The 144,179-nt window shown below is 39.2% G+C and overlaps 6 protein-coding genes, 1 long non-coding RNA gene and 1 other non-coding gene across 20 annotated transcripts in view; 2 read left to right on the top strand and 6 right to left on the bottom strand.

Annotated features, from left to right (window-relative positions):
- Positions 1–706, bottom strand: part of LOC110828613 (uncharacterized) — a 37,178-nt gene extending 36,472 nt beyond the window's left edge. For both annotated transcript variants that reach the window (XM_022061476.2, XM_022061477.2), the window contains exon 1: positions 228–706. In XM_022061476.2, coding sequence (XP_021917168.2) covers positions 228–337 — 110 coding nt within the window. In that variant the 5' untranslated portion in view covers positions 338–706. The remainder of the gene's footprint in view (positions 1–227) is intronic.
- Positions 707–5,646: 4,940 nt separating this feature from the next.
- Positions 5,647–19,422, bottom strand: LOC110828609 (apoptosis regulatory protein Siva). 5 transcript variants are annotated; one of them, XM_022061467.1, is made up of 5 exons: positions 19,135–19,422; positions 16,861–17,071; positions 12,992–13,155; positions 10,717–10,868; positions 5,647–6,791 (listed from the first exon to the last, which is right to left on the bottom strand). In XM_022061467.1, exons 2-5 carry the CDS (start codon positions 16,910–16,912, stop codon positions 6,743–6,745), a joined length of 417 nt encoding a protein of 138 aa, XP_021917159.1. In that variant the 5' UTR covers positions 16,913–17,071; positions 19,135–19,422; the 3' UTR covers positions 5,647–6,742. The 5 variants fall into 5 exon arrangements, with proteins under 5 accessions (XP_021917159.1, XP_021917160.1, XP_021917158.1 ...); XM_022061468.2 differs by lacking the exon at positions 16,861–17,071 and adding an exon at positions 17,905–18,023 and having other exon boundaries at positions 19,135–19,421; XM_022061466.2 differs by lacking the exon at positions 16,861–17,071 and having other exon boundaries at positions 19,135–19,418.
- Positions 19,423–20,900: 1,478 nt separating this feature from the next.
- On the top strand, positions 20,901–29,954 carry LOC110828610 (uncharacterized). Its single transcript, XR_015534175.1, has 2 exons — positions 20,901–21,137; positions 24,327–29,954. It is a non-coding gene; the product is annotated as an uncharacterized LOC110828610 (long non-coding RNA).
- LOC110828608 (uncharacterized) lies at positions 26,527–45,405 on the bottom strand. Of its 2 annotated transcripts, none has more exons than XM_087345177.1 (5): positions 45,258–45,405; positions 35,543–35,665; positions 32,816–32,935; positions 30,981–31,106; positions 26,527–26,908 (listed from the first exon to the last, which is right to left on the bottom strand). In XM_087345177.1, the coding sequence occupies exons 1-5, from the start codon at positions 45,313–45,315 to the stop codon at positions 26,778–26,780; spliced, it is 558 nt and encodes a 185-aa protein (XP_087201303.1). In that variant the 5' UTR covers positions 45,316–45,405; the 3' UTR covers positions 26,527–26,777. The 2 variants fall into 2 exon arrangements, with proteins under 2 accessions (XP_087201303.1, XP_087201304.1); XM_087345178.1 differs by having other exon boundaries at positions 30,981–31,103.
- Positions 45,406–57,687: 12,282 nt separating this feature from the next.
- Positions 57,688–74,210, bottom strand: LOC110828616 (uncharacterized). 2 transcript variants are annotated; one of them, XM_087345175.1, is made up of 3 exons: positions 73,703–74,210; positions 61,520–61,677; positions 57,688–59,099 (listed from the first exon to the last, which is right to left on the bottom strand). In XM_087345175.1, the coding sequence occupies exons 2-3, from the start codon at positions 61,675–61,677 to the stop codon at positions 58,874–58,876; spliced, it is 384 nt and encodes a 127-aa protein (XP_087201301.1). In that variant the 5' UTR covers positions 73,703–74,210; the 3' UTR covers positions 57,688–58,873. The 2 variants fall into 2 exon arrangements, with proteins under 2 accessions (XP_087201301.1, XP_087201302.1); XM_087345176.1 differs by lacking the exon at positions 73,703–74,210 and adding an exon at positions 65,782–65,908.
- A 1,287-nt stretch (positions 74,211–75,497) lies between these two features.
- Positions 75,498–75,569, bottom strand: TRNAP-UGG (transfer RNA proline (anticodon UGG)). Its single transcript has one exon. It is a non-coding gene; the product is annotated as a tRNA-Pro (tRNA).
- Positions 75,570–80,923: 5,354 nt separating this feature from the next.
- Positions 80,924–117,319, top strand: hoe1 (OCA2 melanosomal transmembrane protein hoepel1). 2 transcript variants are annotated; one of them, XM_087345174.1, is made up of 20 exons: positions 80,924–81,099; positions 82,528–82,618; positions 84,132–84,280; positions 87,190–87,309; positions 88,508–88,664; positions 93,495–93,567; positions 95,647–95,840; positions 99,882–99,988; positions 101,087–101,246; positions 102,008–102,079; positions 104,211–104,342; positions 106,117–106,232; positions 108,376–108,514; positions 109,631–109,766; positions 111,898–112,042; positions 113,271–113,319; positions 114,221–114,454; positions 114,969–115,221; positions 115,711–115,804; positions 116,738–117,319. In XM_087345174.1, exons 3-20 carry the CDS (start codon positions 84,141–84,143, stop codon positions 116,820–116,822), a joined length of 2,406 nt encoding a protein of 801 aa, XP_087201300.1. In that variant the 5' UTR covers positions 80,924–81,099; positions 82,528–82,618; positions 84,132–84,140; the 3' UTR covers positions 116,823–117,319. The 2 variants fall into 2 exon arrangements, with proteins under 2 accessions (XP_087201300.1, XP_021917175.1); XM_022061483.2 differs by lacking the exon at positions 82,528–82,618 and having other exon boundaries at positions 80,925–81,099.
- A 2,747-nt stretch (positions 117,320–120,066) lies between these two features.
- On the bottom strand, positions 120,067–136,902 carry NijC (Ninjurin C). 5 transcript variants are annotated; one of them, XM_022061472.2, is made up of 3 exons: positions 136,661–136,902; positions 131,582–131,755; positions 120,067–122,771 (listed from the first exon to the last, which is right to left on the bottom strand). In XM_022061472.2, exons 1-3 carry the CDS (start codon positions 136,700–136,702, stop codon positions 122,559–122,561), a joined length of 429 nt encoding a protein of 142 aa, XP_021917164.2. In that variant the 5' UTR covers positions 136,703–136,902; the 3' UTR covers positions 120,067–122,558. The 5 variants fall into 5 exon arrangements, with proteins under 5 accessions (XP_021917164.2, XP_021917162.2, XP_021917167.2 ...); XM_022061470.2 differs by lacking the exon at positions 136,661–136,902 and adding an exon at positions 134,117–134,264; XM_022061475.2 differs by lacking the exons at positions 120,067–122,771; positions 136,661–136,902 and adding exons at positions 123,717–125,434; positions 134,117–134,343.
- Between the last annotated feature and the right edge of the window lie 7,277 nt (positions 136,903–144,179).

The raw sequence follows: 144,179 nt of genomic DNA, 5'->3' as shown, positions 1-144,179 counted from the left end.
ACAGTATTTAATATAATAACCTACATGAGATGTAGGCAACAGGCTGAAAAGAATTATTTTTTATATATAAAGACCCACGTTACAATATTATGTTCACTGCTATGTTAGCGCCTACTAAACAGCCTTGAATCTCAAAGTTCATCTGCCACTTTCTCATTTGAATATTTTTTTAATTACAATTAATAATCTAAAACAGAATTAATTAATCATGTCGTCATTCATCTTACTTTGGTACAGTTTTCCTGCAGCAGATACAAGCAATCAGCACAGCAACAAGGGGTACGGCCGCTCCCACTGCCACGGCCCATAATGGCAACACTTCTTCACTGTACAGCATCCTCGTTCATTATAATCAATGCATTACAATCATATATTCCTCCTAGTTCTGTTTTTCATTTACCTCAGATATAACAAATCTTCATTTAACTGTTTTATGTAAATGTGTTCTGACAGCGCAGTAACCTCTTGGCCTACTTGCCCAACAAGCGTAACTACTCGTATACAGCATTAGCATAATTAACTCATGAACTTCCATCTTGTCAAACCGTATCAATGTATACTGTTGTACGAAAATTCTGCCAACACATTATACGACAGAATAGTCAAACCCTATTAAAGAAAACAAATTAATCTAATGCACAAAGCCATCTTTCACGCTCCCTCCTCTCGCGATCAGCCATTTTAATTCACATGGTGTTACTGCCATCTGTTGAAGAATATTGGAAACGTCAAAACTCATGTCTTATTGCATTTGGCGCAAACGGCTACCGCGGCTTATCCGTATAGTGTTAGGGAGCTTTCCCAGCCTTTCGGAAAACACTGCAGTTGCTATCTTCACGGTACGTTCGACTTATCAGTGGCAAAAGCTTACCTCCGATCCGTGTTACATTCTGCTGGTCTGTAAAAATAAATAATTACAACCGTCAAACGCAAATATATATAATATCATAACGATTACACTAGAAAACCTATCTCTCCTACACCCTGCATGTTTCAGCTCCATTAAACAATTTTATCTGACGGCAGTCATTGTGGCATTTTCATACAGTAAATTCCGGTTAATTGGGACACATCGGGACTAGAACACTTTGGCCCAATTAAGCGGCTACCCCAATTATGCGAAGTTCCACGTAAAGAGTTAAAAAGGATTAAAACAAAAGATTTACTGAGATGATTTTTTGAGAAACAAATGTAAATGACTTCTGGAACAAATGGTACAGATCAGAGAAAAGTATTTACGCTAAAAACAATTTGAACTTAAGGTTTACATGCGTCATGTTTGTGTTTTGGATTAAAATATATAATAAAATACAGGTCAATACACAAAACTATATTTGGATGTTAAAATTTAAAATTTAAATGTTAAAATTTTAAATTAGCGCCATTCATCACTATAAGGATGTTACATTTGAGCGCTTTCATTCATTTCACAATATGTTTCGATGTAATACATCATCTTCAGGTGTTGTTTTTTATTTAAAACTATTTTATATTATAATGCATGCCTTTCAGTAATTTATTATTGTAATATGTGTTTCGCTGGTCTTCTCGTTTTTCCCATCTTATGTTTGTTTTGAATTATGCATAAGACGTGTTGTGTGGTGTATCACCTCTGCTCGGGTTGACTGTCTGTTCATGGACTCCATGAACAGACATGCATTATAATATAAAATAGTTTTAAATAAAAAAATAACACCTGAAGATGATGTATTACATCGAAACATGTTGTGAAATGAATGAAAGCGCTCAAATGTAACATCCTTATAGTGATGAATGGCGCTAATTTAAAATTTTAACATTTAAATTTTAACATCCAAATATAGTTTTGTGTATTGACCTGTATTTTATTATATATTTTAATTTGAACTTAATGTACGTATCAGAAACGCATATATGTTCTTAACAGTTAATGATGTTAGAGGAATTTATCAAGTATACCCTGCCGTGTTCTCTTGATTGACTGCAACTGAACAAAATCAGAGTAGGTATCTAGTGCAGATATAGGACTGCTTTCATTGCCTTCGTGCATGAAGTAGAGTCATAATCCAGCAACAAATTTCAGAAGCCATCCAAGCCTTTTTAAAGCATGGTACAGAACTAGTAAATTGTCCATTCGAAGCCACTTAAAGCATCGCTCGTTACTGAGTGAGTCAGCCCACATGCCACATACCTATAGTGATCACAATCGCGCCATCTAGCATTCATTGTCCCGATTAAATGGCATGGTGTCCCAAACAACCGAAGCAAATTCCGGTTATTTTCTCGATTTGTTTTTGTTATTTTTAATAAACGGCTGCCCCGATTAACCGGAATCTACTGTAGGTATATTTAAACGGCTAAAATACATTTTGACGCTGAAGTAAAGTTTAAGGCATTTATGATTTTAAATGTCGACGTCTAGTTTGCTTTTAAGCTATTCAATAATTTAAAATTTAAAGCTTAAAAGAAAATAAATTAATATTTAATGACGACTGTAGGTATGTGTGTTGAGAAGCCAATGCAGTTTAGTAGCCTCGGCTGTTATTACAAGAATTGTGGTGCTGTGGGGAAATAAAACTCACTCCCCCCCCCCCCCTTCTAACGAATTTCGTAATGGGGATGACAGCATTAAAGTTCAAGAGGGTCGTGGGAGAGATTCGCTCATTGACGACGACGAATTGAAGGCATTAGTTGAAGCCGACCCACGCACAACGGTTCGAGAGCTTACTGCTGAACTAGACGTAAGCTTTAAAACTGTTTCTAACCACCTACGAGAAAGTGGAAAGTCAGAAAACCTCGATAAATGGGTTCATCACGAATTAAACGAAAACCAAAAGAACCGACGTTATGAGATCCCGGCGAAACCATTACTGCGGAGAAATATTGTCGCGAAATCGACGAAATCCACCGGAAATTACGTCAAAAACAGCCAGCATTAATCAATCAAAAAGGTCAAATTCTCTTGCACGACAACGTCCGACCACACGTTTCACAAATGACGCTCCAGTAGTTGAACGAATTGGACTACGGAACTCTGCCACACCCAGCCTACTCACCGGACCTCTCGCCAACCGTCTACCACTTCTTGCAGGGGAAAGTCTTCAACAACCAAGCTGCTGCTGAAAATGCCTTCGAAGAATCTGTCGCCTCCAGAACTCCTGAATTTTATGCTACTCGAATAAATACACTTGTGTCTCGTTGGCAAAAATGTGTAGATTGTAATGGTTTTTATTTCGATTAATAAGGTTTAATATGAGCTGAGATATTTGCGATTGAAGACAACGGTTAAAAACCGCCATTATTTTTTACACAACCGAATATTTTCCTCGTAAGCTGAGTTATATTCACCCTCGTCTTCTTCATTGGTCTTCGTCTGACGGGGAAAGGACAGCGATTACTTGCTGCATGGCATCGGTACGAGACGAGTGTATCGGACCAGTTTTGTGTTGTCACGTTTTATCGTTTAGCCATTGCTAGACAGGCCTAAATCAAGCGCAAGACGTCGTTCCTTGCAAGGTTACACCATTCCTACGAACGAAGTGCCCTGCTCGAAGTGGCAGACCCTTGAAAGTAAAACGGTTACTCGTCGGAGATTATCTAATCAGGAAACTTGTACTTTGTGGAAAGGATTTTGGTTGGATGGCTCTCTGGGAGTCAAACCCAGAAGTGCAGGGATCGCTTCGGCTGATCGTCGCCGAGTGTAGGAGAGAAATCACTTCGACTGAAGGCTTCCATGATTGGGAACGGCAGGCCGTGCCCCATTTGAATTATATCTTAGCATTTTCCTTACAACTGAAAGAAAGTACAGAAACCTCAGTCAGGGTAGCTGAGTGCACCAAACTTTTCAGCAGAGACTGCCTCGAAGGGGCTGCTGAGCATCTCTCTCCGTTGCCTGTGGGTGGCTTGTCAGTGCCTTCCGAGCTGCCGAACAAAGGAGTTCACCGCGGCAGTTAACTATAAATCGAAACTCCCAGTCAGTGCTATCATGTGGTAGGTGAAAAATGGAATTCTCAAATCCTAATGAATTTACCTGTTAATAATGTACCAACGTGCGCTAGTGTCGCAATGCGAAGATACTTGTTTTCAGATCGGACATGCAAAATCCATTATATGAGGAATGAGCCGTTTGTCATCTGGCCAACATGCATCGACAGAGAAACGTCTTAAAGGCCAAAATGGAGACACCAGGTATCAGGGAGCCTTTAGTTGTGGTGGGACACAATGTGCAATGGCATCTGCCACATCGTTGCCGCTGATACCTACATGGCCTGACATGCAAGCATGCTGTTTCCTTGAAATCCCGTTAGAGTTGTATAGAACTCCAAAACACATGGACAAAATCAGGAAACGGTACGTGTTGCACATTGCACGGGAAGTACGTACATAACAAAAACTTCCCTGGCACATGGCGCACAGTGCAAAGAGTTTTGCAGTCAAAATTGAACTGAAGGAGCTCAGTCAACATTTAAAAGCATTCCTTAAAAAAAGTAAAATAAAACATAAGAAAAGAAGAGAGAGAAAGAAAGGACAAACTGTTGATCCATTCATCACAAATCCATCTCTGAGATCAACTGTGTTATGTGCGTGGTGTGTCAACATCTTGTGCAGAGTTTCCAGATGTTTGGAGGTGTACATGCCTTGGGAAAGTAGGAAATGTGGGTGTCGCACCAAGGACATTCTATGACAAACGGTCGTGAAGTGGGAGCTTTTAGAAAAGATGATGGGAAGTGTACAAATATGAAGTGCATTCAAAAGCTCCTTGCATCTGGAATCAGCGTGGACGACTTGCCTTCCATCAGAGAGAGATCTGGTGGATTGCCCTGTTGGAGGGTTTTTTCTTAAAATCGCCCAGGTTTACAGCTTATCTGCAAAGTAGAATTAGCCAGTGAGTGAAAAGTACAGGTACCGCTAATTCTGCATTAAGACTCTCCATTCTACTTGTTATAATAGTTCCTTCACTGAGATGTATTGCAGATTTATGGATAGAGTCAAGAACAGATAAAATTCTCTCAGATTCAGAGGCAAGAAAAGCATATGCAGTGGAATCGCAAAGGAATAAGATAGTGACACAGCTTAAAATGCCATTCACTCTGCTCCCAAGAAGGCATCAGCTAAAACAGTCAAATATTCACTGACACTTCATCCGGAGTTGCTGAATGTGTGGTTACCATGTCAGGCAGCTGTTTTAGATTCAACTTTAGAAATGCAAGTCTTTGCAAATGAGATAGGGCATTTCATGAAAATATTACATTTGGGAAACACAACACAGAGTATGCAGAAGTGGATACATGTTGTGTTCACGACTGAAAGTTTGAAGCCACTGCCTTGACTCGACACTGACAGGCGATTAATGATTACCGATTACCCGGAGTTATCGTTCAGCGATCGAGATTCAAACTGCATTGCAGTATAAACATTCTGGCACATAGCCTTATGATGACATTCACTTTGAAAAGCAGATCCCTTACACTACAGCTAGTTCCATGTGACATGAGCTACGGCCATGAGCTTTGCAGTAGTAACTTTAATGAAGAACTCAAGGTCAATGCATATGCTCCACCGAAGTAGCTCCCTTATGCCTTCGTCACATGCTGATTTGGCAACATTTTTTTTGCAGTGTTGTCACACAGCAGAAAAGTGAGAATGGTTACATACAATTTAGACATATTTATATAAACATTAAATTTATTATCTTCCTCTCTCCCATCACCTTATAAAATGTATTATAAAAAAAAACACAGAAACATGGGCATGCATAAAACTGTGATTATTATATTTGTGCCTGTGACAGATGACATTGGAATAAAGGAGTTTATATACTCGAGATGATAAATTCAGTCTTGTTATGTAGAGGCAAAATTAACAGTAACATGCAAATGTTAATATCTTTGGGTATAAAATTCACAACTTAAGAAAGTGGTAATGATGCTTAGTTATACATAGCAGAAACAGAACACTTTAACAGTTGAAGCCCTTAATACTATACAGACAATAATAACAATTTTACTACTCTGAGAAAATTCTCAGCTAGGATAAAAGGACTTTCAGAAAGAGACAGTTTACAGACGCTCTCTTGGATTAAACATCCAGTAAGATAGTGTAAAAAAAAATACTGTATGACTGAAATTGCAGCAACAGACAGGCACATTTTATACCTTTAATCCATTTTCTTTTGGTTTCCATTTGGTTAAGTTCAAAGCTGACTTGTATATTCATATCACTTGGATGTTTGAAATTTCATTTCTGAACATATCACTGTAGTTTGTAAAGCAAAATTCATATTCCTGCAACGAAAATACACTTAACTGCACACCATCACAGACATAGCTGGCCCAAGTTCTGTTTAATGATGGAAGAAAAGGAAAGCTTTGAGGTTATGCTGATTTCCTACCTACCCATTACAGATGTATAAAATATTAGATGTTACTGTGGTTAAAAATACATAAAATATGCCTAGCATACACATTATTCAGCCTCTTCAAAAATGGTGACATACCAGTGATGAGCACATATTGCCTGAGTATAAATAATATTGTACATATACAGTCATGTAAACATTATTCCATCAGCTGATGATCCTTCTTCCTGTGTTGCTTTCCGCTGGTAGACTTCTGTAGTAGACGTAAACAGACAGCATCAATCTCAACCCCCAGTCAGCAATCATTCATTAGCTGGCCAATTCTTTTTACTCAGCCTACATCTCTCTTATTTCCAGCATGCTGATGCTATCACCAACAAAACTGTTTTAAATGTTCATATGTTGTTAACTGCAGCAGCCCAAACACAGGTGTTCATCTTCAACATTAGTATATCTAAAAAAGTATCATACGTTAGTCCATCAATAAGTAATTAGACAGTAAGAGGGAAATTTATTGTAAAATCTTTTAAGAGGAACTATTGCAGATTAGTATGATTTTGCCATATTATGTACATGAACAAAAGTGTTACAATGGTAAGATGTAACATGGAAAATTACCTGGTGGGAGACGAGGAACAGGTGACAAACAATGAAGTGGGATACAGACAGAACAGAAATAGGATGGACCAAATATAAGTTGTGGGAAAATAAAGCAACAGAAATACCACTGGATAGTTATGATAACACAGCTTCAGAAGTTACAATGCCTATGTACCTTCCTGCAGAAAACAAACATGTGATTCAATGTAGTGCAAGTTAGACAAGCACAAGCAAGTAAATAGTGAGGTGACTGTCTTTGAGTGGCGAGTAGCAGTGTATCAAGTGTATATTCAGATGTCAAAAAAGAGAAGGCTTATAACCAGTAGAAGTCCAGGCATCCATAATCAATATAAAATAAGTAAACAAACAACTATTAACACTAAAAAAAAAGATACTATTGCCATACGCATTTCAACCTCAAGAGGTCCTCATCAGTGGCATCACGTAAATTAATTCATTTAATCAAACAGTTTAAACTGGATTTAGAAAATAAATAATGAATTGGGTATTTAACAAAAGTATTTCAAGCAATACTGCACTAGATGTTGTTATTCACAGGAGTTGAACTCTGCACTTAGCTATTGATCCGGTGGTTGTAGCTGGTCTGCGGTGAGCTGTGGTTGCGTCGTCTGAACCTATGAACTCCAGAATCATGTGTGTTCTGGTCTTGAGGTTGAAACGCATATAGCAATAGTGTGTTTTTTATAGAGTTAATAGTTGTTTGTTTACTTATTTATATTCTAATACAATACACGGTATGCAAAGTTTTAAGATTTTTAAAATCCATAATCAAGAGTGTGATTTGTAAACCAAAATAGCATTAATAAAGGAAATAATTAATTGTAACAATATGTGGAATAAGTCCATTTTACAATTTAAAGAACTCAAAAAAGTTTAATCACTGGTCTCTGTTACAACTGGTGTCAGAAGTGGCAAATAAAAATGGATCCAACATTACAGTCGATTATCGACAATTAACAAGCATGAGTGCAGGCCAAGAGAAAATCAGAGATGACAAAAACAAGCTAGGATGAAATGGAAAGCAGCATAAGTGCCATCTAAGATAAAATAAGCAGAAACATCAGTGCCACCAGGTCTGGCCAGGTGCAATTTACACAGAGGGAGAGAAACAGAGATGCTAGTCAAACAGCTGAATGGCATTGTGACACAGTTTCAGTTGAACATGACATGAATGCCACACTGGGAGTTTTAGACACAGCTGGCAACAATGGAAGACCAAATGTGGTGTGAAGGCAGGCATCTGCGCACCATATTGCAGGGACAAGCTCGTGACACCCTATATAGTGTCCCCGCCAGAGCAGCATATGAAAACATTGTCAGGACTCTGAAGGTCCATTACAGAGACTAGCAGCTGGCAGTGGCCTACTAGTCTCAATGCATAGCCAGGATCCAGCTGAGCAATGAGTCACTGCAAGAGTTTACACCAGCCACTGAGCAATTAGATCACTGGAACCCTGTCAAATTGCCTATGGACTTCATCCAGAGGGCAGTGGCAAAATTATGTACCACTGAGACACCCAGTATTTTGCCAGGAAGTCACAGCAGGGTCTGTTCCCACACTGCAAAACTGGATTGGACAGTTTCAGTTGATCAAGTCCCCATCTAAGTGGTACATAACTTACTCCTGTACTCTAATTCTCATGCTGAGACAAATAAGATCACCAACTAAAGCTCTGGGATTCTGGAAACTCATTAAAGATGCCACATTTTGAAAAGAGCTCTGTCGAAAACTAATGTACAAATTCATGTTTTGTATGAATAAATAGTTTACTTTAGACAGTGGCTGTCTTCTGGGATGTTGTGAATGTAGTCTGGTAGAAGTTACTGACGTTTCAGAGGTCCTTGCTGCCTCCATCATCAGGGTGATGACTCATCACCTTGATGATGGTAAACTTCTACCAGACTACACGGCGCAGCAACCCAGAAGACAGCCATCTTCAGACTCACCATTGTGAAAACCTTAAATCCTACCTAGTTTATGTTACAAAACAAAAATGTTTCTGACATGTTTTTGTTGCAAAGTTCTTTGTCTACAATCACATTCAAACACAGAACTTTTGTATCAGAATGCCTATGAACAACAAATCATGAAAAAATAAAAGAAATACCTGCTTATGCCCCTTGCACTTCTGGCCTCATCAATGCAGCACAAATAATATAGTGATAATGTTAATGATAATACTGATGAATACTTTTTCTTCATTAACAAAATGTAACTATACCGCATATGGTTTACAGACAAACAGCAACTCCATTCTGATTTGAATATTAAAACCTACATGTTTCTGTATCAATTTCCATTTGCTCTTGGTATGAATTACACATGGAAATTATGAAACATATAGTTGAACATTACACAAACTGCACAGTTTTAATGAGTGCTTATGCAAAAACAACACATACATAAAAAGAAATAAGATGATACATTTTCAGACTTGTTCATGATCTATGCATCAATGCTAGTTTGCTACACTAGCAACTTATCTACAACCCAATGCTGACCAACAATTGAGGCTGAAGTTGGAATTTTATTGTTTTGGATCTAAATTCTTTACCAACTTCCACATGTCAAAAGAACTATTTGAGAGGACCACATGCAGCCATTTTTAGATTTTGAATGCTGGAAATCAGGACTTGTGTTTGTCACTGCCACTTAGCTGGTCATTAGAGAACACACACAATCAAGAACTTCAAAACTTACTGGTTACTTATGTTATAGTTGTTGAATGGATGGTTTGTTTCTCTAGCCAGACTGGAACTTTTACTGTTGTGTCATTACAATTGTTGTGCTTCAGATTTCGCTCAGTTGTACAAAGGAACAAGGAAAGAGTTGTTGAGCAATGAATCTCATTAGCAGGATATGGATATATTGGTGACAGACATCTAACTGGAAGGACTGATGGCAAAAGGATATAATGAGAGATGAGTCTGATGTCATGAATCGTGTAATAGTTAGCTGGGTTACCTGTTCTTGGATTTGCTGACATTAATGTTTACTTTAATTATTATGAAACACACACTATAAACATCTCTACATTCAATGGGATCACTGTTCTATAGTCACATGAGTTCGCAAAGTTTATAAATCAGATTTCTCATATAATATTGTGATATAATTTCTGAATCACTTCCTGATACTTCCGGATAAAATTCTGTTTACTGGCACTGAATTCAAGTTTTCCGATTTCACATATTTTGATAAATGTTTAATATCCTATGCCTGAAGCAAACCAGGTGCAGTATCAGTGGTCTATGAAGACATACAGAGTTAATTGGAATTTAAAACACCTCAAAGTGTTGCATGTTACAAAACAGTGTATTTATTGCATTTTAAGCTAAAAACTCTATCTTTGCTAATTACATGTACCAATGTGGGTTTAAAGGCAGTAAGGACTATTTGTTAAAGTTAAAAGACAGTTTTATAATATGTAAGATTTGAGGTTTTCACAATGGTGAGTCTGAAGATTGCTGTCTTCTGGATTGTTGTGCCATGTAGTCAAGCAGATGTTTACCAATGGAGCAAGGACCTCTGAAACTTGCTGGAAGAAGACTATAATGGCACACAGAGTTCTCTCACAGGAAAAGTGAGAACTCTCAAAAGTCACTTTTGCAGACAACAGTAGAATTTCCAAGTTTGCAATGCATTGAATAAATCAGATTATATGTGGATCTAACAGAGAAACTTGAGGAAGATACAAGAAACTATGTTTGACAAAATACAACTTACAGAAATACCAGAATACAATGCACATACTTACATGACAAGTGAGCAAGCATTACAGAATTCTTCATTGCACTTGGCACATGTCACAATGCAATGTGTACAAAGGAATTTCTCGCAGAATGTACACTGGGACTGAATCTCCTTGATTGGGTGGTTGCAGCCCTGGCAGTGAAACTTTTGGGCTGGCTGAAAATAATTTTAAAATGTCAGAAAGAAATAAAAAAAGATATTGTGTCCAAACCAAATCATTAGCTTCGCATAAAACTTGACACTATGATTAAATGCATTGTTATGAAAAGGGCACGTCAGTATTTTTTTAAAATTGTGATTTTATGGAATACCATTCTTCAAGCATCGATCCATAAACTTGTAACTTGCTCAGAGTTTGTCATTATTTTACACACTGTCTGAGGTCACATGTCACCGACTTGTGCCACTTTCAAAAGTGTAACTGTATTTTGGTAGTAGAATTCTGAACTACTAATGTCAACTAAAAACTGCAAAACCTACAACTCCCACATATACTTGTGCAAGACATTTTTTTTGTCAGTTCTAGATATATGTGTTTGGAATGAGTAACCTAAAAATAAGAATTCATATTTTTATGTATACCATGAAGGACAAGCTAACGGAGGACCCAACAAAATATCTTCCTTATTAATGGATTACATCACTATCCATACTCATCTGTGAAACTGTCAACGAAGTGCATATTATTTCTGATAGCTGTATTAGCCAAAACATAAAGCATGCTGTTGTAAAATTCCTTGTAACATTAGCTGTTAATGAGAGATACCACAAAACCTTTCAATTGTATCCTGTCAGAAAACCCTATGGCAGCAATTCTGGGCTTATTAAAGAAGTTATGTATGAAAAGGTAGGGTGTGTGCAAGAGTTTTGCAAATTGACTGAGCAATCAAGCAAAAAAGGAAGTTAACCACATGCAACAAGAGCTTCAAAAGAGAATAAATGGCTGTGGCAAAAACTTTACAAAAGAATATTGTGTCAACACAGTCCTACAGTAAAGGTGTTCCTAGGTCCTATAGAGTTATTATTCCACTCCACAGTACATGTGTAAATACAGTTCTCAAAGATCAGAAGTCTGTCACCACAGATTTCACTGTTGGCTTCTTCACAAACAATTTTAAGCTTAGTTCTGCTCCAAATAAAATATCACCTACCAAATTAAAAAGCCTTCCCTAACAGCATGTACTCAGTATGTGAGCCATGTGTGCATTCTGCAGCTGTGAGCTTGGAAAAAAAAATTCTATTTTATTCTGAGTTGCATTCATACATTAATGTAAGGGGTAATGTTTTATGGAATTTAATTTAACTAATGTGAGACAAATATTGATAATTTTATGCACTGACGCTTGAAATGAGCCATTCTCTTACTAACGTATATTCTGTCAACTTGGAACTGGGCACCATTCATATGCACTTACATCTACAAGGTTTTAGAATATGTCATACTCTGCTATGTATGGTTTATAGTTGGCATTAATTTGAGATTAGTAATCAGCCATTCAAATCAGCATCCTTGCTACAAACAAAAGCAGCAGCTCACAATAATCTCATAATCTCACTATTGAAAGCAAATGAAAGTTTGCCAGTTTGGAACTGGGTGATGATGACTGTGGTCATCTTTAATTAATTAAATTATGTATTAATGGAACATGTCTGATCATATTCTTCTAAGGTGTAAAAATGTAAAATACCTCTCTCCCTTCACATAAGATTTTACAACATGAACAGGAAGGATATTTCATTCACTCCCTTAAAGAATAGAAAAGTTTTCTGTAAAAATTACACAAACACTTCCTCTTGATCCAATCTTCCTTCCTGAAAGCCCTGAAAATGGTACATTTCTATTACTTGCATTACTGACTTGGCTCCATCTCCCAATCCCAAAACTCTGAATGGTCTACCTTCATAATCTGATCCTCACCCTGAAACTGCACAGCCCAAAATGTTCCTAACCCCTTTCACTCCAATATTAAAGATGGAGGTACGTTTCCCCAACATGCTGGTATACAACCAAAAGATTACAATGTGCTACAGCCCAGAAAACCAATAACTAAAATAACTTCCTTGAGTTAAACTGATGGCAAGAAACCTTCATCTTTACTGACTATGTGTCGCAGCTTATATGCAGTCCAGCTGGCTATGTGGTACATCAGCTGAGCACTAAACCATGAACCTAATTCCCGTACAATGAAAGGTAAGAACCAAAGGGTTAGGAGGTTACTACAGAAGAAACTGTATAAAACAAATGCAATGTAATTTCCAACTCCTGTAGGAACTGATACCTTAACAGTGCCCCAAGATTGCAATTGGCACCGACTATCCAGGAACATTTGTTTATAATTATGTTTTAGACCTGGAGAATCCAAATGTTGTCTTGCAGTAACTCTTGACTCTGCCACATTCACAACTCTTTTGGCTCCTACAAACAACATTTTGATTGTCTTATCTGTAAGAAGAAGAAGAAAAAATCTTGACCATAACTCCTCCCATGTTTGTCAACAAGAGACAGAATTTGTTGAATCTGAAAAATGTAGCACAAAAAAGTTACTATAATTAGTATATACAATTATATTTTCTACTAATCCTGGCATCATAGTTTGTTTCTACTACCAGTGTAGCTGCATGTAGAAATTAAAAATATTAACTATTCAATAAGTCTTCATGGGCAATCAGCCACATCAGGTGCTTGAAAAAACCAGACATTTTGAGCTCTGTCTTGGTCCTCATCATCAAGAATCTGATGTCTGCGGAGCAAAGTAAATCCCACATACATACCTGCCTGGATTGGTTGCTGCCAGACTGGCTGGCCAGTGGGGCTAGTAGGTAGAGTCACACATCTAGCTCTGCTTGGCATCGCTTTCTTATTGGTGCATCTCTGGACCATTTGAGTAGATCATTTACTGGGTGTCATGTGTGACTGACAGTAGGGTTTATACAAAAACCGACTTTTCGAATTTCAGTATTTCCAAAAAACCGGTTTTCGAATTTTTGCAAAACACAAAATATAATTAAAACAGTATAAAAATATTTATACTTCTTTTAAAAATTTTCAGTTTATTTAATATTTATGGAACTACAAAAATATAACAAAATAAAATACACTCCATACAAAACCATATAAAAATAAAAGAACTAAAATCCGTACAAAATATAAATATTTATTTCATTTAGTATTTTTCTTCGGTAAATATGATTTCAAAAAACATAAAATGTCCACTGAACGATTACTTAATCTAGTTCTTATTCTAGATACAAAATTGCCTGAAATAGAAAATACTCTCTCACTGGCTACTGAACTTGGTTTTATCATTTTCAGGGCATCAAATAATAAATCTAAATTCTTTGTTCTTTTATTGGTTGCCTCAAATACTGAAAATTCGGCCTTCAGTGTCTTCGAATTTGATATTATTTCTTCAAGTTCCTCAAGAAACCTATGAATTGATTTTTCCATGGCTTCTTTTAGAGCACTGCCCTGATTAATAGCTTCTCCTTCTCCGATATATTCATCATCGGAATGTGTTTCCATACAAGAATTTGGATATATTCTAGACAATATTTTTCCAGATAACTTAATAATATTGAGTTTCGAAGCTAGTGGAAATACACTAGATTTCTTTGTTGAAATGTTTTGTGGATTTAGCAAATATAGGAAAAGGGTTACCAATCCAACTTGTCTTCTTTCTTGAATTCGTACTTCTGAAGCATTTAATAGCTTGGAACTTATTTTCAGTCTTTAAATTTTTTAGTTCATTTAACAGAAATTTTTACATATTAATTCTAGTATCTAAAACTGTTTTTTTAAATTTTACAAATTTATCCAAAAAACCGATTTTTAAAAACCGACAAACCCTAACTGACAGTGAACCCTTCATCTCTGTTAAAGCTGTGGGTTGTAGACAGATCATGGTGGCTTCCTTCATGAGACGATCTACATACCTCGTAGCCATCCCTAGTATGGAGATATATGAAACCCAGTATCACCACACTCAAATGTCGAGAGAGGTACCAATAGGAAAGCAAGGCCAAGGAGAGCTATACATGTGACTCTACCCACTAGCCCCATTGACTTCCTGGACTCTGCAGACATCAGATCCCTGACAAAGAGAACCAAAATGATTCTCAAAATGTCACTTCTTTGTGACCACCTGATTGCCCATGAAGACTTCATTGAATTTAGTTGCTATGAAAGCTATAGATCATATAAATCAATATTACCTATGTTAAACAGACAAAATTAATCCTTAAAACATGGGAAAATTATTTTACTGTTTATCTGATTCAGTGACAGAAAACTGCAGCCTGCTTTCATTTTCTGTGCAAGAGTACTTGTCTAATTAGTGGCTGCTTTCACATACACATTAAGATGAATCTTAAATATGAAGGCTGTTCAATAAAGACTGACAATGATTTTTTTTAAAACATGCCTCCTTTATTCTGGGTAATTACAAGAGCGTTCTTTTTCAAAATAGGCTCCCCTGTGGTTTTTACTGCATCTATGGTCTGAAGTGTTGTCCTCAAAGATGCCATTTCAGTGTAAGGAACAAAAAAAGGTCACAAGACACTAGATGTGGGCTATAGGGAGTGTGAGGGATACACTGAATGCCTTTCCTTATCAAAAATTTGAATGACAATGTTTGCAACATATATCATGTCATGATAAAGCACCCAGTGTCTAACAAGGTCTGATCATTTTCTTCTAATGTAGTCCACAAGGGTTTTGAAAACTGAACAGTGACAGTTCTTTTAGGTGGTACTTTGTGCGTACAAATCATCCCTCCACAACAGTAAAAAAACTCTATTGCCCTGATTGACAAACATAAGCTTTATGGTCTTGGTAAGCTTGAAGAGACCCACTGAGTGTTTTGCTACTTGCTCTCAGGATCATAAAGTGTAATCTATGTTTCATCACATGTTACAATTTGTAAACACTTTTTTAAGTGCAGCACATTGTTTTTCTATAACATCCATAACAACTAATGTGTGGCTTTGGAGGTGAGACAGTTGCAGCCTGTAATCAAGGTCACAGCACAAGCACAAATATGCAGCAGCCTCTTACTGCATACAATAATAACTCACACCTGTCAGTGCCACCAACCACTATAAATTAATGTTCCCTAAAGACTTCCAAACATTCTGAAAAAAAACATTCTCGGTCTTACCGCACAGCCTCATATAATGTACAATACAACAATACAGTATTAGTTCCATGTGTAAATAAAAAGAAGTACATATATGGAAACTTTAACAAGTGTAGTTAACTGCACATTTTAAATTTACCTTAATACAGATCTGGGACTGCATCATATATAAGGCTAAATGTCACTACAACTCTGTTATGCTCAGCTTTGTGATCATTTGTGACGCAGTTTATGGTGCCTTATTATGTTTTTCCTTCAGCTGTTGTGCATTTTTTCAAAGCAATCTATGGAGATTTCTTTTTTGGAAAATGAAAGATTTGACCAAGATTTACTTTATTTTTGTGGTGCTGCCTAGCAGCACAAAAACAGGAAATATTTCATCAACCTGTAAAATATACTTTCTTTTATTTGACACAGAGCTAATCAGAACAAATTGAAGCTGGTGTTATGTTGAGAGCAGAAGTAGTATCAGACAGGCACTAGGATTTACAGGACCCAGAGTTGGATTGGCTCGTAATGCACAACCTGATATCACGGATGATTCCTCTCCTATAGAATAATCCATACTTCATCTTACAAAGTTCTTGGACACATTATTAGTAGGGGAATCAAATCTGTTCTGCCATCAGTATTATATCCTATGAGCAACTAGTAGCCTGACACCACAGGGTATCACAGGTGAAGGGATGAAAGATTTCAATGCACTGATTCTCTGTGTGGTGAACAAAAAGAGAATCTCAATGAAGACCCAGTGGTGCATGACAAAAACTACTAGACATCTTTATTGTCTAAATTAACTATTCAAAACACACATTTTCATATTTTAACATTATGCTGATAATGCAACCACCCTCTGCCACATACAGTGAAAAGCAGAATTAGGATCATCTGTGGAAGCACTTCCCATGCCTGTATCTGAAGTGCCTGAATTCACAATACGTCAAAGAAGTATAAGGTATTTAACTTAAAAATCTACAATCTCTGCTCCTCTTTGTGGTATAATGAGGGCTTACATAGCAAAGCAATATAAAGATGCCACAGGTGATCTGACACACATGGTGACATTATGCAGCATGGAGGAAGAGTGGAGGATGTTGGTCACAAGCTGTACAAGAATAATTAGGGCACTTCACACCTGAACCAATTCCTACAACAGGAAAATTGCTGACAGGGACAACGTTTGGCACAACAGAAGGAATGCCAAAAATTTTTTGTCCTAAAGCCCTGAAAAGGAAGAAATGGGATACTGTGAGTAGAGATCATTGCAATATCACAGCACTGTGCTGGAAACACTAGAGTGAAACATCACGCCCATCTGTACACGAGACAAATGTTTTGTATGGATTGCAAAATCCTCTGAAACCCAAGTAGTGCAAAACAGGACAAGGGACAGGATGGCTAAAGGCCTGATATAAGTCACAGAACTTCAAGTGAACAAAAATCTTCTCTGCACGTCATAAATTATTTTCTGCCGCAAAAGTTTTATGGAGTAAAATGGCCCACTTTGCATTCCGAAAATAACTTGTGACCTTGTCCTTGCAGCATAAAACATGACAGTAAATGGACAGGAAAAAACAAAAAGGAAAACTAATCCCAACATTGTCCCAGCTGTCCTGTCTGGAGATAAAGCACATGAAACTCCAAGCGATGAGTGTGTACTGTTGTGAGACTGTGGTGTTGGACTATGCATTTGCATGTGTTGAAAACTGTACAAAGCAAAACCCTCAACAAACAGACTGTCTTATGGGGATAAAAGTTGGTTGAACCTGCATCTATGGATGTAGAGCATGTATAACAGGAACAAATATTTGTACACTTGTTTGTCTGAGGGAGGAATGATGAGTTATTGCCAAGAAAACACATAAATAAAACCACAATACTTTTTCAGAACATGAATATAAAAATAACAAAATGCAAATATATGTAATATTCATTTTAATTAGAATTAATCTTGTAGAGTAACAGCTTAAGGGGCAGTTTAAAGTAAATGTTCCTTATAAATGTGTACTTTATTTCATTGTTGTATGTTGGTTTTTAAGAAAGATACATTATTTTACCTGAACACATGCAAAGTGCAGCATAATGTGAAATTTAAATTTTGCCAGCAGGGGGTATGAGGATTTAAACTCCTGGCAATTTAAATGTTAATTCAAGTGACCAACAATGTATGTATTACCTGCAATTAAAAAAAATATGTATATTATCAGGACTAAACACAAAATTTTCCAAAAAATATACTTAAAGAATCATAATATGTTTTGGGAAGAACTTCATTAAATATGACTGTTTTTTAATAAATACAGACAAAGTGCAAGATTAAATAGCACACCAAATGAAGAGCTCACTTATGAGTTTGCAATTGGCAGAAGAATAAGTTCTCTATCTTAATCAGAACCAGAGTTATAGGCCTATTTTAGTGAATTGGAATGCAGGAAAATTTAAGGAAAACTTGCAATGATAAATACCCTCAAATTAAGAATGGCATAAATCCACAATGCACCTTAATAATCACCATGAAGCTTCTATGATAACTAAATATGAAACCAACAATACTCTATAACTACATGGTATTTAAATTATCACCACCAGTCAGTCAATATCACTGTACCAAATAGAATAGAATTTACTTAAATTACTTAGATCCTTCATAGGCCTAAGCAAAGGATGTAGAACATGTAGCACAAATCCAATACATGTTTCTAATACCAATTTAAATTATACAGTTATGACAGTAATTTACAGCTGACTTTAGAATCAATGCAAAAATAATTACACAACAAAGCATAATCACTACTGCTTACTTGTATTTATAATAGCTGAGAATTGTTGGTTAAGGAAAATTCTTCTATGGACTAGGAGTGAGACAGAAGATACTCTTTTAGTGTTGGCTTACTTTTGTGGCCTTGCATTATCTTAATGATTTTCTTTTGAATGTAAAATACTTTTTGCTGCCTGTTTAATTTTGCCAGATAATAATTCCACATGACATGATTGAATGGAAGTGAACAAATCTGACTAATTTTAAAGTTTATGTTTTCATAAGTGATGTGACAGTCCTAACAACAAAGCATGCTTAGTTTAGGAATAAAGTACTGAATATGTGTTTTCCAATGTACGTTACTGTTAATTTGTAGGCCAAGTAATTTAGTTGTTCCTACTTCTTCAGCTCTTTTATCCGCATACACTATACCTAGATTAATAAAATTCTTATTGGTAGTACAAAATTTAATGATTGTTTTGTCCAAAATTAATGTGAATTAATAAACACATTGATCGTTACACCTTACCAATCACTGACTTCCCATATTCCTCATCACAGACTTCTTTGTCGCTAATATGTACTTTCTTTTGAGGTATCATATCGTATTCGAAAGGACAGAGTCTCTTCGGCATTATAACAGTTTAAATTTATCCTTGTAAAAAATATGCAAATGGAAATCTAATTATAAAAAAAAAACACTTCACCCACATTACTCATTGTCACATACATACAACCTCTATATTGAGGGCCCTAAAAATATTTCTTGCACCGAGGATCACATCCAGGCCCGAAACTTTAATAATAAAAACCTAGCAGTCTGTTGGTTCTGCCATCTGTGATCCAATTCACCGTCACCGAATCGGATATCCACATGGTTCTTCCAGGAATTGACAGATGGCAGGAAATGCATCAAAGGTTTAGTTACACTTATAAAATGATGGGCGACCGTCTGCTATAAGCTGCATTCAAAATATTCGTGTACCAGAAGATTTAAGTCAATTGAAATCAGTTGATGATAGAGAAGCTTGCGATTTAATTTAACAAAAACTGCAAACTTCACTGAAATGACTAATCTCTTCAGTTTTTGTCAAATTCCATTAAAAAAAAGCAGGGAAGTCCTGTATTATCTGCAGAATATTTGGATGTGATTTGCATTACTGTAATGATTAAAATGATTAATCACTTTTTTGATGATATAAAGAAGATGGGCCAGGGGAGGAGGAGGAAAGGTTTGGTTTTATTCACTTTTGTAAATATTAATATATGCATCTTTATCATGTTGTTAAATTGTCGTGTTATGCCCATTCGCGGTATGTGCAGTGATAAACCCAGTGTGGTGAACAGCTGTCACTGCTGGAACATGCTTAATCATTGCAAATGGAAAGAAAAGGTTTCTGCATTAACAGGAATCGAACTAGTTGAATGATGTTTCTGCTACCATCATACCCTTTTCTATCAAGTAAGCATTTGTTTTTTATTAAGATGTGAATTAAAAGTGATAAAAGTGCACAAAGAAACAAATATTCAAAATGTACTAATTTGCAAACTCTGTAAGAATTTGTGCTCTGAGTGTGAAACTGAGTTTGCTGTTTTGTAGTAAATTATAAAGGAGAAAATTAATATATTTTTATTGATGTGAACAATTTCAATAATAGGTAAATAAATTTCATAACACTCATACAGGGGGATTGTAATTTTTGGAACAATGTGTATCCAACAGTGATGCAAACCTCCTTTTACCAGCCTTACAGCAGTGTCAATAAATATTATTATACAGGTTAATAACGAACGCCTCACAACAGAATAAAAAAAACTTTGCCAGTGAAAGAACTGCAGGAAACTTGTTAATTTGTTACACCAAGGTTAGTAATTATGCAAAATTTTACAGAAATTTCTCTTTCAGATATGTTGTACAAATTTGGCAAATGTAATTTAGTTAAACTTGTGTGTAAATAAATCATCGAAAGATTTAAGAACCAGTGTAATAACAGTAGTTTATACTGCTTGCAGAAACTATTTCAATAAATATGTTGCAGCTCATGTGTAAGATGATACTTTTCTTCACGTAGGTCTTTCATAATTGGACTTTACAGTATTTTCTGGGGGGAAATTACATTCTGCCAATTAGCATATAAGTATTTTGTAAACTGAACTTCCGTTGTTACTAAACATATTGACATCTTGTTTTATGTAACACCAGTATTTTTCGTGTCTTTTCAGCCCATGCAGAATACAACGGGAATGGACAGTTCATGAGGTTTAGGCAGGGTGAAGTGGCAGAGAGTGGTAAATTTTCTGTTGTCAGTCTGGTTGGTAGTCAAGGCATCATTGCCACTAGTGAGAGTAATGAGACATAAAAAGCTCCTCTTGCAATGGAACCTGCTTCTGCCTCATCTCCAGGTCTTGATACCACCTTGGGGAAGCAGTTAGCTGTTGTTAGACAGCCGCTGTTCCCAGATGCATCAAAGGAAGCATTTGAACAAGCTGAGACATCTGTTAGACCGATGGATGTGAATGCTGGAAATAGATGTGCATATTTACAGTATTGTTTAGAAAAGTATATAAAATAGGCTGTTAAAAATGATCAGAAATTTGAACAATTTCCACCATTCATTTGTCTTAGGATGAACTCCAGAATTCTCCTTTCATCTAATCTGAATGTTCATTCATTGTTTGCTTGTTGGGAATATTTAGTAATTTTCCTTTTCTGTTTATTTTTTAAATTGATTCCATATTATTTGCTATATTCTTGTGTATGTGTCCAGTTTTTCATGTGTGTCGAGAAGACCTTGTGTCTGATTGGTTATTACATGAATGTGTTCCCTCTGTCTCATCTTAAAAGTTCTGCCTGTTTGGCTGACAGATGTGTTAAAGCAACGCTTGCAATAATTTCTCTAATTAAACTTAATATTAATAAATATATTTTTATGTAGTTCATGGATGTAAAAATTTACATTTATCATGTAACAGTGTTTGGTTGAACTGATTACCAGCATTGTACTATAACTGTGAGTATTAAGTTTGCATACCGTATATTAGAATCACAACTCTTGTTGCATGGCAGAGCACACACATGGAGCCCATTCTACCCAGGGATTACCAGTTCACATATGAGAAGATATATTCATTCATCTATAATGAGTTGTCACACACTTGTGATTTTAATGATTAATGCAAAATTAAATCTTCAGGAACTGCATAAAATTTTATTTCTGCATGGCATTCTGATGGATTGTTTTTGGAATACCAATTAACATTTAGGTCTTACGGTATCCTTTGTGCTTGTTTGTATGTGTGTGTATGTGTGTATGCGCAATTGTGCATGCATGCATTGTAATGGAATATTATAGGAAACTGTGATGCTTGTATGCAGGCAAATGCAAGGATGTTAGCTATTCATGAATTTAGTCGTACTTTTTTGTATGCAAATCTTTTGCACATTTTATGAAACATGTTCATGATAACTGCAGGAAAATTACAAAGCTTGATATAAATTGATTTAATATAACTGATTATCACATAATGGGCATCTTGGTATCAGGAGGACATCCCATCACAAGACACACAGACTGTTCTTTCTGTTTTTATCCAGAATAATGTTAAACCAGACTTTGAAGGCTCAGACTTTAATTACTTGCATATTCCTACCTTGTTCAGGTGTTGTGTTTTGGTGGGTTGTGTAGCACATACTTTTTTATTTATTGTGAATGATTTTTTTCTTTTTGTTCTTTTACTGAAATTGTCTCTGTTGGTACAGATGTTTTATAATTTGTTTGTTTTTAGTACTGTGAAAAATGTTGGGTGTCATTACAAATCATTGCTCTATAAATTAACTCTAATATCACTCTTTAATGTTCATCTTTACAGAAAACATTAACTTTGGCCACTTTCACAATATTTCTTCTCCTGCCTTAAGCACTTTAATAAATACTGATAACAGTAAGATAAATATGCCTTGCCAGTAATTATATATAAATTAGAAAACGGTGATATTTTTATTTGATCATCAGCAGCATCATCCATGGAATTTAATCTTATCTGTTTTACCATGACCTCTCATCATGTATTTGCCTCCAGACTAGATCTGTTCTGTCTACGTCCATCCCTACATCACATTTATCCACTTATTCTCTTCAATTTCCCATATTTGAATAGACTGTCTTGATGTAATTTCTATATTTAAAACTATTTTCAGCTCTTTCACTATGTTTAAAACTGCTGTTAGTGTTTTGAACTTATAAAATTGTAAGATCTGCATGAGTCTACTCTCACATAGTATGAACTTACTGCAACATTCCCTTTATTCTGCATCTTATGGTTAGGTGATTTCAAGTCTGTAGTGTAGCATATGATTCAGTCCAATGTGGCCATCATCAGGTTCCAATACATGGTTGACAGTGACTTCGTGTCAGCCTTTTCTTTTCTTATTCACAATATCTGAAAAGTAAACTCTCCACCACTAAAAGGACTCAAAATGTTCATCTCATCCTTTTCTCTAAATCTTTCTAGTTAAGTTTATTACTTCTCTGCTTCATGCAAAGTGGTATCCCAGAACGGCCAAAATAGTTAAGAGAATGTAATGCTTAGTTTTTATTTTACTACTTTGACCCAGTGTTAAAATACAGCTATCCCCCTACATGGAATATAATTAGGAAATAAAATAGAAAGATAAAATCAGAAGGAAAGAATAAATGTTCATTCATTGTTTGCTTGTTGGGAATATTTAGAAATTTTCCTTTTCTGTTTATTTTTAAATTGATTCCATATTATTTTCTATATTCCTATGTATGTGTCCACTTTTTAATGTGTGTCGAGAAGCCCTTGTGTCTGATTGGTTATTTATTACATGAATGTGTTCCCTCTGTCTTGTCTTAAATGTTCTGCCTGTTTGGCTGACAGAGTTCATAGGGCATGCTAAAGAAGTTAAGTGGTGTACAAGGCGCTGTTAAAGATTCATGTAATTTTTAAAAGTGACCCTTGCTAAATACGAGGCGCGTCCCAAAAGTAAGTTTCCCTGGGGCCGTTTACAGAAACAAAACACAATTTCATGGAAATATTTATTGCAACAGATACAGCAAGTGTCCAGCTATTTTTCAACATATTCGCCACCGGAATTGAGACATTTGTCATACCGTGGGACCAACTTTTGAATACCTGTGTCGCAGAAGTCTTCCGCCTGGGATTGGAACCACTGTGTGACAACCATCTCCGCCTCTCTTGTCATTCTCAAAACGCTGACGCTGACCGGACAGGAATTTCTTGAGGTGTAGGAAAAGATGGAAATCACTGGGAGCGAGTTCCGGGCTGTAGGGTGAATGATTAAACACCTCCCAGCTGAACTCCTGCAGGAGACTTGCTGTCCGTCGAGCCGTGTGCGGCCTAGCGTTATCACTGACCGCACTTCACAGTCGGCGGGAGCTGGAATAAGAATCTCCATCTTCAACAGCTGCAACGATGCTACTGTGAGAACGCGGGAAGTACCGTTAGTGCATGCGCCATGCTACGTCATTGCTCTATCACGTACGCACAGTCGCTTCGCTCAATATAAGGTTTGCTAGCTGTGGGACGAGTGGGAAACTTACTTTTGGGACGCGCCTCGTACTTATAGTTGAAGCATCACTTGCAATAATTTCTCTAATTAAAATTAATATTAAGAAATATATTTTTATGTAGGTCATGGATGTAGAACTATACAACCTATGCCATTTCTTGTTGCAGGTAGATGAAACACAGGAGAAAAAGAAGTGCAAGAAAGAAAAGAAGGAGGACAGCAACAGAAAGAGGAATCGTGACGAATGATATATTCTAGTGTTAAGATGTCACTGTGATCATCTCAGCTCCATATTTGTTATTCATGGTTCCTTGTTATGTTCCATAATTTTATGTAATATTCACACACACACACAATCCCTATTTCTTCCATTTCTGTCAGTCTTCATTTTCAACGTTTCTTATTTCTGTTGCTTGTTATATACCTGATGCCATGTTTTCTGTGTCTTCTACATTTGTGCCTGTCTAGAGCAGTCCAGTTCCTTATTTTATTTTGCTGTTTTAAACTGATGTTGAAGAAGTCTGTTCTACAGTAGGCCTGTTACCATTTATAATTCAATTGTATTGACTACATATCTCCATATAATCCCATCTTTCAATCTGTAAAGTACTAAATGGAAAGATGCCATAACATTCTTCTCTAATAATATAAATTAAAACTGATGGTTTTATATGGAATCAGTAACAAGCCTTAATAGAGAGTGACTATATATCCAATTTTTTTAAGGGTGATAAAAATCCATAGCACAACTTCCTTCGGAGGGGAAATAATGCCAGTGGTCCCATGTCGTAGATTTACCTTACAAGCATGAACGAGATGTTTCATGAGCACTGTGGCATTATCGACATCCCAAAATCTGACTACCCAGAAAGATGAAAAAATTAATTTCTAAGATACAAGCACACTTAGGACAGTTCCCACTTTCCTACATCAGGTTTATGGCCCTGACAAAAGTAGGAGTAACCTACAACAAAACATGGTGGACTCTGAATCAATTTATAGAGGGCTTGATATAATATTTCCCATACAAATATTTTTCTTTGTTGAGGGTGGAACTAGAAAATTCACAATGCATGTCTTTGGTCTCAAACTTCAATCCTTTAGCATGAGAAGCCAGTATATATATATATGTCACCAGGTCCACCCTTATGTCAAAGCATACTATTTCACTGTATTTACTTATATCCTCGCATATTTTTTTGTACATCCATGCTCTCTGACAGAGTCAAAACTTTGTGACTGTGGAATTCCAGGATCTGACCATGTTTAGGGGTCTGCATAAAGCTGCAGATCCCTCTGCCAGTCATCATCTAAATTTTCACTCTATTATTAAATTTAACAAAACACTGCCAAATGGTCACTTCTAACATAGACCTCACAAGTGAATTCCGACATTCTTGTCAGCTGAGGGCAAAGGACAGAAAAGTTAAAAGACAGTTAACCATCGCCATCCATGTATCAGGATTAAGCACTATTCATCTGACTGTGCGTCACACAGTGCTACCACACCACTGAATCATTAATACCAGAATTAAAGTCTGAGAGGCAGCCCTAGTATGATGAAGGTTAACTGGTGACATTTGAAACAAGATTAGAAAAGTGTATACTATAGAGTACAAAAACATTCCATACGATTTCTGATGGGTGTGTTATAAAATAGTTGAAAAGCTACTGATAGATTTTAGCAACATGGATAGTTCATATAGCCAGTGATAAATACCAGCAAGATAAACTGATTGACATGATACAGGTGTCTAGGGATAGTTCACATGACCACTGATAGATGGCAGCATTAGCAGTTCAAAATAATGATGACAGATGACAGCACCTTTACTTCACACAGCAATAGAAAATCTGTCAGCTGTTTTCAAGTTGTTTTTCAGAAAGGATAGTCAAATGATCTCTGATGGATGTGCAACATGATCTTGGCTGAGAGATGTAACAGGCAGGCAGACACAATGTGCCCATAAGGTTATCTTTGCTTATGCTACTGCATAAAGAACACCTAAAAACAACTTGCAGTTCAATTCTCAAACAGCAATGGCATATATTGATATAAACATACTTTATATTCAGTATGATTAGGTATTTAAAAAGTGTCTAGTCTGTATGGACCCATGGTTTATGGAACACAAGAAAGATCTTAGGTAAAACACAGCTTAAATCATGCTACGAGCATGAATAGTTGTGTATATTTTTGCCACCAGGTCTCTTAACATTCATTACAAAAACCCTCATTCCAGATTGTGCGACAGGCTGGTTCCGCACACAGGCAAGAAACTTGTTTCTTAAGAATGTGTAGAGGAGATTTCCAAGACAGAAAATCATGGAAATATGTGAAAAACTTTGAGGAAAGAAAACTTACAATAGATTAAAGACTATTTTACTGTTTTGTTAGATTTTTATATCATTACATTGAACTGGTATAGACTATGGAAATTTTCACTTTCAATATGCACTGTTGTTAATAACAATGTGGTTATTTCTGTAGTCCAGAATGAAAACAGGTGTACCTGGGTTGCTGGGTTTTTGGACCGTGTCCATCCCCTGACAATGTTTAAAAAACCAAGAATCCAGATTGTATTGCCATTGTATTATTTTATAATTGTCAGAAATCTTCAGAATATATATTTTCTTTGATTTAATCCACATAGAATGAGAGTGCAGGCTTCAGATTGTCCATCAGGAGAACATTGGCAGGTGTTGCAGTCCCTCTTGTAAGTTGTGCCAGGTACACATTTCTGAACATCTGTAATAAAAAGTTAATTAATTAAAATTCACTGACTTTCTAATAACAGAACCCACAGATTCAAGTCTACTAATATAAGTTCTAGATACAATACAATATAGTATACATCTCCACAATCCACACATTAAATTTGACTAACTGGTAATAAAACTCAGAGAATCAGCACTGCTAATGTGAAGATGACCACTTGACAATTATTTTGAGCTAGTTATATACATCAGACTTCTCCACAAACCATCTGATTAATTTAACTGTCTGCTAATAAAACCTAAAGGTTCAGTACCTCTACAACTAAAAAAAATTCATACAATGATGATGATGACCTCTTGAGGTCAAAACACATTTGCCATTAGTGTCCTTCATAGTGTAAGCAGTTTTGTTTGTATACGTATCTTATAAAAAGCAAGGTGACACTTGATCACGATCACAACCTAATGGATTTCTTGTGCCATCCATAATATCATTGGAGATAAAAGAGGAACTCCTTATGAACAGAGATTCTTCACTGATTACAACCTTTTACCTCTTTGTCATGGATGTGATCCAACTATTAGTGTCAGAGACTAATTAATCTTGGTAATGATGACGGATGTATGTTTGGTTCCTTTCCTACAAATGGGACATCATGATTGGGACACATTGAGAATTAATGGCCCACTCTTCAACATTTATATATACCATATTAGAATAAAATGATGAAATTCAATCACTTTCTTTACATACTGAAATTTCTGCATTTTTACAGCATAGGAATCAAGCCAGCCAAGACCGACAAGAACTATGACAGATTCTGAAAAGTGAAATCTTTCTTTGATATGGTCAGTGACACCTATGATAAAATTTACATTCCATCTGAACATTTAGCTGTAGGTGAAGTAATTGTGCTGTTCAAAGGGAGTTGTTTTCAAGCAAGTCAGTCCTAAGGAACAAAATGTTTTTATATAAAGGTCTACAAATGTTGTGATACGACATGGAGATCAACTGGAAAATTCAATACAGATAACAAGAATGACATATTTGGAAGTGAAAATTGTCACTAGGAGAGTGGAAGTGGTTGGCCATAAATTTTACACAGACAATTCTTTCTCCTCCCTGGATGTATCTGATGACCTCAGCACAACAGTTTTTAACAAAAATGGAAATGTTAGATAAAACTGTAAAGAATTCCAGGGGACTGACTATGACAGTAAGACACTAAGATTGAAAATGTCTAACATACATAATAAGTTGAGAGATGTCTTGAGAATAATGATTTGCAATGACAAGTGAAATGTGTGTATACTGACAAATGTCCATAAACCACCAGCAGAAAGCAACTTCTATGAATGCATGACAGCTCCTTTTACTCTGTCAATGAATATATGTTGTTTACAAATAAGTGATAAGTTTTCTTCCGTGTGTAATGGATAGATCTATCATCATTTCTCTAGGTGAACCCTTTGTTTGTATTATGTGAAATTTATATAATACGAGGGTCGCTCATTAAGTAATGCCCCACATTTTTTTTCTCAGCCAATAATGAAGATAGAAAAGTGTACTTTTACGTGCTTGAGATTTGATGTTTCCCGCGTTCGTGTACGGAGTTTCAAATGATTCCAACCGATAGCGGAGCTGTAGTGAACTGTTAAAATGGCGTCTGTGAACGACTCTCGTTACAAGCAACGAGCTGTAATTGAATTCCTTGTTGCTGAAAAAGAAACGGTGGTGAACATTCATAAACGTTTGTGTGCTGTGTATGGAAGCTGTGCAGTCGATAGGAGCACCGTTGGTCGCTGGGCTAAGAGAGTTAAAGCTTCAGGAAGTGAAGAAACCGAGCTCCGTGATCTGCCGCGCTCTGGGCGTCCTGCCACAGCCACCACTCCAGACATGTTGAACCGCGCGGATGCCATTATTCGTGAGGATCGGCGCATCACAACTCGACAATTGGCCCAACAGCTTTCAGTCAGCAATGGAAGTGTGATTGCAATTATCCAGGCTCTCGCATATTCGAAGGTGTGCGCAAGATGGGTTCCACGAAGTCTCACAGCAGACCACAGGATTCAAAGGAAAACGATTTCTTCTGAATTGTTGGAGCGTTTTGATGCTGAGGGATCATTACAGGTGACGAAACCTGGATACACCACTTTGAGCCAGAGACAAAAAGGCAGTCAATGGAGTGGCATCATCCTCAATCACCGAGAAAGAAGAAATTCAAGACAACTCCCTCCGCCGGAAAAGTCATGATGACTGTCTTTTGGGACAGTGATGGGGTCATTCTTGTGGATGTGATGCCAAGAGGTGCGACCATCAATTCAGACGCGTACATCAGGACCCTGAAAACCCTCAAGAAGCGTTTTCGACGAGTTCGGCCTCACAAGCATCCAGCAGAAATTTTGCTCCTGCACGACAATGCACGCCCTCACACAAGTCTGAGAACCCGGGAAGAAATCACCAAATTGGGTTGGACGGTGCTACCCCATCCACCCTACAGTCCAGATCTGGCACCCTCCGACTTCCATCTCTTTGGGCCACTTAAAGATGCTATCCGCGGAACAAGATTTGAAGATGACGAGAGCGTGATTCAAGCAGTGAGGACATGGCTACGTGCACAGGACAAGAGCTGGTACCGGCAAGGCATGCATGCACTTGTTCCACGCTCGCGTAAAACCGTACAAGTTGATGGGGACTATGTGGAAAAATAGTATGTGTAAAGGAAACATTGATTTATATTGTCACTAAATTTGAGCCATCTTGAATAAATATGTTCTGAGGAAAAAAATGTGGGGCATTACTTAATGAGCGACCCTCGTAGTATGAATTGTACTTTATAATATGTATTGAATTATTATTATTATGGCTTTTTCCACATTCTATTGTCATCTGACCGTCTTATGGATCCATGGAATGTAATAAAATATGTATGTATGCATTCAGCAACTCATAAACTTGCTACTGTTGAAGACTACAGTCAGCAAATGGGCTACATCTATGAAGAGATTAGAATGGCTAATAGTTATCTAGTTAGTCAGAGAACATTATAGTGGACAAATAAATTATTTTATCACTTCTTGTAACAATATTTAATAGATAGCATCCTGTGGTAGCCAAATTGATGAATGAAATTTGTTGGTAATGAATGCGAGGGAGCCTCAACCCAAGTCCAACCCAAGCCATCTTAAAACTTGAAACACCTGACACTGGCCAGCGGCAGGATTGCACTTGCACGTGCTGTGTGTAAAGAAGAAAACAGTAACTTCAAAATTCACATTCTCAAATGGCAAAATCAGCTTATGTATAGACAAATACTTGTGTTATTCTTTATATACACACACACACACATGTGAATTCTTTTACAGCTGATATCATTGCTTCATAATCCCTATTTCTTCCATTTCTGTCAGTCTTCATTTTTGACATTTCTTATTTCTGTTGCTTGTTATATACCTGATGCCATGTTTTCTGTGTCTTCTACATTTTTGCCTGTCTAGAGCAGTCCAGTTCCTTATTTTATTTTGCTGTTTTAAACTGATGTTGAAGAAGTCTGTTCTACAGCAGGCCTGTTACCATTTATAATTCAATTGTATTGACTACATATCTCCATATAATCCCATCTTTCAATCTGTAAAGTACTAAATGGAAAGATGCCATAACATTCTTCTCTAATAATATAAATTAAAACTGATGGTTTTATATGGAATCAGTAGCAAGCCTTAATAGAGAGTGACTATATATCCAACTTTTTTAAGGGTGATAAAAATCCATAGCACAACTTCCTATGGAGGGGAAATAATGCCAGTGGTCCCATGTCATAGATTTACAGCATGTAAAAGAACCTTACAAGCATGAACAAGATGTTTCATGAGCAGAATTTGGCAGCCATTTCTCACCCAAGCCTCTCTTGATTATCTACTAAATGGCAGACAAATCAGGATCAGGAGTAGAAATTGTGGATAGTCAATGCGTTGGTCACTCACTACTCACAAACACACACATCAAAAGACCAGGAAACTTCTGAAAGGAGGTAGCTAAGACCCTCATCGTGTTGTAGAGCTGAGAAAGAAAAAGAATACATTCAAAAATTAATGTAACATACCTCGTTTTCTGATGTTCTGAGGCGGACATCCAATCTCTGTGCAGGCAGCACTTCTTCCATCTGCAGAGCATATGCAAGTGTTGCAATCTTTCTTGAATACTGACCCAGGTTCACAGGTCTGAGCTGCTGGGAAAACCACATTAATTCACATATTTTAATATGCCTCATTAACTGGTTAATTAACCTGTATCATATGGGAATATGGCATTTACATGGCTGCTGGCCAGAATTTACCTCTGAGTTTAAGTGTTTAGCATGGCTAACTGGTCATGCGTAAGCTGCATGGTGCTAAATGTAAAATCATTAAGTTGCTGAATGTCGCCCTCGGTGGATTAGTGGTTAGCATGCTCGCCACTGGACCCAAAGTTCATGGGCTCAAACCCGGCCAAGGTTGGTGGATTTTTAAGGGTGATAAACTTCCTTAGCACAACTTCCTTCGGAGGGGACATAAAACCGGTGGTCCAATGTTGTAGATTTACGGCATGTAAAAGAACCTTACAAGCATGAATGAGGTGTTTCATAATCTAAATTCAATGGCCATTTCTCACCCAAGTCTCTCCTGATTCACTACTAGATGGCTCTAGGAGTCAAATCAGGACTGAGTATAAATTGTGCAGAGGCAGTGGGCTGGTCCCTCACTACTTATAAATGCACAGTTTGAAGACAAAGAAACCTCCCACATGGGAGGAGGCCAAGGCTTGACTTCGGGCTGTTGCACCATAGAAAGAAGAATTTGCTGAATAAGAAAAAGTCCAAGTTGCTTTATTAAATTGTCATCCACTGGGGGTATACAAGTGAATCTGAAACAGTGAAAATTTGATGCCCTTCTAACAGACTCATGTAACAATAATATATAGAATTTGCATATTTTCTGAACCACATTACAAATTATATGGCAGTGCTACACAGAAACTTGCTGTGAAGCACTTTAAAATATTTAGTGTCACACAGTTTGGCTGTCTGGTAATGAATGTCCATTACAGGAATTAATTCCTCTTAGTCCCATATGTTTTTTTCTGAGCATTTGAAAAGTAACTGTCTGATGTGACCATATTCAGACACTATTTTACAATAATTTTTAATGTGTAGCACACATTTCTCTAGGAACATAAAGCTGCCTGTGTAGTGTTCGATGTAAGAATGACAAGGCAGTGAATTGGAAGGAAGGCAGAGGAGACAGGTAAACTTATTATGCATTCTTTACACAAAGTAAATGAAAACAATGCAGAGAGGGCTGGAAATGTCTGTTTGTCCACAAGAATCAATATGGTAACCATGGTAAACAAGACAGCCATGATAATCAAGGTAACCAAGATTATATGGGAATCATGGTAATGAAGACAAACATGGGAGACAAGGTAACCATGCAGAAGTTAGGTTAGGCTAGGTTATGAAAGGCTCGGGTACATGGTAGAGTAATGCTGCTTTTCTTCTGGACTTAATCTGTGATTTAATATTCCAAGATATGATTGCTGTAAGGTAAACACAGCAACGAAGACAAGCATTGGACCCAAAGTAACCATCAGTTAGGGTACAGAGTTGGTGAGACAGGGTTGATCTCGGCTGGAGTACATTAGGCTACACATTTAGAATCCAACGTTTGCAGAGAATGCATGTGCCAATTGTGTTTCTGTGACATGTGAGGAAAATGTGTGTGTTCAGATGATAAATCAGTCACTTTGTCATTCACACTGAGATTGAGTGAGTCTGCTAATGCATAAGAAAATTCAATGATTAGTCAGTCACATAAGAAGTAAGACTCTGGTCAATCAATCAGCCATGTAAGTGTTCAGTCTGTTCAAGTTTTCATTGTGGTTTCATCATGTGTAACTTACAGAGTGCTTCTTGTGCTGGTCTGTTAAAGCAAGCTCTCCGTGTGCATGCAGGTGCACCAGTGGGTGTACAGAAACATATGTTGCAGTCTTGCTTCCAGTTGGTTCCAGGGGTGCAAGTATCTGTCCAGAAACAGTTTAACTGTCATTAACATTCTGATACCAAAATGCCATTTCCTGAGTTTCACATCTCTCATAATTTTGTCTACTTCCTTGTTATAAGTTATTTCATTATAACCTGTGGTCATACCAAAGTTTTCAGTTAATAACAGCACCTATGTTTATATATGGAAATAGCTGGGGGGGGGGGGGTTATAATGGTGTCATCTCTATGCAGAACAGTTTATGAAAATTAATGCAGAAGATTCACAGATCCAAAACTTGGTGTGCGTGAGAACTGAATGATACATGATGAAAATGGTGAAGTGAAGACAATGACGATTCTGGTAAAGCATTGGGTGGAGATAACCAGATTAAAATTTGCAGAGAAGTTAGGTCATATGATTGAAGATCTCTCTACCTTCATGGGTTCATGATGAGAGAGACCAAATCTGAATGTTTAGTATAGGACGATTAAAATATGCTTCATAACTGGTCTCTTATAAGAACACAAGTATTACTTATGTAATTCATGAAACACTGAACATTTCAACATGACAACTGTAGAGTATTTGAAATCCTGTGATAAAACATGCATGTTTTCAACTAGGTAAAAAGGAATGTGCATGGTTGGAGATTGTGAATGGTTCAGTATATGGATGTTACATATTCATAATGAGAACTGAATCAGTAATATATATTGAGCATATGGCTCTTCCCATCCATAAAGTACTGTAATTATTATGTAATTAGTCAGTACATATTTAGATTCATCATCATTGTCATTAAATAGCAGATTTGGCTGCTTTAGTCCTTCTAGTGTCAATTGTTCAGAAGTCTCTTAAGAGTCCGTCCATTTTGCTTTTCCCAGCAGATCTGTACTGTGGCCCAGTTAGGACTATAAATTTGTTCAGTGGACCTGATTGAGAAGGTATTTATTCTCTCTCCTTGTTTATAATCTGAATATGGAGACAGAAAAAGTTTCTAAAAAGTTGTAGATATAGACTCTATCCCAGACAATGGATAAAATACAAGAGAACATCCTTATATCCGCTCCATATACTGTTATTAATTCAGCAAATCTATTTCTTAACATTCCAGGTACACATATTTGGACTTTGAAATTCTTCATAACTATCTTTCATTTTGGCTAATAACAGATCCATGTTATATAATGCCCATGGCCATGGAAAAAGTAATTGCTTGGTTCAGAGATTTAAATGTTGCAAAGGGAATTTATGTCAGAGTTTTCTTTCCCCCTGGGCATGACGTTAAACTGTGTCCACAGACCGAGTGACCACCGGTATAAGTGGTCCCCCTCTACCAAGTGCCAACAGCCTCTTCGGAGGGTGGATGAGCGGGTGGAGGTTCAGGGCACCCTCATGCCCTTGGGGTGAGAAATCACCCCTAAAGGCGGATGAACCCGGATGGGTCAACGGCATAGGATGCAGAAGGCAAGGGGAATCCACCGCATTAAAGATCCTCAGGATATCCCAAGTATCAGCAGCTCAATAGCTGCTGCCAACCAATCCTAGGATTGATTACAAAAGAAGAAGAATCACACTGTCATTGCCACAATCACTCAATTTTATGGTTTGTGTGGACTAGCCCAATTTAAATAACACATTCCTGGAAGACATTTTAAGGACTGAGAAAATCCAAGAATCAAGAAAAAGAACCTGAAAACTACTCATTCTGTCACTGTTAGTAATCTATATAGCGAACATTTCATGAAGAATCACAATTTTGTCATTTTGGTGGCGTAGAAATGTTTTCTACATGAAGTCAGGAACAGCAAAACAGAGCATGCTTGCTGAGTTCTCTACATAACTCAACATGCATATAAAAATGCAATCCATGCATCTGTCTGTACACATCTCTTCCTACCTCTCTTGATCCTCCTACATATGTTAATGGTGCATGATGCATGAGCTTTTATGCCATCCTGTGAGCAGATGCACATATTGCACTCATCCATGAATCTTGTTCCAGGCTCACACCGCTCTCCATCTCTGGGAGCTGAGCGGCAAACAAGTTTGTGTATTTTTAACTCTGGTTGGTTGGTTAGTTGTCCTTTATTTAATGACATTTTGCCAACAACACAGATTATGTGAGGTACCGAATGATAAAATAATGTAAGATGAGTTGGTAAGGTTATAAATTTAGCAAGACTGTTTAGAGTTTTTGTAACATGTTCAGGTCTCTGAATACATTGAGTTATAAGATTCTTTCAATGTCAATGTTAGCATGAGACAGTCCCTGTATAAACTACAAATTTTAAAAATCACTATTACTCATCACTACCTCAGAAAATGCAAAACAGGAGTAAGCTGTATTAATCACACAAATGTCTTAGTATATAATTGTCTCTATTCTATTCTGAATTCATCTTTATTCAAATACTTGCAAGTTATGTCTTTTCACAGGCTTAAAAAACTATATTTCAGAACCATACAAAGCAGGCAACAAAATGATAATCTTGTGTCTATAGTATTAATTAACAATAATTTTAAATACAGATCAGATGATAAATGAATAACAGATGCAAGCAGATTTGTTCTAAAGAGGTATGCACCAGCAAGTATCAGATAGTAACTAGGTTACTTAGCCACGTATTTCCAATGATCTTACCACGCTTCTGCCTGACAGATGGTAAACATATTTTGCGGGTGCAAGCTGCTCCACGTCCATCTGCAGAACAGCGACATTTATTGCAATCCTGTTTGAAGATGGAACCAGGCTCACAGCTTATCTCTACGGAAAGAAAATGTTACTTTTACTATTAACTCCATGGCATAAAGCATTTTAATGTTAGCCTCCCATGTATGCACAGTCTCCCTAATGGTTTTTTCCATTGAGTCATTTAAAGAACAAATGTATGCATTTCTTGCTCCTACTATGTTCTGCATATGCCCACCTTGACTGTCTCCATATGCAGTATGTAGAATGCTAGGTGAGGAATACCAATTATAAATTTTATATTGAAGTATTCCAGTTGCATTTTCACTCCTTGTGCTGATGATGGAGACAGCAAGGACCTCTGAAACGTTGGTATACTTCTACCAAACCACATGGCACTACAACCCAGAAAATAGCCATATAGAGTTGTATTTTGTACTTTCTATTCATTATTAATTCCATATACGCAACTTTATTACAACGTATGACTTTATGGCAACATGTTTTGACATATATTATGTCACCTTCAGGATATTTTTAGTATGAATACTGAATTACCATAGTGCACCATTTTCTATCGAAGAAGCATATCAAAATTTCTTCAAATGGAATTGTTTTTATCATCAGCATGTTTTGGTGTTATTGTTCTAAACTTTATTATGTTATGAACTGCGACTTATTATCTATTTACATATTTGTATGTTGTTCTCTTCCCCCCTCCTCTCCGTGCCTCTACAACCCATGCGGGCCTTGGCCACCTCTTTTTGGAGGTTTCTTGATCTATTTAGATATTTGGTAGGACTCCTTGAATGAGTGATCAGCCCATCATACTTATACACAGGACAGAACAACAGAGAAAGACGCAGACAAACATCAATGCCTTGAGTGGGATTCAAACCCACGGTCCCAGTGTCCAAGCACACAAGGCACAAACCTCAGACCACACATCCACTGTGACTGGCAGTTCTGTTTTGTAGAGCCGAGTATTATGTGGCTTGTGTTAAGATAAGTAGGTACATATGTTATAAACTGAAATGTGTGTCAAGTGATTGCAAGAAACTGACTTTTGAAAAATGTCTCAGTCCTCATCATAACGGGTCTGATGTCTACAGACAACCAAAAAGCTAACTAAGGGTGGAGTCCTGCGCAAGTGCAAGACATCATCCCTTCTAGATAGCACCATTCCTGTGTACGAAACGCATTGCTGGAAATGGTAAACAGGGCGATGACGGAGGCAGTATGACCTCTGAAACGTTGGTAACCATCGACCAGACTACACAGCGCAACAACCCAGAAGACAGAAATCTTCATACTCTGATGACGGAGGCAGTAGGACCTCTGAAACGTTCGTTAACATCGACCAGACTACACAGCGCAACAACCCAGAAGGCAGAAATCTTCATCGCCCTGATGATGGAGGCAGTATGACCTCTGAAACGTTGGTAAACATCGACCAAACTACACAGCGCAACAACCCAGAAGACATAAATCTTCAAAATTAATGATCCTTCAGTAGCATTGAATGAGGCGGCATAGCTCAGTCAGTAATGTGGCTGGCTACTGACTGGACGACCGAGGTTCGATCCCCGACGGGGCAGAGGATTTTTCCTCTAGACTCTGTGTCCAGACTGACTCTGGGGCCCATCTAGCCACCTCTCCAATAGGTATCCGGGTCCTTTCCCAGACGTAAAGCGTGGCCGGGCGTGATGCTGACCACTCACTTCCATCTAGTGCCAAGGTCAAGAATGAGTAGGAGCTATACCTCCTCTCTCCCCCCCCCCCCCCCAAAGCGCCTACATGGCTCATAGTGGGACAGCTGTATATTTACTTTACTTCAGTAACATTGAAACACGTTATATTTCAACATCAAATGAAGTACTGATGTGGAGTGCTAATGCATGATTATTCTTAAAATCTTCCATTTCTACATTCCATGCGAATCCCTGCATCTATTGCAACAGAAACTCAAACTACATTTTAGTTAACCACACTAAATTACGACATGCAGTATTCAGAAAGATTTTATGGCAAGTGCTTGGCAGTGGGGAACACCCCCCCCCCCCCCGCCAAGAGTAAAATGCTTCCATCGCTAGAACAGTTCAATGGACATAAACTCAAAATTCTTTAAAGGCTCAAATTATTGGAATTTCTCCCTTAACTTAGTCTTAATAACAAAGACCTACGGACAAATTCACATCTTCTGAAAAGTAAAGATCTGATAACTTTACTGTTTTACACTACCGAAATGTATCGCTACCAAGGGTCTGCACGCAACTGTGGTAGACTGTCACATAACCTGTGTCTTGGAATTATTGGTACACATGATTCCGTTTTGTTTCCACTCTTTGTTAATCACTGGTGCTTTAAGACAGTATCAGCACGGATAATACTTAAACGCTAAGCAATAACTTGATTGGAACTTGGTATACGAAAGGTCCGAAGCTGTTCCTAGGCTCCTTTCGATGGGTGTAATATCAAATAGGACTATACCTGATGTTGACAAATCCTTACAATTTCAAGGAGGGTAATGCCAAGGATTGTAACGGCTTCGCAGAACGGAGGGGGGGGGGGTGAAATCACAGGGGGAGGCAAGTCCCAAGGCTGAGAGATAGATCCCTTGTGTGGAAGTCCCGAGAGAGGAAGAACTCTCGAAGTGCAAGCTCCCGAGCTGGCTTAGGCCTTTAGGAAAGTCACGTGACACTCTAATCGGTAACGTGGGAAGGCCATGGGTGTCCAAGACAAAGGCAAAGCGTGGATTTCTGCACGCCAGGGGGAGCAATCACGGCAGACATTAAGTACGGGTTCGAATAACAGGTACAATATATTTCGCGTAGTCGCCGTGTTGCCATTTTACATTATACAAATTATTGCCGTGTCAGTGATGCGTATCTTCCGGAGATCTATTACCATAAGCCGTCGTATGACCCTGCAGGCCTTTGAAATGGCAATAGTTTCCATACCGCCATATAAGTGTTGCCGATTTCAGGAAATTAACAAGATTACGATTTTAGGGCAGACCCGAATGTCATAACTTCCATGCCAAATTTAATCCAAATCCATTCAGCGGCCCTGGTCTTGAATCATACGAAATGGTGAACAGACAGGCAGACACAATTAAACATTCAGATATTGTGTTGTTTCTCTAAGGAAACATAAAACAGCGGCCTGGAGACGTTAGGCATATGTTCGTTGTTACGCTTTCTTTGCATTATGTGTACGAAACAACCACACATAGGGCTTACCACGCGCGGGCGCGTGCGCGTGTGTCTGTGTGTCTGTCCGCCCGTCCGTCTGTCTCTATGATTAAGCTCCAGAACCTCTGTAGGGGTTTAGATGAAGTATGGTATGCAATTCGTTACTGGTGGCTACCCTGAACTCGTTAATACCAATGGTGTAAGCACAAACTTTGGCTATGGACCCACTGGCGCGGCAGCCGCGCCGCGTCAATGGATTTCTCACCTATAAAAAGCAATACAAATAACAGCCGCGCGCGACAACACTCGACACGCCGCACGCGGCTAGTCGCGCCAGTGTTAGGTGCGACCGATACTAGCGCCGCATTGTATAGAGTCGTACAGTGATGAGTGGCAATAGATCTTCGAAAGATTCACAACCTTGGTTTACGCATAAAAAATCCTAAAACAATGAACAACCGCCACTTGACAAATATTCTATCCCACGATCACCTAATGTCAGTGTCGCGGCACACCGCCACGAAATTTTCAACTCATTTTATAATTGATAAATAATTGTTTAAAATAATTATTATATTTGTTTACCGTCAAATCACAATAAAATAGTAAGTTAAGATAATTAAAATGATTAAAATATCATCTTATGTTCCATATCGAGCATTCGATTTACATCGGAACATTCACAACATGTTTCGGTTTATCAAACCGTCATCAGGTGTAAATTATAAACTTTTTAAACTCAAATTACAATTATTTATAGTTTTTACAATTTTATAATTTTATCATCTTTCTCATTATATTTTATGGAAGTTGTGTCTAGATATTATTAATATAACATTATTGATGTTTATATCAGTCAATTATGAAATAGCAATCGGTTCAGATGTGTTCAGAGGAGAGATCCAGAAATGTTACCATCTCGGAACAAGGTTCGTTACTGACTCATTCAGTAACGAACCTTGTCTGACAATAATGTTATATTAATAATATCTAGACACAACTTCCATAAAATATAATGAGAAAGATGATAAAATTATAAAATTGTAAAAACTATAAATAATTGTAATTTGAGTTTAAAAAGTTTATAATTTACACCTGATGACGGTTTGATAAACCGAAACATGTTGTGAATGTTCCGATGTAAATCGAATGCTCGATATGGAACATAAGATGATATTTTAATCATTTTAATTATCTTAACTTACTATTTTATTGTGATTTGACGGTAAACAAATATAATAATTATTTTAATTAATATCACAATATGACGCAGCTATACTATATCAAATAATTTTTTGTCTTGTTTTCTGCTCTGCCTCAGTTTTCATTTTATTTATTATGATCGGGCAGACAAGATCTACTAAATGGAAACGGAACGTGACACAATCATTTTTGCGGCAAAACATATCTACCTCCACTTCACTTTTATTGCTACCCCCGGTCAACTAGCAGTTGATAATAAAAAAAATAGAGAGAATATTGAAATATACAAACTTGGGCAGCACAGTGGGATCACTCCTTGGAAATAAAGTGCCGTATCGAAAAAGCCAGAGCCACGTTCATCAAAATGGGATCAATGTTCAAGAGTAGAGACTTAAACACCAAGTTAAGATTACTCAGATGTTCAAACCAATCATCGTCCCTTCCTAGGTGAAACCATTCCCGCGCACAAGGCGCATTGCTGGAAATGGTAGACGGTCTTAATATAAGAACGGAAATTATGCTATCGCTAACAGGGTTTCGTCGTGGCGAGAGCCTCGACCATTACAACTGGGATCCGTTGCTGCTGATGGGAAGTTATCCCGTCAGGCAAGTTGTCCAAAGGAATTTGGTTGGTTGGATCTCTGGGGTTTGAACCCAGAGATGGAGGGGCCGTTTCGGCTGAAGGCCTCCGCGGCATGGGGGGAAGATCACTTCAGCTGATGGCCTCCATGATCGGGGGGCGGGGGGGTGGCGGGCCGTGCCCCTATCAAATTATACCCTGGCATTCGCCTTACAACTGAGGAAAAGCACGGAAAACCTCAGTCAGGGTAGCCGAATAGTCAAGACCACTCGTTGCGCCGACTTGGCCGTCTTTTGGGGACGGCCTCGGCTGGCCTGCTGAACATCGGTCCCCCATCGGTTGCCCTTGGGTGACCTCTGACAGCCCTCGTTCGGCACGAGTGCCTCCCGAGTTGCCGGACTAAGGGGTTCCCCTCACCAGCTAACCTCGAGTCAAATTTCTCAGTCAGATGTTATATTCTCTCCGGCGCTGAATCGTGGACGCTGACCGAAGCTTCTTCAAAAAAGTTGGAGGCTTTCTAAATGTGGTTGTACTGACGTATTCTCAGAATTTCCTGGACTGACCGTGTAACCAACAAAAAGGTTCTCGAAAACTTCGCAAAGACGTTGAGGTTAAGACCATAAAAAGAGAAAGTTGGAATATTTCGGTCATATCATGAGAAATAGTGATAGATGCGGGCTGCTTCAGCTGATAATCCAGGGAAAAGTATTCGGAAAGAGGGGACCTGGCAGGCCAAGAATCTCCTGGCTTCAGAACCTAAAAACTTGGTTCTCGATGTCCACTGGGGGGCTGTTTCAAGTAGCAGCCAGTTAAGCTCAAATTGCTATGTTGATCGCCAACATCCATAACGGATAGGCACTTTAAGAAGAAGAAGAATATAGAAAGGTTGCCCAACACTGACCTATATGAACTCCAGTACGTTAAAACAGAGCCAACTCACGATGATTCTATTTTTCCGTCTTCATGACACAGAGAAGACGTCAATAACATTAAAAATTAAAGTTGTCTATTATTATTATTATATTATTATTTAGTGTTCTGTCTGCCGACAGGTCCATATGAACAGGATCCTTCCATCCTTTTCTCGGACTGGGACCTGTTCATATACGTTCTTGGCAGATGATCCAGAAGTGGTTTGTCATTGCCTTCTTCTGTGTGTGAATGGAGTAATTGTTGGGATGCCACGGAGGAAAACTCCGTGTTGCCTAGACCACGGCCTTGCCCAACACAAGTTATAAATTCGGGCACCGCCGGGAATCGAACCCGAGACCCCAGGATTACAAGGCCAGAGTTCTAACCACTAGACTACCGTGGCGGTAAAGTTGTCTAAGTAAAGTAATTTCCTCCATCTTTTGTTGTTTTTGTAATTATCATGTCAGGAGACATTTCAGAATGTATCGTAGGTTGGACATCACATTTATTAATAAATTTGTAATAACTCCGATTCTATGGTGTTCTCCTATCAATGTTTCCGATAAATAAATGAATCAGTAGAGAATATACAAAACGTTTAACATGCATATTCGTGCATTTTAGCCACAATAGTGGAAAGTACGTACGCTCGTACATTAGACAGCAGTTCATTCGTGTCTTGTGGGGATTAGAAGACAAGTATTTTTTTAATTTGAATAAATCTTACGTTGAAAAGATACGCTTAAATTCTAACATCGCATCCGACGAGTTGTTATGGTTATGAGGACTATGTTTACTTTAAAGCTACGTTATATGCAGTACACGTACTTTTTATAATAGCTAGGAACATCCAGAGTTTTAAAAAATAGCAAAGAAAAGACTTGAAAACTGTGTATTCAGAAAGGTTGCCCCTTACAGTCTTGTTTACTTTGAAAACCATTTTAAATCTATAAATACGCTATGTAGGTGAAACATGGAGTTACAAACTTAATATAAGATGCTGTATACAATTTCGCCGTGTTACATTTCAGGTACTTAACTAAATGGAAAGAATGATTTCACCACGTTTCCTCGGCAATGCATCGTACAATAAAATTTTAGGAAAATCTCCAATTCTAAACGAAAATCGGTCGTTTCATACATAAAACTGACATGATGGATTTGTGTATGTACTTATGTTCGCTTGTAGGTCGATAAAACGATTGCACCAAAATTGGCTTGCTTATTCCTTAAGACCACAAAGCGAACATAGGACAGCCAAAACTCCGTAAAGATAACTTTAGTTCGATTCCAGGAGAGTGGTTCCCGTAGCTACGAGACTTAGCACGATGGAAAAATGGCGCCGACACCTAACTCGTTCGCTCCGATGAGTAGATTACGGTAACATAGGCCACAATTCCGACAAACTGTACTGGATTCCAGTTATGGTGAAGATATCTGTGCCTTGTAAGAAAAAATATGATCTACTTCAGCGAGGACACTGATTAGACCCGCTAAAAACAGGAAACTAACGTTTGCTGCATTGTAAATATTTGGAGAAATGGCGTCATGTAAGTTCAAACGAATACTTGTGTTGAAATAATAAGCGATAAAGCAGCCATATCGGAGTCAAAGAATGTGGGAACTGAGCACACGTTGCGCAGCGCAGCTCAGGACGTAGAATTGTGATTAATAACAACATGGAGCGAATACATGTAGTTCTTACATTAGCAGCCAAGTATTAATATTTATTCAACAGATTACTACGAATTTTAATACACATTTTGATACGTTTACAGCAAAATTATCGGTGGATATGAACTAGGATGGTGAGATAAAGAATGTGCAAGTATACGAGGTGCGATCAGAAAGTTTAAAGACTGTGTCAACAGCGGGCGAACCGGATGTAGTACGAGCTTCTGCCTTTAGGGGGTGCGGCCTACATTCATAGTGAATCAGTGTGCCAGCCGGCATCATCGAATTAGCATTTGTTTCTTAGTTACGGGCGTTTTGGTAGTGCATTACACCGACCCTCCTGCGATTTCGGAATGGCGTGTGCATCAAATTTTGCCAAAGACTCGCCAAAACGGCTACGGAAACCTATGAAATGCTAAAGCAAGCATTTGGGGAGTCCGCAATGGGTCGTGCACAAACGTTTGTGTGGCATTCACGTTTTAAAAATGGCCGAACCTCTGTCGATGATGACGAGCGTTCTGGACGACCATCTTCGAGCACAACGCCCGAAAATGTTACGAAGATTCGGCAGGCCATTCACGAAGATCGACGTCGTACCATCAACGACTTGTGCGACATTGTTGGGATAGGCTATGGGACCTGTCAGCTGATTCTAAAGGAAGAACTCCACATGCGACGCATTGCAGCCAAGTTTGTGCCAAGGCTCCTGTCTGAGGACCAGAAGCAGAATCGACTTCTCGTTTGTCAGGAGCTCAAAGATCTTGCAAGAACCGACCCCAACTTCCTTTCTAAGGTTTCCTCTTCCCAAAGATGAAAATTCAGCTAAAGGGAAGGAGATTTGAGACGATAGAAGAGATTCAGGCAGAATCGCAAATGGTGCTTGACAGGCTGACAAAGAAAAATTTCCAGGGATGCTTCCAGGCTTGGCAGCGGCGCTGGGATCGTTGTGTTCACTCCCAGGGGAACTATTTCGAGGGTGATGGATGAATTTAATACCTGAGATAAGTGTACGGGTTTTTATAGGCGCAGTGTAGAAACTTTCCGATCGCACCTCGTATAAGATTTTGGTGAAGAGACTTCTTGGAGAAGGTCCACTTATAAGACCTACGTATCTTAGGGAGCTCCGTTTTAAGGATGGGAATTGTTCAATTGGCTGTGGGCCAGTAGCAAGCTCTCGTGTCCTGTAAAAGCAGTGTTGAAACTCTGGGTCCTGTTATCGCAGTGACAATGACATGTGCACAGATAACAGCTGTCAGGTACTGAGGTGGAGTTTCCGTGTGCTACGTGTACTGTTTGGCAGGAAACCTCACGAAAATGTGTCCAAGACAGAGGGAAGATTGTGGTTTAATTGCAATGTAATCTAGTTACAAACATACACTAACTACTTTATGCTTACCCGAATTAAGAACTAATGACAATGACAATAATATTAATAATGTTTTGAAACCCATTCCCATGCATTTCACATTACACCCGAGCCTCAATGAAATTTTCTAAAGTTAATTCCATCAATTTTCTCTTCCCCATCGCAAAAAGAAAAATTCCATTTCTGTTAACAAAGATTGAACTCAAATGCAAGCACAGCACTGATGGAGTTAAAACTGTGTCTTCTGCAAAACTGTAGTCCAGTTAAGGGTTCAGCAAAAGAATAGTTAAACAATTGCAATGCAATGGGCTCAATGTCCATAAGATAATCCTCCAGAGACGAGGCATTCATCAGTCAGAAACTCAAAACAACAAAATACTAACTGTAAACCTTTCCCATAAAAGCTTTGAAGCCAAGCGCGTCCAACTTACAACGAAAGGGGTGTCCAAGATATAGGGTATTGTGGACATGTAAAATTATAGGATATTCGCCGGTTCCAACTAAAATTTTCCATGATAGAATTGTGTCCAACTTGAGGGGTTTACTGTATTCGTCTTGGTTGTGCAGACTTAACAACTGTGCGTATACGAAATGCGGTGTCTCTATACAGCGCCGTGGGCGTACGTCTCTTACGAAAACCCAACAAACACACGTGTGCAGAACTGACGAATACATGCGCACGAAGTCTCCATGTGCAATGGTGCAGGCTTACATGTCTTAGGACTAAGCCGTACTTACCTGCATAAGCGGACGCTGCGGCTGCAACCAGCAATACAAGGATGAAGAATCGACTCATGGCTCAGCGGCGACCTCAACAATACAGACTGAGCGATCCGCGCTGCGACTCTGGTTTAAAAAGCATTCCCCCTCCCCTCCTACCCATTAGTGAACATCCTCCGGCGATGATGAAGTATTAGCACACCCAATCGCTCACTCTGTGTTACATTGTTGTTTGTTTCTGCAAGCCTGGCCATCTCTAACCTGTAGCATACGGGAGGAAATCGATATGGCGATATACTCGATCGATTACTCGCTACGTACAAATCGTTTCGAGACGAAGTATTCATCTCCAAGAGAGGAAGAAATAAAACATATTTTAATGGAAGTTGGCACCAAATATTCCAGCAACGAGCTTCTGGCTGAGAAGCAGATGATGATGCAGGCATTTGTGTTTCAGGTGGACAATAAATGCAGTTGTCTTTGTTACGGAGAAATGTGCACATTTGGTTCTGAATTTGGATATAAAGATAAGAAATGACGTTCGTACGTCGATAAGGAAACCGGATATTTCAACGTCGTGTATTGTCCTGTAGGAAAATTCCGAGCAGTGTTTGAAACTAAGCATAAATCGATTCTTTTCACATTCTTCTCATTTCATTCAAAATCATTTTGTAGACACAAAATAAACTCTGTAGTTGTGAAATCACAATTAAATTAACAAACAACACTTTTTTGGGACTCCGAAATAAGTTATCGAATTAATACGAATCCCAGGAAGGGGGATCAGCCGATCCCAAAGCTTCTAACGTCACAGGACGTAGGAAAACCCAAAATGGCAAACATCCGTGAAACAGCGTTGCCAGGGTTTCGGTGGACCAAGATAGTACTCGTCTTTAAGACTCGGATCTTAGGACCAGATGGTGAAGAACTTTGGAATTTACGTTCATATTATTTCCAGGGTAGTTAATTGAAGAAGATTACGATGTACTGGATGACACGTAAAAAACTATAAAGACAGGCAATTTTGTGGAGAATATGTTTGAGCAATTATCGCTTTCTGAAGAGCGAGGAGTTTTTCCCGAGGTCGGGTTGTTCTTATTCTTTTAACCTATACAACTGTCAAAGCTTATCGTCAATAACTGTCTGCCTGTTTGGGTAGGAACATGAACCTACAATTACTCATTCTAATTCTTGATTTTTCTTTGCATGTCACAAACCTGGTTCTTACACGACAGGCCGTTTAATAACTTCGGAAATTATGAATTGAATTTACATATTTATTATGTACAGCTAATTATATAAACCTATTAGTTATTAACAAATAAGATTAAAATTCTAATCGATTGGCAGCGATCTTTAATAACAAACCTGGAAAACACAATGGATGCAGTGCTATGTTCCAGATAAACTACAGAATGAAGATTTCTGTCTTCTGGGTTATTGCGCTGTGTAGTCTGGTCGATGTTAACCAACGTTTCAGAGGTCATACTGCCTCCGTCATCAGGGCGATGAATATCATATTCATCGCCCTGATGACGGAGGCAGTATGACCTCTGAAACGTTGGTTAACATCGACCAGACTACACAGCGCAATAACCCAGAAGACAGAAATCTTCATATTCACCGCTGTGAGAACCTCAAGTCTTACAAACTACAGAATCTTTTCCAAGCTCTGTGCTGCGTGGTTTGTGGTTGACGTATTGAGATAAGGGAGCGGTAAACCACAGGTACGGAAGTGGACTTGCTCAGAGCAAACGCCTACTACCGCTGTTAGCAGATAAACAAACACAGGAACGAACGGAGCGTTTATGTTTAAAAAAACAGCCCATCTACCACTTTGAAAAACGGAAAAAGTAAAGAGTCTTTCTTAACCAGCTCCAGCCAGAACGTCACAGGCGTTGTTAACCAGCTCGTTCAAGTTCACGCTGGCCGCTTCTGTGCGCAGGCGCAATTAGAAGAGACACGATATTGTGCTGCTAGGGCGGAGGGAGAGGGACATTGCAGCCTATTACGTCAGCCACCTGTCATGCATCATTCAATAAAGTGGATATGAATAATGAATAGGTCCTACCGCCACTGGAAGTTGAGAAAAAATTGTGAAATATAGATGGAAAATCCAGCATGGGTGATTATTTCAGAAACTGTAACCACACAAAGGCGCTGACTGACATGACACGACCCTGTGCTGTATGCTAATGAAATTTCACCCGGTCCCGATAGATGGCAACGCATTGCAGACGAAATAAAGCCGATACCCTGTTCTGCCCCGGTCTCCCCTAAATGAGACAGTTGATTAAGATGTGCGAACAACGAAGTAACAGAACAAAATTTCACATCCAATTATATAAAGCTACATGTTCGACTGCAGTTATTAATAAATATTATATCATGATAATAAGAATTGCGTGAATTTTTGATCACTCTGTACATTACATATTAATACTAATCTGAACTTCGTGTATTCAAATTTACACAATCCATCGATTTTACTTTCGTGCTGGAGGACATTCTGCTACGTATCTCCAAAGCACCTAGTCTTTGGTGGTACAAGGATTGGGAAACACCACTCTAAAAATTTAGTTTAAATTCGTTTAATCTGTGAGAATTTGTTTGGCTTATTTAAATTATATCAAATCTAAAACTTCTTGACGATGGTGATGAGTCAATTGAATAAAAATTTTCTTGGATATTATCCATCGTCTAGTAAATATAAAACGTAAAACGACGTTTCGTAGATGGGACTCTATTTCCGTCTTCAGGTTCCTACACAGTCGGGCCCACTAGATAGAGCTAATCCCTCCGGAACCTGAAGACGGAGATAGAGTCCCATCTCCGAAACGTCGTTTTACGTTTTATATTTAATAGACGATGGATAATATCCAAGTAAATTTTTATTCAATTTATTTAAATTATTTCACAGTAACGAATAACGATAAGATATGAGTCGTTTTCAATAATTCATGTGAAAGATATTTTACGCCTTCTCTCACGAGTCCGCTTCCATTTTGTTTCGACGTTCTCCATCTTATCAACTGCACTTCTGGCTCTGAGGACGTTTGTATTCATCCGCTCTATGAGGCTCAGAATACTAACTCTATTACCTGCACATTACTTTGGAGGTGACTTTATTTCTACGTCGATCAGATCAAAGGAAACTGATCCAATTAAGCTTTCATTTTGTACCTAAGATTTAATTGTTCTGTATTACATTATTATACATAGAAAAGGGATATTTTACGCAGCGAGAATGTCAGTTATTCTATAAGAATGTATTTTCTATTTAACAGAACAGGAAAGACGACACAACTCAATTCGCCCAAGGGTTTGGGATTCACGCAGTAAGCAAGCCTACAGATGGTAATGTAAGCTTACCCTCGTCTCGCGAAGGCTAACACCTTGACGGTGAAATATGTTGTAATAATCCAATGTTGTTTTGTTTGCGCTGAAAATTATGTAACTCTGGAGGACGCCGCAAAGTCAAAAATTCCGAGAACAAGGTGGATCCACGTTACCGGGGAAGTACTTGGCTGTTTCAGGGACTGAAGCAGATTTGCAATGATTTATGTTGCCAATCACAGATGTTTCTAGGATAAGGTGATGGTCCCGGAATTTAAGGTAACCACGAAATATGCAAAAACTTGTATCGTAGCTATAAGAGTAGTGAGATCTTATATTCCTTGTTTTGATTCAAAATCCTGAACCAAGTAATGTTGGAAGATTTCCGTCTTCTAGGTTGTTTGTGCTGTGTAGTCTGGTAGTTTTCCACCAACGTTTCAGAGGTCATACTGTCTCCGTCATCAACGCGATGGAACGTTGGAGGAAATCTACCAGACTACAAGGCGTAATAACCCAGAAGACAGCAATATTCAGACTCACCGCTATGAAAACCTCAAATCCTATATAGTAATGTTGATTTGCAATATCTGCTTTCTAGCTCTCTTTGTTTTCATGATTGTAAATTATTGACACGTTTTAATTTTCTCAAGAATGCAAAATACATCGTAATTGAAAGCATAATAATGTTGAAAATAAAGTAAGTGAATGAAGTTTGTAGTGTACCACCGCGGTGTGATTTGATGATTTTTTTTGATTTGCTGACCGTCACGTTTCACACAATCTATTAACTGTCTGCATTGTATGTTCACTTGAACAATATGTTTCGAACGACTGTGGTCATCGTCAGGTTGAATTCCTGCTTCTTTTACATTGCACTAAGAATTTCCTCCCCGATGTCCAGAAATGATAAAAGTACATTAGAAGTTTAGAATGTTGTTAATTTGGTTGAAATTTAAAATGCTGAAAGATTACTAAAATGTTTTATTTTCCTTTATTTTCAGCACAGTCTGAATTTTTACAGTAACCGATATGGCATGGGTGTTTGTAAGTTGATATAATTGCGTCATATTGTGAATTAAAATTTAATTATTCGTGTTTTTTTTCCGTCTAATCACAATTGTATATAAATAAAATTATACATAAGATATTAAAATATCATTTACATATTTGGTACAACTTTTTACCAAATATGTAAATGATATTTTAATATGTTATGTATAATTTTATTTATATACAATTGTGATTAGACGGAAAAATCACGAATAATTAAATGGGTGTTTGTGTTTCCGCAGTCTCCTCTCAAACACCGAACAAACTAGAACACGGGAGTGCACTATTGATGAGTTAACAATGTGTTCGTTCGACTTACAATTAAAAAGAAATGTAAACTTTTGTTTTGCATTCCAAATTATATTATTTCTTCGATCACGCTGCTACTTTCAATGTCGAATTTCCTTTTTTTCACTCAATATCAACAGCACCATTACTAAAACCGAGAATAAATATTTCATACAGGTGTCTTACAGCTTGTGTCATGCACTGGGGTAATTCGGGACATAATTTCGAGTGAGAAACGTAGATAGAACTTTGATCCTATTTCCAACCGTTGTTGAGCTGTGGTGACTTCAAGGTTCACTCAAGGAAAGATATACGACAGTATTAATGAGACTAATTTATTGCTACATTTTATAACACGGTTTTTTTCTCTTCAAGATTTATGCCTCAGATTTGCTTCTTCAAATATGTTTACTGCTCGTTGATTAACAGTCGAGTATAAAAATCTTACAAAAACCAACCTCCTTTCCACACTTTTTACGACACAAGCGTCTCAGTCCTGATTCGACCATAATATATATTTGGTTCAGCCATTCCACTATTTAAAATCTTGACCACTACTGAAATATTTCATGACATCCTACCTATGTGGATGCATACTGAAGACGTAACTTCTCTTAAAATTACTCTCTATCTGAACCTTTTCCATTGTCCATGTTTAAGAGAAGGACAATGGTAAACGTCAGAACAATTTGGAATTGAATTACGTAACTCGCTGTAAGTTAGAGACTACACGAATCACTTATGCATTGCCCAAAAGCATGATTTCTCGTAAGACTGTACGTTAAAGCGTCAAAGCTTATCACACTCAGAATATAACAATGGAAATCGAAGACGATAATTACCTCATACACACACACACACTAATTCTGAACAACCAAGTTGACGTTTCTCTTTGTAACTGAAATCCAACTCGGAGCAGTTGAGCATTGACACTTCATCGCTTCGAGCTACCAGACTACTCGTTGCTTCAACCCAGAGGACAGTGTAACCGTTCACTGCTGCTGGTTGGAACCCCGTGGAGCTGTAGTCGTCTCAGGGTGGGTCCTCAGTTGCCTCTGCTCCCAGGGGCGATGTGGGTAGCTCAGGGTGTATCCCTGGGTCCTAGCTAGTCGGAGGGTGGACTCTGATCCCGGGTCGTGTTAAAGGCATGGTTCTCATCAGCGAATAATAACTCGGATTGCTGTTTTTGAAGAAGTCACCACAATTTATTGACACTGAGGTTACAGATAACGATCGGTGGTAAATGATAAATTTACAAAATATCACAGTCAAGCTATTAAACACTTGCGTGCTCTTGGTAGCTTCGGTACTTGAAATCTAATTGTGGTTGGTGAAGTTTTCTAATTAAGGTTCCAAAATGTACCAAGTGCGAAAGTGTTAAGTGCCAAATCAGAGTGAAATCTGTCACCCTCAACACCGGGATTAAGACACAATCACAAGAAGACAACTCATTCCTGATTGGATAACAAACTTATAGACTCCAACCAAGATTGATATAACATTAATTTCCATTCGCGTAAGGGTCCGGGTTCGGCGTGAAGAACCGCTCATTTCTCATGAAAGAGAGAGACTCTTACAACATTCGCACAACCTGGTTTCCCACGCTTTCCCCTAAATACAACTTTCTGTGGGGTAATAAACAGAATTTAGTTAAATGCAGTGTAATTTAGATGTGAGATCGAAAATTAAATAAATCCCTAAATATGTTTTCCGCTCATGTAGCAAGGGCTACTTTTAGCACTTAGAGGCGGATGTCCACTTCCGTTCTAAGCACGTGGTGCTAAAATCCGAAGTAGTTGTCAATACAACAAACATCTTGAGATGTGTGATGCAGAAACATGTGCTAAATTGAAAAATATCGTGTGGTAATTAATGTGAAATACGAAACTGTTAATAAATTGATATAAAATACACGTAATCCTATAACGAGATAAGATTAAACATAAAGAATTAATTAACTAAAACTAAACTAAGGTCGGATGAGCGGTTACAACAGCCATCTTCTTACACACCACAGTGAGAACCTCGAATCCTGATAAACAAGTGAGAATCGTTAACCGAAACCGTCACAGTTGAAAATCGCTTCTGTAGGATTTGAGGTTTTCACGGCTGTGAGTCCAAAGATGGCCGTCTTATGGGTTGATGCGCCGTGTAGTCTGGTAGAAGTTCAACGATGTTTCAGAGGTCCTTGCTGCCACCATCACCAGGGCGATGAGACTAGACTACACGGCGCAATAACCCAGAAGACGGCCATCTTCAAAATCGCTTCTGTTTTTAGGAGTAAGGGAAGAAATAATGCGTTTGTTATTTCTGTTAATTCATCACGAATTTAATTCCTTTCTAAGGCTTTTCTACGCCTTGTTATTGTCGCTATCGTCATCTCTGTTGCTTAGGCAAATATGAACACTGTAGACAACATGAGCCCCACTTAATGGTATCTGCACTTTGTGGTGGTGGGGCTTGAGTACCTCAGTGACCCCAAGAGCTACTGGTAGGGCCTCCCTAGCCAGATTGGTCGAGGGGGACAAGTCAGACTAAGACAGGTACCCAGGTCCTCCAGGTTGGGGGTTGGTCGCAAGGCTAACAACCTTGTACCTTAAAAAGGAAGATGTTTCGAAATCTCAATCAAAGCCTCGGACAGACGGACCTAACAGAGGACCGAATGGAAGAGGCCATGGACCGAATACGGACTGGAGAGCCATAGAAGAAGAAGAAGAAGACAACATGAGCACCTTTGCTTCTTCGTACATTTGTGTTCTAGAGGAATTTTATAAATTAGCGCTCATGCTGTTGGCGGCTCAGGTGAAGTGTTTTAAGGCTGCAGTACAAGTACGGATTGAAATCGGGACTTTGTTTTCTCTTCACCCATATATGTAACTTAGAGGAAAAAGAAGTTGTTCTGTTAGTAAAGTAAGATTAATACCGGACACTAAGCAACCAACCAACCAAATAAACAAAAGGGAGGCCGAAGGCGGAATCCTGCGCATGTGCAAGATATCGCCATTTTTCTGGACGATTCCTGTGTACGAAACGAATTGGAATTGTTTTAGCTGGGGGAGGTCATTTGGGGTAAAGACCTCAGTTACTGGGGTAGGTATGCAATACCCATTTTAAATTATACTGTGGCATTTGACCTATAACAGGAAAAACGCCGAAATCCTGAGGTAGGGTAGCCAGTCATGCGTGCAGTGCGGACTTCACCGTCTCTTTAGGGATGGTCTGATGACCATCAGGCCCCGTCGGCTACCCGTGGATGACTTCAGTCAGCCCTTGGTCGGCACAGTTGCGTTCCAAGATGCCGAACTAAGGGGGTTCCCCGCAACAGCTATCTTTAATTTAAAATTAGTGTTCTAATGTGGTCGGCGAAGAATGTAATCCCTAGATCTTCGTAAATTTGGATGTTGCCACACCCCGAGGTTCGTTAGTCGCAACTGGAAGAGCACAGCGATGTTTTTTTAGACGTTTGTGGCAACCTTCATATCCCGTTGCTCGAGTCTGTGAGATAGGCCTCCAGAAAACTGACCAGAAGCGATAGACTACGGGACGTGGTAACAAGAGTCGTGTCATCCGCGTACTGCACTAGCTGGACGTGGCTGGTCGCCGTAGATGTCAGTCACAGGTAGAATAGCACAGAAGAGACGAATCCACCCTGGGCCACCCGAGGCCGCATGTTGCTGACTTGATGGTCATTTCGAAAGTTCGGCAGTCAGAGGGTATGGTTTTCACCAGGTAAGAAGGGAAATTTAAGATGACCACCTTGTAAAGGAGGCTTTCGGTCGAAGGCTTTGGCCACATCCAGGAGAACTGCGTCGGTTAGCCGCTTCTCTTCAAAGTTCCTGTTGACCCTTTCAACAAGGCGGGCCCGCTCTAGTGTCGTGCTATATTTGGGTCAGAACCCAAACTGCTCGATTACCTCGTGTAGGACCGCAGTTTGTAGGATCGAAGAGCACGCCATTGGTGTAGCAAGAACTGAGTGAGGGGCCAATTTCTGGTTTAAATTTGGATAGCACGCTAGCAGGCGGGAAGTACTGTCTGCGGAGGATTGCGTTCAACATTTTCGTGAGTAAGGATATCGCGCGCTTAGGCAGATGTCTGAAGACCCTGTTCGGGACACCGTCTGGCCAGAAGCCTTGCCAATCTTCAGTCCTCTAATGCAGGGGTCGGCAAATTACGGCCCGCCGCCTCTTTTTGTACGGCCCGCGAGGTAAGAACGGATTTTACATATTTAAATTCTTTGAAATTTCAAAGCACGCGCTATAATGAAACGGCCGAGTTGAGTAGTTGAGAGAAAGAATTCTATAAATGTCTTCCAAGCGATGAATACGGACAATTAAGATCATATGCTCGGGGATATATATATCTGTATTTGGCAGCACCTACCTGTGTGAAAAGACATTTTCAAAGATGAAATATGTAAAATCTCAATACAGGTCAGCATTTACGGATGAACATTTACAATCAATTTTGATGATAGGGAGTACTGAATTTAAACCTCAGTTTTGTGAAATGTTATCTCATAAGAGACAATTCCATTCTTCTCATTAGTAGAGCTGTATTTCAAACAATTATTATTATTACGTTACATTTTGTTCAATAAATTTGTTAAAACTTGGTTTTTTCTTGTTACATAAGTAGGCTTACCTACGAATATCCTCGAGTTTGCCTCTTGGCCTACAGAGCCTAAAATATTTACTATTTGGCCCTTTAGAAAAAATGTTTGTCGACCCCTGCTCTAATGGCCTAAAGAACCTCTGAGGTACTGGATATTTTTGGTTCACCTGTTGGAACATACTTGTATGCGGACATTCATCACCTATATTTTAGAATAACTTTTCGCAATAAATGTCATTATTTAAAGTAGGTAAACTCTTATTACTATATATTTTACTTCCGTATTATAATTCTAGCATGTCACCACCCCCACAAAAAAAAATATCCTAAGGTTGACGCGAGCACCAAAGTATTCAGAACCACTGCTGTAGTCAAAAATCAGCTTCCATGTTAGGGAACGATTTATCTCAGTCCTTTCACAGCTATTTACAACAGCGTCTTTCGAATGATGTATGAAGATCATAAAATGTCAGTTTTATGCAGTTCCCTGATGTTATGTTCCCCCAGAACGTTGGCCAAATATTTTCTGAGTGACTTGGAGACAGTTCCAGTCGCTCCTATAATTATTGGGATTGCTTTTGTTTGAACTTTCCACATTCTCTGTATTTCAATGAGATGGTTATTATTATTATTAATATTCCATCTATTCACCACTTTATGGGGCAAGTACTTCTGTGCACCCGAGACAGACCTTGTCCCTAACGTACATAGGGCAGCAGCTATTTCCGGGATCCATATTGTTTTTAGCAAGTGCCACATGTATTATTTAATTTTATTTTATGAAAGCGTCTTTCGAATTATGTTTGAAGTTCCCAAAATGGCAGTTTTCTGAAGTTCCCTGACATCGTGTTCGCCCGGAATGTTGGCCAAATATTTCCTGAGAGACCTGGAGACAGTTCCTGTTGCCCCTATAACTACTGGAATTATTTTTGCTTGAACCTTCCACATTCTCTGTATTACTATGAGAAGTTCCTTCTATTTCAAGATCTTTTCAGCTTCCTTCTTAATCACATTCCTGTCAGTCGGTACTGCTATGTCAATTAAGAGGCAAGTTCCATTTTTGTTTCTGATTATTATGTCAGGTTTATTATTTGGGATGGTTCTATCAGTTCCGAATTGTTGGTTCCACAAAATAGTTATTTGGCCATCTTCACTTGTCTCCACTGTCTTCGGGATGTGTTCATACCAGTGCTTCTCTTCTAGCTTTACCCCAGCGTTCCTGCATATGTTAAAATGTAACTGAGAACAGACACGATCATGTCGTTGTATATACTGCTCTTTTGCCAGCACGGGGCATCCGGACATAACGTGATCTGTCGTCTCATCAAATTGCTTACATAGTCTGCATTTGCTGTCTGTATCTTTTTTTAATATCTTTGTTGCGTAATATTTTGTATTTAGTGCCTGGTCTTGTGCTGCTATAATCTGACTTTCAGTTTCCCCTTTCAGATCTCCTCTTGTTAGCCACAGAAACGTGTCTTCTTTGCTTATAAGTTGTCTGTCCAAACTTCGGAGATACTGTCCATGCATTATTTTGTTCTCCCATTTTATTATTATTATTATGAATTGTTTAATTGGTCCACAAGCAGCCAAAAACTTCAGGCGTGTTGCCGTCATAACTCCGATGCTTGCAGCCCAGATGAAACTGTAGTCACGGCTCGAACCACGAGATAGGCGGCTACAGTGAGTTGGGGTCGTGCGCACGTAGTAATCGGAGCGACCCAAGAAGCACGGCCTTTTGCATCCGGCTGAGTAATGCTTCAGCGTTACGCTGGCATGCCGGAATGAGCTTGATGTTAGCCAGCAGTGACGACTTGACTCCTCCAAGAACTCCGATTATGAGGACGATTAATTTGACAGTGAATCCTGGGTACAGCTGTCTTAGCTCAAACACAAGGTCTTGATACTTGGTCCGTTTTTCAGCCTCCTTCACAACTCTGTTGTTTTCAGCCGGGGCCGAAAACTCGATGACATACATGGTGCATCCAGAGGTATCGATGAGAACGATGTCAGGTTTAGTGGCTGTTAACTGCCTGGTAGTGGGGAACGAATAGTTCCAATAAATTTTACATTTGTCGTTCTCAACGACGGACTCAATGTCCCCAGGAGCGTACGGCAAAACGGGTGTCTTATCTATGCCGTAAAAGTGTCTCAGGTGGTAGTAGAGTATACGTAAAGCAGCATTATGTCGATGAATGTAGGCGCAGCTGGCATAATGTTTACATGCCGACAAAAGATGCATCAACGTCTCTGGTTGCATTCGGCATGCCCTGCAGACAGTATCCACTACCCCCACACCCATCACCATTCGGCGGTACACAAGTGTGTTTACCACACCATCTTGGCACGCTAAGATGAAACCCTCGGTTTCAGACTTTAGTCCAGCCGACCGTACAAAGGCGAACGTCAGGTCTTTTGACAAGCCCATTTTTTCTACATTTTTGAAGAAGGCCCCATGCATGGGTTTATCTGCATGTTGTTTGAGCAACAATGTTTGCTCAGCCTTCTTAACAGTGCCCTTGAATTGATCTGACGTCAGTGTCAAGAGGGGCAACTGTCTTCGCTGTACAACTGAGCTGGTGTCGAAGTCAAGTCCGAGGTCATTTGCTGCTCTCTTATTATTATTATTATTATTATTATTATTATCATCATCATCATCATCACTACCACCATCACCGAAACTTGGACACAGAGTTTTTGAGATTCCTGGCCCTATTTTCTTGCTTTTGGCTTCGTCATTATGTGCTTAAAGGAAGGGGTTCGTGTGAAGTAATTACTGGTGTGTTCTGAGTGGAACACGCTTTATAACTATCAGGCCTCATCAGCGGCGGAAGAAACATCACTACCTACCGAATTCCAGAAATAGTCACTGCGGTACAACCACGGGAGGCAATGCTGTCAAATTTGATTTCGAACAGAATCATATTATTTCATGTACTTACAGCGGCTAATATAAAGATAGCTCTCTTGTGAGCAGCGTAATCTGGTAAAAGTTTACCAACGTCACATAAGTGCTACTGCCTTCAACACCCTGGTCATGGATGCAGGATTACCTCTGAAGAGACCATATTTACGTCGTACTGAAAATTAGGGGAATTAACATCACATTTTCCAGGAGATAATTCGATAAAAATAAAGAATGCCCACGATTAAACATATGGGATAAATTATTCATTAAAACTTTATTTATATAAGAAGTAAATTACTACAAAATCCATGTAACTAACAAAGAATATAAACTAAATGAATAAACAACATATTCCAATTGTAATTGCCCGATAAACTAAACATGATGAAGACGAATTTCTTCTGGGATGTTGTCCTGGGTTGTTGCACTGGTGATAGAAGTCTAGTGCGTCTCTGAAACGTCTGTAAATATCTATGAGACTTCACGGTGAAACGTGCTGTAAGTCTTGTCAGCTTCATACTTGTCGCCGTTATAACCTGAATTCTCGCCCAAACACTATAATGTTAACCGCTGTAAAATATTAATTTTAAAATGACTTAATCCGATCATTGGAAGTCATTTCCTCCACTACAGGTAATTCCCCGATTTTGACTTTCAACCGGTGCTGGATAATGGCTGGTGGGTTGCCGAAGATAATGGAATCTGAAAAACCCTTCCTCTGCTTTAGTTTGACCAAGTACGTTTGTTAGATGCTACTTTTATGATCGCATTATCTGGTAATAATTGAGGTTATGTAATATGAATTAATAATTCCTGTGGTAGGGAAAATAATTTACCGCGTAAATTCTTGATTGAGACACTTTTAAATGAAAGATATTACGAATTATCTGCATGTGAAGGTAGGATAAGGGAAACAAGAAATTATTACAGAATTTTTATAGGGTGAAATCTCATGAGACGTAGTCGATCGTAAGATTGGGAACGAAGAGGGAAATGCTAACACTGATGTATGAGAAACGCCGTATCATTTTATGTCAATATTATGAACGTTTATCGAGTAAAGTCATTTAAAACGAATAAATGATTTGGTCGTAGAACTGTCAAATGTTTTATTAGGAATATCAGTCGATACAAATACGAACAACATCGGTGACGTAACACTTGTACGTCCGACTATCTCCCCCCACGTTTCAAAAAAGCAGAAGAACTTAACGGATTTGAGTTGCCTTTTGTGTCCAACAAAAAATGGCTACGAGCACCCATTAGAATTCCCATAAATGTTGTAATTGCCGGTGTACGTGTTTTTATATGTAGTTTCTGATGCAGAATTTGGCATGTTACATACGATCGGGTAAAGAATTTTAATTTCTACCGAGCAAAGGACACAAGAGAGAAACGGTGCATCGACTTCAATCGACACTCGGTCGTCCTGCAGTGCAGGTTATTCGTCGACCGTCACGATCTTGAAGATCTGATTGGGTCCACCGTGCTTTGTGAAAGCGATCACGAGGGCCCCAGGTTCGGCGCCTCCTTCAGACACGTCCAGTACCTGGTCGATCTCGCTTCTGATCGTACCATCGTCCTCGAAGTGCCACAACTGGTTGGCTCCGCCGTGTGGCTCGAATGTGGACACGTTGCCAGTCTCCTGGTTCACATCCAGAACCAGTCTGAAACAAACATTCTAGAGATTTAGATCCTTTGGTGTTTTCGTGTTTTTTTAAATAAAATAAAATAATAATTTGTGTTGATTCCTTCTTGCACTGAAAATGACTGACTGTCCGTTTGCATGACTGACTAAGCAACTAACCGCCCGTGTACCAGACGGTGTGTCTGACTGACTAATCAACAACCTAAGAGACTGACTGATTCAATGGTTGACTGACAGAGTTATTGCCTTCCTTGAACGAGTCTCACCTACCAAAAAACCTACGCCCTGACACAAAATCTCCTTCAGCAATGAACAGCCAACAAGCCTTGATATTTCCGTTCCTTCATTTTTCAATTACCCACCGAGTTTGGTAAACTGAAGATTAATTCTATACTAATTTAAAGACAAAATAAAAATACCAATGTATAACTTGCACGTTGAACTTGCCTAAACGATAGCTACAAATGCCTTGCGCTTGGTTCGACCGTAGCCAGATAACGTGCTGATATTTCTCGACAAAAGGGTTTCCCGTGTTCATCACTAACAATGTCCACATACGTTGGAAACAAGTCGAGATACGAGGCTACAAAATAAATTTTGATGACGTTTTGTAGGCCATCACTCAGTTAGAACTGCGGAATAAATCGTAAAGTAAAGCTTGGGGGGAGAGTGGCGAAGTTCTTCGACAAATGAATCGTAATTTTCTACCCTGAAATTTCCAACGAGACTGATGGTTACTCCTTCAAATGGTCTCCAAGCTCACGTTTACATTTAACTTGAAATTACATCAGATAGGCTGACTCTTGTGACTTCTTTAATTTGCGAGTCTACAAATATTCCGTCTTAGGTTCTAGCATTATTCATGTTTGTAAATATCTGTTGTTTAAAATACAGAAATTCATTGCCATGTTGATCCATAACATTAACTAAATGTTTCATTAAGCCTCTTGCAATATGTGGCCACGGGAAACAAACGTCTTCTGCACGAACCAATTAACCAGATACTAAGTGTTTTATTATTGCCCTGGAATTTGTTCTTATCGAAGTTGCTGTTGTTTATATTAGAAATGACTTCCCCGTGCTAGGCTCTTCCATTCGCAGAGCAAACAAAAGCGTTTCGTATAACCCTGTCATAAGTGAAAATGTCTCCGAAGTTATCCTGAGTCAGTCGAGGCCATTGGAGATAGGGACATCTGATAACATACAGCTGAAATAATCGTACTTTGCTATTCTCCTACTAACTTAATTTTGTTATTTATTAATGTACAAGGATTACATTAGGAATCTTACAAATCAAATTTACAACAGGTGTTCAAAGTCGCGTCCTCCACATGTGCATGTCCCTGAGCTCTGCAAAATTGTATCGTTCCATTTGACGTATCAGTGAATGTAAAAAGATTACGAAAGCAGCAATACCAACTCACAAACACAATGTAAACAGCCCTGGGGCCTCTGTAGAATCTGACGGGATACGCGTGATTCAAAATTAAGCTAGTAGGAGAATATCAAAGTACGATTATTTCAGTGGTATGTTATCAGACTTCCCTACCTTCAATGGCCTCGACTGACTCAGGATAACTTTCGGAGGACATGGATTTCTATTCGAAAGTTGTTCTCTCTGAGTCCATCTACACGTTCCTTCAGTTTGGTCCTAACCTTTTCAATCATCCTGTATATGCGGATTATAAATACGTGACAGGATATGTTTCGCAAGAAGGTGAAAACTGTCGTGTGAATTCTCTGTATGAACGATGTCCACTATTAACAGAAGCACACTGAAGTTATTTAAAATATTGAGTAACATATCTTTGAGACTCGGCGTACGTGACGTGCAGAACCTTATAAAGGAGAAGAGGAACTAGCCTCAGGAACCATCATCCCTATAAATTCACGGACAACTCAAGATCTGGAGACAAAAGAAAAATTATATTTTCGCTTTGGCAATTAGCGTAAAAGTACATGTCGATCGCCTGAAACACGTGTGGAAAAAAAAAACGTTGTCTAACAGCCATATCCAACAGTCACCGTCAGCATGTCTGTGTGTCACCATGTAACAACACAACAACAGCGGAACGGATTTCATATTGGTGAGTTTTAACTAACATTTACAGACAAACTCAAATTTCGGTTAAAATCGGAAAACAATAACGAGTACTTCATATGAAGAACCTTGCACGCAGAATTGACAGTGACACACGTCCACGTGGAGGCGTTCTCGGGGGAACCCCCGTTATGACATCATCACCCAACTGGACAGGCGACAGATATCCCACCCACAGAGGTGAAAGACCGCATGACGTCACTGGCGCCTTTCAAAAAGGTCAAATAGGACACTGACACGGCAGCCATAACAAACTGAAGGTCTGCAGGAGACAATCGATTTAAAGCGCCAAAATTGTTATATCATTTGTGTGGACACTTCTGTTGCTAAGTACCCACCCATTCGATTTGCTGTATATCATGCCATCCTTGTACTCCCATAGCTGGTTGGCGCCCCCGTGGTAAGAAAACATGATCACTTGCGGCTCCTCGCCCTCAGCCCCTTCCTTGAGGTCCACCACCAGCTCTGTCTCCGTATTCTGGATGTAGAACGGCATCTGGAGACAATCATATGTCGACTACTCAGCAAATTTAATAGGCATAAACTCTGCTACGCCGACAAAGTTTGCGGTTGGGCACGGTTATAATTAAAAGAACAATGAACGAGGGCATGGAAGCGAATGGCATATGTTATCTGTGTTTGAATAATTTCAAACTCCAGTCAAATTATCTTATCAAATGTGTCTCAGGTTTTGTATAATTTTTTCAGTTAATGTTTTAGCCAAGTAAGTAGCCCTGCTTTGGACTCCACACGTGGCATACAAACATGTTGGAGCACAGCGATGAGTAAATGTGTCAGCAGTGGCGGCTCGTCCATAAGAGCTGCAGCACCCCCTATAATTTTTCAAAAATTGAAAAAAAATATTTTTTGTATTTATATAATTTGTAACACTTTATTTTCCTCTATATCTTTATTTTAATATTGCCCCTTACATTGTCATTACCCACTAATCGGCTGAACTGACAGTAAGTCCGCGGGCGAGCAGCATAACATCCTAAGACCACTTACGATTTGAAGCTTTCGCGGCGAGGAAACTGGATAAAATATTCTCGGGCAACAACCGCATCAAATGGTTGCACGAAGCGACTAACGTTTCGGGAACTATCTCTGGTCCCATCATCAGGAATTTGATGAAAATTTTACATACACACGGTAACTTTTCGTCTGACGGATATCCGACTCGGCCGCTGCCCACTCGGGTAAACAGGATGTTTTTAAACCAATTTTCATCACGTTATTTTGCCGAAACGTTACGTTAAAAAAGACAAATTCTAGAATAATCGAACGCCGTCGCTAAGTGGTTACCACTTCTGCTTCACATTCAGGAGATCCAGGGTTAAAATCTCGGTTCGGAAGAAGTATATTCACGTTGAGGATTGTCATAGTTTTCCTTAGTTCCTTCGGAAAAATTCGAGATAGAACGCCTACTTAAATTATGCCACGATGGCGTCATCCCATATTATTTCAATTTACTATTCGTCGTTACCCTTTCATTCGAACCCCTCTGTTCAATTCTAAATGCGCCATACCTAACCTAACTTAACCCATTATCGTCCGCCCCACAAACGCGGTGCAGTCGCTCATGAGGGCTGCACCAATCAGTGGTCCCCGCACTCGGGGTCCTCACGGTGATCGATGAGGTAACCGTGGGCCTCCCCGCGGAGCAACTCATTGTGCCTCCCGTCCCTCATGCGGGCACCCGCCTGGGCTACTAACTTAACCTCAGCTGACCAGACTCAACATAAACAAACCCAAACATCTTCAACCCAGCAATCTAACTTAACCGAACCAAACCTTACCTAATACAACGTAACTTACCTTAAACTGGACAAACCTAACCTAACTTACCTTCAACTAACCCAACAAAACCAAATGTAGTCTAATATAGCAAACTTATCCAAAAATATTGACCTGTTCTTATCCTTCCTGAACTAACGAAACCTAACCTGTCCTATCCTTACCTAAATTGTCCCATAAAGTGGTTGCATCGCTGTAAGACGATCCATTATACTCTGAGTCCCTTGTAGTTCCTCCGAGACACATCCCCACGTGACACACTTCGACACAACCACCGGGGGCACCTGACCAACTTACGTAACTTACCCAAAATCAACCCGATCTAACAGAACATTAGAACTGGATTCACCGATTTTGGCCGGTGACCTTGTAGGAAGGGCCCAGTATGCGGACCACTCAATGAAGGAAGGAAGGAAGGAAGGAGACAAACCACCGACGTCTTACTCAAGAAGGACGAAATGAAAGCCTGGCTACTGGAAAGAAACATCACATTTTGTGGCATATTGAAATCTCAACTGTGCATTTTAATCGAATTAAATAAGTCAAAGCACAAATATTATGTGATTGATTAGATTTTAGCAGACAAAGAACGTACTGTGCTGAGACTTCCGCCGTACTATCCCGATTTAAACCCCATTGAATTTATTTGGGCAGATGTAAAACACTGGGTTGCAATCAAGAACACAACATTTAAAATTAAGAACGTCGAACATCTGTGTCGCCAGAGATTCGAAGAAACTGGACAAGAGGACTGGGAGAATTTATGTTGGCATGTGGAAAAATTAGAACAAACTTATTATGAACAAGAAGGCAAAATTGAAAATAATGGATTGGACAGAAACAGCGGCAGAGATGAAGCGAGTGATGTCCGAAAGCAAAGGTTTGTGAGGAGTGGAAGAATTGGAAGAAGACCAAAGAGTTGTGAAGTAGATAAAATTATCTAATACTCTCTGCAGTGTTAATTTTCTAGTGATGTGTAGTGTAGTGAAATCGACTTTCCTGTGTTACATAATGTGGTTATATTTTATTTGGAGTGTACTGTACGCGGCCTGCTGCCATCCCTTCCAGCAAACCTTTGGTAAGTGACTCGCTCCGAGGTTCCAATTCACAAATTTCAGCGTCCAAAGACTCTGAATCCAGTTCTACTTAACCTTCCCCAACCTATCTCAATCCAATCAACCCTACGTAACAACTCAGGGGGTCTCCACCCCAAACAGGGAATTGCGTCCCTTAAGGCATATCCTGTTGCCTTGGGGTTCCGCTCGACTCCCTTTAGGGTCCCCGATAAAAGTATCCCTGTTGAAACTAAGGTCTCTGCTCTCCTCACCCCTAAGGCTCCGCCACCCAAAATGCTTCTCCTTCGTTTTTGGACGTTGTTCCTTAACATGGGGCTCTGCCCCATCTACCGGTTTCTCCCCACGTGGTAGTGTCGCAGTGGTAGATACCCCACGCACGTGTCACCCCGAGATGAACTACAGCGGGTCCTCCGGGGTACCCAACGGCCCTCGCTCTTACCAGCCCTGCCCCACCAAGGAGGCTTCACCTCATCTAGTGGCCGAGTGCCATTTCAAACTTCACTTCGGTGAGATAATATCTGTACCAAATTTGATTCAAATTCGTCCATCGGCTCTCGAGTTTAATTATGCGAGTGGACAGATAGGACTGACCAGCCACATATGCGTTTATTTCATGCACTTTGTGTTAAGAACACGTGCGCAAATAAACAAAGAAAGCTGGGAAGAATGTGTGATAAATTTAAGGTTTAAATATTTGAAGCCAGAAACAATCATCCATTCACATTTCTGCTATTTAATGTTTTACTTGTGTCTGTTATTTGTTCTAAGTCAAATATTCCCGATACAATTTCAAAGCCTCACCCCGTCGTCATGGTTGTAATTGGCCAACATGCAAATATGGATCACGCGGACAGTTTACCTGTCTTTATCATGTTTCCATTCAACCTTTCGCAGGTTTTAAAGTTCGTATGAAACGTGGTCTAGCGGTTAGAACGCTGGCCTTGTAATCCTGGGGTCTCGGGTTCGATTCCCGGCGGTGCCCGAATTTATAACTTGTGTTGTGCAAGGCCGTGGTCTAGGCAACACGGAGTTTTCCTCCGTGGCATCCCAACAATTACTCCATTCACACACAGAAGAAGGCAATGGCAAACCACTTCTGGATCATCTGCCAAGAACGTATATGAACAGGTCCCGGTCCGAGGAAAGGATGGAAGGATCCTGTTCATATGGACCTGTCGTCAGACAGAAAACTAACTAAATAAATAAATGAAACGTTCACGGAGAAGACAGCCAGGTACCGCAGTCAGTGTAGTGACAGACTATGGGCTGGCAGTTCGAGGTTTGATCACCGACAAGATTTTCCTCTAGCCTCTGCATCCAGACCGGTTCTGGGGCCCACCCAGCCTCCTGTCCTATGAGTATCGGTGGTCCTTTCCCCGGAGGTAAGGCGCGGGTCTGGGGCGTTAGGCTAACCACTCACTTCCATCTAGTACGGAGGTTGAGAATTAGTAGGAGCTACTGTGCGTGTGGCAGCATAGCATCACTTTTTACGATACGTTGATTGTTTGGCTTAATAATTAGAGACTGCATGCTAATATTTTGATAATAATAAATTCTATATTTGTGAGCAAGTAGAACTGTCTTTTAAAACTTTAACTATTTAGGATTTGAGGTTTTCACGGCAATGAGTGTGAAGATGGATGTCTTCTGGGTTGTTGCGCCGTGTAGTATGATGATGGAGGCAACAAGGACCTCTGAAACGTCGGTAAACTTCTACCAGACTGCACCTGCTCGAATTATGATGACTTGTTTGACGTAAATTGTAATCTGAGCGACACATCGAAGAGTCCTTGATGATGTTCACACGTCGTAAAGCGTCGCGAGCATGTACAGCCAATCAGCCACAATAACTATGATAGAGCTCAGTGTTAATCTTCTTCACGTGCAGAAGGATTGGCAGCATGTAATCCCGGCAACCTCTACGAATGGGTAAATATGAATTATTATTCGTGTAGACACTTCCATTCTCGCTTCTCTTTACAGCAACTAACACGTGTCAAACAAACCATGTTACCTCGCAACGGCTAAACAAATGCTACTAAACCCCGTCTCCGACAAACAAGTTTGAAGGTCGCGGAGGGATCTTACAACGTTGCAACACGAAAACGGATCTAGAATCTAGATTCTAGATGACTCACTTCAATCTGCTGTTACATTTTCGGTTGTAATAATATCAATGAGATATTTTGATTACAGCGTTCTTAATTTCTTTCTTACTTATACAATATAATTATAATTAATTTGCAGTGACATTTCATTCTTTTAATAAAGGAAATGTATTTTCCTCTATTTCGAATAATTATTCCCTATGCAGGTAAAATAATACCCTGCAATGAATTTGCGTTCTGAGCATCCTACCACCTACATTCTGCTTGTGAAATGCAGTCAAGGATCCGCACTTAATGTTTTGTATAACCACATCTCGGTCGATCTCTAAGTGTAAGAGAAATCACGGTGTACGTTTGTGTTTTGTTTATTACGCGTGATGATTTTGCTCCTGGACTGGGACCTTGTTGTACAACACGACTAAACAGTTTCGCGAATTAAATTTTAGCTGTTTAAATGTAATACACGTTGCTAAATTTATTACGACTGGAAACAGCATGTTCTGTTATGTAGCACAGCGCTTCAACATTTATAGGTCTCTCAGAAGATTAGTTTCACGTCATAGCACACTTTCTTCGATAAACGTTTCACATAAATTGAATCAGCCTTAAATTAAGTTAATTTAATTTAAAGGCTACTTATATTAATCCATCTAAATACTTAGAGCTTTACGTTTGCTAACTGTAGAGCATCAGAACATTTCAAAAACTTCACCATTTTCTAGAGACCATTTAAAGTCTTGAAAAAAATATTTATTATTTTACGTTAATGGTTTCGAGAAAGCTTTCAAATCTCGAATATCCATGTTTTCACTTATCTTACGAACATTCGGTCGAGGAATATATTTTAGTGTAGGACTGTTTAAGTCTCGTTGATACATGACCTTATTTCCAAATGATCTATGGTACTGAACGTGACGTCACCTTGATTCTCTACACTTTGCATTTTCACTTTTAACTCTTTCAAGTGAGCACACGGAATGATGGCTTACATTAGAGTACAAAGCTAAATCTAAATTCGAATATTATTGCTTTACTTTTTTTTTAAAAAAAAGGGTAACTCCACAAATCACAGGTAAGAGTGGAAAACGATTTATTGAATGAGCCTATTCAAAGAAAAATTTTCTTACTCGGTCTTTGTTACATTTCACAAAACGAACTATGATGGGCAAACGCACTGAAGACGTGACTTCTATTCTCTCAAAGATACAAGGAAAAATAAGTAAACTTAATAACAATATAAATTAATGTTTAGTTTCCTGAATTTTCCTAATTTCATTAACCGTCCTTCAATGTGATCTGAACGCTGTTCGGATCACTGACATTTTGCAAAAAGAAATTTTTATTTTCGAAGTATTCAGAAGCTTAAGCGGACTTCCTTCAGAACAAAGTGCTTCCTCGGTCACATATATTTGATGAGTGCATAAAATATCGGAAAAGCCGTTGTTCCTTGTGTTTTCTTTCCAAATCTTCACTTCGAAATACGCGCACCCCTCTGAAACAGATTTGTCGAAAACCTCAACACTTTTAAGTAAACCCTAAAAGATATCCAACCTATCCCACCTTAAAGTAACGAAACGTAATGTACCATAACCTAACCAAACCTGACACAACATAACCCACAGAGAGACAGACTCCTTCACAACCGTCGGGTACACTCCATAACACGTACCACCCTCTTTCGCCCCTCCCCAACACTCCCAACGCTCCGCTCCATAGAAAACTAGCCATCGACTTTGAGGGCTACGCCCCACAAACGGAATCTGCGCCACCCATCGGAGAGTCCCACATGCAGGTTTTCTCCCAGCGGTGAATTATCTACACTCGGGATAACTCAAGACCCATCACACCTGATCCCCAAGGGCACCTCCTCTGGTGACAACCCCCGGGCACATAAAGTACCCTATACTGACTTGAACTAACCTACCTTAACCTAACCGCGCACACAACCTAGCCCACTCAAGCTAACATGACCCAACATAACCTAACTTCACAGAAGCGAACCTCATTTCATTCATTTCCACTTCAAGGAATGGGCGTTACGAAAAGCGTTACAAATATTCCCGAATGAGATCTTTGTGTGCCCCCTTGTTTGTTGTCTTATGCAACAGGAAAAGGTGATGTTCGGTGCCATAATTATTTAAAGGCCTGCTGTTAATAAAATTTGCAATTACAACCTTCTTTACGGAAAGACGGAGCAGACTTGGTCTTCGCTGTGTTAGAAATACTGAATAACAACTTTACCAATGCCGTATTTTTAGAGGACAGCTGCTGACAAGATTCATGGACCACCTTCATGTCAGTTTTTCTCTCTTGTTTCCAGTCAGGCGTATTGTATGTATCCCGTGCTACAAGGAACTTCAACCATATTGGTTACCCACGAGCGTCCAGTTTCAAATCCTTGTTTACTGACAAGTATGATTCTTTTTCCTTCTCACCCAAATTCTTCGCTTGTTTAGTAACTCTGATCATTGCAAGAAGGTTACTTAACTTAATCATAGAAGATTGCTGTCTTCTGAGTTATTGTGCCTTGTGGTCTGGTAGATTTCCACCGACGTTCCATCGCCTTGATGACGGAGACAGTATGACCTCTGAAACGTCGGTGGAAATCTACCAGACTACAAGGCACAATAACCCAGAAGACAGCAATCTTCAGACTCAACTTGACACGACGATGGCCGCACAGCCTTGGGCCACTATAACACTGAGACCGCGGGATCGAACCCACTCGGGGCAATGGAGTGTGTTGGCTATATACAGTGTTTCGTTTTCCCGTGTAGGTGAAGGAAGGTTTACCGATGGACTGCTACCTACTCCACAGCCCCATAGTGTCTGACAGATTGAATGTTTCACAATTAATTCCGTATTTGAACAGCAGTGACGGCCTAATCCGAAAGAATAAGAACAAATACAAAGGAACAAGGAAATGGAGACAATATTATAAGTTAACAAGATTCACTTTTTCGGGCAGAAATTTTCTGTGGTTTTACTTACAAGAAATGGTCCGGTTGGTCATGTCGAAACCTCACCGGAAATTTTGCTCGTCTAGAAGGAGATGGAATTGGAGCCAGAAGAAGACGTAGAGGAGGTCGACAAAGGTCCAGAGATACTGAAGAGCGAGGTAGAGAGGGCCATAAAGGATATGAGAAGAAGAAAAGCTATGGGAGATGATGAAATCCCATCGGACTTATTGAAAGAACTTGGAGAGAAAGGATTGAAGGTTCTTACTAGACTCGCTAACAAGATATACACCTCCGGTGAGTGGCCCAAGGACTTTCTGGAAGTAACAATGATTCCATTACAGAAGAAAAAGAATTCCAAGAAGTGCGGCGATTACAGGACCATCAGCCTAATCTCACATGCGGCGAAGATAATGACGAGAATACTGACTAAAAGACTAGAAAAGAAGATAGAGGAAGTGATGGGAGACGACGAATTTGGATTCAGGAGAGGAAGAGGAACCAGAGATGCCATCGGAGTTATGAGAATAATTTCAGAGAGAGTTCTCGATGTCAAGGAAGAAGGCTTTCGATCGAGTAAAATGGAAGAAATTAATGAGGATCCTACAGAGAATTGGAATTGATTGGAGAGATAGAAGATTAATCAAAAACCTGTACATGCAGCAAAAAGTCAAAGTGAGACTGGACTCAGGAGACGCCAACAGCGTTGAGATAGGTAGAGGTGTAAGACAGGGATGCTGCTTATCACCAATTCTTTTTAACCTGTACGGGGAATGGCTTGCCAAGGAAGCTCTGGAGGGAACAGGAGACTTCAAAATTGGAGGAAGAGTGATAAAGACTGTAAAGTATGCAGACGACTTAGTAATATTGGCGAAGGAAGAGGAGGAATTACAGAACATGATGGACAAGTTAGTGGAAAGAGGTAGAGAGTATGGAATGGAAATCAACATTGAAAAATCAAAGGTAATGAGGATAGCACCGAGAGCAGAACCATTGAACGTTGTAATTGGAAACCAACAGATGGAGAATGTGGAGATTTTAAGTACTTGGTAAGCATAGTCACGACGGACGCCCTATGCACCAAGGAAGTAAAAGCAAGGATAGCCATAGCCAAGGCAGCTTTCGTCAAGAAGAGGATACTTCTCACTAGCAAGTTGGGCTTGGAGATGAAGAAGAAACTAGTGAAGTGTTACGTATGGAGTGTCGCGCTGTATGGAGCAGAGACTTGGACACTCAGGAAGAAGGAACAGAAATACCTGGAGAGTTTTGAAATGTGGTGTTGGAGAAGAATAGAGAAGATCAGGTGGACGGATCGAGTGACCAACGAAGAAGTATTGAGGAGAGTCAACGAGCAAAGAAACATTCTGCAGGCGATTGCACGAAGGAAAGCTAACTGGCTGGGACATATTATGAGAAGGAATGGGTTACTGAATGATATCATCGAGGGCCAGGTTGAAGGAAAGCGAGGACTAGGAAGAAGACTGATACAGCTAACCGACGACCTTAAACAAGGAAAGAAGATGAAGTTCCAGGAATTAAAGCGAGAAGCCGAGAATAGGGACAACTGGAGAGCTCTTTTTGGGCAGAGCAATGGACCTGTCGTAAGACAGAACACTTAATAATAATAATAACAGAGCCCATCTAGTAATGATTGTACACAAAATTTCAACTGTTGGTACGCTGTGCAAGGTTACAGTTAAAATTCGCCCCACCGCGCACGCGCATGACAGCAACGAGTCAAAGCAATGGCGCGGTATTAACCATGAAACTATTGTCACACATACACACGTAGTTTATTAAATAAGTACGTACATAAGATCCTTCCAAGGCCTACTATGTACATGCACTAATATACAACGAAGGAAAACAGATGTTTCAGTGCATTAAATCGTACTATATTCTTTAATTAAGCAGATAGATAATGATTTTAATCTTTATATGCTACTTTGTTAGACTTTTTAACACAAATCCGTTTTAAGTACTTTAATCAAATTAAATAAGTCAAAGCACAAATATTATGTGATTGATTAGATTTTAGCAGACAAAGAACGTACTGTGCTGAGACTTCCGCCGTACTATCCCGATTTAAACCCCATTGAATTTATTTGGGCAGATGTAGAACAGTGGGTTGCAATCAAGAACACAACTTTTAAAATTAAGGATGTCGAGCATTTATGTCGCCAGAGATTCTAAGAAATTGGGCAAGAGGAATGGGAGAATTTATGTTGGCATGTGGAAAAATTAGAACAAATCTTTTATGAGCAAGAAGGCATAATCGGAAACGCTATTGAACGTGTTATAATTGAAGATAAAGGAGTGGACAGAAACACCGGCAGAGATGAAGCGAGTGATGTCAGAAAGCGATGGTCTGTGAGGAGTGAATAATTTGGAAGAGGGCCAAAGAGTTGTGAAGAAGATAAAATTATCTAATACTCTCTGCAGTGTTAATTTTCTAGTGATGTGTAGTGTAGTGAAATCGACTTTCCTATGTTACATACCGTGGTGATATTTTATTCGGAGTGTACTGTACACAGCCTGCTGTCATCCCTTCCAGCAAACCTCTGGTAAGTGACTCGCTCCGAGGTTCCAATTCACAAAACTCAGCGGTCAAAAACTCTGGAACGCAGTATAGCGGTGAATACCGTGCCACTGCTAGGCTCGCTGCCGTCAGACTCGTGCGCGATGGCGGGAATTTTAACTGTACATTCGAATTTTGAGCAATTTTTTCGCACCTTTGCACATCGTATGAGCGGCTGAAATTTTGTGTACAATCATTACTAGATGGGCTCTGTAGACGAGCAAATTTGCAGGTGAGGTTTTCAAATGACCAACCGGACCATTCCTTTGTTATTAAAACAATGTACGTGTATATTTAGATGGTGTAAGATTGTATTTGTGGTCGTATTTTGAAGCACGTTGAACTCCAGAAAGTAAACGATCCGAGTGCATTCCCAATCTCGTGGTACAAGTGATTCGAATACACGCACAGCTAAAATGAACGTTGGCAGAGAACCTTCATGTGACTGTGCAATCGTACGCCTTTTAAAACGGAATTTTCTGAAAAGAAAATAACAAAAGAAAGAGGAAGACCGATATGCGAGTTTCAGAACTTAAATCATAAACCAAATCATGTGTGAGGAAATTTAATTTGGAACAGTATCCTAAACAGAGTTGCTATCCGGTTGCCGTAACACAGGAAAACTGTTTTGTTGGCCATGCCTATTGTTTCTGAATAAAAAATGTATGGAACAAGACTGGATTCGTTGACATCAACGACCTTCATAAAACATTGAATCAACATGAGAACTCTCCACCCACATTGTTTCAACATTGCAACTTGTGATGTTCGGCAAGTCTCGAATTGAATGCCAACTTGACAATCAAAATATACCACTGTTTCCCTTACTAAAATAACCTTGGATAGGCCTACGGTGGTCTAGCGGTTAGAACGCTGGCCTTGTAATCCTGGGGTCTCGGGTTCGATTCCCGGCGGTGCCCGAATTTATAACTTGTGTTGGGCAAGGCCGTGGTCTAGGCAACACGGAGTTTTCCTCCGTGGCATCCCAACAATTACTCCATTCACACACAGAAGAAGGCAATGGCAAACAACTTCTGGATCATCTGCCAAGAACGTATATGAACAGGTCCCAGTCCGAGAAAAGGGTGGAAGGATCCTGTTCATATGGACCGTGGGAAAAAGGTTCTGTGTGATGTGACGAGTAGGCATGGAATGAAAAGAAATGAATTGATCCTGATTTCGTACATCTTACACTACCGTTTCTTAGTTTAATCAGTAACGCTTTATCAACTGTAAAGCGTCGACAGTTTAAAATGATTGGTTTGTGGATGATTTCTAAGAATGTAAAAGGCATAGGTTATGTCAGTTTTAAAATAAACTAAAAAAAAAGATTAACAACAGTCAGGGTAGCAGAAGTCATGTCAAATACGAAATCTGACATTCCGTCTGTGGAGATAAATGGGTAGATCTGCGTGATGCGATGAGACCGATGTTTGAAGACATGGCTGGTTTCGTGACCCTTGTTGCTAAAACTGGTTTATTTAGTGTAAACTACCTGATACTTCACAATCCATTACTGAATCTGGGAGCTATATAAATTGGATGTTCACACCAAACGACCTTTCTCACTCAGCTCATGCGCGTAGCAGTATTTTTCACTGTTCTCAATACGAGTGTCCCGTGATATATAGCATGAAAACTTCTATTCAGAATCAGCGATGACAATTTGCCCTGAAGGTAAGCATTCCTGTAGTGTGATTCAGCGCCAATGCAACAACTAGCCACTCCACTGTAATAATCCCGGTACTCCCATCAAGACTTTGGAGCATGGTATCATTATTCATCCACAACACTGCTTCTAAAATACTAAGTAAAAGAACTGACAAGCAGATAAACTAAGCAACTGACTCTGTCTGTGATCCACGAGTAGAGCATACAACACTTGAGAAAATCAAACTGTTATGGGATCTTATTCATAAATGCCACAGATGTACTGATCGAAGGAACACATATCTCCTGTTGATTTTAATATTTGACAACCTTCTACGCCTCTACCAACACTTACCTTGAACACCTGCAGCAGAAGTTGTTCTTTCAACCGTATGGTCACCGTTAGAAAACTGCTAGCAAACAGCAAAGCGAAAGTGCGACTTAGGTGTAGCGGTACACTGCACAGGCCTGCCAACTTGTTCTTATGAACGTCAGAATTCGACGTAATTTGAAATGTAGTTCTGTCAGTAACTAATTAGACAAGAGAAAAGTTGCTTTATCAGTGTGCTTCGAATGTCGATCTTATATAATTGCTGACTTAAAACAAATGAGCATCGCAAACTACCTTCCAGTAGCACAAGGACAAAACTGTGGTGGAGAAATATTTGTCGCGTATTTTTGCTGCTAGATGGATCCAGAATTTTTGAAAGTCAACAGAAGATACAAAGGTGTTCTTTACGCCATACACTGCTTAACGTTGCCTCCTGAAACGCACATACAGTAATTGATTAAAGAAGCAACTTTCCTTTTGCTATCATTACTGGTAAATTTACAGACAAATGCACATGTATTCATAGAAGTACAATAATTAATTACACTCCCTCAGACAGAACAGACTTTCTTTTGAAGGTAATACCGCAAAATAATTCAGTACATAACGTTAAGTTGCTATGTCACCGAGAGATTGCAGCGCAAATAGTTCAAATGATTCTTAGTAGATGGCAGAGTGAATGATGACGTCATCAATTCTTCGATTTACGTGGCATTAAAGTCTCTCTCTCTCTCTCAAATCCAACGTATTATCAGACGAGTGGTGACATGATAGTGGGTCTTCTCGACATTCCATTCATGCTTTCATAGGAGCATAGCGTAGTAGGTTCCCGTGTCTTTCTTCACCGCAGTATTCCAGCCGATATGATCGTTCTGACCACTCCTGGAGGTGTCATTCTTTGACCGCCTTAACACTGTTGATAGGATTGCTGCCTCCTACCATAAATTCGCCATATCTGGCTACCCTCACTTAGTTTAGCCTGTAAGTCGATACAGTTGCCCAGGTTGTTGCACTTGGAGCCGTAAGTGAGAGCTGGGTGTCCCGCGAGGCCCAATTGCTGATGTGAGAGCAGATGGTGCTAATAACTCTGTGGCTCAACCCGACATTAAAGTAAATGGATGATATCGGATAGGCGCAGGATAAATAGTTCATGTGACCATTGATAGAAGGCGTCCTCAGTCGCCGCCGAAGGTTGCGGATGCCGAATCAACCTCCCATAGCACGGGTTCAGTATCAATTATGAAGTCTGTTGCAAATAAGTCTGCTTTCGAGAAGCCGCCAAAGCTGTAATGTCCATCCCAAATTTCGTGAACATCTGTTCAATCATTCTTGATAGGGGCAAGGATAATATGAGAGGGGTTACGCATGATATCAGTCCTCGCAGAGGATCGTGGGTAATGGCGAAGAATTATTTTTTACGTCATACAAAATACATTGTCAGCATTTGGCTATAGAAACTGAAGGCAACCACAACAAAACCCAGGATAGCCACTCCAGGCCCGAGATTTCAACCTGTATCGTACCAGGTATGAAACTGGAGTGCTAACCACTCGGCCGCGATATTTGGTCGTTCTTCTGTTGAACAGATATTACAGTGAATTTGTTTGTTTTCAGTCACACCTAGTAGAAACCGTCGATATTTGCGTTGGTAGACATTCTGTTGAAACGCGACATTTTATGACACTGCACCTTCCACTGCACATCTACATCCAAATGTATAAATGTAAAATTTCTTCCTTCTTGCAAAACACACACAAAAAAATTAACATTAAGTCATCACCAATCTTTCATAAAAAAATTTCAAAGTAGAGAAAAAAAAGGGCTCAGCCGGGATTTGAACCCGGGACCTCCTGCACCCAAAGCAGGAATCATACCCCTAGACCACTGAGCCTATGAGTACAGGTGATTAATTTATATGTTATATTTATAACCCAAAAGACGGTGGCAAGGCATTCTCGGTTCTGGCGCCTTATTGACAGGTTGGTAGGCGCCATCGTTTCGGAGAAACATTCTGTCTCAGTCTTCAAGGAAACGTTCGCACCTACCAACCAGTCTACACCGTGCGTAAACCCAGTAGAACATAATTATCGTCACTGCCGTGCAAACCTCGAATCTCATATATGTTTAATACAACTGATAACATTAGACAACATAGTATTTTGTGAACCAAAGCAAATAAAACGCACTAGCAACATAGGCACGGGCTACACCTACCGACTAAACGTAATAATGTCTACACTTCGACGTCTCTCCCTCCCTCCTGCTTATAAAAGCCCCAATGAATATTTGCTGGGTATTATTTATAGCGACGCAGTCTCGGTAACATAACAACTCAGTACATAATGTTAGGTTGCGAAGCCAGAGATAGTTTGCAGAACGAGTATTTTGAATTACAACTAACACAGGCGATGATTGTCACAACATGAAAAACACAGATGACCGCTCACAGACGATATCACGTTTCATTTTCAAGGTCAGATGGCATCTCGGGCGATGACGTCATTATTAGTCGGCGTGATAATGGGTGTTTGCGTAATGGCCGAGTTTCATCCTCCCACACTGATATTCCCGATTTTGGGAAATTTGAAAGTACGACATTCCACGCACACGGTCCGTGCAACATTTCCTGGAAATACGTCCAGCCACTTGCGAGTTAATATGTTTATGGACGGTGACGTCATCAAAGGTGACGACGTTACCAGTGGTCACAGAGGATCATGGGTGATGGAGGTTGCAGCAGCTCAAGAACTTCAGCATCCGTGACACTGGTGTTTCGACATTAGAAATTGAAAGGCACACATACTATAGTAACTGGCTACGGACTGGACGACCGGGGTTCGATCACCGACGGGGTCAGAGGATTTTTCCTCCAGTCTCTGCGTCCAGACCGGTTCTGGGGCCCACCCAGCCTCTTATCCAATGGGTACCGGGGTCCTTTCCCTGGGGCAAAGCGCCGCCGGGGTGTGGCACTGACCACTCACCCACATCTAGAGCCGAGGTCAAGAATGATCAGGAGATATACCACCTCTCCCCCCAAGAGCCTACATGGAGTATAGCGTGGGACAGCTTAACTTATTTACACAAACGTCTGGCGAAGCCTGCAGTGGTATAACGTACCATACCGAATTTCATGGATGACATCATGACGGTACCTCATTATGACGTCATCGGTCTTCGAAAAGATCGTGGTTGAGGATTATCACCACCTCACGATTTGGAACATTTATCACGTTGGTTTTACAGGCTGGACGAAATTAAAAAAGTACGAATTTGGACAATCTTCGGATAGCATAGTTTCGATGTCAGATTTCACGAAATTCCGCTCAGCAGAAAGAACAATTTGTATGACGAGTCACATGAGGAGTTTTTCGCCAATCATGGAACGTAAACAACGCTTAAGAGGCACAAGTGTTAGGCATCCAGGAGGTTGGCGTAGCTCTGACGGCTCTGAATTACCTACGAGTTCAGAAGGTATAAGTTTCGAGCATCGACCTCTGTTCAAGTTCTTATCGGCTCGTTCTGGGACAATATTTACAAATAGGCCATTACCACCTGCTTTCTAATACTTGCCTCCTCGCTGGTAAGATCATGTCCGAAGAGTCACTGTGGCTCCACTCTTTGGGTTTCACTTTTCCCACAGCTTTACCAGCATTGTAACTAACGACATCGAGGACTTTAGTTTCAATAACCTGCTTGCAAACAGATCGGACTTAATTCGGAGTGGAGTACTGGTAAACAATTTCTAGATAAACATTGGGCGTAGGCTGAGTTGGGCCAGATGGTCCTCGGACCGGGTTTAATTTGGAAATTTCGGCCCGTGCAAACCTCTGACGTAATAGTAGGCGAAGTAGCCACAAATATTGGATGCATCCAAGGGCAGAGAGTTAATGTTAATCGTGTTAGCAGTATTATCCCGGCAAACACTTTAAAAAACGCAAATAGAAAGTCTTCTGTCTCAGTTCCATGGTTCAGTGGCAGTCTTCTCTTGTATTCCAGTTTTTTTAAAGTGTTAGCCGGTCTAACACGGTTAACACGAATTCTCCGGTCTGGATAAATGCGTATAATTTGTAGCAGTATCATTCCGCCACGGTGGTCTAGCTGTTAGAACGCTGGCCTTGTAATCCTGGGGCCTCGGGTTCGATTCCCGACGGTGCCCGAATTTATAACTTGTGTTGGGCAAGGCCGTGGTCTAGGCAACACGGAGTTTTCCTCCGTGGCATCCCAACAATTACTCCATTCACACACAGAAGAAGGCAATGGCAAACCACTTCTGGATCATGTGCCAAGAACGTATATGAACAGGTCCCAGTCCGAGAAAAGGATGGAAGGATCCTGTTCGTATGGACCTGTCGTCAGACAGAACACTAAACAAAATAATTATTCCTTATTTAAAAGCTGTAAGAACGAAAGAGAAAAATACTATTATTATTGTTGTTGAATGTTTTAATATGACAAATCAAAAGTGACTTCGTACGACTTAAGTTTTTCACGGCGGTGTTACTGAAGATTGCTGTCTTCTGGGTTGTTGCGTCGTGTAGTCTGATAAAAGTTTACCGACATGTCAGAGGTCCTTGCTGCCTTCGCTCCACTGCAGATCATGACCTAACGAACTCTGTCGTGGCTACGAGGTTGTGACTCACATTTACTTGAAACAGCCATGAAACCGAAGTAAAAGATGAAAAGATAGGTCTGATTCTATAACAGCGAAACATGTCTCATCGTGTTTAACATTTAATCAGTGTGCGGGGTCTCATTGCAAAATACAACTCCTTCTTCAGATTTCTTTCAGGCTTGACGCTGACTGCTTAGCATTCCCTATGCGGTCACCCTGATGTGATTTTCAAAAGTTTTCGGAACGTAAGTTAAACGTCTGTCCCGTGTGAGGAATGTAATCGCACTAACAATTGAGTTCCTTAGAGCCTTTAAATATTTGATCATTGACAAAGCCTCCGCCCTGAATGCAAAATTCAAAAACACCACTGCAATAATTATCATCCTCAATCACCACGAAATATCGCGCATTGCACGGGGAACAGGAAAAGGCTACGAGTGTGATCGGTTTGCTATAATCGTGGCGTCTCACCGCTCAAAAATGTCCACGCATTTAAAACAGGAAATAAATAAAGCGAACTAATGGCCGGGCAAAACCTCTATTTTTTTCTGCGTAATTATAAAATGAACAGAAACGAAATCAAAGTGAAATGAACAAAATGAAGTAAAAAATGAAATACGGAATTCAGGAAAATAAATTTGCTAAAAATAAATTAAATAAAAATACAAGCATTCATAAAAAGGCTTTGATCAAATAACACATGTCTCAGACTAAAATGGCGGAGAAGATGTAGACTTGTATTTCGATCGGGGGTAAGTTTCTCCCTCCTGAGATTTTTAATGCACATCGTTTTACCAGGGAAATTTCGGGGCATTACCCGCAAAGAAACCACGACTGCCTCCCTTTACAATTACTGTCATCATTGTGTTTTAATTTCACTCAATGTATCTCTTCAGCAGGTGAAAGTAGGTCATAGAGAAATGTAAGTTTATTTTCACCATATTAGACAAAGAGATTATATTGAATAACAAAAATTGGTAAAAGAGCAGAAATTGCGTACATATTTCGACATTTAGTAAATAAATAATGTGAAATAAAAGTGGGCTGGGTGATTGGATGACAAGAATAACCCAGAGGAGTCTGTTGGGCTCCAGGTAGTAGGCCGCTGCATTCAACATTTTGCTTCGAGTTGTGCATGGGCGGGGGAGGGGGGGGGGAGAGAAGAATTATGCATTTTGGTTGGAAAACCCTACAAGAAATACGAGTAGAAAAATTATGACGTCTATGGTCAATAGTAAGTTAATTAAAATTGAGCTAAGAGAAACCGGTTATGGAGATGTGAACTGGACTGAACTGGCTCAAGTTATTGTCCTATGATTTTTGACTAATAAACTTTGAGACTCAGTAACTATAGAGAACTGTTTGTGTTACTTCAGTAACTATTTGCTTCTCCTGAAAAGTCAATATCATAAAGTCAGATTTTATTGGCATGAAACGTTTCCTCCATACTTTTTACGGACGAGTTACCGGTTTCGAATCAACATTAATTCTTAAGACGAAAGATCGGTTCAACAACATATCTGTATTTAAACAAGACAACTTAACACAAAAAATATGACCGAGCGGCATATCAACAAACGATATAAGTTTCTACTGGGTATTTTTATTACTCAATATATTCACCATTTTATAGGGTATTTACTTCTATGTACCCGAGACAGAAGTTGCCCCTGCGGTAATAGTGCAGCAGCTGTTTCTGAAATATATTTTGTTCTTTAATATATGTTACATGCGTTAAACAGATTTCGCGTGAGGTATTTTATGTTTTACATCAGCGTCTTTCGAATGATGTGAGATGTTCCTACGATGGACTTGAGACTCAGCCATCTTCCCTACCTAATATCTTCCGTCGCTTTATGTGATTCTATGACCACGATTATACCTAGTAAATGAACTTCACTTACTACGTATAGCAGTAAAGATTGTACTGAATCTGGCAGCAAGATTTGCATTCTGTAAACGAGTTTTAAACTCATCTGCATGCAAGCTGAATTACTGTTTGTAACGTAACTCTGGGAACGTACAATATGTATTTTCTTAATCTCTTTGAATTTAATCGTACTTAGAAAACATGAACTCTAAGATATTTTCGATTTTCACGGCGGTGATTCTGTTCTTGAGGTTTTGGTGCCGTCTAGACTACACTGCACCAAAACCCAGAAGACCAGCGTCCTCATCAGGACTCCAGAGGCAGAGGAAGCATCGCCTAGGACGTCTTAAACCTCGATGGATCTTTGTGAACACGGACCTACAATACAGCAATGTGTATGAAGGTGTCTAGATCCCGTTGATACCCTTACTACGTATTCTCCAAAGATCCACGCCATTACTTACTGTCAACCTCAGTAAACCAAGCGCTCACTCTCCAATATGTTACCCCACAAAAAATTTGATATAATTTCTTGTTTCTTCCACCTGAGCTATACCCTTAGCTCAATATAACTTCGAGATTTAACGTAATTTTTAATAAAATAATGAAGACGTTGCATAGGCAGGAGATTTTCCTCCATTTAGACTCCGTTTATAACTTATTGGTCTATTATTCCATGGTTTTGTAATCTATTGGTCATATGTTTATTCATACTGTACATTCCGCCCTGTCAACTAGTTAAGCCAGTCTGTACAGCTTACCCCTTCTCCCTGCCTCTTAGAAGGGCACATCAGTCGGCAAAAGGTTAAACTGGAAGCATTAGCTCCGTCCGTCAGCTTTGTGGAGTGACAGTTTTTATTTATCGTTCTACGGATTTTAAAGTTTTAATAACAGAAAACGAATAAACAAATTCTACCTGCGTGGATCGAAATATAAACTGTAAGTAATAAAGAAAACATTTTTTGAAATGCTGTTATTGTATTTCAGTTATAGACGTTTAAAATATGTATCAGTAAATGTCGGAAGGTGCGTCGTGATGTTGATATTGTATTTCAGAGTAAACAACTGATATATACATTTCGTCCAAAAATTATTAATAATATTTATTAAACAATTATAATGTCATAATTGTACCCTAAGTCGTGATTTCCTGCGTAGAATACTGAAAAGTTATCGCCGATTGACATTTTAAAGACTATATAATTTTTGGTTGTTTGAGATTAAATTTTGTTTATAGTGAAATTTATATTTTCACCAAATGCTGCATTAAAGAGAAATTGTTCTGTTCATAATAATGTATCCCATGCACTAAGCATAACTAATAGTTTAGTAAATGTAATAAACAGAGGGTAAATAATATTTATCAAGTTAAATTAATTTTGTGGCCCTTGGGAATTCTTCTCCATTACGCCTTCACTGCCTCATAAGGACTATCAGAAAAATTTCAAACTAAAGAATCTAAATGAAGCTAAATATTCGAACATAAGTCAGGGTATGAACGAATTTACAGAAATATTATTATCGTATCTTTTCTGACCAGTTTGACTCAGCACGTAAACATTGTTCACAACTGCGCAATAAATTCGGAGGTTAGGTTTGGCAGTGTAAATATATCAGTGCAGGAAAATACACATAAGCCCAAATCCAGTTGAAAGTTTGGTGTCCCTAAACTACTAATCTAGTCCCTTAACCCTTTCTGTTACCATGCCCCACTTGTTGGAACACACAGCATGAAGAGAACTACTTATAAAATGAACAGACAGGAAAGGGTTAAATATTATTGTGATGTTGAAAAGTCGGAACATGTTTACATTTTGAATCTACATAAGATTGCAGAATTACCGAAGACATTTTTGAATATAATACATAATTTTAATAAAACAAGAAATTGATAGAAAATAAGAAGCAGTAAATGTAAGTTACGTGAAAGAAATTTGTTTAACATTTTAATAAGAATTGTGCCTTTGCTACTGTTCTTTGGAAATCCATTTTTTTGGGAGTGAACTCTGGACTATAAATTATAGAGCTCCTTTATGTGTGGTTTTCTCCAGTCTCCTGTTACTTCGTCCGTCTTGGGTCTAAATATTATACTAAGCATCCTGTATCACACACCCTCAATCTGTTTTCTTCCGTTGGGATGAAACGCCATGTTTTACACCCATATGAAATATGAGGAATTCTAACTTCGTATATTTCAAACTTGTGTTTTCTTTTTAGGCAGACGGGTAAACAGAACTTTCTGAACTGCGTAGTAGCACACGTTACCGAATTTAGTTTTCTTCGTTCCGCTATTTCAAAGGATTTATTAGCTAACTTTATACTGTTTTATAATTATAATGTGTAACGTGATTATTTCCTCCCACTCAGATGAAATCATCAGCACAGCTAACAAACATTTATTAAAATAAAAGTATCTTGGGAAATCTCCAACCAGATCACCATTCTCTTCCTTTACAAAGTAAGTTAAATGACGGCAAAATTTTCTTTGCTATCTTCATGCACATATTTGCATTTTAAGGTAACGTAAATTTAGCGAACAGCACCGCGTGTCAGGGTGTGCGACCACTCATACGAAATCTGTCGTCGCCCTGATTCCCCCTTAAAATAATTTTTGTCATTAAACTTATGAAAGTTGGGAAAATTCTATGTGATCAATTCTGAGCTTTAACACGTAAAATGTACGTCTACGTTGTTAAGAAATACACGTACGTGGTAGGACATGCGCCATGTAAGGATTATTCCTGAAATAAATTCTACATAAAATAAGTTTCAAAACCACTAGTATGCAAAAGTTGCATTATTTAGCATTACGTTCTGTAGGGCAGTAATGACGATCAACGTGGGATTATACGAGGAGTAAGTGCGTCATTAGCAGACACCCGACACAATCGGAATTTTAAACGGTAATAGCGTCTAGTTTAAAGAAGTGTATGAAGTATGAAGTATGTATCTCTGTAGGGTAATGTGGGGACGGAAACCCTGGAATCTGTCAAAGTTCTTACGTACGAAGAAGCCCGCCTGTAAATGACTGTTGTTCAATTTCAAAATTTAGCTATCTCAAAATCGTCACGTCCTGAATCCCCAATAAATGAAAATTTCACTTCACTACTCTGGCCACCGTTTTTACCAAAACGTCAAGTCCGAAACTCTGTGACCTACTAACCTACCACCACAAAACTGTACGCTTGAAGGTCACGGCAAAACCATACAGCGTTGCTATGCGCACGGAGGATCTCAGGTCAGTTGAACATTTTGCGGGAATTCACTTCAGCATGCTGTAAAGTTTTCGATTATAGTAGAACCGAACATCGTCGAATGGATAACACTTCTGCTTCGTATTCGGAAGATCCAGGGTTGAAATCTTGGTCCGGAGACAAGCTATTATATATGAGGTTTTTCGTGATTTTCTCAGTCCCTCCAGACAAATTCCTGGATATCACTTTTTCATTTCCAATTCTTTAAAATATGATAATTAATGTATTATTTATCTCTCTGGATAAAATACCTTCATTATTCATTTGCCGTGTCATTTTTGTTTTTCTTAAATAAAAAATCTTTCCTTGCATTTAGAACCGTTTCTCACGGCGTAGGTAAAAATATAACCCGGTACGAATTTACGTTCTATCCGCCCTATTGTCTACGTTCTGTTTAAAGAAGTTTAGCTGAAGGTTGAAATACAACTCTCGTAATACAACTACATAGACTCGTGCCTTCTTTCTAAATAATGACGTGACCATTTGCAAAACTGAAACATCGAAACACCCAATTTTCTTAGAATATCTTTTAAAAACGTGTACACAAATTGTACTTTATTTACAACTGTTGCAGCTTCTCGTGAACAAGCGACTGTTTGATACCGCAACATTTCTTGTGCTTTGAAGAGTGGGAAGAGGACCAACCTTAAGCTTGCAATTTAAGCGTAAATGTTTAACGAAATATTTGTTCTTTCCCCCCCCCCCCCCCCCACGCAGGACTGAAACATGAAAGGGATAGAAACCTTAAGTCCACGCAAAAAGAGGTCTCGCGAGGATTCCTCTTCTGGAAGCAACAATTCCACGATTGTGCCATGGACTAATCTGCCTTACTTGGAGCACTGCGAAGCCCACATCCAGTTTGTTCCGTAAGTAGATTTATAAAATTAAGAAAACAAACAGCCTAATAATAATTGTTATTAATATTCCATCTATTCACCACTTCTATGGACCCGAGACAAACCTTGCCACTGAGGTGCATAGCTCAGCAGCTATTTCAGAAATACATTTTGTTTTTAATATGTATTATATAGTTTTATTGTTAGAGATGACTACATATTTTACGACAGCGTCTTTCGAATGAAATATGAAGATCCTAAAATGGCAGTTTTCTCTAATTCCCTGACGTCGTCTTCGCCCGAGATTTTGGCCAAATATTTTCTGAGTGACTTGGAGACAGTTCCTGTCGCTTCTATAATTATTGGGATTACTTTTGCTTGAACTTTCCACATTCTCTGTATTTCAATGAGAAGGTCCTTGTATTTCAAGATCTCCCCCGCTTCCATCTTAATTACATTCGTGTCAGATGGTATTGCTACATCAATTAAGAGACAAGTTTACATGTATTATTATTAAACTCTACTATTATTAAGCCTTTTCTGTAAGTATGAGGAGCGCCTGTTTAAATCGCTTACTCCGTTCGTACGCACGAATCAACTCTGGAACGGTTGAACCGATGCCCATTAAAACTGATGTTGGAGACTAATAAAGAAACGGCCACTGTTGTAACGTAGATCAGTGATAACGGATGCGTCCTTTAAAATGCAAGAATGTTGTAACGACTTATACATAGTGCAATTAATTATTCAACTCATTCTCAGATTTTTTGCTTGTTAAATCACATTCTCTTGGACACCCCTGTCTGTGTCACAAAACTGTACTGGAATCCAAGCGCTCCTGCTCCTCAAATCAAAGATCGCTGGCCCGTAAATGTGTCTTATTGGAAATAGTTGAGACTTGAGACGTTGTCCTTGACTAAATCATTTGTTAAACCATTCCTGCGTTTCAAATGGGTAGCTGGAATTGGTATACGGTGCTTCTAAACTCTAACGGTCTAAAGGCCTTGACATGTTTCGACCACAGTTTATATCTAGGGGGACTAAGGACATTATTCCATTAAGCAACTTTTCCTTCACGAAAACGACTGATAATTTATGGATGTTCGATAGTTTAATCTAAATTTTGGTTGAAAGTCTAAGCGACTTGAGGAGGGGGCATCATTTTGGCTGAAGGATACATTTTCAGGGAGCCTAGACAGGCCTGCCGAGCAATTACTTCTTCTTGGTTAACTGCCAGTGACGTCAGATAATTCTTGGTGACACAAGTGCCTTCAAATTCGCCCAACTAAGAGCTTCCCCAAATCAGCTGTCTCTTGAGTCGAAACTTTTACTTAATTCGGTCGGCGAAGAATACAGTTTCAAAATCCTCGTGAATTTCCATGTTACCAGAGTGCCAAAGCGCAAACACTCCGACCGTAAAAATTAAGTCTTAGGACAAGGCTGCTGATATACAAAGATTCGACTGGCGAACTGCATGTCAAGGTCTCCCCATCATATTGTCTCGTTGTTATTCACTTTCTGAAAAATGGACTGTTCTGGGCTTTCGGATTCGTCTGAAGATCTTAGCAAAGACCACAACGGTGCACTGCGAGACGATAATAACAAACCCCTGGTCCCGTTTCGATGTAACGGGAAGTGTGGGCAATATCAGATTTTCAAAATATGTTATCAAAATAATCATTTAAAAGAAGTATTTGATTCTCTCTTGAAATAGGTCTCGTATTTTAAAGTAGGAATGTAATATCTCATTATTTAACAATCCGTTTTATATGCCTGAAGAGAAAACAGATTCCCTGCTTACAAACATACAAGAGGAAGTGGCTGAATGGAGATGTAGTATAATATTAAAAGGGAACTTAAAAGAATTCCAACAAATCATACAGCAGACAATTCTCTCCAGCATTGCTTTATGGAAATGTTCCGAATCTTAAAAAATCTCGCAATGATGCATCTGCGTGAACAAGCCTTTTCTTAACAAACTGAGTTTATAAATTGATTGATGTTAAGCAAAGACAAAAGACTCGAAAATGGTTCAGGTTTCTAGAATTTTTTTTTTTTGGTTTTATTTTGTTTTAATGTGACGAGCTTGAATACCATTGTAATAGGAATTGTGCAATCAATATGAAAATATTTTATAATTATTTTTTCGTTCACTGGTGAGATGCGGAAAAAATACTAGGTTAATTTCACCACACTCTATTCGCATCCTGGTTTATGATGTATTGTTTTTAGTGAGAGTTAGTTTTATAATAGTAAAAGATAAGTTTTGTAACTTGACAAGCGCATAGAAAACTTACCGTGTGCTGAGAAATATTAAACTAAAATTGTACATACGCGTAGCCAACTAAAGAATTTTTTTTCCATCGTCTATGGTCAGTTTGACCGTCGTAACACTCCTCAAAACACATACAGTATCCGGTTACCTGGAATTAATTGGTGGTATTTAATTCGTATCACATGTGACTGTTACATGATTTTTTGGAATTAACATAGTGATATTTGTTTAACACCAGACGCAATTCTGGTCACGATTTGAGTTCTAGAATTATGTACTACCTGCTTCTTACGCTAGATATAATTATCATAACGAAGTGGCTAGCTCTCTTTAATTTGCGTAGAGAAAGTGCAACAACAAATTTAGTTGGTGTGCCGATATGGACATGAAATTCGGGAGTTATAAAGTGGAACTCTTTTAATTTTCACTTTCTGGTATTATATAATGGCACTTACTCCGCCAGGCTTAGCACTTGTTCCAGTGTTACTCGCTTTTATGGAAATTGGTGGTGGAACTTCCTCTACTCAAATTATGGTTGTTGTAGGGAAGAATGGAAAGTCAGAACTTCACTGTAATTACTGTGACAAGCCCATCGTCCTTGCTAGTAAACAGTTTCAATTCTGATGAGTAATTTTTGTTAAATTTTTGTATTTGTTTTTTATAGAACTGCGATAAATTATTCTAAGAAACAAGAGAATAATGTTCGGAAAATCCAACAGCTTTCCAAGACGAAACGTGGATTAAAGGAAGTAATACCTACGTCTTCAGCAAGAGCCTTCTCTAAGTAAGTCGTCGCTAAGATGTAATCGTAGAACAAAAGAAATCTTACTGTGAGTGGGGACATCTATTAGTAATGGTATTTGTATACTCTTTATTGTTGCCTGATTGTCTACTGCAACACTATGCGCTACCTAATTATTTATGCAAAAAAAAAGAAATTTGCACGCGAAGTTATTTATTTGTAGTACAAATATGAAAACACGCCTGAATAATATATTTATGAATTTCTAAACAACGTAATCAATAGTTAATTAATAACGGAATAAAGCTAAATGACAACGAGAATGCTCTTCTTACCTTTCCATTTTTGGAAAATAAAAATTGTGGAAGTTAACTTTTACCAGTAGCAGTCCCTGGGGCCCTGAATGATGTTTCGTACGTTTGAGCTCCTACTTGGAGCAGATAAATAACCTCAGTAACTCAAACGAGGGATGCTTGTGATGGGAGGTTATCCCGTCAGGGAATTTGCCCCTCGTAAAAAGGATGTTGGTTGGATGGTTAACAGGGACTTGAACCCAGGAGAGGCGAGATCACTTTGGCTAAAGGCCTCTTGCGACTGGGGGGGGGGGAGGGATCATTTCAGCTCCATGGTTGGGGATGGTGGGCCGTGCCCCTTTTGAATTTTGCCCTGGCATTTGTCTGAGAGGTTTTAACATTTATATCTCTGTTGTAGAGATTTGTGTCATCTGAAAGCGTGCCAGAGCAGGTAGGAATAGGGGTACGGTTATTGCAGGACCCTTAGAAGTGGGTGTTAGCTATCATTTGTTTTGAATTAATGATACCCAGGCCGATCACTTGGAGGGAAAGGGAAATATCTTCCGAACAGGTGTTCACTACCTGAATTCTGGGTAAAATGTGAATAGGTGTTTGCAGTTGTTAAGGTAAAACATCACGGCCTTATAATCTGCCATGCTGTGGGTAATTATGCGAATCCCTGCTCCGAAGGCCTGGAACGAAAACTTATCCCGCAGAAGGGGCTTCATCTTTTTTTTTTTACTTGTGAGGTCAGGATGGTGACATGGTTTAGAGTTTTTTGCGATCTGATCTAACAACATTGTTAAATAAAGCAAAATAGACATAAACGAGGTCGGTAATAAATAAAGGATAATGAAGTTATGCTATTATTTCAAACGCCATTTCAATTTCAAATATTACTTTTAAAGACAAAATTCATTCCTGTCATAAGTCGGCTTCCTGTGCAGGAAACAAGGGGCGAGCGACAAAAAGTTGGAGGAAGACGACGACGATGATGTGGTGGATCCTTCTCCGGACATCCCGACTGCGGGGATCCGGGCGCTGAAGCCGTGGATGCGGTACACCAAGATATCCGTCCTGTTCCTGGTGTGGCTAGTGTTTACGGTAAGGCTGAATTTAACGGGGTCTGTGGTACATGGAAAACAGCGAAGCGGGTGCCATGGTCCCTGGGGTCAATAATGCAACCGCCCTTCCGCTGACTGTTTTTCTTCTTACTCTGGTTGCCCCGGGATCAAACCCAGTAGCGTGCCCGGTTTGCTTGCGGTTACAGCTTGATATAAAGCGGAAGGATATAAGGAATAATAATTGGTGTAGGGTTTGTCGGCGAGCAAGATTGTCCGACTCTCAGGGATTATACGGGGACTGTGATAGTTGGAGCGGCCGTGCGCCAAGGACGTGAAATCTGTGGGGATGATCGACTGCAGACCACACCGATTTCACCTTGGAAATATTCCACCTTTTAATTCCTTTCAATAAGTTATGCTGATTTTTGGGCAGCGCGATGATTCGGCTGTTGTATTTGTACTTGTAATTTGATGAATCGAGGAGAAACTGTCTGCTTGCCTTGAAGAACCGAACTTTTAGAGAGCGAGCCCCAACGCAACCTCGCTTTTTATATTCCCGCAACGTAACTGTTTTTGAATTTTGAATTGAATATGACAATCCGATTCGCCCCCCCCAAAAAGTCACTTATGACGTCGGAAACGTGCCGAACAGCCACATTCAAATTTCATTGGTCCGAGTCGTAGTGAAGCAGCGGTCATCTGGCGATCGTCACTTCACACCTACTAGGGCGCCCCAAACCAACAGTCACTAAACCGAATGTCGGGGGAAGAGACTTTCACAAGCCAGGATGGCGCCACTCTCTTTCCCAAAGTGATACATTGGACAAAGCCAAAACTTAATAAAATCACTCAAATTTTGATGAAGTGAGGTGTACCAAGTATCATCTAATCACACCTCCTTCGTTCATATAAACCAGATTAATATGCCAAAGCCTGGTTTACCCCTCATCTCAAGTTTCAGTCCGTTCGGGAATTGAACCACGGACCTGGACTGGCACAATAAGGATCAGTATATATTGTTCATAAAATGTTATAAGTATTAATTACCAATGTCTCAGTCTATAATTCACTCCCAGAGTCAGAAATATCCAGCAGAAAGATTAGGAACTAATCTCAGTCTGTGTGAGGCTCTTAAATGTGATTACTTTGACTAACAGACTGATGAAGTGACAATTGTCTCTTCATTGTCACAACAAGGGCTTGGTGAACATCGGTTACTCAAGACGAAAACATTGGAGACATTTATTCACGATAAGTCACATTTCCTTTAAGGTTTAGTCATGTGAATGGGAAATGTCTGAACATACATCTTGCTTGTGTGCTTCCAACATTTTGAGTACTCATGCTTAGACAACTCGTTTACAAGGACGACATTTGTGTCGCTTCCAATGTTGCAATGATGCTCAGAAATATTTTGAGGCTCAGAAATATCTTACCATTAGAGAACAAAGTACTTAAAAATTAGCAGCACTCCAGTTATGGTGCAGAGTGACGGCATTTAATATATAATATGTTAAATGAACAAGTTAGTGATTTGGGCATAATTTAACAAATCAGGGACGTCTTTAAACAACATAACTACAGAAACCATCGCACCTGTGATAGGCTTAAGATCTAAAGCAGTCACTAAGAAGGAAGTTAACTCTCTCCCCCCCCCCCCAATTCGAATCCGGTTTTGCAGTATGATAGTTGAACCTTCTCATATTTTCTGGCAAGATATTAGGTAGATTTTGATGTTTTCACGGCCGTGAGTCCAAAGATGGCCGTCTCCTGGTCTATATTGACGTGTAGTCTGGAGAAGCTCACGAACTTATCAGACGTTCTTTCTGCATCCATCATTAGGACGATGATGGTGGCAGCTTGGACGAAAATTTAATATTTTCGAAAACCTGTTGCCAACCATAATCTCATACTAAAACTTTGTATCGCTATTTTTTTTTTGTTAGAACTGCTATCATGATAGAAATCATGTTGGGAGGAAAATAAAAGTTCAATAAATGTGGCCTGGTATTGCACGATTTCCATACCACGTTTATTTACAATCTTCCCAGTTTCTTAAAATTTCATTGGGGCAGATCACACACACACACACACACACACACACACACAAACAAAGAATCAAACAAACAAACAAACACACAAAGATCTACGGGGCTAGTCTTTCCCATAAGTAACAAATGAAGGCTATGACGTATTTAGTTCGCACAAAACAAGTATAGTGGTTTCCGGTTAAATGGGACACATCGGGACTAGAAGACTCTGGCCCAATTAAGCGCTTGCCCCAATTATGCGAAGTTCCACGTAAGGAGTTAAAAATGTTTGTCCAAATAAACTGCTGCCCTGATTAACCGGAATCTACTGTATTTCTAATTTTTTTTTATAAACTTCGAATTTTATTAAAATTAAATAAATTACACAATGGACGACAATAAAAACAATAATTAAGGCGATGCTGTACATATCACGGCCTGTATTTGATTTCCAGCACGGACGTTAGAAATATTTTCCTCTATTTTACGTCTAAATGATCTCGGGTGTCCATCATATCAAAATTTTTCTTAAGAAACAAACTGTCTGAGGATGAAATGAACGAGTAACCTCCGACTAAATCCGATGCTGATCTTTATTTTCGCTTTTTATAACCACTTCATGACGTGGGACTCTGGTACAAAAAGGGACTGAACAAATACGATCTTTAAATAATGTGGGCCTGATATTAGTATTCTGGTTTTTCCCTAACCTCAAATCGATACGAAATTTACCTTTGTAAAATGAACATTTGTTCTGAAATTTGAAGCAAGATTATTGTGTTCTCTTACTTGAAAGCTAGTAAAGCATACACAAAAATAATATGGGACCATTTCCTGCGAAGTAAATAATGACGTCGTGTTTTCCTGAGACACTACGCTTCTAGCAGAAAGTAAAACTGACTTGCAGAACTTTAGAAAAGTCAGACAGAGTGGTCACGATATGGGACTGTCACTCAACCTAAAGAAGACGAGGGTGATGGCTATAAACGATCTGCCAGAGTTCCGAGTCGACGACAAGTGCTTAGAAGTGGTCGACCAATTGGTTTTGCTGGACTCCCTGATCGACTAGGAAGGATGCTGCACCAAAGAAGTGAAAAGGAGGCTGCAATAAAGGCCGCTATGGCAAATCTCACCAAGATCATAAAAGACAGTGAGGTATTCTTGCCAACAAAAATCCTCATAGTACGTGCGATGGTGTTTCCAGTGGCAACGTATGGGTGCGAAAGTATGAAAGAAGGCGAGTTGATACGTTTGAACTCTAAACGTAGCGAAGAATTTTTGGAGTTCCCCTGACCGCAAGGGTTACCATTGCTGCAATCATCGAACGCATTAAACCGACCTGTTCGTTGGAAGCTTCTAATGACAAAGTTATAACTTACGTACTTTGGCCACATCAAGCGGGCGGAAGAGCTAATGGAGAACAATATCATATCGGGATCTACGTCGGGGAGAAAGGGGCGTGGACGGCCTAGACTGCGATCCTTAAACTCCATCAAAGAATTTACCAGCCTAAATCTTGAAGAACTAAAGGACAAAGGTTCACGAGGTCGCCATTAGTCGGAAACGACTCGACGGAACGTGATGTGAAGTACTTTGACATTATGTACCTGTCTAATGGACCACTGGAATCGGAATTTGAAATTTTGTATGAAGATCAATTATTGTCATTCATATATTTATGTTAGTATCTCGTCATCAGAAGACAGGAGGGCAAAATTATCTTAGGGTGGCTAATAAATCCTTTGAAGGTGCTACAAAATTCAAATATCTGGGAACAACAATAACACATCAAAATGACACTCATGAGGAAGTTAGGAGACTAAATTCCGGAAATGCTTGCTACTTCTCAGTTCAAAATATTTTGTCTTCCCGTCTGATTTCTAAGAACCTGAAAATTAAAGTATACAAAACAATAATTTTGCCTGTTGTTTTGTATGGGTGCGAAACATGGTCTGGTTAATTCGGTGATGAACCTTCGGGTTTGGTAGCCATCTAGTTATACATTCATGTAAGAAAATACTGTCCCCTTTTTTAAGACAGTGATGATGATAGACTTTGAGATTATCTCCCATAATGCTAACATTTACAGAATCTGTTGACCTACTTAAGTAAAAAAGTCTATCGTATGAATAAATGCAGCCTGCAGGTTAACGTTTGAGCAAAATTGTATTGGGATTTTGAGAAATAAATTTGCTTTGTTTAAGAGTAATGGAACAACACGTTTCATGATGATGCAATTCTATGTAATAGTAAAAAAGGGATTTGTAGATTTACTGTGGCGCTACTTGTTACAGTCTGCTCCATTAGGGGTCATTCATTTCGAATTTGGGTCAGAGTGTACCAACTGGACATCAAGGAAAGACTGGCTCCATATAACAGAATGGTTTATTTATATTTAAAATATAACACTCTCCGGCGACACGTTTCTGCTTCCCTTTTCCGAACAATATTTTATATACAATTTTATATATTCAAAGGATATAAAGTTTATTTATTAATTAATGTGATTAAAAAGATTTTCAAATACCCTGGTTATTCATAACATACTAAACCGAGCAAACTTTGTCCGTTTATCCACCATTACTGGCTATTCTTGAATCAGGTAGTTGTATTCCGTCCGTAAAAGGTACCCTCACATAGCAATTCTATCGTCAGGATCTCGTTTATGAGATCTGGGCGCAAGGCGAGAAGATTATTTTCGATCTTCTGAACCTGGCTGAAAACTTCCCGTCATCGAATAGAAAACGCTCCGTGCAGTGCGGCTTGCTGCTCAGGATGGTCTCCCTAGGAATTCACATTTCGCCTTATTTTTAACTAATTCCCTTTGTGATATGTTTCAGGTTGTGCTGATAATGAAATGTGAGAAAGAGAGCAAGATGCATCAAATTTCCATTCCAGAGGGAAACATTAAAAGTATCCTTTTGCATCACTGAGATATGAATTTCAACGATAGTTGACATAGTTTTAATCCCTTATAGAGAAACATAAGCTTTAAGGACCTTAGAGCTTCCAAATTCACGTGAATACCGAATGAAAATAAATATTAATACCCTGAGTGTAAAGTTTTCTTAACTACACTGGCTCTTCGCAACAGTATAAATATTACACCAAACCAAAAAGCTGTAAATTAAGCCATACTTCCATATTTCAGTAATGAATTTTACTTCATAGCATCATAAATCTCTCTTCAGAAACTTGTATGAAAAAGTACGAAACATGATAACAGAATTGAGATGAAACCAGAGTGGATTTACACTGTCTTGCCTCACGTAGAAACCATCAACCAAATAACTGAAAAATAGTACCTTACACCTTTAAATGACACATGACTATTTTATCGTCAAATTTTCAACTTTTCTAATAATTTGTATTCCGCTATAGAGATTGAAGTTCTGAATAATTTCCTATAGATTATTTCTTAAACTAAAACTGCATTGCATTCAGGAAATTGCATTTTTGTGTCAGGGTAGATACCGAATGGTTGATGTGTTTAAAGTGGCCTCAATTTCTATAATTGTTCGTGACTATTCGCAAATTAAACAGTTCAAATAAAACCTAAAAGCTGACATCCGGATTGCAAGGAGCACGGCGCTCCTTGAGAAGAACACAAGTCACTTCGGCCATCAAGAAATCTATCGCATCTTGTGGAAACCGAAGGTTTAATGTCGTGTTCAAAAACACCTCCAGCGTTCCCTGCCCTAAGCAAGATGATTCCAGTCCACGAGGTCCCACCCTGTTACATTTAGGATTTTCAATTATATATGCATTAATTTCATTAATTTCTATAGTTTCGCTAATGCATAATAGGTTAAAATGACAGGGTTTCAGCTTATAGTACGTACATGCAGTTTTACTAAACTACGCTATGTGCATCTTACAGGTTTCAGTTTTAAAGCAAATCTTCCACATTTTTCTAAAGTAATTTGTATTTGATCATAAATATTAACTTAATTTCAGATAAATGTTATATCAGCTATCGTTGTATGTACAAGAGTACTACATGAGAAAGTCCTTCTAAAATCAGCAGTAAACCAATGTTATTAATAGGCACAACAGAAGTTATATTTGATTATCATAATTGCAGAAATAGTATTTCCTTGCTCTAAAATATCTTTCAACTTAATATAAAATTGTTTAGAAGGAAAATTGTAACGTTTAGGAGCTGGTTATTACAAACAGTGCCATTTCAGAATTACTTAGGCACTGTCTGACTAATTTGAAGAATGTCTGGAAGAGTCTGTCGGTAATAATTTTTCGAGGTTGACATTTTTAGGGCTACATATTTCCGTCGTAATGCGTCCATTTGTGTAACCTGTTGGTGTCAGATCAAAGACTTTTTAATCGCGGTTTTACTAAAATTCTTACGTGTTTTTGGTGAGGGGAGAAAGTAAATCTGAAAAATATTTAACTATTTCACACCCCACTATAAAAACTGAGTGAAATAATAACATTCAAATGTTATCGGTAATCACAATGGGAACAGGACAACGAAAATAAATACTCTTCACCCTTCCATGGCCTATTGCGTACATGTTCTTCTATAAAATGCAGCAAAACAGATTTGTACGTCGTAACCCTCAACAGCGTTAACCCGAAAGGTCGTAATTTCACAGCTGATCGCAAATACTTTTCCGAACAACAAAGCGACGTCATCTTGTCAACCCGATAAGTTACTTCCGTTCGCTTACAACAAATATAACGCTGCAGAATTAAATATATAGATTCGATTCGATTTGACGATATTTCCTCCCCTACAATCGATGTACGATTATTCCGCCATGTCTAAAGATCACATTGGCGAGTAGATTAGAGGAAGATGTCAGATATTTGACTAAGAACACGTTATTATGTTAGAACGAAGGGGCAGTATTTCGTGTGTGTTGGTATAAGGGGATAATTATTGAGTTACCGATGGCTATGGATGTATTTGGAACAACTGAGCTGTTCTAATAGTCCATAAAGTGTGATTGATAAACTCCTGAACAGCATTAGGCTACTGGCTGAAGGAACACCCCACGAACCGAAAATTGGAACTGGCGCTACGCGGTGCCTTCCTACCCGCCTACTACGGCAACATGTCTACCAAGTTCCTCTCGGTGTGGATACAACTGGTTGAAGTCGCCCCTGGTTTCCAGACAGTGGCCAATCTGTCTGCTTACAACGGAGACAATATAATCCTTGTCATGGTAAGTGCAGCCTTGTTTGTACAAATAAATCAACCTTTGCCGTTGGTGACAAAGTTTAAACTAATTGAATAGTTTATTATTAATGGGTATTAAAATACCGTTAATACTAATTAGATATGTACAAAAATTAATTGGACTAAAAGACGAATTTACGATTTCTTGTAAAATGAGGCGTTTCTTTAGAGTGCCATGTCCAAAAAATTCGGGGGGGGGGGGGGGGAACTTTTCCTCCACTCCTTCATCCGCCTGCCTCGGGGAGAAAAATTACCTTAGCAGGAAACAAATATTTTACCACATTTTGCCGAGCTTAAAAATGATTGCAGATTAAATTTGTCAACCTGTATACGCCGCTGTATGAATATTAGGAAGACGTTTTGCTTCTACTGAGTACCCTGTAATAGTCAATAAGACACTGAAGTTATTTCTGAAAATTAGGTAAATGTGGCTTACAGAGAGTTCCATAGTCCTTTTGTGATGTATCCCAATGTTAACTTAACTGAACACTATGCCACGAAGAGACACAGGGAGAATGGAGACGAAACTGCAGGCATTTTTAACCTCAGAAGATGACCATCTTCTGGGTTGTAGCACCCTGATGACGGAGGCAGCAAGGACTTCTAAAATGTTGGTAAATTTTTACCAGACTACACGGCACTACAACCCAGAAGACAGCCATCTTCGGACTCACTTCCATAAAAACTCCAAATCTTACTTAATTCCTAACCTCGACTGCAGGTTGAGACGAGTGGTTTGTTTGGGGTTCTGATTGCTTTAATCCAGGGCAGGATTTCCGGCAACCCTTTCTTAGAAGACTCAGTGGGTAGCTGAGACGGTATAAAAGGCGGCTAATAGGATACATTCCACGCCATAATAGTTCGGCCCATAGTCAGGCACTATAATGGGACGAATCGAGCACAAAATACACGTCACCGTCAAATAGGGCAACACAACTCTCAACAGTGTTATTTATCAGGACTGCATAAAGCGTCGTTAGGCGTACTCAAGACACGCAGTGCACTGCGGGGCTCAGTTGGGACTGAATGACCGTGGAATACACGCACGATGAATACTGGGACAGGTTCGTAACCCTCGGTGCCTGTACTAGTCGAGCTGCAAGGGGGTACGCTAATGTGTTCAGACGACAGGATCACCGTCTCCGTGAGACAGGATGTGTAACACCTACGGCAAATGTGAATGTAGTTCGTCCACGGATTCTACAGACATCGCCCAGTGAAGATGCCGTACTTGCAGCCGTGGAAGAGCTCTCACGATATCCCACGAGAATTTGGACTGTCCCAACCGACGGTCCTCGACGTACTTTTGACGATCAATTGCACCAGCACCACAACTCGCGGAGCTCACATTTGTTTGCAGACGATCGTCCTCTAAGGTTACAAGTCTTCGCATGGTTGCGATATTAACAAGCTGCCAATGAGATCTTCTTGCTCAATATTCTGTGGACAGTCGAAACGTTTTTTACGCGTGAGAGTGTGCTCAACGTCCACAGTAATTACCTCTGGTCATGGGATAATCCTCATGCTATCCGCGAACGTAGGTATCAAGTCTCAAATATCAGGTATCTTTCCTGACAGACTGACTGCTGAAGAATATCGTGATTTTCTTGAAACTGTTGTAACGGGCAGATTGAGGACGTGCCTCTAGCTGTGGGGCAGACGTGGTTACAGCACGACGGAGCTCCACCGCTCTATGGTCAAGATGCCCGGCAGTGGTAGAAATTGACACACCCAGGAAAGTGAATTGGTCGTGGAGGGCCGATTGCATATCCTCCGCGTTAGCCGGTGAGTTGTTTCCTGTGGGGACCCCTGAAGGAGCACGTTTACGCAGTCCCTCCGAGGACTGTCGAAGATCTCGAGGCAAGACTGCAAGGAAGTGTGATCAAAGCTCGATGCCAAAATGTTGAGTGTGTTCGAGAGAATGCCGTCTGCCGTGAAATGGACCGAGGCCGCTTCGAACACCCATTGTAACTATTAGGCGCCCGTGGTTTGAGCGTTTGACTGCTTGCCCCATTTGACGACGTGTGCCATGAAAACTAAATCTGACAGCATGTTGTATAATGTTTTCGACTTGTTTTTGAACAAGTAATTACGCCATGGAGCTTGTGCTGGAATTAATTGCCTTTTTATAATAGCGTGAGATTCGATGTATGCACCATTAGAATTGCGGACGGCGTGAAGTACGTATTAAGACAAGGAAACCGAGGAACAAAGGTCTGTAACTGTCGAACTTTGACGATTTCAATTTATTGCACAAATAATTTTAATTAAAGGAGAAAAATTATTTTAGATGAGGAATTAAACTTTCCATGAAAGTTTACCTCCACAAATAATGATAAAAAGAACAGTATTCCTGTAACTTATAAACCCGTATAATTTCTAGGTTACATAAAGGCATCTCACAAGTAATTCCATGGAAGTCATGATACATCCGACAGAAGGGAAAATTTCCAATCAACCTCGGAAACAAGAATCACAATTCATAATGTAAAAAAATACATTTGTAGATTTTCTCCATTTCTCTTTGTCTTTGGTTTGGTTTCTGTATGTAAAAATGTTGTCAGCTGTTTTGTGGCTTGGCAACCTATTAATTCAAAAATACGATTATTATGCTATTTCACATAAGTAATGAAAGGAAAGTGGCCAGCTGATTACACTCATGAGATTGTTACTAACTAAGCTATATATTTAAATACAGTTTATTTTTTGAAAATTCTTGGGCCGAGAACAAATCCTTTCTCCAATAATATGTAAAGGTACTTCCCCTTCAAATATAATTACCCAAACCTAACGAACTTGTAAGACAAACGCGCCTTCATTTACCAAATATTTTAACATTTTGTAGGCCCACAGATGATGTCATTAAATAATTTAGACATATTATTTTATGGTGTGAAGTGAACTACCTATTCGTTGCAATTCATCAGGCAATTAACTGTACTAAAATGAAGTTGCTTATTTACATCGTGACCACGAATGGAAATATAAATATTTAAAAGGCTTATACATTTTTACTTAGTTCTCGTATTGGGAAATGAATTGATCCAAACGGTTGCCCAGCATCCAGGTTTTCTTCATGCATGATATTTATGGTTTCTTCGGATTATTTCCCATCTTAATTCGTTAATACATCGAGTCCCTTACTCTGTCTAGCATTTATGGTGTCACGCACAGGTCGAGCGGTCACCCTGGGCTAGGTGAAGGACAAAGTTTGTCTCCCTGATGAGGTTACGTGTCGGTGGAGGTACGCTATATAGTGCATGGGGCAAATGTGTGCCTCGTCACTCCTTGAAGCCACATCGAGCAACTAGGTCAATCCACATCAATACAATATATTTAGGAAAAATCAGTGGTAGTCAATACCACCAAATTTTGAACAACTTCGTTTGAAAAAAGTACAATACCTTCAGAGTCTGCATGTGTATTTTGAGAGCTTTCTGTGAATTAGCTATGAAGACACGCTTGTGTCTTTTGATAACAATTCGTTTAACAGGAAAAGCCACTACACAATTTGTCCCAAGGTTTAGCTGCTTCTACAACTCCTACAGTCAAATTGTAGATCTATAAGGGTATTTCCAGGGTATATTTGCCTTACTGATATTGGTAGCCAATTAAATCAGAACGTACCACAAAATTTCATGATCTTTGTGAGATAGCCAAAAATTTAGATATCAGTATTGACAGGCGCAAGATAGAAATTCTGTGCATATTGCCATCTAATCGAGGACTATTAGCAGTAGTAATAATGAAATTCCATATTTAGGCATTCCTCACGTAATCCAGGGAATGTAAGATGCAATTTCTTTGTATTTTCATAGTACCTCATTTAGTTTGGTCTGACAGCTGACATGCACTTATTTACACCAACGATGTATTAGCATATGGTACATGGAATTTCACTCTAATAATCTCCTCTAAAATAATCCCATCTCTTAAAAACCCAGTCTCTTAAAAAGAGTCTAATATTTCATTATATGATATTGACAGTTCATTTGCTACATGCCCTAACGAGGATTATTTTCTGCAGAACGTCAGTGAGATCTGGGAGATACCAATTGTTTCCAAAGAGCTGTTAGATGATGTGCCGGATGTCGTCAACAAAAAAGTGTTCAGTATGAAGGACTTCGACGTCAGGTAAGTGCACCATTTAACCCGAAGTACACCATGCTTTATTCAAACGTTCCGAATACGAGGAATATGCGATCTTCTCAGCTGTAATTAACACTCACAGAGCCTAGTGATAAAGCGTCTTAAAATATCACGATGGAACCTAACCATAACCACAGATTTAATATGTGTATTTAGTGTGTTAAATTATACAGATATCAACTGAGCTAACCTGAAATGTTAATCTCCTTCTTTTCAAGGTTAGTCTACAAGCATTTTCGTTCAAATACGAGGTTTATGCGTTTCAAACTATACTCCCATGAATTTATTTTGCCTCATATATAAATATTCGTAGGTATTTCAATATAATTTGGCACTTCTTTAAACTCTATTTCCGCATATGATACTGTTCCTACGAGTTTCTGCGATGTGTAGACTCGTCTTAGTTGCCAAAGTTTCAGAGAAACGTACTTTCCCTAAGTTCAGCTCCGGAATACAGCCATAAGAACCTCGAATCACTTTAAAATTTAATTTGTTTCCTTTTCCTCGATTTTCACGAAATAAAACAAGTGTGACATTTGCTCATATTAATTGATTTTAACTTTGTCCTCTCCCAAGACCCCCTCCTCCCCGGCCCACACCTGCTAGGATAGGAAATTCTCTGATGGTCAGGACCCTCGTTTGTGATTGGACCACTCCCTCAGCCATCTCGTTTTCTAACCCCACATAAAAGCCTCATATTCCCATCATATTATTTCAGCCCTGCAGATGGAATCAGTAGCTTCCTCCGAAACATTGGCATCTACCAACGTGTTTATACGATTTCAAAAGCCAGAAGAACGTAAACTCGTGTTTATTCACTTATTCAAATGATATTCTACGTTCTGGGTAATTACAATATAATTTCTAAAAATCTTACCCTCATTATTTTTGTGAATTTAATTTTACTAATCCCTGGGGCAAGTTCTTCAGTACACAAGTATATCCAACGAACGTAAAGTAGCAAATTGTACTACTTGCAGTGTTGATTGATTTCTGAGCATTTGACGGATGAACCGATATGTGGACATGAAACATTTGTACAGAACTGTTCCTTCAGACTAACGACGTTCCCCTGTGCTACAGGCTAGTACCTCGGAGCATAATGCGCATACAGATGAAGACCAACATGGAGGCCAGTTTCCCAACTGCCGTTTACTGTGATCTGTCACCCATTGACACTGACAGCGGCATCGTGTACGCCGCCATTGTGCTCCTGGGACTCTACGTCCTAATTATTCTGGAGGTAAGCTACGTTGAAGCCCATCCCAGAATGCAGATAGTTTCCACGTGAGCTCATTGTTTATTTTTATTTTATTTTTTCCCCAAATGTACGTCTCCCATGGAAATAGATTTGTTGAATGCAATGTGTCGGTGATTATTCGAACTATTCTGGTACAATCTCTCAGTTGTTAATCAGTTGCTTGGACATTCTAATCAATTATTGCATTTCAATTGATCTATGTGCATTAGGCAGTAAATGTATCAGTAATACAAATTATGATGATAAATATGCAAGTAGGCTACATGGAAATAATAATAATCATCATCATCATTTTAGGATCTTCATATTTCATTCGAAAGACGCTGTCGTGAAATATATAGTCATCTCTAACAATAAAACTATATAATACATGTAAAACGTATTAAAAACAAAATGGATTTCGGAAATAGCTGCTTCACTATGTTCCTCAGGGGAAAGTCTGTCTCAGGTACATAGAAGTAAATAACCTATAAAGTGGTGAATAGATGGAATAATAATATCAGCAAATGGAATGTTTATTCTATTATTAACATTCTTAAGGATGAAATCCTTTTTAAATTTTCTGTACGTCAAAGATTACGCTTTCCAATCTTCTTCACAAAAAGTTTTATTCTGTGATTTTTTCCGAAACTGAAGACTGCGTTTTTGTTGTTCTGTTCCCGTGAAAGTGTTTCAAATGACGTGGCAGGTGACGGGCGCAGTAGCTTAGAGCACCGAACAGTGTGAGACTGCTTTTGTTTCAGATCGTGCACAGGACATTGGCCGCAATGCTAGCGTCCACCATGTCTGTGGCGATCCTGGCGGCCTTGAACGAGGTGAGATAACAACTTCCCATTTCCGGCGGAAAATTTCCGTGATATCTAGAACACCGTTTCCCAAACTGTGTTCCGGTACCTCGCGCTTTCCCGCGATGGCACGAAGGAACTCACGACAAAACTTCTAATACTACGATTACCCATCTCAAATGCTAAAATATTTTGTAACATTAAATTCCTACGAGAGAGTTCAAATTAACGTTACACCTAAATTAACATGAAACGGATCCATCACAAAATTTAGGATTTAAAATATATTTATACGCCTCGTCTTTCTGAGGGACTAGCCAGTCAAACACGACTGGTGACAATTCGCTAGCCATCCAGAAGGAAATCTCTACTTCTTAGCGTAGGGCTTGAACAGTCTGTTCCGAAATACTACTTGGGGGGGGGGGGGGTGTACAAAAGCAAGTTTATGTACAATGGCTATACACGGATCATCTTTTAATGATATCAGAATGAACTACAACCATTGATTTGACACTACGTTCTCTGCAGAGAAAGAAAACTTAACTTAGAGTGTAATTTCTACTTCGGGAGAAGTAGTAACGAATTTCGATTGCTTCCTGTTCATAATCTGTTTAAAGGAGAGAGCACTTCTGAAAAAAAATCATTCCGTTTGAGGAGGAACTCGTCATAAATGAGTGATATCGATAACTGTACGAAGAGGGAGATTACTAATTAGTCAATAGTAATAAAATTATCTCTACAGCTCGAAAATAATAGATCACAATGGCTAACGAAAAATTGTCCGCGAGAGTTTGGAAGCTTGAAGGTATGATTCCAATCTGCTGCCGCTGAGAGTGATTGGTACTGTCGGCCTGAGAAGGAAACAGCTAGATGACGATATGAGGCAATCAGGACGCGAGGGCTGAAAAGTGTTACGAGTGGAAGGACATCGCCAACCACTCTGCTGTTTATGAAAGCTACTGGATCCAAGTGGAACTCTGAGTGGCGTACCAGAGCTCAACTGGGACTCGGCCAATGTCAAGGCCAGACAGCTCAAATTAACCTTCGACGCAATATATTAAAGGAAGTACTGCAATGGCTTTTTAGATCGTCTTCCGGAGGATATCTCGTTATCAACAAAACAAATTACTTGGGAAGCAAAGTGTTACAAGAAGATGTATAATTTCAGTAACTGAAAATAAACTGCAACGAAGTTTAAAAATGTATTTTTCACATCGGTTTAAAGAAATTCAAATTCATAAGGCTAGAGTTGTCCCTGTGGTAGTGTGGTGGACTGTGGTCGAATCTTCCACCATGTTGCTGTTCAAAGAATCGTGGAAACAGGGGTTACAAAATTTGTTTGACGAATGTTGTTGGGGTGAAGAGAAGGCATGAAGATCATTTTATCAATTCGATTTGGGTTCTGTACACAGAGGAATGTGTCCTCCTAACGCCGGATTTTTGCGACCCACAACTATATCTTCAATAGCGCTCCCCTGCTAGAATATTTATTCTTATGACTTTGTCTGTCCCCTTCCCCATTTCCAACTTTTTATTTCGCGCATTTACGTCTGTAATTTTTTGTTTAATTCTATGTCATTACAACAATTTATTATTCACGAATAAAATAGATTTAAGGATATCGTATAGGCTGTTCGTTTCATGCAATACCGGTACATGATTGTTCACATGAGGCGGAATAATTTATGATTTTATAACATATCACTTGGGTCTATTTTTTACACCATTTCATTTGACTATGCAAATTAACGCTTGTTTTACACGAGGTAATGTTGAAGATTCGGGGTTTATCCACACGGGGGCCTTTACAATGAAGGGATGACATATATTAAAGTAATTTTGGATTTCCTCATATATTTATATAGAAGACTCTGCCATCTTCACAGTATTGATAAAATGTTAAATCATACAGTGAAAGTAATGGAAATATTTTAACAGTGATTATTCACTGAGTGCTCTTAAGTTAGGTCTACCTATTAACAGGAGTTTGTAGATTTAATTTCTATAGGATATGTCCGTGGAGTTTCTTCACAGAAAAAGTAAGGTTTTGTGTGTGCAAAACAGACAGACAACCGCCCAAAATCTCGTTTCGCGCGCCGCGAAAATGTTGAGGCACTGTTGTATGATCACAAAACTGTGTGACAGTGAAGACGCATTACAGAGGCCGACGACGGCGGAACTGATCTCGTGGATCGACGTAGAGACTTTGCTTCTGCTGTTCTCCATGATGATGATGGTGGCTATCCTTTCAGAGACCGGCATCTTCGACTACATGGCTGTCTACGCTTATAAGGTAAGGACAATATATAGGATGGCTGTCTTCTGGGTTCTAGCGAAGTCTAACCTTGTAGAAGTTTATGTGACAGCCTGTTCTGAGTTCAATTCCCGACAGGCTACCTGAGATGGATACGAACTGGACTTTAGATTGTAAATCCGGTTGTAGGTTATGCAGGCTGGCGATTGGGGACTTGTTTTTGACATTGGTCAGAAAAGAAAATAGCTTGTGGGAAGTAACTGATTTCTTTTTGAGGCCCGGTTCTCTCGCGTCGGCAAGTATCAAGGGGACTTCGGATTCTGCCAAGGTCTGGAGCAGACGTGTAGCTCGTGTGTTACAAATAGTAAAGTTTCGACGTTGTAAGATGGTTGCATCGTTCCACACGCAAGTTCCTATCACACGTATATTACTTAAGTAATAGATCTCGTGCGTCTACCACAACAACAACAACAACAACAACAAGCATCCTATAACAAACTGTGCCGAACCCACCTCAGCTAGTCGGGATGCAAGTGCAAATAGATGTGGGCGGTTACATTTATTAACGTTTCGGAGGTCCTTGGTGCCTCCATCGCCCTGATGATGGAGGCAGTAAGGACCTATGAAACGTTGGTAAACTTCTACTAGACTAGACGGCGCTACAAACCAGAAGACAGCCATCTTCGGATTCAGATCCTACTTGGAATCTTACTTCATCGATTTATTTTGCACGCCGTTGCATAAACGATGTCGTAAGGATCGAGAAAATTCACTTCAGTGTTTTCGCGAAGTGAACTGACGCTGATATGGCCGCGGCCATATTAGATGCGGATTCAAGTGACTGATGCTTGCATGAATTCGTACAGATTTTGTCGTAAGAGATCATAAAACCCGAGTATTCACAATGAATACGACTGCGTGCATTTCGTTTTTATGAGTGACTTCTGCCTTCTGGAAAAGAGTGTTATTAAGTCTTTGCATCTCCTTCTGGATTTCTGAATTTTTCGTGGAGAAAGGAACTATTATTGAACACAGGCACGTATATCCGGATCTCCTAAAATAACCCATTTTTTTTAAAATATTTCCAAATTAAGTATGGGACTTGGATAATAATTGGGATAAAATTACTGCACTTTTAAAAAAGATAAGATTTTTTCATTTTATGCACAATTTTTTTAATGTCTTATTTATCATCAGGATTGTTAGTGTTTGCCCTTTTGGTATTGAATTAAAATATCGCAATCCAACAAATCTGATAAAAGACAAACTCATTTGAAACATTCTCTTGGTCCTACGGATTCTTGAGGTATCATCAGGCAGTCCGACCAATCTCATTATGTTTCATGATGGCACGACCAGTAGTACAGGACGTAAAATAAAAAAAACGTTACAGAAAATTTCTTAATTACTGTTGTCTTCGTTACAAAAGATTACGGTAAGAAACAAGGCGGATTATATGGGTGGAGGATGTAGCACATAGCACGCATGAAATAAGGAAACCTTAAAGAATAGAACCCCTTTAAAGACCAAGATATAAATTGGAGGATAATATTAAAATGTAAGTAAAGAATTTTGATGTGAGGACGCGGACCGAACTTTTATGGCTTAGGTTACGGACCAATAATGGGCTGTGTTAATATCAATAGTGAATCTATGATAATCCCAAAAGTTGAAAAGAATTTTGTGTAACTGAGCGATATTATTTCATTCAGTTTGAGGTAAAAGATTTTAGAATACGTTATTGCTGAATGTAATCAGATACGAAATGCAGTAAATCAATTATGATTATGAAGCTCTGTGATGTAATTTTCAGATAACAAACGGAAGGGTGTGGCCTCTGGTGAACACGCTGTGTCTGATCACGACTTTCTTGTCCATGCTGCTCGACAACGTCACAATTGTCTTGTTGATGACTCCAGTTACCATCAGGTACTGTCAACATACCAGTGTTTTAATCCACTATCTTGGCTGTAGTACTTCAAGATTTCTCTTGGTTACACCGTATGAAAACTTGGACTGTCTTAGCTTATCAACACAACTGTGTATAAAGGAACAAAGATTCCATCACAATATATTTATATTACTAACGAGCTAGAGTTAAATTCTGGGCGACATGATTCATTCACTGAAGAACATCCCCACGCCGTCGTGGATACATTCTTTTCTTAACCAGAGTAAAACGTTAGCCTGCGGGGTCCGCAGGGATGGTATGACGTCACATTATGATTTCCTTCGTGATACATACGACTGAACCACCCAATAGTTTAATATGGTCATTTGAAGGTGTCATTGTACATCATTACCATAAAAACACCAGAGACTTCTTCAGAGGTAGAATATTATAATCCTGTTCAATGCTGGAAGAACATTGTTGAGTGAGACAGGAACCACGTTAAAGAATAAATGTCTTCAGTAGTATCTTTTTTCATTGTACAGGGAGCCCTCGATTTGCGCCGATTCAGAATAACGCCCGATTTTGAAACCAGGAAGTCAAAAAGTGAAAAAATATATTTTACTATTATTTATAACGTTTTACAATGTTTCTCGTACTGCTTCTTATACTAAATCGTAATTCTTACATCGCTGATTTTGAATAAAAATTATAAATACAGTGATCTCTGCAATTACGTAAATTTCATTAACGCGAATTTGCTCCAATGAGATCGATGAATCGGTAAAAGCTGTTTGTGAAATGCAAACTTTTGCATATGCGAGTTTGCTCTTATGCTACAGCGAATAGGAGCCTTATGGCATCAACTCATAACATTATTTATTTTTAGTGTACACTAAGAGCTTAAAATATGAACGAATTATTTCGTAACCAAAATTCAGCGGCCATTTCTCACCCATCTCTCCTGATTCACTGCTAGATGGCTCTGACAGTCAAATCAGGATGAGTAGAAATTGTGCAGAGTCACTCACTACTCACAAACGTACAAATCAAATACCAGGAAACCTCCGAAAGGAGGCGGCCAAGACCCTCTTCAGATTGTAGATCCGAGAAAGAAGAAGAAGAGCTTAAGATGAAGCGTACTTGTAAACGTACAGTTTACGTCATAATTCTAGTCCGCCATTTCATTATTTTTCTTCGTACGTGGCTTTTGTCCGCTTTTCATTAATTGTAATCAGTTTTGCTGCGTATCTATTACGGAAAGAAATGTCTGTCGGAATAAAGTAAGAATTAATGAATCATACTTTTCCGAGACCTGAGGCCAGGATCAGCCGCAAGACGAAGGTGAAGACAAAGTCTGCATTCGATGGCAGCAAAGTGATTTCCGTTTCAGAACAGAATTGAGGCAAAGGTCAGACACGCGAGCCCCGATATCCGCACTTGGACATTTTCTAACTTAAGTTGCGCGCTTTTTTCAAGTGCCTAAACACCTCTCAAGATATCCCAGAACAACTCAAGGGTAAATGGACATCAGAATGTGTAGACTGTGATATTCTAAAAATAATGTAAACTTTTCTTCTGTAAAGCACACGCAGTCCATCGACGTTTGTTAACGAGCAAAAAGCAGTATTATCATCAACATTGCCACTCTGTTATCTGTGCTACATCGACGAGGGAACCAAGCGTTTATTTTAATTTTCTGTAATATATTTTTTCTTATATTACACTGCTTATATAAACCATTAATTACGAAGTTAATCAAAATAAATACGTTTGTTCATTACGCGTTTTTGAGAGCAAATTTGTTTGCTTACATTCATATTCGGACACGTAACATTTAAGTCAGAATGCTAATGAACATCAAATTACGAAAAATTAAAAGAAATATCTACTTCCTAGTCACTGAAGTACTAATAATGCACTGGTAATGTGGTTTTAACTTATATATTCAGGTCGCTATTAATTTACAAGTACTGTGGTGATTACTTTATACAGAATTGCAATACTTTTCAATCAGAAACAAAATATCCGCTCATAATAATGGCTAATCTTCCCCATTAAGTAGTCTCACATTACCTTATTGCTGATAGTTGTTTTTTATCCAAGTAAAACCAGTACATAGTAAAAATATGACCAGTGCCGCAAATAATAAGTTAATTTGTGTCTATGTTCTTGGGGTAGGTTGTGTGAAGTAGTGGAACTGAACCCGGTACCTGTCCTGATGGCCATAGTCATCTACTCCAATATCGGCGGCAGCATCACCCCTGTGGGGGATCCTCCCAACGTCATCATCGCCTCCAACCAGGACGTGATTGACTCTGTAAGTGTACAAACTCTTGGATTCCGGACACAATTGAGCAGGGAACTACTTTTTTAATCACACTCTCAACCACTTCACGTTACTTAACAGAAACTTGTGTATTTGAAACAAATTGTAATATTATTGAAGTACCACGCAGAGGTAATCTCAGGGAGTAGAGGGATAACACGTTTATTACACTTATAATCGAACACTATTTCTCGGGAAAACAAAGGAAGTGTCTGGGTTTGTAACACCAAAAAATATTCTTCCCCTACTCATGAATAGAATGTTTAGGACCTGTAGAATAATCCGTCAATGTAAATCTAATTAATAAAATCATTTTCTTATGTGTTCAAGTGACGAAATATCTACGTACATTGAATGTTTCATCAACATAACATGGTCATTCTCCAGAAAGTTGCTTTTAAGAATTCTTGTGTATAGACTACCACTTCAAAAATATCACAAATACCACAATAGCATCACCATAAGTAATTGTTTTATTTCTTTTAGAGATAATTGTTACTAAACAATGTTACGACTACCTTAGGTAATTGTTGCACAAACAAATCAGAGGTAAGTGTTGCGTAACAGTATGTCCCAGGAATAAATTAGGCCCCCCCCCCCATAGCTGGGCAGGTTTTTCACCACTGTCCCATTATTGCTGAAGAATGAGACAAACGCCTTCGGACTTATAAGATCCGAAAACTCTGTGAGATTATTACCAAGTCTTCGTGATGTTCATAATCCACACAAAAATTATGCTATTTAAGTATTTCCCGCAACGAATAAACGAGATGTTATTACAAAAGATAAGAAATAGTTTTTGATTTAAAAAATAGTAAGAAATTACATTCTAACCAATATTTTTAGATTACTCACATAAAAGTAAACAAAAATAAAAACATATTTAATGATTATAAAATTATCATCAGTAGGCTTGTTGCCCAATAAAAAATATTATTTCGACTTTATCCGGTGACACTTCATCCTTATTCGACGTCTCCTGGCCTTAAAAAAACATGCATTGAGCTTAGTTGGTAGTCGTAATGAAACCTGGAACTTGAGATAGTTCCCACGGTTAAGAATCACAGGGGAGTGAGAAAATGTTGACACCGCTTTCAACTGTTTCAGGGAGTGGACTTCAGCGTGTACACTCTGCACATGGGCGTGGGCATCTTGGCCGTCATGGCCATAACACACGTCTTCTTGCGGTTCATGTTTCGAAACATCAACACGCTCCGCTTTACGGAGCCACAAGACGTCAGAGGTACGTCCATGGAGAATTTTTCCCACTGAGGTCACTGCAGGGTTAGTGGGTTTATAACTTACGTCAGTGGTATTTCCAAATATGAGGAGCAGAATTTTGTGGGGAAATGATTCAGTAACCTTGAATTTATTATAATACTCAGAATCTGAGAGTTCTGTTGTTCTAAAATTGTGCACTGCAGTATTGGTTCACGAATAAGAACCCGTTTTTGGTAATCTGATAAATGTGGTACATATCATAAAGTTTAGGTTTACGCCGAATTTATTACTGTCGGCAACCTTTGGAGTGATGAATACATTTTTGGGTGGTTATAAGCCGAGATAATTAATCTGGTTCAGGTACAGGCAATGACTGCGGTTCAAGTGTAGAAACGGTATATAAAAAGCCATGTAAAGTTTCTTGGTTTTACAAATATTGAAGTTGATGGAGAAGGGAGACCACAGTGTTTAATTTATATAGAAATCTCAGCTGCAGACAGAATTAAGCCGAATAAATTAGAGACATCTTAGAATATTGCACGATGAATATGATGGGGAAATACCTGAGTTTAACAATAAAACAAGCATTTTCAGAAAAAAACAAATGAAGGAATGAACAAAAGTGAAAGAAGACGTTATCAACTATTTTAAGTACCAACATCAACAAGGTAAACTGATACTAATAATAATATTCATTCAAGTTATAATACTCATTCGATATATTACGATTACGAAAACTGACTTTATGATCGATTTTAAGACGAAGATTTGCAAGGGTGGGGCTGGACGTAGAAAGTTGACTGACCAATAACAGTTGGCCTCTGAACAGCGACGTAAAGAACTAAAACATCAGACCCATCCAACTGAAGACCAAAAAAACTGAAAAACGAAGTATTAAATATCAACAGAAATTGATATACGAAAGGAGATCTGAATGGAGCGCTTTGCGCGAGTATTTTAAAAAGTAATGAACTCTATTCCTGACAAGTGTTACGGAGTAATTAAGACACATGGAGGCCTCACAGATAAGTTATGAAAAGAGTTCAGGGTGAATAATATCTTGTTGATGTGATTTTTTATAATTCTCTAAAAGCAAAAATGAGAGTTTTGTTGTTACTCCAGCTCAAAAAGTTCTTTTAGGACGTTTACAAAATAAATTTATGTGATCAGAGGCAGTACTACTTATGTGACAAAAATAATGAAAGAAAAAACAGACATTATTATATTGTCAGTGGAATGTTTTATGAACTTTTCGTGGTGACCACTAAAACCGTCACCTTTGTTACGGTTCTCGGCAGAAAACCCAAAAGACTGAAGAAACGGATAATGGCAAAATTTTAAATCGAAGGAAACGAATTTATTCATATTTTCCTCGTAGTGCCATATTTGATGTTCCCTACGATATTACGTGATTATTAATTAAATGACAAGAACGTGATAATCAACTTTGTAAAGAGACGACGACAGGAGAGGAGGTTTTTGAATGCAAATTTAATTAGGACGTAGGACAAGAAATTACTGAGTGGAACAGACGAGATTCAGATGACGACAGTGACCACAGCTAAGCTTGCATGAACCACACGTTAGTAATTAACTCTGGAAGCCGAAACTAACCACACTTCTCTCTAACCATTTTCAAGAAGAGGTCAGTATTTAAGCAGACATTGTACCTTCAAGAATTTGTGGTTCAGTGTAAACGTGATATAATTTTTAGTCTTTCCAATGAGAAACTGATCAATCCACTCGGTTTCTCTGTTCTAATTTATTACTGGCCCATCTCTGAAGTACTTTCGCTTGCATTCAACACCATGTGATGAATCCCTTCACTACCAGAAATAATCCAGGCTCGACAGCTGAACCTCGTAAGGGTTGTAACTGCCCTCTTACCTTCGTAATACTCAGTAGCGTAACAACACGAGACAGTTAAAGGCCATCTTAATCACGGCTTTATTAACGTCTGTTAAAATCTAATTAACAGCTTTACGGAATGTTTGACGCTATCTGTCATGGTGCAACAGTTTCGTGTTTCTGAATTGAAATATGGTTTTCGCCAGGCACTCCAGGCACATCACTAGTATACGGGCACTTTGTTAACATTTTGACTTCAACGGAACCTGTGTTAATTTTGTTAATGGTTCAGCACAATGTTTCAGAGTTACGTCAAGAGATAGCAGTCTGGCAGAGGGCAGCAGCGTCACTGTCATCCTACTCCAAAGACGAGGATACAGTTCGAGCCTCGCTTTTGAAGAAAGTTCGTTGTCTTGTGCACGAACTGAAGCGAAAACTTGTGACTGGCAGGTGCATTGAACATTTCTTTATAGAATCTCTTCTTAAATTGTCATCGCATATTAAAATCACAATAGTAATATATGATTTGAAGCTGCGATTAATTCAGTAAAATCCTCTCAAGCCATCAGCCGAGTTAAATGATCACGCGTCTGATTGCCCGATTAGGTTTTATTGCATAACAGTGAAGGTATTTAATAAGATATGGCACACACATTATTCTAATTCGTTTCTGTAACTCTAGAAAGTGGGGAAACTCACCCTCCTAGGCGCCACACACTAGTCTCGTCTTCCACATTGAGCCAGCCCACTCCTGTGTTGAGTTTAAATGTTTAGCAAACTGTAAGATGGTTGTCTTCTGAGTTGTTGTGCCGTGTAGTCTGATAGAAGTTTACCACCGTTTCAGAGGTCTTTGCTGCCATCGATTTAAAACACTTAATTTTATAAAATGTTTTGCGTAAGTCACAGATACAATTTGTTCAAACTTGAGGTTAAGATTCTATATCTCGATTGTGCCGATCGATTACAAAACGTGTATCAGCTGATTTGCATCCCAACATAGAAAGGCTTTTGTTCGTGCAAACTGTTCACTTGTTCTTCGTAAAAGTCCAAAATCTATAATTTTTTACTTTGTAAATAGTTTCCATAGGTTTGCAAGACAGCACAACTGTTTTTTCTATTATTTCACATCATACTTGTTACAAACGAGAATCTAAGAGACATCTGTTGACAAAAATTGAGAGTTGTTTGATCCACGTGGACAACGTTTGAACTACTTGTAATAAGGTATCGTATGGAATGACATTTTCCACAGACCTGTGTCACTCATCAGTTTTTGATAAAAAATTTTGTCACTAATCAGACCTTATATTTTTCCGCGAGAAGAACTGCATTGATGATACCTCGACCTCTATATTCATTCTAATTCCAGGATACTCATAAAACAGTATCGAACAGTTTAATTTAGTCAAGTCAGAAATATTTTAACAATTTCTGGCATTAGCATATCTAGACAACCTTAACCACACTTTCTTGCTAGAAAGGTCTTTGACAAAACTTGTTAAATTAGGTCTCTTGAATATTAAAATCACTGCAGGAATATCTAAATACACATATTATCTTTTGCAGTCTGTATTGGATAACGTCTGAAATATTTATAATTAAAATCAGAGTTGTTAATTAATGTCAGTTGTGTTAGTACCAGTAATTTCATGGAACTGAATGTACTCGTTTCTTGTAGCGTGGCGGTCGATACATACAAGGCAAACTTGGAGGAGCTTCGTGCAAGGGTAAGTGAAGTCTAGAGAATTAAAATTTTTCTCTCGAGGCAACCTTAAGTTGCAGCCTGAAACAGATCCAGATTACAAAAGAATTATTCTAAAATTTCTACCAGCAATAATAAGAGCTATATAAGCAAAATACTGCCACGATGGTCTAGCGGTTAGAACGCTGGCCTTGTAATCCTGGGGTCTCGGGTTCGATTCCCGGCGGTGCCCGAATTTATAACTTGTGTTGGGCAAGGCCGTGGTCTAGGCAACACGGAGTTTTCCTCCGTGGCATCCCAGCAATTACTCCATTCACACACAGAAGAAGGCAATGGCAAACCACTTCTGGATCCTCTGCCAAGAACGTATATGAACAGGTCCCAGTCCGAGAAAAGGATGGAAGGATCCTGTTCATATGGACCTGTCGTCAGACAGAACACTAAATAAATAATAATAAATACATAAGCAAACTAGACTGTATAGTGGTTAGCACTCCTTCGTACTCTGAAGTCTGGGAGTGAAATTTCTTTTCTTGTAGTTTTGATACTTTAGAAAGCACTTTTTCAGACTGGCTGTGTCAAAATATCATACTGCACTGGTTTGTGGGATTTTAATGTACGTTCAGAATACACTGTTTACTTAATCGCTCATCACTCAATAAAAATGTCGTAATTTAGTGAGTTTTCTAAACTCACATATTTTAATTGGTGCCTGTTGGTTCAGGTCGGGTCTAGAGGTTAAATGTATTTCTTACCTCTGGATGCTGAAACATCGGTTTAAATTTTTTCGATGAAATAATTCAGACGTGTCAGCCTGTTAGGAAGGCACGGAGTTAATTATTTGTTAGGAAGGAAATTTAGTTGTACAGAAGCCGATAAAAAGGTTCGATGATTGAGGCTTTAATAAAATGCTCTGCTGGTTGCAGTACCCTATCCGCAACAAGGCGCTGCTGGCCAAGTCTGGGGTGTCCTTGGCCTTCGTGATCATATTGTTCTTTCTACACTCCGTACCCAATCTGAACCTGTCGTTGGGGTGGACAGCTCTGCACGGCGCACTGCTCCTGCTTCTCTTGGCGGATGACGAGGAAATGGAGGGTGTCCTGGCTCGCGTGGAGTGGGGGACGCTGTTGTTCTTCGCCTCGCTCTTCGTTCTCATGGAGGTGGGACGGCGTCAGAATATCTTTCTCTACCCAGAACGAAATTAAAGGGTAAACTTCACACCAGCCCTCATCGGTCATTCAGTACTTCGTTGCAATATTTTTCATCTGCAAAACCATTTTTCTGTCATATAACGAATGTCATTAAAGGTAGTTTTGTTTACCACAGTCTAAAGAAAATCCCCCAATCAAGGAACAAACTCCTTTTGATTATACAAATATAAATAAAACTTCAAAGGTATTCAATTTCCAACGTGGAAATAAATCTCAAATTAGGAACAGTAATCAGAGTTACCTTTCGCGTAGAGACCCTTCGAACTTACAAACATGGGCCATCGCCGTCTTGGGTCTTGAGCGTCAGGAAATTAATTTGTATAAAAATAATGTACCTGTTTAGGCTCTGCTGTTTTGGCTTAGCCGGGAAAAAAAGTTCGAAGGAAGAAAGAAAGCTGAGCGTTCATTTACTAGGAAGGGCGAAGGCTCATTCTTGTTGAGATTAGGTCTGTTGTTTTGGCAGGCCTTGTCACGTCTGGGACTGATCAGTTGGATCGGGCGACAGACAGAGGCCGTCGTTCTCGCAGTCAACGAGGAGTCTCGGCTGGCCGTGGCCATCTTGCTAATCCTGTGGGTCTCAGCGTTCGCCTCAGCCTTCGTCGACAATATCCCACTCACCACCATGATGATTCGAATTGTCACCAACCTGAATTTGGAGCTCGGTTTGCCACTGCAGCCCCTAGTATGGGCACTGGCCTTCGGAGCATGTCTTGGAGGTCAGTGTCAAATGGAAATAGAGGTTGTTTATAGTTTTACAGTTCGAGTTATGTTTCTCGGGTTTCATTATGAATTCAACTTATGTTGAATAAATATTTACAGACAAGCAAAAGTGTTTCGTCCTGTATTGTAGGGATTTGGGCGTAGGCTAACAACCCCTACAATAAAATTAGGGTGTAATTTTGGGGCACTACAATCGATTAGAGAAAGTGATGATAACGTAAAATTAAATATTTTATAATTCGGATATTTCATCTCATGGTACCTAAGGCGATAGTGTAAAAATAAAAATTGTCTGGTCATAAAATGATTATTTCCTTATTTTAAAATTACAAGTAGCTTTGTTGCATTGGCTACAGAGAGAAACTGTCGTGAGATATCTCTGACGTCACTGCGCTAATTAACAATTTGCCATTCCACGAAGTGTCATCACGAATTTCTTTAAGTAGGCTTATTTGTAGTGAGTCAAGGACGTTCTTGGTTTACAGGAAACGGCACTCTCATTGGCGCCTCCGCGAACGTGGTGTGTGCCGGAGTGGCTGAACAGCATGGGTACAGGTTCACGTTCATGCAGTTCTTCAAGTGAGTCTGGAGCTTTTGTCGTAACATCTCGTCACTCCCTTTAGACAATTAAAAATCGATAAGCGAAACATTGCAACAGAAGGAAATTGAAGAAGGCAGAATATGATTATCATAATTCCTACAACCTCCAAAAAAATTATGGACAAAATTAATGTTTAGCCGAGGTAGCTGTCAATATATTGACTGGCTACGGACTGATTGACCGGGGTTCGATCCCCGACGGGGGCAGAGGAATTTTCCTCTGGCCTCTGCTTCCAGACTGGCTCTGGGGCCCTCCCAGCCTTCTGTCCAGTAGGTACCGGGATCCTTTCCCGGGAGTAAAGCTCGGGCGGGACGTGATGTTGACCACTCAACCCTATCTAGTGTCGAGGTTAAGAATGAGTAGGAGCTGTACCTTCTCTCCCCTTAAGCGTCTATATGGCGTGTAGTGGTGTCTATGTAATGATTTGTATTCAATTATGATTCCTGGGGAGAAAGAAAAGATTCATCTCAGAGAACTTTTTGGAAACCTGAAATACTTTCACAAAATTTACCCGTAGAAGTAACCTTTTTTCAAATCTCTTTAGTATTTAGATATACGAATATCCCTCCTTAGAAACGGTTGCAAATTCAATAATTTTCTAATCTTCTCTAGTGCAGGCATTTGAAATCATGTATTCCATATATTCCAACCATATGCACACTAAGTGAAGAGATTTGAGGTTTTCACGGCGGTGAGTATGAAGATGGCTGTCGTGTAGTCTGGTAGAAGTTTACCGACGTTTCAGAGGTCCTTGCTGCCTCAATCATCAGGGCGACTGCCGGCGCAACAAGCCAGAAGACAGCCATCTCTTATTATGTAGTTTCCCCGTTTCGCCACAAGGTTTTCTATCATTTCTGCACAACATTAAGCTGTAATAATGAAACTAATTCAGGCGACATACTTCTTTGCAGGGTTGGTTTTCCCGTGATGTTGGTCAGCGTTGCTGTGACATCGGTATATCTTATGGTGTGTCATGTGTCACTTCAGTGGCACTAATAAAAGTTATTTTAGTGTAAAATTATGTACAGTATAGCTCTTGCTTATCAGTTCAATGTCATGTTTCCAAAAATGTAAATATTTAATTAGTTTAGTTTAATGGGTGTTTGTTCTAATGAGATTTCTTGTATAAGAAAATCCGGATGTTTATATAAATGCTAAGTTAATATAATACATATTATTATTGTTATCGTCGTCGTTGTCGTTGATATTAAATATAACTGAAAAAATTATTTCAATAGAAACATGATCATACAAACACACAGCAGTCAACAATAAGATAATATTTTAATTTGCTAAATGGGTTTCACAAACTATTTGGAGATCGTGATAATGTTTTACTGTACATTCATTGCACTGAATATTGTTTATTACAAGAAATTTTAAATAACAAATATATACGTCATGTTGCCATTCCTCCTGAAAAGTGTAATTGTGGATTTGTATCCATTTCGCTAGACTGCTATCTATTATAAAACCAGATTTAGGAAGCAGAATTACATATGTATGTGAATGCCTTATTCTCACGAGTAACTAACTACATGGCTTACGGAACCCGAAGGTTCATCACCGAATCAATCAAAGCCCTCCACCGGTCCCTGTCCTGGGCCAGCAAAATCCAATCGCCTTCAACTCCTATCTCCCATTGATCCCGCCTGAGATTATCCTCCCATCTACGTCTAGGTCTCCCCAGAGGCCTCTTCCCCTCAGGCTTCCCATCCAATACCCGGTGCACACCTTGTCTTATCCATTCGCGCCACATGCCCAGCCCATCTTATTCTTCTCGACTTAATCACCCTGACAATACGGGGGGAGGACTACAGATTTTTAAGCTCATCATTATGTAGTTTTTTCCATACCCCATCGTCTTCCCTCTTAGGCCCAAATATCCTCCTCAACACACTGTTCTCAAACACCTGCAATCTGTGTTCCTCCCTCTGAGTGAGAGACCATGTTTCGCACCCACACAAAACAACTTTAATTTTCAGGTTCTTAGAAATCAGACGGGAAGACAAAATATTCTGAGCCGAGGAGTATCAAGCATTTCCGGAATTTAGTCTCCTCCTAACTTCCTCATGAGTGTCATTTTCATTTGTTATTGTTGTTCCCAGATATTTGAACTTTGTGACATTTTCAAAGGATTTATTAGCCACCCTAATATGATTCTGCAGGCTTGTCTGCTGACAGGATACTAACATGTACTTAGTTTTTTCTGAATTTACTTCTAGCCCCACCAAGAATATTACAGGAACAGATGAAGAACGTGAAGAATCTGCCCTAGATTCAAATCTTAGCAAAGACATTTTCTGTAATTTTGGAAACTAATGATGGCAAAGGAACACAATTACTTGTTTCAGGGATGAGATTACAGGATGAAAGGCCAACCCCCCCCCCCCCCAAAAGTACCCGGTTTCGATTTCAAGTGAAAATGTTTTTCTGTATGTTGAGAATAAATTGCGATAGATCACAGGACAAATGTATCGAAGTTGATAAAACAATATTTCTAATGCCATTTTTCACTGATAATAGAGCTTAAGGCCAATTTTTGAAGGAAAGAGGCACTGATTTAAGACAGGACCTTTTGTCTCGCATGTTCCTTATCAAAAGTTGGACATGCAAGAGGTTTATTTATACTGGCGCCCACAGGAAAAGGAAAAACAAAAGTAGATTATAAAGAATTTGAATTTTTATCATAAGAATACGCTACAAGAAAGAGTTGTTGACATTGCATTCTCAAGAACAAGTAATATTAATTGTTTTTATGTTAACAACAATCATTAAATGACGGTAAGAAAAATTTATGTAAGCAAATTATTCTATCTTCTAATGAATTTCAAATTTCAGATTTAATAAATGATAGTAGAGTGTTGATATGTAATTAATTTCTTTCCATAGCTTCACGCTGTGAAACACGTTAGTACAGAATGAGCAAGTTCCAGAAGAATGTCACCACTGGTCCCCACCCTGAGCCAGAAAAGTCCAGTCCATACCACCCCAACCCAATTTATTTATCTGAGATCCAAGCAAGACTTAAGCAGGGCAAATACACATATGAGGTGCGATCGGAAAGTTTCAAGACTGTGTCAATAGAGGGCGAACCGGATGTAGTACGAGCTTCTGCCTTTAGGGGTTGCGGCCTACATTTATAGTGAATCAGTGTGCCAGCCAGCATCATCGAATTAGCATTTGTTTCTTAGTTACGGGCGTTTTGGTAGTGCATTACACCGACCCTCCTGCGATTTCGGAATGGCGTGTGCATCAAATTTTGCCAAAGACTCGCCAAAACGGCTACGGAAACCTATGAAATGCTAAAGCAAGCATTTGGGGAGTCCGCAATGGATCGTGCACAAACTTTTGTGTGGCATTCACGTTTTAAAAATGGCCGAACCTCTGTCGATGATGACGAGCGTTCTGGACGACCATCTTCGAGCACAACGCCCGAAAATGTTACGAAGATTCGGCAGGCCATTCACGAAGATCGACGTCGTACCATCAACGACTTGTGCGACATTGTTGGGATAGCCTATGGGACCTGTCAGCTGATTCTAAAGGAAGAACTCCACATGCGACGCATCATGACAACGCGCCAGTACACACCGCCCTCAAAGTTCGGCAGTTTTTGGCCTCAAAAACCATGGCCGTCATCCCGCACCCTCCTTATTCGCCGTGTGACTTCTTCCTCTTCCCAAAGATAAAAATTCAGCTAAAGGGAAGAGATTTGAGACGATAGAAGAGATTCAGGCAGAATCGCAGATGGTGCTTGACAGGCTGACAAAGAAAGATTTTCAGGGATGCTTCCAGGCTTGGCAGCGGCCCTGGAATCGTTGTGTTCACTCCCAGGGGAACTACTTCGAGGGTGATAGATGAATTTAATACCTGAGATAAGTGTACGGGTTTTTATAGGCGCAGTCTAGAAACTTTCCGATCGCACCTCGTACGAGTCCAAAATATTGTTATGCTTAGTGTTTTCAAGGCAATAAACTTGCATTTTGTTGCGGAACTGTGAACTGTGTTGAGTGACAGTCGCTCATGGTCCATGGAGCATTGGCAGAACTGCAGCACATACCATAGATGACCTACCTGACATAGAGAAATGAAGCATCATGCACCTGCTGCCCCTCTTTCTACACTGATCCTCAGCACAGTCAAGTGACTGGTTTCGACAAGTAGCGACTAGTAAATTGAATGCGTACCTTTGCTTACCTTGAGGAAGGAGAGAGAATAATGGGATTAAAACACAAGATTAAACGTTTTTAATTCACATTTATTGACAACTTTTATTGCTTAAGTCATTTATATTTTTACACATGCGATAGTTAAAAATAACTTTCCTCTTTGTGACTTGTGGAGATAACAGTAAGATATAACCACGCAATGATTAATGTCATTGAGACATTGTCATATGGCCACTTTCAGTAATCGTTTAGATCAATTGAAACACTTCTCCATATCAACATTTCTTCCGAAATGGTGGTAACCATTTAAAAAATACTGTGTGGTATGAAAACGCAGAAGACCACAACTGACATCTTAACCGCTGTCAGAACCTTAAGTCAGATCTACGTCCGTATTTTCAAAAGTCTTCTTTTTTAAGTTTGTGTCTCATATTTCCCATGTATTGGATTTTATGTACCTTAAATATGAAAATATATCTTCAAATACATGTGTAAGGGATCTGTACCAAAAAAGTTGGCAATCAAACAAAGCAATGTAACCAACAGAAGTGTCTTCTGGATTTAGCTCTGGTAAAACTTTGATGTAAACGCAATACATTTTTAGTGACAATATGGCTTACAATATAGTAACTTCACAGTACCAGTATCATAAAACGCTGATTATATTTGTGCATAACACCTGCATTAATACATTCAATAAATTATTTCCCTCTTTTACTAAACAAAATCATGAACACACAGACGATGCATTCGTAAGAAGTTGGCCTCCACATAAAATTAAAGTTTTTGTGTTGATATTAATAATTATTAATTACAGGGTTATAAATTATGCGGTATTATCTGTAACTTATGATGTTTCATACGTATATTTTTCATTCCACTTTTTTGTTAAAATATATTTTGAGAACTGTCCTGAATACAACACAGTGTTATAAGCAGGAAAACACCATCCCCTTTTACAACTAAGAGAAAATATGTGAATCTCATACCAAGAATGTAAATATTTCTTGTATTTTTTACAAAATTGGAATTCAGCCGCGAACATCCATCAAATGCGCCCACATACAAAAACTGTCTGTGAGCGATTCTGTCAACATTCGATTAATGTTGGCGAAACAGTAGCACATTCACCGTATCTATGAACTTGTGGAAATAATTGGATAAAAGTGATCATTCATCATTCTTTTGATTTTGGAATTAGACTATGCATGACAGTTTTCTGAATGTTCTGACTTTTTATTAAATATGGATAACTTTAATTATTTTATTGTATTTAAGGCTGAAAGTTGTAAATTAAATACCAGAATTCAGCCTACATTGCAGTCAGGTGTAGACTTCGCTATTGTAACCCCCCCCCCCCCCCACTACACATCAAAGATTACAATACGCTATGATTGTTGCATAAGCAATTTGCATTGCACATAGGAATCTCTGGAAGTATTAAAATTCTTCATATAAATATGAAGCAGGATTTATCAATGACAATTTTACAAGAAAATGTCGACAGTTTAATTAATAAAATGTCACGTCACATATCTCTTTAACGTTTCTCATTACAGAGCTGGTGATTGTTAAGAAATTACATTGACTTCAGAGTGGATGTGGACTATGTGCATTGTTTTGAAAAATGAAAAGATTAAAGTATGATAAGTAAGATTCTTCACTCAGCATTCATTTAATTCTCTTCAAAACACCTGTTGTTTGTGTGTTACAAGAAAGTGCACATATGTTTCTTAACTATTATCTGATCACTGTCTTGAAAGAAAGAAGATTTGAGGTTCTCAAGACTTGGTGATGAAAATGCTGATTGTTGTCTTCTGGGTTGTGATGCCATGTATTTTGAAAGTGGTTTTGAACATGTTTGAGGACTGTACAGCCTCCATCTTCAGGATAGTAGTTGTGTCACATCAGAAAAAGCAGTCCACACATCTATCACCTACATATCATGAGATTCTGCCATTTTAGATTAAATTTCTAAGTACAGGAACTTGAGATGAAGATAGGCCCAAGCATTTTGATGCAGGCTGATTATCACATTTAGAAACTAGTGCTAATGCAAAATTCTTTATCAAAATGATCTTGTAGATATGTGAGACTCAGATTTTCAAATCTGAAAATATGTTGTAGGCTTGTTCGTAATCATTTGTGAAATGTCGTGTTGTTGTCCTATCGATAAGCAAACTGCATGAAACCTATTATATTGGATTATATTTTGTGAATAGAGAAAGTTTGTGCACAGTAATTTCTCTACATAATCATGATAATATTCATTTATAGCATCTCATCCTTTGCATGGCAACATAGTTGCGGTATGTGTCTTACGTAAAATCAACTTCGAATATTACATATTTTAATATTTCTTAAGTAATTCTCTTTCCTTTTTATGTAATGAACATACTCTGTGCCTCTTAACATCTTTGATAAACAAATTTCTCAGGTGGTAAAATTACGCAAAATATCCACATAAGACTTCACATACAAATATCTAAAGTTAATCAACAATACAAAGATGACTGATTAACAAATGACATCACACTTTCTCCAAGTTTCCTGTCTCATTTCATTGGCTGTTGCCTGACAGTATCATAGTGCTGTTGGACCCCATCTTCTCCGTCTCGCGCATGTCAAATGCCGAGATGATGATGTTGACTATTGTGGTTATGATTCCCATAGCGAAGACTACGTTATTCCATAAGTTGGCTCCTCCCTGATCTTTCGTCTTGTTGATGTTGAACACTGAGCCTAGCATCACGTAAAGGACTCCCTGACAAGCCTGAGGCCCGGAACAAAACAGAAAATAAAATAAAAACAGGAAGGAAACACTAAGCAAAGTCAAGTCTGATTACATTTCTTAATATATAACAAAATGATACTTGTTACATCTGAAAAAATGTTGATTTAAAGTTACGCAAGTGAATCCATATTATGTTCAACCTGGACGTTTAAACACTTTAAATGCAGATTTAATTAATGGCTCTTATATTATTGCTACTGTACTTACAAATTAATTGTATCAGAATGACCAAATGAATTTCTAATCAGATCAATAGAAAGTGATATTTACGAGCATTGATTAATGTGCAGTAGATTAGCGACTTAAAATGGCAGGCCTAAGTATAATAGATAAAGATCTCTTGGTCATGTCCTCATATTTTAACAGGTGTGATACGTAAATATGGTTAACTGAAGTCTACTTATTACAAGCAGTTTTAAGAAGTCACAGGGGTTTCCCTATTATAGGAAAGAACATGTGATTTGGAGACAGACTTTGATCTCCAGGATCTAACCACATGAACGCCATATTTGAAGACTGCAAAATGAACACACGTTCATTTAGTTTATAATAAATACGGAATGTTTGGGCCTGTCAGGAAGACTCTTTTGCATGGTTTTACGACAGACAGACTATTTAAGTCGTCTGATCAGGTAAGCGAATGAACTGAACTGTTTGACAGAAATGAAATATTAATGTTTCCTTCAAGAATTTAAATAAAACTCAATTTAATATGTGATATTGTTCCATCAGATGCAAGCCTAACCAACTGTTTTATGAATCTGAACAGACACGTACTATCAATTTGTTTGGCATTACACGGTGTGTACAACGTGAGCTATGCACTGGAAATAATGGTGCCGTAAGAGTGCGCTACATGACACAAAGAATCAACCAGTAGTCCAGCAAAATGAAACGTCGACACCTTCGAATTACAGGGAACGAAAATTCTGATTGTGGCTGCTATAAATGTAATCAAATCCGAAATTCTTATCAAAGACACGAACACATCATAAGTAAAATTAAAGCAATAAAACCAAGCTGAAATTAAAGAAAGAAAAACAATGAAAACTATATTAAGATAGACAAACTAAATAATTAAAAATAAACTCGACAAAGAAGCAGGCTGGCCTCGTGTAGTGGCTTGAAAGGGCTCTGACCCAAAATTTTATCAGTTGTATTTAACTGTGGTACAAGAATATCTGACGTAATCCTAAATATAAGGAAATTCCGTAATGGCTGGAGCCTTCAAGCACTGTTCTAAGGTTGAGAAGAATGTCCCTTTTTTCCCGACCAAGTTGTCCCTGAAATAACCCCTTTTCCTACTCTCGGTCCTTTTCGTCACTGAAAGGTCTTCAATAACGAAGTTCGCCTTGCTCACCTGTAACCTGCTTAATCCGATCTCTGAATAACCCTAACCTTGTAATTGCCAGGTAAAAAGAGATTTGGATAGTCTACGTTAATGTAAATCTGTATCACTCATGTTCATCGCCGCTGATATTCACCTCGAAGATCAGGTCTTTCCTGAACGTATTCCTGACTAGCTTGGTCTCTGAAAAAACCTTCGCATGTTCTAAGAATGATTTTCAATAGCAGTGCCTCGTATAAATCTCATCTCTCATTTGTACCCATAAACTCAGCCTCTGTAAGAGATGATTCCAGATTTATTGAACTGTATTCTAGATATTGAATTTATTAAACAACACCAATTCTGACGCAAACAATAAGAATAAAATGCAAATTGTCGTAAAGCACACGAAAATTACAAAAGGTTCTAAAGTATATTCACTACAAATTTATTTGGATCTGGCTGTCTTTAAAAAGAGGTTATTAACTTTTTGGTTTTCTGAGTAGTGGAGTAATTTTGTAGGTAAATACCAGCCTTTCGGAAGAACGCATTGTCTCCATCTTGGAGTTCGTAAAAAAACTTTGGTAAACACAAGAAGACTACACAGCGCTACAGTCTAACAGGCCGCAATCAATATTTCCACCGCTGTGAAAAACATTAGATCTTAAGTTATTAATGTTTGCGTTAACCTTGCAACATGGTCCTACCTTCTGCTCAGTTTTTCTAAGATGCTCAAAATATATAATAATTTAGTTATAAGGGAGGACTCCACGTATGTCGGAATAGACAGTCTCTGCCATCGGGACAAACATGGGCTTACAAAATTAAGAGCGAGATTCGAACCCGAGGTTGCAAAGACAGATATGAAACTGCACGCCCACTGCAATCGGTTACGTTTTCATGTTTAGAAACAAAATTCGATCTCTGATGAATTTGATTATGATTATAATGACGGCGGATAATGTGCGCTGTAAAGAAATGAGGTTATGTCAATATGTTTAGAAAAGTTTCTTTGTAGTTAAGAAATGGTCGCTTCTCTTCATATTTGAGGATGATTACGAATTGTTTATGAATACACCGCCAGTTTTAAGTGAGGTACTTCTGAGGAAACTCTGCTATTTCATTGATTTTCGTCAGCACTTCTCTTCTGTACAGGTCCAGGATCGAGACCAAAGCTCATCTTGATGACGTCAGCTACCATGGCGACCAAGACGAATCCAACAACTACGTGGTTCAAGACGGATGCCACGTGTTGTCTCTCTGGTTTGTTGATGTTGAGTGTCATCAGAACAAGAGCCAATGTGCAGGATACAACCTGTCCCCAAGCAAGATTACACCTTATGGCAACAAAGTCGAAAATTGCTTGAAACAAAACGTGAATATAATACAGTCCGGCTTCATAAACGTTAACTTCTCATTTCATGCAATCTCGTAAAAGTCTTGAGGTCTTCACTGAATTATGTTATATAACACATGCATACGATTTTCTCAGGCTTTCATATCATCTCGTAGGTTTTGAAAAACGATGACGTGTCGAATAAAATCCATTCATAAGTAAAGTAAATACGTAACCTCAATCCATTAATGTGATTTTAAAACGATTGGCTAACGATTCCACTTTTACAATTTCACGATGAGAATCCTGTATCATCGGCACCGAGGAATGATTTTGATGTCTGATACTTGCATGGGATCAGGTATAATTTTGTGGACACCTTTTCCACTTCAATGCCAATATATAAACTCCATTATAGCAAAATTACTCTAATTGATGAGAGGTAATACCACACACCAACAAATGGCACTGGTTAGCTGCGAGCAAGTAGTTCCTACTTTGACCGAGAGATAGCATTAAGATGCTAAAAATTTTCAAGGGGTGCAGCAATAGCGGAAAGGGTGTTGCTAGCAAAATTTCTGATCATTTTGGTGGGGACATAACTTCTCGTAACCGGATGTGTGAGTGTTCCATTCCAAACCCGGATACGCCCACATTAATGAGTGAGATGAAGAAGATCATGATGAGCGTGACGTCATTCAAAATGATGGCTGTGCGCTGGTCTCCGTGCCTGTTTATATCCAATCCACCGATAACCAGCAATATCACCCCAACACAAACCTGCATAGAATAACACAGTCATTGCCATATAATATCGCCAGGTGTTTACATTTTCTATGTTCCAATCATGAAACAGGATAAAAACGTTCTTTTACAAATGGCAATATCGAAGCGTTTCCAATAAAAAGAAACAGATGTTACCAACATACAGAAATACAACAGAAACAGTTATGAACAGTAGCTAACGTTGATAAATTAAATTTCTGTTCTGAAAATCTGTTTCATGATAATACCTCAAAATGCAGGTCAGAGATTTCGCATTTTATATTGAAGATCTTCATTAACCCTGATAAATTGCATTACTAAGTGCAAGCGTACTTGGTGTATCATCCCTGCTACTTCTGGACGAAATATTCTACCTGCAACAATCAACATTAGGATTTAAATTTCTAGCATAGTTAATTGTTGATTAACTGAACCCGCGAACATTTGGGAACCCACTACGAAACCGAGATTTCTATAGAACCCAATTTGGGAACCACTGAAATAAGGACGCGAGTCTTTTGTTGGAACGCGTTTTCACCAGTGTCTGAGACATCGGTTCGCCATGAAACTGCCTGCAGGTGGCAAAGGTAGAGCCGTCTAACTGTGGCAGCGCGAAGTACATTATGCCGACTCGAACAGAGTACCCGGCTCCAGCATTCGCCCTAGTCCGGGATCGAAGGCGCTGATAAGCAAGTTGAGAGCCGACACGGCCACAGAGGAGCCCAACGTGAAGTAGTTGATGACGAGAGCGGACATGTTGTACTCGTGGAGATGCAGTCTGCAATCGCGCATCAAGTTGAGAGACAGGAACATGACGCCCATCAGCACCTGTTTGGCCGCACGAAACACGTCAGAGGGCCAGGAATTCGATACAACAAACATAAATTTACAACCTCTACATGTAAACAGACGGGACACGCAATTCGGGAGAAGGCTGAATAAGCGGGAAAATGTTTACCAACTGCAAATTGAGAAAGCCGCGTGATGTTTGCTGCAAAGAAGCAAAATGTTATTTGTTCGGGTTACCACGAACATTAAGAAAATATTTTTTCACATCGGAGCGCTGAAGTATCGTAATTAAGGCGTAAAGATAATTACGTAATAACCAACTCCCATATTCAGAAGGTCTCCTACTTCGTTCCCTTTGTTTATTCAAAGAGGCTTTCTCAACTGAATAAGGTATTTGTTACAGAATGTAAGGACGGCTGCATATGATAGATAGGAAACCACGTCGAAGGAAGTGGTCGTGACTTATTATAAGCATTTGCCTAAAATAATACGGTAGACCTATCCTAAAATCGAACAACGCGGTATTCGGCACATCACCTAATTTTGTCAGCTGCGTACAATGAGTAAAAAGGCATACAATATTTTTGTGAGGAAACACTTGGAAAGTGGTCATTTGGCGAAGCAAGACGGCAATGAGAAAGTATTATGAAAGTTCTTGTTATAAATATATTGTGAAAATGGGAAAGAATGCTGTTCTCTGACGACAATGAACCTCTGGTTACTACCACCGTATCAAATCACTGTTCGTGCAGAGTCGATATGATAAAATATAGATCGGGAGGGATTCTTAAGGTGGCGACTGACTTGTAACATTTGCCTGTAATGTAACGTGTTACAAATCGAGCATTACACAAGTGAAGACAGCGAAAGGAGCCGCTCGATGCGAGCCGCTCACGCTCGCGGGCGCTCCATCGTGTTGTCGGTTTTTTCGCGAATCCCTTTGAGTGTTACATTACAAGTCAGTCAGTCAGTCGAGCGGCGTCGTAACGAGCATTCACAAGTTCTTTAGATAAGAGTAGCGTATTAAATGAAACAAAGATAACACAACCTCCACGTCCGACATATTGAACGAAATGAATGGAGCACACACGAGCACAGTCGAGCCGAGCGTTCAAAACGAGCATTCGATGCGCCTCACCAGTTGTGGTGTAATGTAACATGCTCGCCGCGAATGTTACATTACGAGTAAATGTTACAAGTCAGTCGCCACCTTTAGGATCCGGGGGGCTGCGAGATTCGAACCGGGCACCTCTTCAAGGACAAACACGACTGTTAACCAACTGCACAGACATGTTCGGTGATGATACAGGATTGGTGTAGGCCCCCACAAAGAACAACAGCGTGATCAATGGAAGAAGGACGCAAGACAACATGAACAGACGAGACATTCGAATGTCAGAGACAAGAGCTGATTCTACAGGAGCCATCTTTCAAGCGGACGTGGGACTTCCACTGTTGTGTCTGTGTGTTTGCGGTTTGTGCCACATGTGTCGCTGTGTGTCAGGCAGGGATGAAAATAAGAACGACTACATTTTTATTTTCAGTATCTTAAGTATCCATGACTGTTAAATAAAATAATCTCTTCTCGGGCGACTAACAGGGTGCTGAGGAGAATATCTGTATCTAGGAGAGATGAATTACTAGGAGGCTGCATAAGTTGTGCTTATCACCGAATGTAATTAGACTGGTCAAGGCAAAGAGGATGAGATGGGCAGGGCATGTAGCCCGCATGGGAGAGAAGAGAAATGCATACATGGTTTTGATGGACGGACCAGAAGGAAAGATACCACTGGCAAGATCTAGATGTAGATAGGAGGGTAGTAGGTATTGGAGATATAAAGGTACATACACGTAACATTTTCGTAGAATACGTGAAGGGAAGAGCCAATTTGAGGACTGGATTCGTCTTAATCGGGACAGGATCTTATGAACACGGTGATGAATTTTCAGTTTTCATAAAAATTGGATAATATTTTGACCAGATGAGTGACTATTATGTTCTGAAGGAGGACCCCATTTCATGCGGTTAGTGGTAGTTGCACGACGAAATGAACTTGTGCGGGGCTGGTTGTGTCCGTCCACATCCATCAATTCGAGAACTACTTCTCGGATTTGTCACATTTCGATTATATACTGTGTGGGCCGCATGTCATTGGAAACTACCAAAACTCGTAAGTTTAATTGTGTACAATCTACATTAACGACATGGCGGGCGCACCAACTTATAAAGTGCGAGCGAAACTATGAAATAGTCATAAGTCTTTGCCTCATATAAAACAACATGACGGCTTCATGACGCGATAAAAAATGTTACAAATCGAGTACAATTCCATAATTTCACAGCCTACGCATAAGTCCACTGAGTTTATGCATTGTATTGTAAGTTTACAGATTTATATTACCGAAAGAATGTGTTAAAACACGTAATTTATGACGATAAAAATAAATGTTGTTTAAGAAACGGAAAAAGACGTTTTAGTTGTGAATTAAAAGCGCCTAACATTTAGACTTACATGGAAAAGAACTAAGGCATTGCGTACGATCTTAAGAGTGATAATATAATGTGTCTTAGTAATGTTGAACATTCATTCTTAAAAATACGTTATTTTTACTGAAGTACAGTACATGGGGCACAGCCCGCGTCTTTCACACATTTAGCTCTCAATTAACTACGTCTGCTGTGGTCCTTCAGTCAACTACAAAGTTATTTTAAAATGTTTACAACCGCATAAAACAAAAATGTAAGCGGAACGAGATTATCGATCCTAAAACACAAGGGTAACGATTAGCCTCAAGAACACGGACTAGAATCGCCTGGGGCACTAGTAACACTCTTCCTCCGAGTTCCCGAAGTGGGTCACGCGGTTGTCATAGCAACAACAAAACAATTTGTATCGATTGTGTCTACTCGTGCCCGTATGGCTGTTCTGAATGTCGAACAAAACTGCTTTTTGACACTGAAACAGCGCTACGACCCGTCAAAGTTCACGGTAACAAAACTTGTTCGTGTTACAGAATTACCTTTACAAATCTGGCTGAGAGTAAAACATTTATGAACTGTATTTTGTAAGAAAACGAAATGTGGAAACATCCTTACGGCGACTGAAGCCAGACTCCACCGGTCATCACCGTAGGCACCACAATAGCAGTGTTTGCCTATCTTGCTACCAGAGACGCCACAGTCAGAACTTAGTTTCAATTCCTTCCGCATAGCTCGTTCACTCAAGCCTGCATTAGGTTCAACACACGAACTGCAGATGGGGAGGATTTATTACGGGTTGGTCGCGTCTGTCCAGTTAATCGCTAGACGGACAGACACTCAGCGACATTCATAAAGGTCCTTTTCTGTTAGTCCAAGCTATTTAATGAAGCGAAACCCTGGGAATATTTTAGTAATGTCTTATTTTATAATAGCGTCTCTGTGCATAAGCAACACGACAGGGAGACGAATGAGGGAGAATTGCTACAACTTCAGTTTTTCCTGCCTTCGGCGAGGAAATTGGCCAGATTCACGCCCTGGCTGACTTTGACCTCGAGTAAACAGTCCCATTACACATTACACTAAGCGAGACAAGAGCTGTTCTGGATGCCGTGATAAAGTGAATGTTTCGGATCGTGCGTCCGGATTTTAACCACGGTCGTCCATCGCATTAGCTGCAATACACGATTGTGCTGCTTGGTCGCTGGGACCGTGGGTTCGAATCCCACTCAAGCCATGGATGTTTGTCCGCGTTGTCCTGTGTACAGGTAGAGGCCTTGCGACGGGCCGATCCCTCGTCCAAGGAGTCCTACAAAAATGTCTATAGATCGAGCCAACGTAAAAGTTGGATACCGGAAAAATGTATAAAACATTGTTAAACCGGAAATATATATAGTACATTATAAGACAAAAAATTCTTGGATAAGTATTAATATTATGACATCATAAGAATAATTATAATAAACAAATTGTTGATATCGATTAGGCCTTTAATAATTTCAATAATTTGGAAATTATAATTTAATATGTCTTCATGTTAGTTATTATTGCCCCACAGATGTTAAAAAAAAGCACCGATAGTAAATACAATTAAAACGATTCACAGTTCTCTGGTTGTCATATGCGGACAGACAGACATGGCGAAGCTGTTGTATCTTCTCGATTTATGAACCTGCTTATGACGTAGCAAGCTTCAGATCTGGCACAAAAATGTAACACTGTTGTAAACTTTTCGTATGAAGTCCGATCGTGGAAGCGTGATGCCTCAATCATGTAGCACAGCGCATAACAGTTGACTAGAGACAGGAAAAACCATCAGGTGACTCAATAGCAAAACAAAGAAGCTAGCAATGCGCCTTGAATTTCTGCAACTGCGTATGCAGGTACAAAGACCATCTGAAGTTTCAACGCCGATCTTGTTCTATGTTACTTACAGCGCATATCAAATCAAAAGTCACAGCAACGCAGGATCATCGCGGCAAAGAATTTCAGAGAGCGTTCAAGGTTTAAGCGATGCGTTGCAGGAACAGAATGATCATGTAAGCAATGTAACTTCTCATGAACAGAGAAACCTAAGCCTACGTGTCACATACCTGCAGAACAATGGATACGGATATAAGCCACAGCATGAGGGTGTAGAACTCGTGCTGATGACCGATCTGCAAAACGTACTTCAGCTGACTCGCGTTGGCTGTAAGGAGGGCTATGTCCAACATCCCCTGCGCTATCGTCTTCTTTGTGGCATAGCTGTTCGCGTCCAGAGGCTTCTGTAATGTAAAAGTGTAAATATCTCAATCCCTGTGATCAAGATCTGCAATTACGTATCTTGATTTATGATTTATGCATCACTTAACGACAGTATAGTACCGTGCATGGGATATTTACCTTGGAATAATATCTGTAAGACTACGTATGACCCATAATGAGAAATGTCAATCGATATTACAACCCGAAGCTAACTCAAAAGCAAAAGTACGAAATTGAAGATTATCATGAACGAGCACCAAAGCCAAATGTTTGCATAGCGATGAGTTTATTTATATATTATTCTTTCATCACAGTAGGCTTACAGATTTTCAAATCAGATGTTATGAAAAAGTGAGCCACCATATTTCTCTGCGTATTGTTTTATCTATCAGTGCAGATGTGAATTCCATTGTGGCATTAATTTAACGACCATAAAAATTTAATGTTTTGGCTCTTATTTCATAATTCGATTTATTACTTCAATGTGATAACCTTTGTAAAGGAAAATACGTTTCATTTCCGTTTGCCCTTCAGAGTAACAAATCGACCTAGGGCGTACACAAAAATACTTTAGTTATAAACATTTGAATAAAGATTTTCTTGGATATTATCCATCGTCTAGTAAAAGAAATATAAAACGTAAAACGACGTTTTCGGAGATGGGGCTCTATCTCCGTCTTCAGGTTCTTTGTTTTTATTTGGCATTTTCATGTTTAACGAATTATATTTCTACTATTTCTAATTTATTATTTTATGTCCCACGGATGGATGGTGTGGTGATGTTCTTGTATTCTGGGACTTTCACTTTTTTACTTTGTCCGGAGATAGGGATTAGCTCTATCCAGTGGGCCCAACTGAAGACGGAGATAGAGCCCCATCTCCGAAACGTCGTTTTACGTTTTATATTTTACTTACTAGACGATGGATAATATCCAAGAAATTTTTTATTCAAATGACTCATCACCATCGTCAAGAACTTTTAGATTAGTTATAAACAATTCGGTATAGTGTAACCTACACCCATGACCTACCCGGCTGATTTAGAATTAGCCTAAAATATCATTTTAAATTAAGTGATTAATCATTTCGTTCCTTTAGTAACATAAGCATACTATTTTTATTTTATTTGTAGTGTTCTGTCTGCCGACAGGTCCATATGAACAGGATCCTTCCATCCTTTTCTCGGACTGGGACCTGTTCATATACGTTCTTGGCAGATGATCCAGAAGTGGTTTGCCATTGCCTTCTTCTGTGTGTGAATGGAGTAATTGTTGGGATGCCACGGAGGAAAACTCCGTGTTGCCTAGACCACGGCCTTGCCCAACACAAGTTATAAATTCGGGCACCGCCGGGAATCGAACCCGAGACCCCAGGATTACAAGACCAGCGTTCTGATTTATTCGTTAAATTTTGGTTTAATTCTGCATTACTTTTTCCATGATGGTGGTCTACCTGTGAGTTGTCGCACTATAGGGGTCAGAGAAAAACAAAAGTCCACTCCCAGATAATGAAGTTCATTGGCTTCCATTGTCATAAAGGTCAGTAGCTTCTTTTGTAGCAAAAAAGGGCTACTTGACAGTTGTCTGGTATTGTAACCCACTGTTAACTTCCTTTCGTCATAAATAATTTTTAAGATTTATTGCACGTTATATGTCGCGAAGAAAATTCTACATTTTCGAAAATATAAATTACTTATGTCAGGAAAATTTAATGTTCTAAAGCTTTCGGGGTCGATCTTCATGATTGTATTAAAGGTCTAGACCAATGGAACTCTTCGTAACATGTAACAGTTGAGATTTTCACGGCGGTGTGTCCGAAGATGAGTCATTGCTCTGATGATGGAGGCAGCAAGGACCTCTGAAACGTCGGTAAACTTCTACCTCTTCAATTACTACTTTTTCAACCAATCAGGAGCAGAGGACACTTCTGGTCGTTCCCTTGTTCTCACAGTTGGAAAATCCCTTGATTGGTTCACAAGACTTCGTCTCTTGGTTAATAGCCTTACTCCGGATTTTAGAAATATTGTTATAATTTAAAGCATATTAATTCAATCTACAACAAAGTGATGTCTGTGCTATTTACATTCAGTCGCCTTCTCACGCTCTCACCATCAAATCTCTTTGGTTGAAACCTGTTTTATCGTTAGCTGAATACATGCATCCACTGCCGCCCAAAACCTATCTAATTAACGTATAACAACAGATCCTTCCAACAATTTAATCAAGAAGTGTGAAACAAACCAGAATCACGCACCTCCAAGAAAGGAACGACATCCAAAAGGTAAATCGAGTTGGAAGGGATCGGTTACAAAACTGACAAGAAATCTGAATGTGTTTTAGAACGAAATAACATCAGATTCTCTAGAAAATGTTTCAACTTACAGAGTTTTGCTCTAGTGTCAATTGTTCGTGGTTCTCAGACTCCCTCTCAGCCATGACGCCGCCACACAAACTACTTTGCCACAGATTCTATTCCCTTCTTATTTATTCAGCAAGAATCAGTCATTCAACTCTGTGACAATCGCGATTGTGCGACTTTATTTGTGAAGAGAAGTAAATTTTAATCGATAACAACGATTGTAAACAAAGAAAATCATGTGCAGGTCAATCCTGTCACCTTCAACAAATGTTATCATTACCCATATCTTAGCAGCATTCATGCAGCGAGTGTTTACTTTAAGGGAATTGGGTTGCTTTGTTTCTGCTTTCAGATGTCCAGCTAGCATTTTCATTGGTCGAAATTAATCGACAGGCAAGTTGGCAATACGTATTATGGAGCAGATCGACTACACGTATCGAAGTTTTTTTACATTCAACGATTCGTTAAGGAATTATCGAAATATATCATTTTATGAATTTAGAATTACACTCGATCGGATTTTTTTTAAATTAAAATGGAGATAATAGCTCTAACGCAAGAGAAATAATCTAATGAGAGAGCAAATCTTGTGAAACTATTGCTCTATTTATTATTGCTATCAGATAGAACAATCTGTGTTATTTCTACCCATCCATCTCATTAATTAATTCCAAGTATTGTCTCTATAAATGCAACATCGGAAAAAATTTACATTTCACTTTTATTTGGAGGCTACCCGGAACCTTCACAATTCTCGGGAGGAAGCCCCCTTGTCACCTAACCCGAGGGATAAGGATTGTCTCGAAAAGTCACTCTCTCTCTCTTTTTTTCCCGTATTGCTTGTAGATGTCATCCATTTACTGGAGAGGGTAGAACGGACTTTTGCAAGATCTTCGGCCATTCCTTACAGCAATCAATGATTTGTTCTGTGTTAAAAATGTATTTGTTGTGGGACATGTGACTGCTAAGTGGTGTCGTAATAAGATTTATGCTACGCAATATCTGTAATTACAGAATCTGAGTGACACCTTTTCAACGCCTATGTTGAATCCTTTCTGCATTGCATTTGATAACACTCAACCTAAATTAATCTAACAGCGAATAACTGTGTCGCATTTTTTTTTCTAATACAAAGTGCGACAGCGAACGACGGAAACGAAGTGTTTCACCCGTTATGTCTTACAAACAGCAGTCTCCTTTAGTTACGTTACATAACTTCCATGCTCTTGAACCCAACCACCGTTTAAATCGTTTTCCCCTGAAAGATGTACAGCTCGTGACACACCCCGTCATGACCTCCATTAGCTTCCTGGCGCAACAACAACTGAACTCCATGTGCTTATTTTCGGACTGAGAGAAAAAAAGATGGCGCTACGCCCTGAGGAACGAAGGTCGATTGTATTACTTGCCGAATGTTGTGGTATCGCCATGTTATTTATTACGTACAAACACCGACTTGGATTGGCTATTTTGCTCATATATTTGTAATTTTACTCGGTGTCTCCATTTTAACATGCATGAGAAACTATTGCGTCCTCCTGTCTCATAATCAATAATCAATAATCACGGTGACTTCTCTTGCCGAACGCTGTATTCTGTAACCTCAGCACGAAATTATTTCTACTGCCAATTTATGAACGAACGTAATTGTTAATGATGAAACAAAGGACTCGCCTTCATCGTTTATTCCCTTTTTCTGGAAAGTGGGGTAGACCAACACAGCTTAAGAATTCAACACGCAGTTTTTGGAGATGAATTTCAAAGCTTCTTTGTAATTCTGAAAATGAAATTTATCTCGTGCGTCACAAACACGAAAAAATATCCTACATTCATTTCGAAAACTACGGAAGATATTCGTCACCAGTCAACCCTAGAATCCTAGAATTATACAAAAGAAAGAAACCTGTTCCCTCGGGATAAAAATTAATCTTATTAGCCTACTTTTAAAACTTTCGCAAACTCTTGTGTCTATCCACACACAACGCTTAAACAGCAATGACATTTCACTGCATTTCAAACGTAACGGCTTCATTCAGATTTTTCAAAGTATAAAAGTTAATATTAATCCATTTATAGACGGTTTTGTCAATATGTAGCAAAATTCTTTCACCAATTTGGCAAATATGCGGGTTACAGCAGCTCGGCTGTGTCGTCAGAGTGGTAACGGACACCGTTTTAACGACCACGTTCACACGAGACATTTGTTCAGTCGCCTCTTAGCATCTGTCGAAAACTCATTAAAATGGTACCAAATAACACCGGAGTTTTCTTTTCTCAAATTAAAGCCCATCGCCTCTGTGAAAATACGACTAGTGAACAGGACTGTAACAAAATGTTTGGATAGAAGTGATATCAAAATTTAACCAACTCTTCAAAATTCCAAGGTACTTTATGAGCCTTCGACAAATTATTAATGAAAAAGTCCATCTTGAATCCGATAATTACGCTCTTTGGAGAACTTTGGCGCCATCGAATGTCCCGTGAATGACATACAGGGAATAATAAAAATAGACCCTAGACAGAAAACGTACTGCTTGAACCCCCTTGTAGGCATGAGGACCACTTACCCCCCTGTTTCCCATTTCTGGTGTAATGGCAGCTGTCGACATTTTGTGGCGTATCTGTTGTCCTGCAAAGTTAAAGCGAACCAAATGCTATCTGTTGTGAGTGAAATTCGAACCAAGGACCAAGATCACAACTGACATAACCGATAAATCTCTAACTGCAACACAGAACACTGCAACTGTCAGGCAGAGCACAGATACATCGACCTCCACCACTCGTTGTCGACTGCCTACTGTTTTGATTTCCCTATTCTCTATGGTAACAGGCCAGTAACATGACGTACATGATTCCTGCAAGCAACAGTGGAACAAACAGCAGCCCGCGATATTTTTAACGTGTTCTATGTTGGTTTCGCCAACGTTTCTGTCAGTAGCCGTACATAACCTCAATAGGAAGAACTGAATTACAGGAAATGAATGACTTCTGGGTACAGTATAGCTCGATGCTTTGAGGGGCAGTCCAGATATTCTTTCTTAACAAATTTTAGAGACAATTATTTATTAATTCTAAATCTTTGCTACGCGATGCGAGGGTTAAGCTGGTGTGAAAACTGATGAAATGTGTAACAAGAAACTGTCAAGGCAAGCACGTGCCATTCTGAATACTACTTTCTACTTCAGTCCGACTGAACGCAAAGACCTTATCTCCTGTCCATTCCCGAAATGAACTAAAAACTTAGACAATCTTCGTGCAAATTAACTTACACGAACATTGTCTACGTTTTTTGTCATGTGCAGACGTGATTTACTACTGAAGAAATCTACGAGAATTTAAGTGAAATTAAACAATACGTCTTGCGACAACGTTTATTTATATTCATATAAGTGCGTAATACAAGTAATGTACATATATCAGTCGAAGTAGTGACTACACAAAATCATCGTTTATAGATTAACCGATTTACAATTCGCCTCGGCGTTCATAATTTATTTATTCAGTAACCTTACAAGTTCCTGTTTACATGAAGGGCTTACCTGTGACGACTTTGTGATAAGAATATCACCTTTACTGCAATTAAACTAATACCCTTGTTTCGGTAACGTTATGACATCTTCTTTTACAATTTCATACCTGTCAAAAGATCGATTACAATGTAAATAATAAAATGACATCTAAGTGCGCTTTTGTCGTGTTTTAGATTACTGAGGATTCTAAATGTTTCACACAAACATAACTGATCGGAGCAGTTTCCTTCTTCAGAAGCAGACAGTTAACTCAACTCTTTGAGGACACCCCCTGCCCCCTGCTTTCATGAAATCCAGAGCTTTATTTTTATGTTCAAAAAAACCCCATCGTATTACCCTACAATGGTTAGTTTAATTTAGTTCATAATCTCAGATTATTTTCCTATGATCTAATGGACTCTTATCGATGCATAGATCTGCCAAATGCTCTCATTCCTATGGATTTTCAGGCTAAATATTGTATCGATACTGGTATTTCTAATTTATTCATGTCCTAACGACTTCCAAATCGTCAAGGAAGTGGTCAACTGTTACAGGCGGACGACAATGAGTAATCCTCCTGTTTAGGTATTGGTGTATAAAACTTCGTCAGTGTACAAATGACAGTCTTCAGAAATGCCACAATGTGTCCTTTCCGTTATTGCGACGTAATCACTAATTGCACAGTGGTTTCTCAACAGAAGATGAAAAATACACACCAGTAAGAGTTTATGTATTTATTTAGTGTTCTGTCTGACGACAGGTCCATATGAATAGGATCCTTCCATCCTTTTCTCGGACTGGGACCTGTTCATATACGTTCTTGGCAGATGATCCAGAAGTGGTTTGCCATTGCCTTCTTCTGTGTGTGAATGGAGTAATTGTTGGGATGCCACGGAGGAAAACTCCGTGTTGCCTATACCACGGCCTTGCCCAACACAGATAAGAAAAAAGAAATGTGGCTTCTAAATTACAAAATTATGTGTTATGAACAACCGGTGTAAGTAAATTTAAACAAATTGAAATGTAACCTAACTGCTTCAAGAGTTTATGAACTGTCACAAACAAAACCTAGTTGTTTCAAGCCGCTCTGTTTTAATGCATCAGCGTATCCCTGCAAGCGATCTCACGACCCGATTGACGGCTAGCCTGTTCCGAACCTGCGCCACTTCTATCTTCAGGGTAAATGCGCCATACCGTTGAGATAAATTCCGACTCGCATAGCCAAAGTTTTGCTATTCAGAAAACTAGATAACAGTTCCGCCACTGCCTCTTCGTTTACAGAGTATTTGGGGAAATCAGATGGGACATCCTGATCCACATATATTATTAAGGTAAATCCGGTGGGTTCCGGTAATCCTTGGCCGATATCAGTACATGTCCTTCTTCAGTGAGCCAAGAGAAATGTTGTGAGTGGACGCATTGAAAATCGGCGCTGTTTTGCAAGAGTTATAACTGATTTTATGCGGTGAGTTTGTTAATTTTATGCTCAAAGTTATTTCTGCTGTTCATAAAATGTGTCTTTATTAGTCCAAGTCGAAGTAACTATGAAATCACGATACATTAGAAGTTTCCAGTGTTGCTGGTCTTGACTTCGTACGACGTGGCCGCCATGTTGGTCATTTGGTAAGGCAAGTGGGAGGGCGCGGCGTCTCTCCCTGAAGACAAGGAGAGAGGCCGCACTTAAAAAAATACCACATCTGATTTAAAAAATCACACACATACATTATAGAGTACTCCAAATTGCCTGTTCTATTGTATTAACTTTTCTTGTTGAGGAATATTAGTCCAGTATTGAAAATACCGAGAAAAAACTCAACTGCAAGGAGACAACTGGCTTCTGTCCTCCCTGAAGCAGCCAACATAGAGGAAATGCGAAAGAAGCAAAGAGGAAATGAAGTCAAAGAGCAGAGGAAAAAGGCAAAGGTGAACAGTCCGAGTACTTCAGGTCTACAAGGTTGAAGAACTTAAAGAAACAAAGTTCTAATCAAGAGACCCCTGAAAACTGTAACACCAACAAGTGCTGTGAGTACTGGGAAAACTGTTGCAGAAACTGACTGCAGGAGTTCTGCCGTCCGTACAAATTTCACTGACTAACGCTTAGACTCTAAATTCACTGGTTTAAGCTTTGACTCCAAGCAACCACTGGAAAATTTTGCTTTCAATGTACTTGATAATTGAACATTCATTTGATATTCAATAACTTTTTAATTTTTATTGTTATTCACATATTTTCTCCATGTTAATGTTCACATTAATTCATTAGTTTGAATGAAGTTCATCAGTTTTCATTTACATATGTTTCTCTTTGAATTCAAGGATGTTTTCAAGGAGCGGCATCTCCCGGCATGTCCGGGATAGATGCCGCAAAGACAACTTTTCTTATCGCCCTATATCTCTGAGAATTAATTTGCTTTAGATATTTTGTTTACGGATTAGTATAATAGAGATCTTAAATATAATTTCTCTGAATTTTCAGCCGTTTTGACCATTTTCGGATTGAGTTAGAACAAATGTTGCAAAAAGTGCGGCATCTCTCCCGGAATTACCTTATTGTCCCGCACGTTCCCACAGTTCATGATCATGTTTCATCTTCACACTTGAAACATCATTAAAAGCTTCGCAATGCCTGGGACACGCCATCGCTTTGTCACGAAAGGCCACACCTCAATAGTTGCTTCTGATTCACCTCAACATTTGTTACATTCTAACATTGTTCCTCCGCAGTTTTACCCGCCTCTCCCTTTCACCGTCATCCTTTAGCGAGCTTGGTGTTGAGTCACGTGACCTTGCCACGTCCAGTTTGCAGTTTCATTGCCCGGATGCAGCTGACATTTGTGCGTTGAAGATCAGGATTGAGCCCCTTTACTTAGCAGACGAGTCATTTCAAGGCCACAAAGAATCTTTCATCTTGTTATAGAACCAAAGGCCTCTTCATAGTCGCTGGTTGTATTTCTAAAGATAATTAAAACTAATTCGCATCCCTGTAACCATTTCAATGTTGACTTGTCATTTATTTAAACCTGGAGACACTGCCGGGTTGTGGAGAATACGATAATGAAACTTGAGCCTCCATATGTGGAGAATTTTGAGTAAATGTCGACTTTAAGACTTTCCATAGTTCAGACAACCGCTGGATTCTTACTGCTGAGGCCCGGGCTCGCATCGATGGTAATCAAAAGTAGTATTGGTGTATGTTTCTCTCCCGAATTCTCCAGTTTTTGGAGTCAGAATCATTTCACCGTTGCTCTATGTTCACTCATGAACCATCCGCGGCTTGGACAGTGGTCCCTGTAGCGGGAGCAGTTCCGTGTAGACAGACTACTCCCTCCGCAACAGAAAATAATTTCATGCAGATACTTAGATTTACCAATAAATGATTTCTTACTCTTAGTTTCTAAAAGAATAATTTTGCGGTACTTGTAGTTTCTTATACATGTGCTAAATATCCCGTTATCTATTTATATTTAGTGTTCTGTCTGTCGACAGGTCCATATGAACAGGATCCTTCCATCCTTTTCTCGGACTGGGACCTGTTCATATACGTTCTTGGCAGATGATCCAGAAGTGGTTTGCCATTGCCTTCTTCTGTGTGTGAATGGAGTAATTGTTGGGATGCCACGGAGAAACCGGGGAAGCCCCCGGAGGAAGACTCCGTGTTGCCTAGACCACGGCCTTGCCCAACACAAGTTATAAATTCGGGCACCGCCGGGAATCGAACCCGAGACCCCAGGATTACAAGGCCAGCGTTCTAACCGCTAGACCACCGTGGCTTATCCCGTTATCACAACACTAAAAATAACAAGCGACTGTCAGGTTTCGCATGACCAGATATTCTCCATAGCACGTAGTTCTTAAACACCCTTAGTTTCTATGTAGGGTCTGAGGTTATCATGGTGAGTTTGAGGATGGCTGTCTTCTGGCTTGTTGATCCGTGTGGTCTGGTAGAAGTTTACCGACGTTTCAGAAGTCCTTGCTGCCTCAATCATCGCTCTGATGATGGAGGCAGCAAGGACCTCTGAAACGTCGGTAAACTTCTACCAGACCACACGGAGTAACAAGTCAGAAGACAGCTATCTTCACCCTTAAATTGAAAACAAATTTCACACCACTAATGGACAAACAGATAACATTACATTTTATAAACTTGAGTACCGCCACGGTGGTCTAGCGGTCAGAACGCTGGCCTTGTAATACTGGGGTCTCGGGTTCGATTCCCGGCGGTGCCCGAATTTATAACTTGTGTTGGGCAAGGCCGTGGTCTAGGCAACACGGAGTTTTCCTCCGTGGCATCCCAACAATTACTTCATATTCATCATTATTTACATAAAGAAGAAGGTAATGGCAAACCACTTCTGAATCATTTGCCGTCAGACAGAACACTAATAATAAAAAAAACACTTGAGTACGCGCTGTATATTTATAGAGCTTCACCCGACAGAATGATGAAACAATTCTCAGTATTTGGCTTCGTCTCCATGTTCCTACTTCACGCAACGCATGAATCTCAAGATAAAAGTTTCATTACCAATCTAAATAGCTAACTAAACAAAATAAATTAAATATGGTTCCTTAAAACGTCGTCATAAGATTCGTAAGGCAGTAGGTACATTATTTAGGCAGACACCTGTTTTATCGGCCTCAGTTAACGTGCGGTATAAAGATACGCTCTCGTGGGTTCGCGTCCAAGTCAGTCCATGTGTGTTTTGTAATCGGTAACGTGGTAATGGGAGAAATTTCTCTCCTAAACTTTCGGATTTTCCTTGTCAATACTACTTCACTGTTCATCAATATTCACTCATATATCATCTAGGTGATTTACAGAGGCCCTGTTCTAAAGATGGTTCGCCCTCATCACAACGATACGGCACAACACAGAGAAACATTAGCGCTGCCTGGTGTATGATGTTCTTACTACCTACAATAACATTTACGCAAGTCTCAAAACCTACATTACATTATTATAGTAATTATAATAATGTGTCTGTTTCACATTGGCCTGAACTGTTAATAAATTTTGTAGTTGTACTATGGAATTAGCCTCCATTGTGCGTGCGATGTTTTCGAAATTCAGTCGAAAGGGACTTGTTTTTAAAACTGGTCATTACCATGTGAACAAACAGATAATTATGAAACAAAAACATTTTGTAAAAATGTTGCTTGGAAACTGTAAAAACGCGGACACTTTGAAAACTAATGAAAAATTAAAATTGAACGTAGGAAAGCAGGTTTTGTTGAAGTGAGCTGGATTTATCCGGCCCATCGTGTAGCGTAAGGGCCCTTGTCCACGACAAGAATTTTCGCCGTCCGCCGTTCCGATAATTTACCGGGTTGGTAGTGATGCATTGTTTCATATGAGAGTTTGTCCACGAGCCATCACGGCAAATCTACCGGTCCGGCTGCCGGGATGCAACACCGGAATCCCACTGTAGAGACGGCAGCCGGACGGTGCACCGTGTTCTCAGTGGGACATGCATTAACATGTCTACGTGTCCACGAGCTCGCCGTCAGTCATCTGTTGGTCTTGAGAGAGCGTGCAAGTTTCTTACGATATTATCTAACAATGAACTTGTGATTTAAAAATTCCACATTGAATAAATAAACTGCTAACGATGATTTCCCAACAAAATATTCACTAATAATAAAGATTCTCACAAGAAGTTGTGAGACAGTGAAGTTATGGCAGTGTCAGTGCTGAGTTCGTCAATCATCTCCATTACTGCACATAATGCATTAATATATTAAGCGAACTTATTCTGTCATGGAATTTTTCCAGCTTCGGAAACAAAGTAGTTAGCGAATCACCTCGTACTGCTTGTGAGCGAGGGAGTTCTCTTAGTTCCGAGTCCACATTTATAGTCGTATCGGCACACATAGTATTAAGTCCCTCTTCTTTATGGATGAAATTTTGACGAACACAACAAGCCTTTACTATGTCAGTCGCAGAATCTGTGGAGACATTCAAAGGCCGGTGAAAAATCCCCCATTTAATGGTCATTATGCCAAATGCACACTCTACAAATCGTCTTGCTCTACTTAAAAATTCGCTTAATGTGGTGAAGTTCTCGGCCACCATATAGACGAAGTAAATTATTACGCAATGCAAAAGCTTCGTCACCTACGAAAACAATATCTGGCAGTGCCCTGGAAGGAGGTATGTTCAGTGTGTTTCCTTGCAGATTTTTCCATAACGAGTCGCAATCCTTTCCATAAACACCGGCATCCACTACTGCCATCAGGACTAACGAATACTATTTATTTATTTAGTGTTCTGTCTGACGACAGGTCCATATGAACAGAATCCTTCCATCCTTTTCTCGGACTGGGACCTGTTCATATACGTTCTTGGCAGATGATCCAGAAGTGGTTTGCCATTGCCTTCTTCTGTGTGTGAATGGAGTAATTGTTGGGATGCCACGGAGGAAAACTCCGTGTTGCCTAGACCACGGCCTTGCCCAACACAAGTTATAAATTCGGGCACCGCCGGGAATTGAACCCGAGACCCCAGGATTACTCTCGGGTTTATAATTGAAAAACATTGAACCACTCTCTTCTGGTTTGATAATCCTGACGTGCT

This window comes from Zootermopsis nevadensis, unplaced genomic scaffold, assembly GCF_977971745.1.
Source record: "Zootermopsis nevadensis isolate Lab colony 2312 unplaced genomic scaffold, Znev_1.0 Znev_ptg000008l, whole genome shotgun sequence".
Classification (NCBI taxonomy): domain Eukaryota; kingdom Metazoa; phylum Arthropoda; class Insecta; order Blattodea; family Termopsidae; genus Zootermopsis; species Zootermopsis nevadensis.
The sequence above is the reverse complement of the archived record's forward strand: the minus strand, read 5'-3'. Positions and strand labels throughout refer to the sequence as shown.

Coding starts and splice junctions, on each gene's coding strand:
- LOC110828616 (XM_087345175.1), bottom strand. CDS start 61,677: ATGCCGTTCTACATCCAGAATACGGAGACAGAGCTGGTGGTGGACCTC. Junction 59,100..61,519: donor ATATACAGCAAATCGAATGG/GTGGGTACTTAG, acceptor TGTTTGTTTCAG/ACTGGTTCTGGATGTGAACC.
- hoe1 (XM_087345174.1), top strand. CDS start 84,141: ATGAAAGGGATAGAAACCTTAAGTCCACGCAAAAAGAGGTCTCGCGAG. Junction 112,043..113,270: donor CGAAAACTTGTGACTGGCAG/GTGCATTGAACA, acceptor CGTTTCTTGTAG/CGTGGCGGTCGATACATACA. Junction 114,455..114,968: donor CGCTCTTCGTTCTCATGGAG/GTGGGACGGCGT, acceptor TTGTTTTGGCAG/GCCTTGTCACGTCTGGGACT.
- LOC110828608 (XM_087345177.1), bottom strand. CDS start 45,315: ATGAGTCGATTCTTCATCCTTGTATTGCTGGTTGCAGCCGCAGCGTCC. Junction 32,936..35,542: donor ATCTGTCAGGCAGAAGCGTG/GTAAGATCATTG, acceptor GTTTCTGGACAG/ATACTTGCACCCCTGGAACC. Junction 31,107..32,815: donor ACCAGCACAAGAAGCACTCT/GTAAGTTACACA, acceptor TGGTTTTCCCAG/CAGCTCAGACCTGTGAACCT.
- NijC (XM_022061470.2), bottom strand. CDS start 134,170: ATGGCTGAGAGGGAGTCTGAGAACCACGAACAATTGACACTAGAGCAA. Junction 131,756..134,116: donor TGACACTAGAGCAAAACTCT/GTAAGTTGAAAC, acceptor TTTACATTACAG/AAGCCTCTGGACGCGAACAG. Junction 122,772..131,581: donor CCGTATCCATTGTTCTGCAG/GTATGTGACACG, acceptor TCCGGGCCTCAG/GCTTGTCAGGGAGTCCTTTA.
- LOC110828609 (XM_022061465.2), bottom strand. CDS start 13,593: ATGGTCCAGAGATGCACCAATAAGAAAGCGATGCCAAGCAGAGCTAGA. Junction 13,156..13,484: donor GCAGCAACCAATCCAGGCAG/GTATGTATGTGG, acceptor TTCTTCTTACAG/ATAAGACAATCAAAATGTTG. Junction 6,792..10,716: donor AATGCTTGCTCACTTGTCAT/GTAAGTATGTGC, acceptor ATACTTTTTTAG/ATATACTAATGTTGAAGATG.